At 39.0% G+C, this 144179-nt stretch overlaps 1 long non-coding RNA gene across 1 annotated transcript; it reads left to right on the top strand.

The window, feature by feature from the left end:
* Positions 1 to 26617: 26617 nt before the first annotated feature.
* LOC126640060 (uncharacterized) lies at positions 26618 to 105474 on the top strand. Its single transcript, XR_007628933.1, has 3 exons — positions 26618 to 26642; positions 70787 to 70832; positions 105396 to 105474. It is a non-coding gene; the product is annotated as an uncharacterized LOC126640060 (long non-coding RNA).
* Positions 105475 to 144179: the final 38705 nt, after the last annotated feature.

The following is a 144179-nucleotide window of genomic DNA, read 5'->3' as shown; positions in this document are numbered from 1 at the left end:
CCGAGTGGTAATTTTCACAGATATGGTGACTGGCTATGCCCCTGCTCTTTCCCTGCCTGGGGGCTCAGCTGGAGTTCAAGATGAAGCCTCCAAAGAGCTGTAAAGGCCGCTGGGCACAGTCCCATGTGTGTAACACTATAGTGACCCAGATAAGGCACTGAAGTTGTTTACCACTAATGAAACCTCCATGACTTTTTCAATACAGTGTTAGAAAAGGCTTTTATAGATTCTTTAGCACAAAGTAAACACATTTTATCAGTCACATGAATGAATGTGTTTGCCTGTCTAAATTGCTGTATGGTACCAGGGCAATTCCTGTTAATCTGTAACTAGGAGGCTGGCTGGAGAAGAATCACTTTGACACCTCAGTTCAGTGTTCATTGGGGCCTGCCAAGGAGGAGAATGGCTCACATATTCATAGGAGGTAACTAATAGAGGTGGCTGAGGTATAACTTCAAAGAGAGACAGGAGCCTTCTGAACTATGTGGGGAGGAAGGGCTTGTTGCTGAACATTTTCTTTTCTGAGTGCTATGTTTTGCTCTAACTTAAGAAACCAGACAACATGTGCTTTCCAGACTCCCTGGTTTTGTCTAGTGAGAAGAATCCCACTCTTCTGTTTCTTTTTTCCCACTCTATTCCAGATGTGCATGCCTGCATAAACCAGCAGGATTCCAATTATAATGATACTTTCCCATTCACTATTCATCCAGTTTTTTCTTGATGTGAAAATGAAATGTGACCCAAAATAACCCAGTTGGGGGGAGTGGGGGTGGGGACACAGTCTATCATTACGTACATGTGATTTATTTTTCCAGTGGTGTGTTTTTTTTTGTTTGTGTGTTTTTTTTTTTTTTTAAGTACTAAAGCAAAACAAAATCCCACAAATAAGAAGAACAAAAAATTGGATGTATGCAGGAGACTGCTGTTCAAACCAATGGCATCTGAGGACAGGAATTATCTCCTAGATGGAACAAATGAGCAAGACTGATACATAGTGATTACTCATTAATGAAAACAATATCAAGACAATAGCGAGTTTTGTGAAACTCACAAAAATGACTTCTGCAAACAATAACAGCATTCTTGCTAGGAAGATATGGATAAATAACAAGAAATATAAAGACCAAAATCTCTGACACTAAGTCCACTAAGTTAAATTTTAGTTCTACATCAGCTTTTCCAGAATCTCAGAAATATGTATGGTGTAGAATAACTGAAAAGGAAATATTATGGTATTTACCCCACTTGAATACTGACTAGTGACTATTGTTCTGTTTTTCCTTTCCAGGTAAGTTGTCAGACAAAATTATTGCCTTACTTTTTGTTGTGCAGTTTGTACATCAGAATTGGTATGTGTGGAATTTTACAGGCTAACCAAACAATATCTAGAGGAAAGCTGAGGTCTAAGTCAGAAATGTAAGTTTATTTCAGTTCCTGTGCACTTCCCAGAAAAAAAAAAAAAAAAAAAAGGAGTGTTTTGAAAGAGTGAGACGTATTTTGAATCTGAGAGGAGGCTGAATAAAGGTATGAACTCTTTGAAAAAAAGGTAAGAAAAGGTCTGAGGAACGAGAGTAAAGACATGATACAGACAGTGGTTACTTAGCTCCAGAAAGATGGATCATGTAACATCAATTTGAAGAAAGTTTGAAGAAAGTATGGCTGGCTTTCTTTGGCTTTCTTTTGCTTTTTTTCTGAGAACCTCTCAACAGTGCTTTCCTACAGCAGTCTTTTGGGTCTTACTGAGGACTAAATCTTTAGAAAACTTGTTATAAAAGAGTCAACAGGGAAGATGGTTTGATTTTTGTTGCTAAACAATCATTAGAGGAGTTTTGTTAACTAAGTTACTGCTCTGACAATTAAACTCCCCAGGATAAATAAGAATGTGCAAACTATTCTGAAGAAACTGTTCTCAAAATCAGCTGTTTCAAATTACTTTGGCTCTCAGGTGTGGATAGCATCTGTTCTGTGCCAGAGCTAATTGCTAGTCTTGCAGTCAATGCAAAGCTTTTAGGAGATGCAGAGGAGAAGGTTGTGTCCTGATGTAAAGCCCATTGGCTTTGGTCTCATTCTTCTTTCCATCCCCTTGAGCTGCTGAGGTTTGCAATGGCTGCAACATATCTTACTAAGAGATATTTAGTACTCCTGAAAAATTCAGTCTCTAATTACTTTATCCTTCGAGGAACATGCAGCATGTAACTCTGCAACAGTGGTGGAGGTGAGGATGCATTTTTTACTTTGTTTTTTCTTTCTTGATATTTACTTAGTCACATGCTCATTACTTTCAAATCCTACTTCTCATGCATTTGGAATAAAGGACAGTACAATCTTATGATGGGGAAACCCATGTAGTTGGCTGCATATCTACAGACTTGTTCACAAGTAACCAAATGTTTTAGTAGGAGTATTATGCTTTGTCATAATTCTGAATAAGGACTGTAGGTTCCAAATATCTTCTTATTTTAAATTTTTTTATTGCATAATTAACATTTCTTTTCTAGCATATTTTCTTTGTAAAATGCTGTGGTGTAATTGGAAATTTTTTTGTGGTCCACTGCAAGGCTAGTATCATTGCCTGAATTAATGATAATTTCTACCTTTAGCAGTTAAAATGATTGGATTTATTGCAGGATCTGATGCTCTGACCTCAGCAAAAACATACCCAATCATATACATTCTCATGGACATTTGTGTATGATTTTAACAGATTGGTTTGAAATCTAGCTCTTCAACACAAAAACTGGACTCAGAAGGTGTTATTCATATGAAAATTCATGTTTACACTAAAGGAGATTTCCTGGCACAGGGCTCATCTACAAACCTAGAAATAACAGATTTGCCTCACAATGCTTATTCAAGGAACTGTATAGCAAAATATGCCTTTTGAATTCCCAGCAGCCATAAGAGTTGCCTGTTGGTATTTCTTCTCAGTGGAACCTAATATTCCAATTTTTTTTTTTTTTTTTCTTTACATTAGAAAATTAATATAAAGGTGGGATAGGTGAGAATAGAAATTCACAAAGGAAGTCTATTGGATCTTTGTGACTGCAGTCTCCATCTTCACATACGTAGACTTTTTCTGTGCTGGCTGAAAGTACCAGCCCAAGAGTTCTTTCTTTCACAGTGGCAATGAGATACCTTGTGGAATAAAAATAATATATTTCTTCTCTTTCATTCATCTCACTGAAAACTTTCTTCCAAAATTAAATGATGGATTCTTCCATGCTGGTTTCAAACTGGTGAAACTCGATGAGTCCATGAGTATTTGATGGCTGACAACTGGTGGGATAGGAGAAAATTCAGGCTCCCAAATTCTGCTTTAGAAGCTTGATTGAAAACAAAAAGTCACATTTAAAAGGGCTGAGCATTTGCCTGTGCACTTGACAAGATTTTAAACAATTAGGCGACCAGCAGTGGCTTCTGATCCCATGGAAACGGCTTCAGAAAAAAAAAGGCCCTCCTCTATTGCAAAGTGATTAGTTTAAAGCATTCTGTCCCATTTTTGGCAGTTTGATGGCAGTTTCCATGGGGATGGGAGTAGAGGATTGCTGAAGTGTTGTCATAACTCCTGCAAATGACACAGATGGAGGTTAAAAGATGTAAATTATATTTCAACAGCACCTGTAAATGTAGTAATTTTGGGAGAGGGAGAAGCAAAGGGCCACAAAACGTGTTTCCTCTTTCTCCCTCTTCAATACATCTCTGATGTGAGATGCAACTATCCAGAATAAAATAAAACAATTTTTTTAGCCTTTCATTCATAGTTCTGCAATGTAATTATATTTACTGCTTTGAGAATATGTTGATCAGTGGTGTCAAGTTTCTTCAAAAGTAGATATTGTTATACTCACTTTATAAATTGGAGAGTTGAGTCAGAAAAAAAGGCTAAGTCACCAAAAGACCAGGAATCATAATTATTACTGGAAAAAAGATGTCTGCTTGTCTCTAAAGGCCTGTCTAGGTGACTCTACCACTCAAATAATGGCTTTTTTTCCATGACTCTTATCTCAGAACCCTGAGGGCACCAAGAGGTCTCAGTGTTCCTGCCCAGGCTCCCTTGGTCTCTCCCAGCCTGCCTACAGTCCAGTGCCCCATGTCAGCCCCAGGGCCATCAGACCCTGCTCAGACATGGATGCTGCAGCCAGGCTGGTCTCCGGCTTCCCATGGTCCTGCTGGCAATGGGTGCTGCTGAGTCATGCCCACCGATGAGCCTGAATCTTTAAGATGTGCTAGAGGAGGTTTAGGTTGGACATTAGAAAGAATTTCCTCACAGAAAGGGTGATTAGTCTTTGGAATAGACTGCCCAGGGAGGTGTTGGAGTCGCTGTCCCTGGAGATGTTTAAGGAAAGACTGGGCATGGCACTCAGTGCCATGATCTAGTTGAAGTGTTTGTGTTTGGTCACAGGTTGGACTCTGTGATTTCAGAGGTCTTTTCCAACCTAACTGATCCCCATCCTGTCCCCAACCCCAGGGAGGTGCCTCGTTCCCAGGACTGGAGCTGCCCCAGTACTCCCTGGCTGCCCGTTCTGGGTAGGCAGCAGGTGTCTGTGGGACCTGGACCTCCAGTGACAGCCAGTGACAAGAGCAGGGGTTTTCTTGGGAGCTGATTTTTGTAGCTTTTCAGCTCTGGCGGTCCCAACATGGCAAGCTAAATTTTGTAGCTTTTGAAAATGACTTCAAATGAAGTGCTGCGCCATCATAGCTTTCTAACATCTCCTGAGTTACTTGTGCTTTGATAATTTTTACACTCAGTCAAACAGATACCTAATAGGATTTTTTTGGAGAGGAGAAGGGGAGGAAGAGCCTGCGTGATTCTGACAGATCCAAGTAGAGAAAAGGTCTTACTGTCACCCTTGTTTGTTTCTTTAGTTGGTAACACTAAGGACCTAGTTTGTGACTGTGAATTGTGAAGTATCTGCATGAAGATTAAAATCTCTTCAATAGAATCATGACATGAAAAAAAAATTGCTCTGTGGATTACTCATGGAAAATCTAATTTTAAACAGTGTTGGTTAGTTGTGATTTGTTGAAGAGCTGCATGGCATCATTCCTCTGGTGTGATGTGATGAACATTGAGGTGCTATTATGTATTCCATACTTGTTTGTCATTTTCTATGAAGGACATAGAGATATATTGAAGAGTATACTGGCCTTTATTTAATATAGTCTCAGTACTGCATTGTGCAAACACAATGTTTTTTTGCCTGTAGGTGTGACAAATACACAATTCAGCTATTATTAGTTCCAGTTTCTTTTAAAAAATGTATTTGTCAATCTTAATATGTTTTAGTTTATCTTTAGTCTTTTAAGTTATTCTGTGGAACTCTACAGTTACAGCTGAATTTCATTCTAATTTCAAGCTGACTCCTGACCTAATCAATATTCAGGGCATTTCTATGGTCTGCTTGAATCTGTTTAGATGAGGAAAATATTCTTTCCACTGTCCCATTTGGATAGGAAAAGACATCAATCATTTCACAAGTGGTACAAAACTGAGAGAACAAAGATTTAAAGGTGAATGCTACATAATGACTTAGTGAATGGCTCCTGACAGGAGTGATTTGTGTGTATTCATTTTCAAGCCTCCATGTGTAGTTTTATGACTTCATGAAGAGTCAACTTTGTTAGAATTGCTGAATCATACAGGGAAAGTGTCATTTGCTAAAGTTCAAATCTGAGTTTTAACTTTTCTGATTTGTTTTATGGATAGGTGTTTAAATAATAGCAAACCTTTTTTAAATCAAGTAATTTATGTCACTTGTGGAGCTATGGTTGGTAGTAAGTAACACAAATGATGATTAAAGAAATTCTTGACTTTACAAAGTAATCCAGGAACTCCAGAAAATCTGTGAAAACCATAATCACAAGTTAAAGTGCAGAGATTGTGTTATTAGGAAAAACATGAAGACCAGTTGTGATTGGAATAGTTACATTGGTATTTCAGGAGCCAAGAACGTATAAAATTAAATGAAGGATGGGAGTCACCTAGTTCTCCTTCAAGAATTAGCCTTATTTTCTGTAATTATCTGTAAGTGTGAGGACAAGCAAATATCTAAGTTAAGACTGAATTATAAATATTCTTTTGCACATTTTAAAAACCATTTAAACACTCCATCATCTTCAGCTCCATTCATATAAAATTTAACACCTGTAATTGTCTATCTTCTTGTAATAGTCAGAAGCTGGAAAATATTCCAATATTCTTTCAGTAACTATAGGGATGTCCTTTAACAGTTCTACATTCTCAAATATATAAATAATATGTAAATATTTTCTATATAATATATTTTCTATATAGTATAAAATTATACTTCAATAATTTTAACAATTTTTTGCTACACACTGTCCAGGGTTGAATGATGACTTAGTGATAATGTACTTTGGTGGCTATTAAGCTGAAAACAAATATTTGTGCTCATTTTTGGTTAGTTTGCATGCAGAATGGAGTTGCTAGTGGTAAAACCACTATCTGTAAATGGTGCTACATAGTCAAAGTTGAAATAAGTGGAATTTTAATTTATGCCATATTTTCAAATATTTTCAGATATGTTCACTGTTGACTGAAGAAGTTCAAACTGCAAATTATTTACAAACCTTTCACATGCATATCAATAAACAGCTTTCAAAACTACACTGAAATCGTCATGACTGGACACCTCAGTCATGACAGAGAGTTAAGCTGTGTGTCACTAAGTTTTTAGCTATATACTGCTGAAGAAACAGATAATGCAATGCTCAGAATAGTGGATTTTCTTCTAATATGACATATAATTTAAAAACCGGTGAAACTTGAATTTTATTAATTTACTATTGTAATCAAGTGGTTTGTATGAATGATGTAGGATTAAAGAGTGGTACCCTGCTTTTGTAGCACTTAGCTTTTGTATGATTTAACATTTTTGAAAAAAGATGACATTTTGTCTTGACTGACTTTTTGTCCTTTTTTTCTGATACTTTAAACTGATAGTTCACTGTTGTGAACAACTAGGAGACTTCTGCATAAACTGTAGCCCTGTGGCAAATGACTTTTTAGGCATTGGATGTAGGTGGAATGTAATAGTTAAAGTCACTAGCATGTCTATGATATGTGAAAGGAATGCAATAACCTAAACATTCTTATTAACACCAACCTTTGGGCCTTATCACTTTGCTCTGTATTTTCAGTAGATTCTAGACACTGTGCAGAATCTTTCCCACAGAAAGGATTCAGGCTAAATCTTCAAATAAATGATGAAGCGTACAGGAAAATCTGAAAAAAGTCTTGTCTAAATTTATTTTAAGGCAGACTAGAAACTCTATTCTAAAAAGTTATTTCACACTTCCTTTGATTTTCAGTGGCATTTTAAAAATTAGTTCATAAAGTAATTTAGAATATTTGGATTTAAGTTACTGCAAAAGTGTTAACTGTTGGAGAGCAAGTACCTTTGAATGAATTTCGGACAACAGTTCTTTGGAAGGAGAGGAAATGAAACTTTTGCAGAAGTTTTCTCACTCTTTATATGCTATTTTTGTACCTATATGTACAAAAAGAGAAGTCTGGGGTAACAACAAGATATGAAAAGTAAATTTTTAATTGAGAGAAAAATTCGGTTTTATTTCAGTTGCACAAGTTACTGTATTAATGCAGATAGTTTATTTAAAATATTTTTTTATTTGTCTGTTTTTAGTGTTTGCTAATAAGATCCTGCAGTGAAATTCTATACTGAAAATAAGATTGCTTAATGCTTATATTTTGTTTTTATCTTTAAAGACAGACAAGAAGTTAATAAAATAAGGGAATGTTCCTAAAATAAGGGGTAGGGAATCATTCTATCTGATTTTGTTGTAAGCATTTTTGGACTTTGAAAACTTGGCTGACTTTATTTTGCCCACTGTAATTCTGTTTCTTGTGCTCTGATCTTCCATCTATGGTCGTCCTCTTTCCAACTGAAAGAGAAATTTTTCTGTAATTATTAGATTTACACGGACAGGTCTCAGGAGTAGAAGCTGCTTGCAGATCTCCTGAATTATCTTTTGTATGTAAAGTTTTATTTGCAAACAGCAAGTTACTCTTCAGTATCATTATGATTAAAACAAGTTGAAAGTTCCAGTGTTTAGGAATGTAGAAAGTACATCATCTGTGTATGTATCTAGTCTGCATATGTATTAATTTCTTCTTCCCAAAATATCAGAAGTATCTTGGGTTTCGAGGCTTGCTTATTAAGAGCAATGAGAAGCACAATGAAAAGTTTCATTGGTGACTTTGTATGATGAATCCTAGTGGTTAGTGCAACCCATCACTTCTGGAAACAATGTATGAATAGCTGAGTGTGATTCCTGGTGCAGTAAACTGTGCGTACAGAGATGTCTAAATATAGATGTAGTCATTCAGAGTCAATTACTGTCAGCCAGATCAATACAGATCTTAAAAATGTCTAAATCTATTTTTGATGATAAAAAGAGTAGTTACTGAGACTTTAGCAACTGTGTGACATGTTTTTAAGAAATTATGTGATTGTTTCTCCATGTCTTAGTAGACTGTGATAGAATTGATGTGACTCTCTTGATATCTGCATTTCTATATTTAATGTATACCCATACACACAACAATTTTTCGGGTTTAAATAAGGAAGGCCTGTAATGGAAAGTGCTATCCACTGCCATGTCCAAAGCTGGCAGTGCATTTTGAGCAGCTGACATTTGACTTCACATCTAGGAAATTCATTCTTTACTGTACAAAGCAATAGGGATCTCATGTGCATTAACGTGTATTTTATCCCTTTTACTTATACCTTTATTTTGTGCCACAACACCAGGCCAAATTGTATCTATGACTTCATTTTATGAAAAATATGATTTTTTTGGGGGGGGCTGAACATCTGGTAATTATGATAAAGTTTAATCGTAATATAACCCCAATCTGCACATAAAAACTCTACAGATATTTCATATTAAGAGGTCAATAGAGAAGAAAGTCAAAGAAGGTAGAGCAATGTATAACCACGTTTCACTCCTGAATATTTTTATCTTGTGTCTTAAACATTGGTTGTGTGCTATGTACTTTTCTGTCAGATCAGATTAACACATGGAATGAGGTAAAAGTCAGGAGAAAGGTTATTCTACAAGCTGTGAAATAGTTCTGCTGTTGCTGGGAAAAAGAAACAAAATAAATGTTAGCATATTTAGAGGAAACTTTCATCCTTGGGATATGCCCCAGTGTGATTTTAGAGTAGTGTAGATTAATTTACTTTACATCTGTTTCAATATTTTCTGTGACATGTCTATTAATTATAAAATCTATTTGTTGCACTATCAGTTTTCAACCTTTAATGTCCACCATATCCCACCTGCTCTGCCCACAAAACCAGAGTCCAGAATAGTGAATTGTCTGTGTCATAGTTTCTTCCCCAGCAGCCAGATGTCACCTGAAATCCAAATGTTTGGCTTTGAGTGGTCTTTTTAACAAGAGAGGCTACAGTCCTTCAGAGAGATTAATCTGAACTCCCCAGTCTCCCCATGGAGATGATACAGCTATTGACTTCAGACTAGGAGCATCCGTTTAGTTAAACCACTACAGTTGAGAGACACATACTCAAAGAACTGGAATGACATTCCAAACCAGACCAAACAAAGAAAAAAATCCAAACCCATTCACAAACAAACAAGAAAAGGGTTTTAAGTGGGATCAAACACAAGTACTTTACCATGGACATTGTGTTGCATTTTGGGCCTTATATTAACAGGAGGTTTAGCCAACCTCAAGGGAAACCTTACAGGAATAACACAAGTATTACCAGTATCACGATAGGGTTAAAGACCGGCTGAGACACAATGTAGATGCACGACCCCCATATTTAAAGGCTTAACATTCCAAGCAGAAAGAAGAAGTACATATGAAAGTTGTAAAGAGTACAGACTTTTCTGTCCCTTTCTCAACTTAGTAAACTTTGAATGTAATTTGGTATTCTCTTGTGATTCTTTTCTTACTAGGCCTGGCATTATCAATTATTACATGAGCAGGTCAAGCTTCTAAAATCAAGTCTACTTCAAAATAGAAATAAGAAGGTCTCATATAAGCATAAGAGTGAAAAGCAGAGGAGTTCTGTTTACAGAGTTATGAGAATTTTTCTGATGTGTTGTACTCACATTAGGATCATAGAATCATTTAGGTTGGAAAAGACCTTTAAGATAATCAAGTCCAATTGTTAACCAAGCAGTGCCACATCTGCCACGTCCCTAAGTGCCACATTTACATGTCTTTTAAATGCTGTCAAGGTTCGTGACTCAGCCACTTCCCTGAGTAGTCTGTTCCAGTGCTTGACAACCCTTTGGGTGAAGAAATTTTCCAAATATCCAACCTAAACCTCTCCTAGCTCAGCTTGAGGCCATTTCCTCTCTTTGCTTTGCTACCTGGGAGAAAAGACCAACTCCCTCTCACTGCGATCTCCTTTCAGGTAGCTGTAGAGCATAGTAAGGTCTCCCATGAGCCTCATTTTCTCTGGGCTAAACAGCCCCAGCTATCCCAGCTGTTCTGCATAAGGCTTGCACTCCAGATCCTTCACCAGCTTTGTTGCTCTTCTCTGGACACATTCCAGCACCTCAATGTCTTTCTTGTAGTGAGGGGCCCAAAGCTGAACACAGAACTTGACTTCACCAATGCTGAGTACAGGGGGATGGTCACTGACCTAGGTCCTGATGGGCCACACTATTCTTGATCCAAGTCAGGATGCCATTGGCCTTCTTGACCATGTGGGCACATTGGCTGCTCATGTTCAGCCGGCTGTCAATCAGCACACGCAGATCATTTTCCACTGCGCAGCTTTCCAACCACTCTTCCCCAGGCCTGTAATACTGCATGTGACCCAAAGGAAGGGCCCAGAACTTTTCTTGAATCTTGTTCAGTTGGCCTTGGCCCATCCATCAAGGTCTAACTGTAGAATCTTCTTCTTCTCCCCATCCCTGTCTTCCAGCTCAAGGGGCTGGGTACCTGGAGAACAACTGGACTATTTTGCATTAAAGACTGAGGCAAAGAAGTCACTGTGCTTTCCCCTACATCCAATAAAAGATGAAACTTCTCCTTAGCCCTCCTTTTGTTGCCAGTGTGTTCATAGAAACCTTTTTATTGTCTTTTATTGCAATAGCCAGGTTACATTCTAGCTGGGCTTTGCCCATTCTAATTTTCTGCACGCATAACCTCACAACATCCTTATCTTCCACTCTAGGAATCTCCTAGACTGTTTCCTCTCTGCTGTAATGTATTGCCAACAGACATCTGGTCCGTTGAAGTCCCCCACAAGAAAAAGGGCTCACAACTGTAAGACCTCTCCAAGCTGCTTACAGAATATTCTATCTACATCTTCATCCCAACTGGGTGCTCTATATCAGATTCTCACCAGGATATGGCTACCTTGTTGGCCTCCCATCTGATTCTTACCCATAAACACTCAACCCTACCATCACCATCATTAAGATCTAGACAATCAAAACACTCACTAACTCAGAGGACTACCCCATCACCTCTCTTTCTTTGCTTATCCCTTCTGAAGAGTTTATAGCCATCCCTCACAGCTTTCCAGTTGGTAGGGTCATCCTACCATGTTTCCTTAATGGCAACTATGTCATAACTTTCGTGCTGCTCAGTGGCTTCCAGCTTCTCCAGTCTGTTGCCCATGCTGTGTGCGTTGGTGTCGATGCACTTCAGCTGGGCTGTTGATCTTGCCACCTTTTTGGCATGGGAGAAGCTGTAGTTTCTATGTGACCATTCTCAGGTGCTTTCATGGCTTATATCAAATAACCACTGTGTCTTTGCACTGCTATGGGAAATTACCAATATTTCTTTTGAGGACGCACTTTTATGAGCAGCAAGCATGATTTTTAGTGGAAAACAGAGATACAAGGAAAAGTTTCTTAGTAAATAGAGTCCAAAGAAATATAATCACACAATAGGGATTAATTTCTTAATCCATGTTCTAGCTGCAAATACTCTTTTGCTGTTTCTTCACATATAGAGGTGTAGAGGTGTGCAGTTTAAGTGGCTTTTGTACAATTAATCATAAAAAATAGGCTCAGTTAATTTGTCTCACAAATACGTTTTATTCTGCAATGACTCATCAGAGCTCCATAGCAGTAGCATTAATTGTAATTCTCATTGTGTAAAATGAAAATGTGAATTTATCTGTGCGCTAAGCAAATTCTCCAAAGAATGACTGTTGTGAATTAAAATGTTTAAGATCTCAAAGGTGTTTGGCAGCTTGGGGTATATCTAAACCATCACTTTCCTCCCCTTCACATAGTGTGTTTGTTTTGTACCTCTGTGGTCTTGAAAGACAGAGGGAAATACAACTGTGTAGGAGATGATGTCAGCCTCTCTGTTATCAAAAGATACAGTGAGTATATGTGTGTGTGTGTGTGTTTGGAAAAAAAAGGAAAAGACACTGGCTCTGAACCCAAGTAAGACAGCTGTGTCTGCCATGCCATTACTGTTGCTGGATCAGTATTGACAGAAAAAAAAAAAAAAAATCATTTGAACCCTCTGCTTCTGCAGCTGTCAGACAAAGGTCTGAGCTTTCTGCAAACACTGTGAAGACATCGTCTCTCAAAGGAGCTAGGGAAGCTTTACAAAAGCAGAGATAGAGGGGAAACCTCTCTCTCTCTCCCCCTTTCTCCCTCCCATCTACAGGGCACTCATCCACTGATGTGTCAGAAATGAAGTGGTTTTCTGTCTGCTCTGCCTATACAGCCTCATTTCCTGTGCATGCTTGGGCCCAAGTTCTCAGCTAGTTTGGCACAGCTCTTCCCAAGTCAGTGGAATTTCCCTGCTCAGGGACTAGGAGCTGAGGATGCAGCCACCAGGGTTATTCTTAGGCTCCTTGGCATGCTGAATGCAGAGAGGAGCATCATGCTGGTCCATGCACAGTTTGACTAGGTGAGGCGATCTTACAGTTATGAAGCGGAGTAGAAATGAGTTTTGGAGAGGGGATGCAGTGTTTTCTGGGAACTAGTCCTAGCTGTTGTTTTGTGTTTACTTCAGGGGTGAAAATACAGGTTGCTTGGTCAGAGTTAAATCCTTTGGGAAAGAGTAGTTTTCATGAGTGTGATAGTCTGAATTTATGCACTCTGATTTTGTTTTAATCATTTTTTTTTCTCTCCTGACAGAAGCTAATTCCAAATCTGGATTTTTGTTTTCATTTTTATGTTTTGTGCCTGAATTTCTGCCAGATTACACCCAGGGGGGACTTGAACTGTTAGCCACATAATGGGTGAGAGAGCTTAAGAAAGTGTATGTTTTCTGCACCCTAATCATTGTAAGGACACAAAACTGCATCTAATGCATTTGTAAACCAGTCACGTGGGAAGGAAAGTCTGGAAGTATTGAGCAGACTGAAATCACTGAGCATTTTGAGAAATTCTTCCACTTTTTAGGTGGAATGTGGCAACTGTTAAACGGGACATGGCAACCACAGAGACAGTCTGGGACAGGATGGGAGACAGGAATACAAGAATCTTGTGAGAACTGTGGGGGGAAATATAGAGAGACAGACTGCCATGCAACAAACTTCAAGATCTATTTGTGCAGAAAAATGCATAATTGGAGGGGAATAGGAAAAATAGACTTCCCCTCTGCGAAATGGATATTATTTAAAACAATAGTTGAGAATTTCTCAAATTACGTAAAACAAAACAAAACAAAAAAACCCAGATGAATACCGAGGCAAATGCCCAACTGAAGAGAGGGAAAGAGAGAGCAAGTGAAATCTCAAAATTAGCTGGATAGTGCTGGTAATTTCAAGACTACAGGAGGAATACTTATTCTAATCTATGAGCCTTTTTGATACTAATTAAAAAAGTACATGAAGGAGAATTTTACCAAAATCCTTATCATAGAACATAAAACCATAGGGATTTCCACGTGGGGACTTCCTAAATTTAACCTTAAATAGGACTTTAAAAAAAGTTATTTCTCTTTTTAAGCTGTTGCTTTGTACTTGCAGTTATTTTCAAGGGAAAATGCTAATTCTGAACGTACAACCACTTAACTAAAAGGCTGGTTTCAAAAGACTTTTATTCCTTCTTTTATCCTAGGATATGTGACAAGATTTCAAAATCTTTTAGTGTACCTTTTACAAAAAACGGAGCCCTGAGTCTGTCTGGCTGTAAGCTTTTGGGTACTGAACACTTTCAAAAATCTGAGCCTTCTTTAGCTGTCTAATTGGCCCCACTTGGGAATGGTGGAACATGTGAAAAATTGCTCTTTGCCCCAAATGTCAAAAAAGATACCACTCAACCTCTCTTATGCTATCTAAGTTCCACTTTGTCTGAGACTGTACCTCATAGATGTGGTTCATTGCTGCTTAATCTTCAGGTTTGCTGTGTTCCCAAGCCTTGACCTGTGAGTTTCTGAGTATTGCTGCTGAAATCCTTTTATTTTAGCTGGAGAGTACTCTGCAACTCAACAGCCCAAGTCTGTTAGTGTTATCCTGCCATGTGCTTGTCCTTCTTCTGGACATGCCATAGTATTTTTATTTTCTCCTGGAGTGAATTTAAAATGTAATTTCTCTCAAGATTTTGGCAACTGCTGCTCTTATGATGCTAGAAATTGGGGTACTTAGCATAAGTAAACCCACTGTGTTTAAGGAATCTTGATCTGTATGGCTGAAATTCTGAGCCTCTGTCAACCTCAGTGAGCACAGAAATCTGCTTGTACAGCTCAGGCCCCAATTTCGCAACTGGGACTCTGTTTCATTTTTCCATAATACAACATGTCAGCAGAAACATGAAGGGTAGAGCCAAGGGATCCTGGCTCCCAGGCTCCTATGCTTTCTCTGGACAATAGTTTTCCCTTAGAAACCAATAAGTTATGGACTAAGGACTGCTCCATTTAAAACTATCTTGGGCTTTATGGCTAAAAAGATTTTATTAAATAGGAGTGATTACTAAAGTATGTTACTGTTGAGGGGGGTGAGGGTAGTTAAGACTTATGAAAAGGCTTTGCTTGCAGCAGAAAAGCACTGCAACCACTTAAAAATATCTTTGCTAATGTTTTTATTTTAAAAATGGAAAAAGTGAGTCAGCAGTGAAGGCTCTGTATTCATTGCTAAGTCCAAACTCAGCTGCTCTGGAGAGTCTCCCCATTCCCTGCCCCCATCTATGCTCTTGGTACAAGTGAGTACAGCTACTCCTAATTTAGCAACATGCAGTTGCTACCTTTGCACGGGCTGTAACAATCATCCTGGGAGATCTGCTGCTGTAAGAATTTATTTTCCAAGGCTGTAACTGATGGTGGCCTGTGAGCAAAAATACAAGGAAAATAATATGCAGAAATAACTTTCAGGTGACAAGTGTATTCTGTCCCTGGACTACTGGAACAAGAAAATGATGCTGGTGTAGCATAGCTCCAGCAGGAAAAAAACCAAGTGGCTTTTCGTATACACTTAGCCTTATTTATACTTGGTCTAGAGGGTAATTCACTGGGGTGATAACTCTAGGCAAACTCACAGGAATTAATCTTTCTAAATTCTATGAGATTTTGTGTCTGCACTCTGGGCTTGACCAGCTCTGATTCTATGCTGCATTTTGCACTGTGATAAAAGGCAGAATAGCTGTATTAGAGGGTCCATAGGGACCCTCTAATTTACTGGGTCCATAGGAAATAGATAAAAGTGAACTATTTGCTATTCTAAGAAGTAGATACTGTGGTGGTGTTACAGAGGTGTGTATGAAAAATGGAATGCATAATTTTTGTCTCCTCATGCAGGAAATCTTCCTGCCTAGCGTGCAGTTTTCCTAAAGAAAAACTATATTCTATATTTTCTTGATTCAATATCTCCTGTGGGTCCTAGTCTGACAGGGTTTTCAATGCACACTGCAAGCCTAAGCGAAATACACACCGTGCTGTGAAAGAGATACATTACATAAGAGGTCTCTGAGGCTTACACAGTGCTGGACTGCAATATAAACTGTCTCCGGGACGGATAAAAACCATCTCACTAACTAGGATTAACACTGATTCTTGTCAGGGGCTCTTGATTAGAGAGAAGAGAAGGAAATTTGTGTGTGCTGTTTTAGTGAGTTTTAGCAGCTATATAAACGACAGTATGAAATTCTGATGTGTATCTAACCATCAGCATGCCTGAACTGTGTTTGATAAAAGGAGCAATGAGCTCCAGTTATGCAGCCCTTACTCCTGTTGGTTCTCCTCTGCAACCAGAAAACAACCAAGACTGTTTGCATATAAATCCTGAGCATTTGGCAACTTTTGCTTCAGCATGAGAGAAAGGAAAGAAAGGCAAATTCCCCATAAGTTAGTGTTTCAGTCACACTGCAGAAAATTTAGTTTATCTGCTGTTTGGCAAGTGATCCCAACAAGGCCGCTGCATGTCTGTCTGCCTCTGTGTAGCTTTTCTACAATGTCCAGAGCCTAATATCTAGAAGATTGTCTGAAGTTCTGGGGTGCCAACACTGTGACCCCTCAGATACTGTGAGTTTCATTTTGTGGAGGAAGAGACAGAACTTTCCTAGAGGTCACTCCAAAGCACCTGACCAGAAATCCAGAGACTGCTTGCTGTGATAGAGCTCGCTTCCAGTCTCAGTGGAAGACAGGCTGCTTCCACTTTGACTCTACTAAAAGCCTAACAAGATGCCTTCTATCAGCACATACTGACTGAGAGATCTCCTGCCAGACCTCCAGGTATAGCATACTAACACGTGCACCTTTTTAGTTCAGGGATGAGAACAAAAGTTGTATACTATTGAGATTTCCTAATGAATTATTGGCAGGCATTTGGATTGCACAGTAGAAGACAAATACTGTAAATACCTGTGTTAAAAAAGACAAAAAAAGTAGGTATATATACTAGAAGAAAATCCGTGTAGTTAGTGACCATTATCCTAAATATGGATCTGCCTGGGAGAGAGGTAGAAGTTGGATCATGTCAATTACTGAACACCTCAAGTCATGCCACAACAATATCACACATTTCGCTGGAAATAGCACCTCACAGAGTTATAGGAATGCTACAAGTTTAGTTTCAAAGCACAAAGGTGAATTAGGGAATGGATTTACAAGGAGGATGATGTAGTATCAAAATATTAAACATATTAGTCCTCGACACCATTATATTTTTTCTTGAAATTTCTTACCAAATTGCTACTGAAAGCCGTTATGTGAAGGCTGTTACATGAAGCTGTTAGGTAGGGATATATAAATGTATCCTCCTGATACATAGTACTTTCAGAAAGCCTAGAATCAAACTAAAGTGCTGCAAGGTGTTGCCTACTGCAGATCACAGCCTTACCTTTAAAGTCTTTTGAATACTTTTAGGCTGTTGGTTTTTATACATATTTATGTTTTGGGTAAAAATGATTTTTTAAATTGTGTCTGCTTTTTGTTCCTCAGTTGTCAAAGGGAATTTTTGGTATCTTCCAAAGGTATGTCACCTTTCTTTTCTGCAGGTTTAGCAAACAGTGGTTTGCTTAGGGTTGCAGATAAGGTTGCCAAACTTTTATCAGCCAAACCATCTTCCAAACATTTTCTTTCCAGGAGAAAGGCCTACACACAAGCTTTTTATGGCATTGTGTATTTACAGCTCTAGTCTGTACTGTGAATGAATGGATCACTCCACGAAATGCAATACAGAGTCATTCGATGAGCATGCTCAGCAGTCACAGAATCACAGAATGGATCAGATTGGAAGAGATCACAGTGGGTCATCTGGTCCAACCTCCCTGCTCAGTTAGGGTCATCCTGGAGCACATGGCATAGGATTGCATCCAGATGATCTTGAATATCTCTAGTGAGGGAGACTCCACACCTTCTCTGGGCAATCTGTTCCAGTGCTCAGTCACCCACACAGTAAAGAAGTTCTTCCTCATGTTCAGATGGAACTTCCTGTGCATCAGTTTCTGCCCATTGCCTCTTGTCCTATTGCTTGGTGTCACCAAGAAGAGCCTGGCTCCATCCTTTGACACCCTCCCTTCTGATAGTTAGGAATAGTGATGAGGTCCCTCTCAGTTGTCTCTTCTTGAGGCTGAACAGGCCCTGGTCTCTCAGCCTTTTCTTGTAAGAGAGATGCTCCAGTCCCCTAATCATCTTTGTTGCTCTCTGCTGCACCCACTCAGTACAGTGGAAGCCACTGGGCTGAGTGCAAGGAAACAACTTGGTTTTCCGTTCTTGTACAAAAGGAAGAAGGGAAAGGCTTATCTGAGTGTGGGAGTGATTGAGTGTGTCACCACAGGCCTGGCTTTCTCTGAACTGCTGTGAAGCAGAAACTCTACCCTCCACTCCTGAGTCTTGCACAACTCTCCACAGAGAAGTGAGGACAATGGCAGGACGAAGGCTGAGCCATGACTGTGGCAGCTGGTCATTCAAAAGTCTCCAGAAGGTGGTGGGGGTCTGTGATCTGATGGTGCTCTGAGGCAAAACACGCCTCACTGGTGCTCCACCAACTAGCAAGTTCAATGTCTGCAATTCCTGCTAGTATTGGAAGTAGCTTACATCCAGAATGGTTTGGGTGTCAGTTGTTAGGGCTTACATCCTGCCTATCCTATCACAGTGATACGGTACCATATTTTGCAGCTTTGAATGCCTAACCTGCACCGTGCTCATAACAGTATCTTCTAACATTGCAAACTTAGCATGGCCTTCGTCAGCAACCGTATTTTCTGAATCTACCTACATTATTGAATTCCACTGCCTAGAGGAACATCTGGAGCCTTAGCAATAAGGCTGTTATGTTACAAAACTGAAGGATTAGGAAATATAGCATATTTTGCCAGTAAAGAGGGAGATTAAAGTAATTGCTAATAGGAATAACACAAAATATTTCAGTAAATTAAGCATACTCAAAATAATGTTTTGTATGGAAAGCTGTTATGAGAGAAACATTTAAGTTTTTGAAACACGTTATATTTCATTCCCTTGGAAATAAATTTTGTCAATACTTGAATCTGTGATAGTAATTGGGTCTCTGCAGCTTTGGTATTTTATTTTTTAGAACTCAAAACATTTCTAATACTGCATGATTCTTATTAAGTTGATGTGTGCAGAGCACATGGAAAGATGCTATACAAAAACTTATTAGCAAGTGAATGACATACCTGAGCTATTTGTGAAAAACTGATTCAGCTTAAAACTCTTCCCTACCATTAGGTATCTACCTTTATCTCCCCTGAAAGAAAGGGTATCAAAAAGAATTTAGGAATGCATTTTAGTAATCAACTCCTGATATTATAGGCAATTTTTAAAAGAGTCTGGATTTCAGTATTACATGTAAAATTTTCAGTAGTAGCTTCTCATGTAACTGCTAAAATCTGGTGTGTAGAGACAATATAAGCACATATCTCCACTTCTCAGAAGCATTCTCCCCAGTAAATGCTATGTAGAAGTGGCCCTGAAACTATTTTTGGAGGTGATTTCTGTATGCTGCATCTACCACTTTATTCATCTGACAACTTCCTCTTAATTAATATTACGTAACAGTAGGGATAAGCAAGATCTGGGTTCCAGTCCCTGCCACAGTAAACAGAGAATAGAAACTAGAGTACAGGTTCCCTCTCTAGCAGGTGAGTTTGGAGGCATCAAGTTATGGAAGACTTACCTAATTAAAGTTGTTTCTGTAAAGCCAGGCTTTACACATTACACTTGCAATTTGTAAATTACACTTGTAAAGTGTAATTTGTCCTAGAAAAGGATTCCAGCTCCTCTCAGCTGGAAGAAAGTTCTGAACTGGTGTCCCTTGGGAATGCAAATGAGAGCAAAAAGGCAAAAGCTTTGGAAGTAAATGTGCAGAACAAACTGTTCAACGTAGGCCCTTAAGTTGTCTAGACTTGGAATGAAATTACAGAATTCTGTTTTATATTTTGAATATTTTAGCAATTATTGCCAAAAGGAAACAGAATTTTATGAAGAAAATCTCTCTCAAAAGAATATTAGAAAAGTTGTGAAATCAAACACTTTTTTTAAAAAAAAGCAAAGATACCAGAATAAAGATTTTCTTAAAAGAGCCACAAGAAAGGATGCACTTCTAGATAAAGCAGTTGGGTTACTTTGCAAATGCAGGCAGATTTGCAGGCTCTTGTTATTAGGGGGCATAAATGACGCAAACCGCAAGTCATAAATGTCTGTTGCTGTGAAAGATTGGGTGCAGTTTTGGGTGAGCTGTGGTGTGATATTTCCATCTGATACCTAGAGTCAGCCAATAGCAGCAGGTGCTGAGATGCTGAAGAGCACAACATGTTCCAGTAGCACCTGAGGTTTGATCTCTGTGGCACACTTGCTGCACGCTGTACAGTGAGCCTCTGTCAATGCTTCATTGTTGCCTCTGAATTCGGTGCACATAAACCAAAAGTACATTTATTTTGTTCAGATCTTCTGTAACTAGTGACTATTTCCTTAGAGATGTATGTCTTGAACCAAGAAATAGTTCTCAGAAGTTCTGGTGCAGGCATTGATGGTTCTGTAGCAGATATGTACTTACTCCTTTTCTTTCTGTTTGCATCTGGGAGTTGTGCCTTCTACAAGATTTCAGTCCCTACTGTTTGCAATAATTACAAATGATGAAGGTTTAAAAACTCTGGTTTTTCTCTGCATAGTTTAGAAAATTGCCACCTCCACAATCAGACAATATGTCTTGAGATGGATGCTTTTATGTTTCTGTGTTTCATTGTGGAAAAAGAGGTGTGAGCAGTGTTATCTCAGGGACTTTAGATGTGCCTGGCCATGCTATTTTACTGCTTATAACAAGATGTTCTCTGAAGTGAATGCATCACTCTGGGGTGTTTTGGTTTAGAATGGGACTCAGCTACCACAAATGAAAGGATGGTACCTAAAGGTTGAGTTTTGCTTTGGGTTCCTCATCTGTGAAATGTAAATCTTTGACGAATTGGAATGAACAGTTTTAACAAAGGTGATGTTATAGTTTAGCCTCAGGGTATGTGGGGCTCTGGTGTGTTGCTCTCTTCACAGCGTAGTGCTCGCTTCCCCAAGGCAGAAGATCACAGACTCATTTTGCACATCTAGCTGTAAATCCAGTGGGAGCCTTTTGTGACAGCTTTCTGTAGATGAAACAGTCTGGAAAAGGGTCATCAGCCCGTGAGTCCTAGCAGAGCTAGTTCAGGGTGTTTAGGTGGTGACAACCTAGTTTTAAATAGGAGTTTTGACCAGAACTGTCCTGCTTACCTACTCCGTCACTTGAGCTTTCTTTTTTTTTTTTTTTTTTAAAATATAAGTACGTGGCCACTTTTTGTCTCTCTTTTCTGGTTTCATTTTTTTTCCCCTCTTCCTCTCAAAAAATACAAGTGTGTTTTTATATTCCCAAGGAATATGAGAACCTCGAAATGGGACAACCACAAAAGTGGCCTACAGGATTATATTTCAGTTTTGCAGAACCAAGAAAAGAAATAAGGATCTGGTTGGGATGTGTATTTTCATTCATTTCAGGATGGTATCCAGGACATGTTGGTGCCATATGGTTATTGCTGCCTACTGAATTTGCTGATGAACTGTGCAGATAGAAGTCCTTCTCAGCTGCATTATGTTGTATTAGTCTAGACAGCAGTTGTAGAGAGGGGGACCTGTTTCTTCATTGTTTTCTTCTGATGTCTTCTAATGCTGACTTTTACATCCTCTGGATGTTGTGGGTTTCAATCTCCTTTCAATTTTAGTGGTTACATTGGTTTGTTAAAGAGCTCTTTTCCTAATGAGGCTGAATGAATTTGTAAACTGTAAGTGATAGGAGAATCTAATATCTGTGTTTAATTTGTATCCTCTAAATCTCTGTGTTTATATGTGCCATTTAATTTTCACTTGTGTAATAGAAAAATAGAAAAATGAGTGAAAAAAACTAACTGTAACTTTCTGATCTTCTGAAACACTGGGAAAAAAAAAAAGTTTGGTTTTATCTGACACAAAAGGAATCTAGCCACATTTCTGCAGAATACCCAGTTTTAGACTCTGAGTTAGATCTGGTTTTTACCCCAAATACCCAGATGTAGGTCTTACTTAAATTAAGATATCACTGGATAATTTTTCTTTACAGTGAAAGTTCTTTATTTTCCATTTCATCATGTACCAGCAGAATTCAGATCTACACATTGTTTGCACAGTGCAAACAAATAATAAATAATTAAAGACAGTCTTTTAAGACTAATATAGATAATCAAGGTATATATAAGTATATAAGGTAGATTAAGTAGGTTTTCAAAGTGTTTTCGACAAATGAAATTTTGTGATTGTCAAAGAGAAAATGAAAATTGATTACAAGTGAAAAAGTATCATGATATACTTCTAATGTATGAAATCTTTCAGCTTGTGCCGGGAGAAATGAATGTAACTGGGTTATATTTGGCAGGTGCAAATCTGAAGTACAAGTGCAAATCTGAAGTAAGATTAATGACTTAATTTACACATATATCTATGCCATTCTCAGTTGTTTTCCCTACTATATTTGTCTCTTTTGTGTTTGTTTGTTTTTTTTTTGGCATATCAGTCCATTCTGTACAGTGAACTCTAACTAAAGAAAACATGTCACATTTCAAGTCAGGCTGAGACTAGACTGTGCCTTACATAATTGAGCTGTGTTTTGTGGTTCCTATATCCCTTTTCTGGAATGTTCTGTGTGTATTGAAGATCTCCATATGCATGATATCTTTTCTGTAGGGTGTCCAAACTGCTCTGTGAGGCAATGCCAGTAACAGCACGCCCTCTGGGAGAAGATCTGTTCCTTTAGGCCCAGAAAGTCCCGGTGCCTGTACATGAGAGGCACCAGGCAGTGAAAAGGTCTATAATTCTTGCTAACCTAGTAATGCTGTGAAACCAGCATGAAAGCCAGTCACTGCCCTGTCCTGGGTCTGCTGTGACAGTGGGTATGACCAGCTGCTGAGAGGATCAGCTTACACCAAACTCCAATGTCATAAGGCATCTGACTTTCACATTGCTCTAGGAACCAACCTTCTCACCCCACCCCTTAACCCTTAGTACAAAAGTAGATGTGAAAGCACTTTTGCTTAGATCAGAGAGGCACCTTGCCAAAGGCAGTTTTCTGCAGCACATATACTTAGTGTTTATGATCATAAACAGTGGGAATCTGCTTATGAGTTATGTATCTTCACATATCTCCGTTGGTTTCAGAGAAGATATTTTTTCCTCTTCCTCCTTATGGTGGAATCCAGGTGGAAATTAGAGTTGAATGGTGTAATTGTTAATAGATAGCACTTGTCTTACCTGAACAGTGCCATTGTAGCAGCTCTCAGCTGAACAGAGAATAACAAAGCTGCTGGCATATTGGTTATGTCTAAGGCAAAACTGCCCCAACTGTCATAAAAAAACAAACCACTCTTGCCTCCTGAGTTACAACTTATGATATTGCTTTGAAGACTTGCTGTTGGCAAGCCTCAATGAAATTACCTCATGTAGAGATATATAATTCTACAGCAGTGTATTTCAGTGCCTGTGCATATTCTTCATTTCCTACAAGGTGATGAGAACTCTCATTACAGAATACTTTCAGTGGAAATTCAGGGCCCTTGCCACTTTGCCGCACTATGACAATAAAGAGCTTTGGGGGCTACTCTGGTTTATAGTTTTTGCAGTGCTCCACACATTTATAGCACTGTGTAAAAAGTAATCCTTAGTCTAGTAATATTACCCTGTAATTAAAATAAAAGCATAATGGAAAACCAGCCTCAACAGAGAAGATTGCATTTAAAAGAGTTTTCCCACATTACTAGAAAGACCCAAGTTCATTCTCAATCGAAATGAAGAGGCTGCCTGTGAACTTTTAAGTAGTTTCCTCAAGTTTAAAATGTAATTTAAGTTTGTAATTGCTTTTTGGGCTAACGGACTATTTCAGTAGTTAAAGTGGAAAGCTGTTCATTAATAATTGTAGCCAATGCAGATGACATTATCCAGCCATGGATCCAGACATCCATCCAGATGTCAAAACCCAGTTCTGTACCCCACATCCCAGCATTAGGATATGGCAGTGAAAGGGGCGGTAATGAACTACACTGGCTGCAGCTCAGCTGGTCCCAGTTCCGCATGTTTAGTAACAGCAGCACAGCTCTCACCCCGCTCCTGAGGAGGCCAGGGAGGGTGAGGCTTTGGTATGATGGTGAGGAGAGCTGTGCTCTGGCTGGTCCTACTGGAGGATGCAGTGAGGGTGTGGTGAAAAGGGCATACCCTTCCCTGGGAATTGCAGTGCCTTCCCGTGTCCTCCTGTCTAGAAAAAACTGTTGAATTTCCTTTTCTGAGTACTGAGGAATATGAAATCTAAAGGACTGGAATAGCAGAAGATAAATTAAAAGTTAAACAATTTTTGTTTATTTACTGCCAAAACCAAAAGAAATTGTGCATTTACACTGTGCAACGTATTTACTAGTACCTTAAGAGCTGGGGTGATAATTCTTCTGCCTTTGTGAGATACAGTGTATATTCTACCTTTAAAATCATTTGAGTGAATGGTTCATTATGTGATTTTACTTCTACATGGTGGAATATACCACAGAGCAGATATATTAGCTCAAGCCCAGAAAGATAACCATGATTTAGTGAGGTTCTGCAGCAGAAGTACAAAATCTGAGCTTTGGCAAACCTTACTGTGAATATTTGGGAAGACACAACATGGTGACTCCAAACTTTGCACTGAAATTGCAGTGCAAATTCCCATCTGGCGATAATTTCAGGTTGAGATGGTAGCGATAGTGCTAAGGAGAGTTGACTTTGGTGCAGAACTGTGCATATATACTGCAACTTGTCCCTCAGCTGTTGTTTGGAGCCAAATAAGGCATGTCCCTGGCATACCTTATAGCATGGTGGTCATACAAACACTTTCTGCCTTATAGTTATGACTAGTCCTTCCCTGACATGGAAGGTTTTTGTCCCCTTTCACCACTAGCTTGTTAAGGCTACAAGTAAATCATACAGCTTGTTGCAGAGCTTGTGGCTGAGCCTGGAACTGAACCAGCATCTTTCTGTCCCAGCCTATTGTCCTAGTCACTCTCTGTTCTTCAGAGTCTGACTCAGCTCTCCTCAAACATCCCAATTTCCATTTTTCCATTTTTTTCCGATTTTGTGTTTTTCCCTCCGAGCAAACTTCTGCCTCCGCTTCTTTTTTTCCTTCTTGCCACTTGATCTTTAAATATTCAGAAAACTCAATGAATGGCAATATAACATTGTGGAAAAAACTGTTACAGTTGGATGATGCTACATAATCTCATTGTGTTAAGAATGATTTATTCTGTTTTATCAGCTTATGAATAGGTTACTCTCTTCCAAATACTGGGATGTCTTTTTTTTAGCTTACAATTGATTCTGTAAGTTCAATACTATTTATTTTCATTTCTTCAAATTAGGCTTCTTTCAGGGGGAAAAAGAGGATACTGAGTTCTTTCTGGGTAAATTTATAGAATTTGCCAGTGTGCAGACTCTCCAAGTTTGGACTGGAAAAAATGTGGAAATGATAAAATGTCATCCAAGATAGAAAAGAAATTAAGTGATTCCTTTTAAGCATAAGAAACAAAATTAATCTTTAAAGAAGTTCTACACCTTACGATTATTGAGAAGGTCAATATAACTAGTTGTAAAATATTGATGAGACTGACATTAAAAAGAAAGAGTTTGTTTTGGAGGATGATTTCACACTCAGAGACATTACTCTCAAAAGCACACAATGTTATTAGTAAGAGAAAATATTACACCTCACTCAACATCATTGCATTTTTTCATGAACCAGACTTTTGTTTTATCTCCATGCTAGTCTGGGAACATCTCTTCTTTGCAGGTTAAATTATGACATGTAGCTGGCATCTTTTTGTTTTCTTCATTTAAAAACCTGATCAGAGCAACTTGCTTTAGAGCAACAATTTGATTTAATGATACTGGCACTAATATTCCCCATAAATGTATTAGCAACTTTTAAGCTGTGTAGTTACATTTCATTTTTGTGAGAATTGGTCAGCTCATTTATCCATTCAATCCCATTCAAATAAACCCACAGAGTCTTATATGGTGCTGTACATACATTATGGATGGGAGAGGTTTATGGACAACATACTGGGTTTATTAGTGATATCAGTGTTCTATTTTTAGCTTGTCTTTCACCCCCTTTTTCTCTTCATGCAAGTTGGATGCCAGAAATAGACTTTTTTGTTTGTCTTTTTTCTAGTAACTTTTTCCTGTCTGTCTTTAATGGAAAACTGCAGTGTTGTTGCTTGCCAGCAACAGGCAAATCTTAATGAGGTATTTGAGAAGTCCCAATGGAGAACCTGACACATGTAAAGAAAATATGGAATAAATACAGGAAATACGCAGGCCAGTGCCTTGTTTTATGGATTGTCCTGTCACACATAACACAGAACTGTTCATTTAGTTACTTGTATGACTGTTATTGATGAATATTCTTCAATACCAAATTTCTCACAGGAAACTACATAGTTGGTTTCATCCAGGCATCTGATCAGAGAAGCCCTGTCTTCTGAGAAAATTCATGTCAACTTTAGAGATTTATTATGCCCAATTCTAACCTTAACTGATCATGGGTTAACTTCTGTTTCCACAGTTTTACAGAAACCTTTTCTTTCTGAAGACTCTACCTTTGGAGTCTCTTCCTGAAGGTGAGGGCAGTGAAGGAACAGAGGCTGAAGTTCACCTCCCTCCTCATCTTTTTGTCAAGGTGCTTTTCCTATTGCTAATTTCTGGACTTTGACAATGACCAAACTTTCATCAAATCACTGTGTATTAGCACTCTCAAAACACTGATACTAAAGGTAACTTGTGCAGCTGTATTGCTTTAGACCATCTGAAATGTAACTTACTTTCTGTATCAGGGTTATGCTCAACTGCTGTCTGGCAAACTGCAAAGGTAAACGCCCAACGAGGGGAAAGCAGTGGCTGTGGGGTGAGCTGTAAATACAGCAGTCTGTGAATCAAACCACTCTCTCTCTCCCACCCTTTCTAGAAATCTATCAAGCTGGCAGGCTGCCCTGCTTGAAATAAATGTGGAAAATATTATGTAACTTTGCCCTGTGCTGCACTAGTTGGGTTTTAATTACACTATCTGCTGTGGCTATTTTTGGTGACCAAAGGCTTCTCTCTTTAAATTTATGTCTGTATTTCCTTTACCCCCACCCTCTCGTTTTTTGTTGGTTTTTTTTTTTTTTTTTCATTGACAACTGACTGCAACTCAAGATCTGCAAACAGGAAAACAACATCAGCAAAGCTTTGTAAGGACTATTCCATTTTAAAAATAACAATACTTCTGCCCCCAACAACAAAAAGCAAACAAAACCCCCTAACAAACTGCCGGAGGAGCGATATATTGTCTCTGACTGTGGCCAGGCGCTGAAACCGTCGTCTCAGATCCCCTCCCCTAGAGTTAAATGCTGTGTCAATACCTCCCTCTGCTGAAAGCTCTACATCCTTCCTCTCTTTCTCGACTATATTTTGCTGTGGCAGGACTTGCATAGATGAGGAGGAATCTGTGATACATACTGGAGCAGCCTGCTTACTGCAACACAGCTGCCCTACCAAGATTATACGCTCTGGGGAGCGTGCAAAGCTATTTGTCCTTCCACAGTGGGACTGTTTGCAGGCTAAAATCTGAGATTAGGAGAAGATGATAATTTGGAGCCAAATGACTTTTAAAAATACTCTTTGAGGAACTCCTGTGATGGGATTCAGCCATTGTCAGAGGACATTCCGTTTAAAGACAATTCTATGTACGTGTGCCCTACAAATTTAATTTATTTCCTTTAGTTTTAGTCACTTAATTAGTTTTTGTTCTAGAAATAGTAAAATTACCGTGTGGTTTGTGATCCATTGTGCTGCATAAACTACCATGTAAGACTTTGTGTTGTGTTACTCAAATAAATTGAATTATCTTAATGGTTGGAAAATCTATGAATCATCTCAGCTACAACTGGTGTGGTTATTAGTGAGCTCAGAGTCGAGACCTCAGTTTTTCAGAGGCTGAGGGACCCAAGCCAGTCATTCTCATCTCACATTATTATAGTATAAAGGTTTTAAAGGGGCCAGCACATTTTATTTGTCTCTGTTTCAGGTGCCCCAAACTGACACACCAAAAAGGGTAGTGATTGTGTTAGAAGTGAATGATTGAACTTAGTAGAGAATTGAGCAACTTCCAGATGTCTCAAGTTAGGCCCCTAATCTTAGTAGAAGACTAGGAGCAGAAGGTCCTAATTCAAAAACAGTATTTTTCTTTATGTTTACCACCCCTTTGGAATTTCGAAATGTCTACCTGGCTTGCAGAGAAGCCAATGCACTGCAGTACAATAGCTGAGCTATAGCAGTTCAGAGCTTTTTAAAATTAATAATATTTAATATTTCCTTATTATGTTCAGCTGCTTTATTCAGTTGAGTTTTCCCTCTGTTTGATGGCTGATGGCAACACCTACTGTCCATCAACCTTGTTTCAGAAGAAGTACAAATCAGGTCACTTCTTTTAATTTTTTAAACTGCATTTTTAATGTCTTCAGGGATGTTTGGTAATGTTGGATGTGGGAGGAGGAATAAGGAAAAAGCAAAAATTCTGCATACAGAAAAACTGTTCTGATTGGATGGGGTTTAAAAAAACCAACACACAAGGCAGGGCAAGGGTAGAAGGCAGACAACAGGACACAGGAAGGAGCACAGCTGCTGGGAATAAAATCACACCAGGTTTTGTGTGGATGTTGCTCATTCTTAATTATGGTGCAGAATAGTGTATCATTTTTGCCTCATAGCTTGGATATTTATAACTGGTGGGAAAATGCTAGCAAAAATTATTTGGTTTATGGAAGGAAAATCTTGGAAGGAAAATCTTTCTACCTGACATTTCTTCAAAATGGTGCAATCTGATGTTTAGAGTTTATATGGATATTAAGCCCCCCATACACAGATTTTATAAGATGCTGGCTGTGACTTGTTGAGACAAACCTGAGAAGCAGAAATGCAAAATTACTTAAATGAATATGGAAAAAGGGATCCTAACTGTTTTTTCTGGACTTCAGTGGGGTATTGGATATGCCAAGATTTCAAGCATTGAGCTGAATGTTATTACTACTAAAGAAAAAAAGCATATTTTTTGCCTCCAATTTTTTTTTCCCTGGGCTGTGGTGCACAAGAGTGATTTAGAGAGAGAGACATAACTTTGACTTAATGTCAGTAATTAATATATAAGCATTGCTGACTTTGTGTTAGCATATTTTTTTGTGAGAGTTTTAGATGGATGTGGTTAAGAGACAGGGTACCATTCTATGCTTTTGAGTTTACTTAGAAACTGAATGTCTCCTCTAAACAGAGCTAGATGTAGATGGGGGGAGACAGGCCACAAAGTGTGCATCCTGGCTGTAATGGGGCAGTCAGAAATGAATCTGTAATGTTGTGGGTATGTAGTTATTTAGGGTCAGTTGAATAACAAAGTCTAAAGCAGTGACTCAATGGGAATCTGCTGCTGGCTTTGGGTCTCCAGAGCTAGGCTCAATTTTGTGAGCTCTCCCCACACTCCATAAGGCTCTAAAGGGATCAAAGTCCTTTATGGAAGACAGGTGAGATGAGGATGTGAAAGGCTCTGTACTCATAGCATAACTGAACTCAATTGACTTTTATCCCTCTTTCAGACAACAAAGTATATATTTAGATAGAGTTTTTTTGCTCAAAAAAGTGTCTGTACTCTAAGATGCCTTCTAATAAAACTACATTTTTAGTGTAAAAAATGTCTGAACTAGCTATTCTTACAATGCATGAAACACAAGAATCTGTTGGATAGCTAGAGGAACTTGCTAGGGGCCCACTTCTCTTGCAAAAGCAGTGTCACATGTTTATGTTGCCTGGTCACTGGAAAGTAAACCAAAAGAACTCAAAGAGATGGAACATGTATGAAAAGGGATCATTATCAGTTATGCTAAATGCTCAGTGAAACCTGAGACCATGCAAATCTCAACTGGTTTCGAGTTTTCTTACAGTTGAAACTCAGATCAGGTTCCTTGAGAGTTCAAGAATTTCTAAGCAAACCTAGACCTGCTGAATACATAGAACTTGAATAGCAGCTTTTCAGTACATGTTCAAAGCACTTGCTATAAATTAATAAATTTTCACAACATCCAAATGATTTAGAGGAGTTCGATTAGCCTCCTCTTACAATTCGGTCCATAGACAAACAAAAAAGCAGGTTTATTAAGGATTTTAGTGTGTAATGATGCAGTTAAACCTTTGATTGGCTAACCTCTATGGGTATTGTGCTGAACAGATTATCTTAGTGAAGTCTAGTTGTGATGACAGTGATATGAGCTATCTGCGACAAAAGCTTCATGACAACAATATAGGTCCTGATTTTGATTTGTAAATTGTTTTTTGTTTTGGTATACTTGATCATTATACAGATAGTTAGGTGAGCTATTAAACAGAGCATTTGCATTTGAATCAAGATTTGCTCTGTAAATAATATGATTTGAATCATGGTGCTATTCTCACTGTCTCTGAATGCAGTGGCTGCAAAGCCTGGTGATATGGGTAGTGTTTAGGTATGAATATTTGGGTAAACACATACTAATGTACATTTTCTTCTAGGTGTTCATTTTTGTCAGGAGTCCTATAGAAAAATGGTCTGCCTTATCACATAGAGTAGTTCATTTGGGTGTATATGGGTATGTGTATGCACGCACACTTCTTCTCCCCTTGATCCCCCAAGGAATCATACAACGTACACATGCAAAAATGACAGGATGGCCTCTTCATTAAGTCACTGAACAGGAAACCAGGAGAGTTAACTCCTGTTCCTGGCTCTTAAAAACTTTCTGCCTGCAAATCTGGGAAATCGACTTAGGAAAACTGAGGTGCATGAAATCTATTAGTAAAACAGGAGACTAGAGTAAATTTGTGGTTGTATTTGAATACTTTAAAGTAGCATGGAATAAAAGTGTGGAGGTGTCTTAAAAATACTGTTAAAACTGACTTTGAAGCCTTGAAACACATACAAGTATAGAAAATACTTTAAAGATATACTTCAAGATTATAAAAAAATGGTGCTTTGATCACTTTTCAATAAAAAAACAAGTTTATCAATATCAAAAGACAGATTTGTGTTTATTCTGTCAATTTCTCCTGAAATATTTGTAGAACTCTCCATCAAAACTTAGTATTTTTTGCTTGAAATGCCCCTTTTTGATACAGGGCAAATGAAAAATGTTACTTGTACTCTGATTTTTTTAATGATGTCTCAATTTGCATACAGTCCTAGCATTCTGCTAAAGTAAAAAAAGTCTTTCTTTCCAAAACCACTAGAGAACTGAAACTCCTCTCATCTTTTATTCCAGTTAGTTATATGGAGATGTTTTGGCCATCTTTAAATGCTTTGGATGCACTATTTTGGTTTTAGTGTCAGTAGTCTACCACGTCTTTGCTTGTTTCATGGAGGGGGATTACATTACGAAATCCTAGGAGTTGCTAGAACTAGTGAAGCCTGATGTCCTATGGTTTTGTCTTGTTAATATGGCTTGGAAAATTTCTGTGCACTGTTCCTTTATAAACTTCCTTTCCTCTTTGTGCAGATTCCTGGGTGTTTTACAATGTGTGAGCTCTTTATTGCTTTTTCATTAAAATGTGAACCAGGAAGTGTCCCTGTTTCCTTAAGAAAAAGTTCTGTGTATGCAAGAAAAAACTACTGCTAAGTCACTTCTCCAGGTTAATTGCCTTAAAAAAAACACATGAGACATTTAGTTTCTTTGCTTTACCTAACTGCCTACTCTAAAAATAAAATTGGGAATCACCTAGGCCAGTTTAGACCACGGGAAACATGTCTTAAAACAGAAGAGGTCAACACAGAATTTTAGATCTTTGAATTTTTTTTCCTATTCCTGGGCCACAGACACAACATACCTTGAAATTTCAGTATAATTTTTTAAGCAATATCCAGGAATCCAATTTCTTCTTCTAAAGGAGAAATTAAGGCAGATGCTTAATAGATGACATTGCTTACTCATTACAGCATTTAAATTCTAATTGCAACCTGATCTGCTTCCCTCCTCCAAATCTTCCTCTAGCTGAACAATCTGTCATCTTGCCAGTCCTTTAAGCAACTAGGACTTCAGGCACCTATTTTTGTGCACCTGTTCCTCTGGCAAGCTAGACTTCCAGCTCTGGGCTGACCAGCAGCGGGTCCTAGGAGGTGAAGCAATCAGCACCTGCCTGTGCAAACACCAGGGTGTCCGCTCTGTCTGGCCAGGATGAAGACGCTGGGCTGGCTTTGTGTTTATAAACTTTGATTGATAACTGCACCTGTGCAGTTGTCAAGGTCAGGCTGCCTTTGGAAGAATGTTTTATCACCGCGGGCACCTGGCTTGGCATAAGATTTAGAGACATGGCCTGTCTTTGATGACATGTTCTGGCAGTCTGTTGCAAGACACTGGCCTGGAAAGTCTAACCAGGTGACGGCTTTGCTTTTTGATAGCTGTCAGAAACTTGGAATGAGGAAGAAGGTCTAAGCCCCATCTACTGCAACAGTGACTGATATTCATACCTAATAAAATAGACTGACTTTTCCCCACGGATTAACGTGCTGCTTCTGAAGGCCTCTGGTTAAAGAAGTTAGAAATTCCTTGCGCTGGTTATGTTTTGTAAAGCAAGAACAGGTAGTTTTCACAGACCAGTATATTTTGTCTTGTGGGAGAAGGGATGGTTAGGAAGTCAGCCCAGGTTGCTCAGAGCTTTGCCCAGACAAATAATCAAAACCTCTATGGGTAGAGACTGCACAGACACTTTGGGCAAGCCACTTCACTGTCATCATGAGGTGAAGTGTTCCTTCTCACATCTGGTCTGAACTTTGCATTTCAATTTATGCTCCTTGTGTCATCATTCCAGCACATATCGCTGTACACTGCCTTGCTCCATCAGCTCAGTAACTCTGCCACAGGCACTGAGGAGCTCCCCTAAAACTAAGTCTTCTCTGTACTGAGCAAATTTGGGTTTCTCAGACTCTCCTTGCTGGGCAAGTGCCCCAGCCATGGTGTCCCTCACACTTTTATTAGCAGAGGACAGCTGAAGAACAGAGATCTTGAGGGGGTAAAAGGTAAAGGGATGCTGAAAGAAGACTAGGCTAGATGGAAAGAAAAGAGAGCCTTTGAGAGTAAGAGGTAATTTTGCTAGTATTGCCTCCCACCTTGAGAGGAGTGGGATGAGACAGCCAGAGACAGAAGCTTAATGTGCTGATTGCAGGTGACACAGCAAGGAGACAGAGCTGCAGAAAATGATGCACCTGGGAAAATATGCATGGCATTTATAGGCAGGATGAAAGAAAAGGTGGAGAAAGCAGTGGGCTGGGCATTATTGTTATGCTTTGGGACTTTGAGCTGAGACTGAGATGACACAATGAGTTCCTCATAGCGATAACCTTCAAGAACTGATATAAGTTTTCTGAGGATGTTTATGCTATAATTCTTTGAGCTGAGTTTATTATCATTACCTGTCACTTACTGAGACTAAAGCTGTACAATTCTATATACTTACTTTCTCTTGTGTTACTGAATTCTTGATTATATGCTAGCCTTTCTCCAAATCTTGCAAGGTGAAGTTTCAAAGCACTGACATAAATTTAAAATAAGACACTGAAAAGTAATTCCAAAGGTTGCCTCCCAACATTTCCAAGGCCTTGACACATCTTCATAATGACAATGTTATGTTGATTACAGGATTTTTTTTGCTTATCCTACTGAAGTAATATTTTGATTAGAATGCTCTGCTCTGGAATGATTAGAAGTAAAATGAGTCAATAGGAGATTTAAATGCTATGCTGCATTAAGCTGTCTGACAGTAATTTGCGTTGTTCTTACACTAAGGCAACCATTTTGGAACAGAATGCTTTCCTGCAAGGTCAGACTAATGTTGGGGCTACTTAGGTTAGGTTATGTGGTATGTTTGAATATTTTGTGTTGGCTTGTGGTCCCTTGATATCCAAAAATGACTGCTTGTACTCATGGCAGGACTGCTAACGTGCATAAATAAAGTGTGCTTCTTCTTTTTCACTTCCTGGTGGGTTAATTGGTGTATTGCCCAAAATGCCAGCTCCAGCAGAAGGAATACACTGGAAAATATAAGTCTTCCTAGTGATTTGGGTATTAAAAATGTCAGTCTGGCTTAGGCAAGGATGCTAAAGCTTTCCTATAGAAGCTTGTGTCACAGGATAAATATGAGTGTGGGTTTTAACCCACACTGTTTCAAAGAGTTCCTTTGGCTGGATCAGAGGAATAGTTTGGTCTCTAAACTATTTTTTGGGTAGGAAAATGATGCTGAGATGCTTCTATTCTATACATTCATAGATGGTGTGTTTGAAGGGGAAATGCATAAAAGCTTCTATAGGTGTTCTGAACGATACAGGAAAGGTCTAGATTTCAGGAACAGTAGAAGACACCTTCAATAATTCCTTATAAAGACTGACTTAATATGTGAACAAATAAATGTCCTTTTGGCATACTTAACTGCAAGTACAAAAATGTATTGTTGTTTCTAGAGTTTTCATCTATATTATCTATATCACTAGCCCTTGTTGTCATGGAGGACTTCAACTCACTAGATATCTGCTAGAAATACAATATAGAAGAGAGGAAACAATCCAGAAGGTTCCTAAAGTATGTGGAAGATAACTGTCTGACACAGCTGGTGAGCCAACAAGGGAAGATGCCCTGCTGGACTCGTTTGTGAACAGAGGAAGTCCTGTGGGTGATGTGATGTTTGAAGGCTGTCTTGGTTATAGCAATGACAATTCTCAAAGAAATAAGGTGAGAGATCACCAGAAATGCCACCTTGGACTTCCAGAGGTCAGAATTTGGCCTGCTTAGGAGTCTGGTTTAGGAGCCCCTTGGGAGGCAGTCCTGAAGGGCAAAGGAGACCAGGAAGGCTGGACATTCTTCAAGAAGGACGTCCTAAAGGTACCCATTTTTCTTCAAACTGTGCAATCTGCTTTTCCCCCCGGTGCTTAGTCTTCCCCTTGGCTATTATTTCTGTCTGAAGAAGCATGTTGGCTCTGCAAACTTGCTTACTCACTTGACTGTGTGCTTTTCTTGCGTGTGCTCTTGCATCATGATTATTGGTGTATCAGAACTGTCTTGTATTTTCCCTGTTTATGGAGATAGTAGAGAAAATTGCCCTGGGATTAATCTGAGGAAAATAGTTCTCAAGCTTTGACAGGAAACTTCATGATATGCTGGAGGCCAAATTCTATTCAAATTGCTCATCTGAAGCACTAACTGGAAAGATTTGAAGAAACTTACCCAGCTTTGGATAAGGTTTTTGAATCCTGAGTTTTACATATAATATCTTTGAATTCAGTGGAGTTCCACCATCATGCAAGATGAAGATGTGTGGATGTGACTGGCCAATTTTTTTCCTTTGGTGTAAGAGTTCTACTTCTTCAGTATATTGTTATACATTGTGCTGACTATCCATTTATATAAAAATGTCAAGTGTCATATCCCCTTTCTAAATTGGGACACTGCAAAACTGATATGCAAAAATATTGTTATCTTGATGGTCTCAGAGTCCCTGTTCAAGCAGATCTTTGAGTATGGTACCCTGTTATTGTTGTCCGTATTTACTTAGACAATAGCTAAACTTGCTGGCAGATGTTTTGCAATCTATAAGCACCCAGCTGCAAATTCGTGATCCTTCGCTCTTTTAAACAAAATGAGGATGTCTCAAAAGCTCAACTGAAGTGAAATGGGAACAGGAAGTCACAAATGAGACCATGTGCCCCGGTGTCATCGTTAATCTGTTTGCATCTAATAGACCTGTTTCCACTGAAGATGATGGAAAAAATGTTTTGTTCAATGGATTACATTTGTCTTAATTATATCCTTGTTTTAATTATATGTTCTGAATCTATTATCACCTACTTCTAGAAACCCGCAAGAGGGTAAGATTTTGTAGTGCTGTTAGCTGTAAAAGTAAATAAATGAAAGCAAGATGGTATCCCAGGCAGCTCAGAATTTCAACACTGTCATTTGACAAGTGAAGAAGTTGAGGGAAACAAGCATCCCCCAAGTTCCCCTTCTCCTGCCCAGTGCTTTTATTTTTTTTTTTTTTTTTTTTGGTGTGTGTGTGTGTGGTTTTTGTTTGTTTGTTTTGTTTTGTTTTAAGATTTAAAAGCTTGAAGTATTGAAGCACCTGGTAGTTTTGGATCTCATCTGGTGATTAGTTTTTTTAAAAAGGGGTCTTTTGCAGTAGCACTGGTTGAACTACAGTTTAACTGCCAAGGCAGAGCATAAAACATGCAGCTTCTAGAGTCTCACTGAGTTTATTTATTTATTTATTTTTTAAAATTGCCACCACTTTCCATTTCTTCTTCTCTCTCTGTGAACATTTATATGAAACTTTTCTATCATTTGTATCCCATGGTTGCCACCAACTGGTACAGGTCAAATTTATTATCACTGTTTTGGTAGTGACTGTTCAAGAGCCGCTGTGCACCCATGCAGTGTGTGCCACAGCTCCTCAAGTGTGACCCGGCCGTGTGCAGCAAGGTCCATTACCTCAGAAGTGTGAAACCACATACGGAAACCAAATGGGTACCAGGTTCAGCATGTGCCTTCCTGTTATTCTACTGTTTTCTGAATTGAGCTTAGAGTGTAAACAGATCTTTGATTTTGTTCCTTTTGCATAGCACATGTCTCTGTGGAAACTTTCTTGATTCAAATAGCACCAAGGAAGAAGCACCAAGAAGACTTTTGCTCTTGAGCAACTCTGTAAATATGGTAGTCTTCCACTCCTGAAACCTGTAGGCCAACCTCAAGCTCTTTGGTAAGCAAAACTGGCTCAAGTAGGAGTTTTGCTTGAATACAAGAATGTAGGGTTGTTTCTTTTTATCTCTAATGAATATTTAAAGCATATATAATTTATTGTTCTGCTATGACACTGCAAAATTAATTTTAATTTTATTAAACTCTCAGTCTCAATATCCAAACAATAATGAAACCAAGCAGAAAGTCTTTTAAAAATAACAACCAAACCAAACCCAGACCAAAAAATTAACAGTGTAACTTGCATTTTTCAAGTAGTTAAAAGTAGAATCAGGCCAGTGGGCTCATCAAAGATCTGTTGGGTCATATTTAAACTGCCCCTTTGGAAGTACTTGTTAATAGAAAATAAAGTATTCAAAATAATGCACAGTTTAAGAGCAGCTTTTATAATGGTGTAGGGGATTTGCCATCAGTTGAAATCTTGACCTCTGCACTGGATGCCTTTCTGAAAAATATACTTGGCTTAGTCAGATGTTTTGGACTTGGTGGGTAAATTTCTTCTCATTTTATGCAGGACATCAGCCCAAGTGGTCATAGGTTTCTTTGTTTCTGCTTCTTGTGTAACTGCCATTGACTTTCAGTCAGTGGAAAATGGGAAGTGGTATGTATTCAGATATCATACGTATAAACTTGCTGTCAAATAATTGAGTAAAATTAGGGGCAATCAAGATTGCTAAGGGAAGCATTCAGTGCTTGGTAAACGAGAGAATGCACAAAGGATGAATTACATCCATGCAAAACCATTATGAGATAGTTCTTAAAACTAAAATGATCATAATTTTTGGGACCATGAGCTCTTAAATGTAGTTATCTTCTAAGCCTAGCTTCTTTTTTCCCCAGAACTGTTTGAAAATTATGGGTTTATCAGTTACAGTCTATGCCTTGCATTCTGAAAGTCAAATTCAAGTTCCTTGATTTATTTTTTTTAAATCATGAAATGCTGAGCTCCACAAATCCCTAACCTCAGGTTGAGCAACCAGCAAACTAGTAACGACTTTAAAGGCTATTTCTTTGGACAGCTTCAAGATGAAAAGGAGTGGAAACTTTGTGAGAGGTCTCTAATTTTTTTTTGTGATATCTGTGCAATAGAATGTTGTTTGTTTGGTTAGGGTTTTTTTTGCTGCTGTAGGAGATTTAACCAGATAACATCAGTAAACAGCAACTGAAGTGTCAAACCTAGTTGGACAGTTTTCTCTTCCCATATTGCATGTGAGAAGTCCTGAAAATTGTAAAGAGTTCAACTGTTAAAAGATTTAATGACACACAGTTCTATTTCAGCATTAATTTTTATTGTAAATGGCTCTCTCAGAAAATAAACAGAATAGATTATATTTCATAATCTCTGCTGTTTCAGGTTTTCTCATGCTTCTTCCTTTGTTGGTGTTGATAACCTTTGCCAAATATCTAGAAAGCTGAAGAAGTGTGTCTGGAGAGAACTTCATACCAACTTTAGCTTTCAGTATACATAAATAATAGCTAATTTAAATATTTTTCACTTAAATTGCCATTCTTACACTTGGTATTTTGAAGACAGATTATAAAAATGGGTTGTCTGTCTGTCATTTGTGGCCCCTTAAACTTATTTTGAAGCAAATAACAGGACAAGAAAAGGCATTATAGCTGAAGCCCCTGGGGACAAGAGGTACAAGAGAAGACACTATAGCTGATGCCTTCGGGGAGTACAAGGTTTGTGTTGCAGTCTGTGTTGTAATTGATGACAATTGAGAAATGCCATATGTTAACATCAGAATCCCTAAGTTTATGTTGGTGGCTATGTTTTTTCCCCCTCTTTATCCTAGATCTAAATTTTTCAGGCATCCTTAAGGTCTGGGCTGATATTTTGCTAATTAGAGTGCAGTTCATGAAACTGAGAAACAGTCCTCCTTCAGTTACAAATCCTGTGGGAAAGGGACAATTTGATGTCATGGAGCAAAGGGTAGAATGCTGGTAGCCTCTTGGTCAGAAACCTGTGTGTTGGTGGAAGGCAGTTCATGCTGCCAGTGTTTGTACTGGTAAACACTGCTTTTTTTTTTTTTTTTTTACCAGCTCATTTTTTGATTTCCTTGCTTACTGAGATGTCTTCCTGAAAACTTTTGCATTCAAATGGAGTAAGTTACAAGAATATTTGTAATTATTCCCTCTGAGCTATTGCTCAGCATGGGCAGTAACAGCTATTTCTATTAATATGGGGGAGTTTCCCCAAGGCAGCTATTCATACCTCTACACAAATGTTTTTACAAAGTCCTGTGCAGTCCTTTTTTATACTGCAGTAAAAGTTTGTGGTTTAAACCTCTTAGAGGATGCTTATAAATAACAAGACTGAAGTTCCCCTTATGTGAATGCTGTTAGTGGCCAGACAGGTTCTTCATATTTTTATTGTAAGGTTGAAGAAGTACAATGAGGTGTTATTTGGCAAAGATGCTAGTTAAGAAAAAGGTTTATAAAGTGTTATGTATTCCATTCAGAAGCAGTGTTTCCTTAACTGTCTTCTCTAGATCTTGGAGTAAGTATGTTTAAAAAGCTTATGAAGCCTCAGGCTAAAGAAGTGTGACTTTTTAAGTTAAATTCATGAGCTGTTGAACCCGGGTACTACTCTAGTTGAGTAGACAATCTAGAACACAACCTCCCATTCCCTTTTGTTCTAAATTAGTCCAAGTGAGTTTTTTCTCTAATAGGTCAAAAATAATGCTCAAGAGTAAACTTGATTGTCTGTTACCTTGTGGAAGGGCTCTTCAAGAGAAAAAAAACAATAAGAAGCCTGGTTCTCCTAACACCTGCTACAAATGGATGTCCCTCTGATTTCAGCAAATGTGATCCTTTATTTTTTTCTTTATAACATAGGAGAATCAGATTTCCTTATAGATGGAAAAAGTCTATTCTGGCAGTAAATGCAGAAAAAGTCAATAAGGCTCATTTGAGGCACACTGTGTCCCAGAAATGCAAAAGCAAGATAGTGTAAACCTGATTTCTAGTTGCAGCTGTGATACCATCTCAAGCTGTGTGACCATCTCTGATCTTGGGTGATAAATTTTAACTCTTACCCCTTTCCTGTCTTCTAGCTGCCTTGTATACACTGTCCTTGTCCCCAAGATTAAAATATACCAAAAGGAATAAAACAGTTTTCAGCAAAAGTTGCAAATGATGTGTAGAAAACACTATTTCTGATTTAATCTATCTGGCTTCCATTTGCTTAATATTTCCTTTCTGTCTTTTCTCATCCTCTCTCACTTTTTTTCACCAAATCCATCAACAAAAGAAGTGTAAAGCTGAAATGAAGCTTGGAGATTGCCTCTTGCACTGCTAAAATTTTCCTCTGAATAAGGAGAGTAGTCCTGAGATTTCTGCAGGTAATCTTCTGGGTATATATCAGTCTGCACTCTGAATTAAATGCTGGAGGAACTTGGAAAGAGCTCAGAAAATCAGAAGCAGGATCATTATGTCTGTTATGGCCAGCAATAATAATCTGAGCCAAAAAGCAGTCCAATTCTGTTGCACTACACTCTTGATCTCAACTAAGCTTGCCTTTTTCGGCTGTACCTAGTTACCTTGTGTCTTGTCCCCTTATTGGACATGAATGGCAGATGCACCTTGGGTAGCACCACCAGATCCTAATGTAATTCTGGATTACCTGATCAACTTTGCCGTAGAAGCATCAGACTGAGAAAGTAAAGAAACAGCGGAGTTACATGTGCCAGTGGCAATTGTGTAAGCATTCGGAGTGGGTGTACTCTGGTCTCTGCATACCTAAGAAATAAGACTGTCTGAGCTTTGACTGTAGAGCTGTCTATTGACAAGTGCCAGCTGGTTGAAAACACCATTTTCATGGTATATTCTCAAGATTTTTTTTTTTTTTTTTTTTAGTTCTGTGGAAATGTTTACAGCATATTTATTCTAGGATGAATGCTACTGGGTTTTGAAACAACACATCATTGCAACGAACTTATTTTGCTGAAAATGGCTTTTTCTGAAGTTCTTACTCCTGTAAAAATTAACTTTTTAAGGTGGCTTAATTGGCCTCCTGTCACACTAGATTTTACTCCAGGATTGCTAATTTGGCATTTGGGGGTTCATTTGGATTGTTACTTGTAAAAATGAGAGACAAATGAGGCCTTTGAGTCTATTCCAATTTTAATTTTTTTATAAGTGCCTCAAAAGCCCATAGCAGCCAATTCCCATTTCAATTTTTCTATTCAACAAAATATTTCTAACATTAAATGTAACCACTTATCAGCTATATGTTGTGAAATCAGGCTCAGCTTTACTGTCTTTGCTAGGTAAGTAATTACCATATCAGAATGTTAACTCTGTGAGACGTTGTATTATGATAAAAAGGATAGTAAAAAAAAAAAAATATAGATTCTCATTTAAAATGCTTCATGAGAGGTCTTGGCAGCTTGTTAGCCTCTCATAGCAACAGCAGTGAGAGACAGCATTTGGCTCTAACAGCTATATGATCTCATTACATAGGACAGGAATATAGAGTGAAGAGATAAAACACTGTACCAATTTTAAGTTCCATTTGAATCTGTGACATGTATTTAAGCTTATCTTCACAGCACCCTAGTTTGGGTTGAATCTCTTCAAAAACATCTGATTTGAACAGATCCCTGGTGAACGTCATAGCTTCTTGGTACTGTTTTGCTTCCTGTTTGGTAGTGGAAGGCTTTTACATTTATTTTGGTACTTTCCTCTTGCTGATTTTTTACATTAGTATCTGGCAATGCAGAGTATCATCTAAAACCTGCATTTGTGGAGCCATGTGTGCAAACTGCCAGAGTTCAGATGACATTTCAACTGAACCTGTCTTTAGTGTTTTAACCCTGTGAGTTTGGAAAAAAAAAAAAGTAAGTAGGAATCCACAAGAATTAAACTCTAAAAATGCTATTGATTTATATTAGTAATTTGATTTTATGCTTTTCTATCATCTTAAGTCATTTCTAGACAATCCATACACACTCAGTGCAGTTATTCTAATTCTGTGTTATTCTAATTTTATTCTAATTTTGTGTTAGTAACGGGTGGAAACTCTGTGACACCATACCCGAAGATAATCAAGCACCTATGTGCTGCTCTAATAGCTCAAAGAACTTGAAGTCGACTGATTTCCCTCGCTGGGGATTCCCCAGGAGGGGGGGAATCTGCAGCTGGTGCTCTCCCTGCATAGCTGGCTCTCTCTGTGAACACCATGCTGCAGCTGCTCGTAGGGCAGCCTGTCAGGACCAGCCACCAGACGTGAAAACTGGGGTAGTTTTGTGGCTGCTCTGACGCTCACCCAGGAGCTGTGCTTTTTTATAGTCTGCTCAAATCCTAAATGTATTAGAAATCCCACTTGAAAAACAGAAAAGGGGAAAAAATCCCTTCCTCCACAAATTTTTGACTCCAGTGATCCACAGGTGGTTTGGATTACTTGTGTATAATCTGAACTGTTTGAGTTATATAAGAAATATCTCTCTCTCATGCTCTACTGCTTAAGCCCAATATAAAAGCTTAGATTTTCAGAAGGACTTAGAATTAATTTTTCAAGAGAGACCAAATAATACCCTAAATTCCACTAAAATTTGAAGGGATTTGTGTGCCTAACATCCTAAGTCTGTGCAGGATTAGAGAAAACTCCCACTGTGAGCAAAACTTTTCTCCAATAATGCACACCTTTTCTTGAAGCTTCTAGCCACTGTTACAGTGTTTGAAATATCACTGCATGCCTGAGGAGTCTGGCAGAAACCTTTTAAACTTCCCCTCAGTTCAGGAGGCTGCACACTGATCTAATTCACAGCAGCAATTCCTTTTGCCCCATGAAATTTTGGATTTGCCTTTCATTTAAGTTAATAGAATTTATATACCTATATAAAGAGTTGCTTGAGGCAAAGAATATATTAGATAAAGGCTACAGCAGTGGGTTTTCCTCTAATTTTTTTTTAATAGTAAATTAGGTAGTTTCTGATGTTGTTTTAATTGACATACTGTCAAATGTATGCTTTTCTTAAACAGTGAACATCCTCCCTGTTTGTGGCAATGTTACAGGCTTTCAAAATCCTAGGAGCTACAATAGCTGTCTAAAGCAATATTGCCAATATTTCTTCATCCCAAGGCTCTGTTAGACCACTCAACACAACAGTCAGATGTTCTACCCTACAGAGTCTGCCTTTCAGGCCCTGGAACTCCATCTGGTCTGCCCTATCTTTTCCTTTCAAGATAGGACAGACCACAGGTAGTGTTAACTACTGTAAAAGTCTGTTGCCAGGTATCTCTCAGCTGCAGGAGTTCTGTGAAGATACTACTTCAGTTTTATGTTGCTTTTAGCTGTTGGCTATCAGCTTGCACCTCTTCGTCTGTTCCTCTCCTAGCTGAGCTAGCTGTATTCCCATCTCCTAGAGGAGGAATCTCCCGGTGGTGTTTGGCTTCCAAATTATTTACAATGCAACATCCTTGTAGGAATGGAAAGAAGCAAAGGTCATGTTAACAGCCCCATGCTAAAGGTCAGCAATACCATGGTAACAGTGGAAATCCATCCAGCTGCCTGCAGAAAAGTTGAACCCCTTACGAATAGGAAATAACCCAAATAAACAAGGAGGTAGATAAAAAGCAATATCTTAGCCCTGAGCCACACGTCAAGTGGAAACATAACATTTGTGAGCTCGTTGGGTATTTCCTATGCCTAACTTTGAACTGCTTTGCTCAAAATAAAAGCTGTAGCAAATATTCTGAAAAAATAAGTGCCTTGTAAATGTTCTGACTCTCAACCTGGGGCTTTCTTTTTACTGCAAACGTGTAATGCAGCCAAGTGTTGTTTAGTATCCTTCCTGTGCCTTAAAGTGTGACTTTTATGGGTGACGTTATGTTTATGGGTCTTTGTTCATCCTCAGCCTCATGTACCCCACTGCTGCTTCCTCTGAGGCTTTGCCGCCACACCGCAGGGTGTTAATTTCCTGTTTTGAGTCTGTCACAGACAAATTCAGAGCCTCGATTAAAACACAACACACAGATACATGCTGCTGACAAAAGCACTAATAAAACTCTAAAGTTTAAAGGTGGCCCTGGTGTTTCCTCACTGAGCAGCACGGGGACCTTTCACCTCTTGGAGACATGCTGTTTGCAAAGGTTTCTTTTCTTTTTAATTAGGACTCGCCTGAATGACTCGTAGCAAACTGCTCTAACATTTGGTGTGTTTGGTTTATGGGTGTATTGACTATAAAATATGCACAGCTTACTTGAATTTTATTTATTTATTTATTTATGTATTTATTTGTTTTTTAAAAAAGCAAAACCAGACTTATGAAACTTACAGGAACTGCAAAGGAAAAAAAAAGGCTTAAACAGAAAGCATGTTGGTTGTGGTGATGGGTCTGGTATGTATGGTCCCTGCAAGACACATGCATGGGCATCTGTGTTTCCTGACCTCTTATCTTGGTTGCTGAGCAGGAGGCGTGGGGAAAAAAACCCAGTTTTTTCTTGCTTTGGTGAAAATCCTTGCTTTTGCACTCACATTCAGCAGTGAAAGACTTAGAAATGTCATCACTTAGGTATGAATTTCTACAGGATTTTGCCTCCCTTGTTTAGCACTGTTTCAGCAAGCTCATTTTAAACCATCCTGTAGAGTCACAGATCTAATAAGAAAAAATTTTTGATATTACCCAGTACCTTTTTTTCTACTCTTCTGTTTGATGTGTTGTTCCTAGCACCACTGTAAAAGTCTTTGTCCTGTATGTAGATAGTGCATACATGCTTACAACAGTACATTTTAAACTTTCATTTGTTCTAATGAAGGAATTGATATTTTCATAGAGGACTTATTTTTTCCATTTCCAGTAAAATACTACTTATTTCTGTTTCCTAATTAATTTTAACATTGAGAAGTATATTTGAAAGCTTAAGTTTCTTACCTAGTCTTTCAGATGTATGACTACTAGTTTGCATATCTGCAACAGCTACTCAGAATGACAAATATCTCATGAGATCTCCTTCATCAGCAAGAGGGAAATTCTAGAGTTTCTCCGTTATCTGAGAGATCTACCTTGCAATGCACCTGCAGTTTAACTAAACTTAGGCAAATTACATTTGGAGAACAAATCCTGTAGCCTGATTTCTTGCAGATATAGCTGTGTACCTCTCCCTCATATCAAAGGAAATACCAGCCCATGTGCTCTTCATAGCCTTCAGACAGAAATGGTGTTTACAGTCAGTCTGTCTCTGACCGTCCCTCATTGGCTATCTTTAGACTGACACATCTTCTTTCCTCCTTGTCCTTCAGCATCCTATGTTTGAACTTGCCTGAATGACTTCCCTCTCACCTCTCCTGTATACCCCACTTCAGTGGTGCCCCGTGCTCCCACCCAACTTTTTCACCCTCAAAATCAAGTCCCATTGTGGCTGCAAGCATGACTTCAGGCCTGTAGCATGGAGAGGGCATCTGGAAAGGGTGACTCTCACACATGCTGGGCAGCGTGGGAGTTCATGTGCTGCAGACGCATTCTGAACTTTAGTCGGGTATTGGATGGAGGAAGTTAGCTTCAAACTGCACATTTCCTTTGCTTTTCTGCCACAATATTTCTTATAGCTCAGGTTCATAGCCTTATGAGTTCCTGGACCCTCTGTATATGCTGCCTTGCAGTAGAAGGAAGAAACTGCAGCTTCAATTTACTACTCCCTATTATTTGCCCTGTCAGGCCATAGTACTTAGCTGGGGGCAGCAGGAAAAGTGGTCTGGGTCACACCCTCAGTGGCTGAGTGAGTGACATTGCACACCTCTAAAGAGACCTTGCCAGGCCTTTTGAAGCAAGGCAAAAAATTTTTTTTTTTTTTTTTAATTGGCCCTGTGCCACGTAAACTGCTGCAGGACTTTGAGTAGATCTGACTGAATCTGAATCTAATCCATTTGAGCAGCTTTACTTCATCTTCTCCTTCCTTTACTTCTCTGTCAGCTATGGTTTGTCCCCAAGGCTTTATCTTCATCACTGTCCAGTTTGCTTTTCTCTTTGGTGGCTTTTCCCACATCTCTCCATATAACTTATGCTATTCTATCTAAGTCCTTACCAAGGAGGGATAAAAAACCAAAACCAAACCAAAACACTACTAAGAGCTGTTTGTTGTTTCTGTGAACTGTTGCTGTCCTAGTCTGCCTTTCTGTCTTGTCTATTTAGATGTCAGTGTGGACAATCCATAGATAGGAAATTGCTCTTTCAAAAGTTGAGTATGCCAGACTTCCTCAGAACTGGTGGATTTTGGGGGCAACAAATATGATTATTCTGGTGTATTTTTTAGTACAGACTATGCTCTGTATGTTGAACAAAAAAGGGAGCTAAGAACTCACTACTTCCTGCAGCACTTCAGGCTTAGTTGTTGAAACAAGCTCCAAAATTCAAGTTCCAACTAAGAAAATTTTGGCTTACAAGTAGGCTTAAAGCTTTGCTTGAGTCCAGACAGATCTTTGGTGCTGCTAGCCCTGTACAAAAAAAACCCCAAAACCAAAACCATCACAAAAATGGCATAATCAGGTATGTGGGCATTTCCTTTCTGTTAAGACTATATCTAAGATGAAATGGGATATGATGATTCTGTGCTCCTAAGATGTAACTGGAAGAAGTAGGGAGTGAAAAGTAACTACAAAACTTCTGGCTAAGTTAGAGAATTCATGATGCATTCTTAACTCTCCTCTGAGACTGGGTTCAGTGCATTTTGAAACACTCATGTCTTTACAGGAGTCCATTTCTGCTTTCAGAATGTATCATTGTTACTTGTTATGGCTGAGTTGACCTAAGGATTGGTAGGAGAATTAAGCTGTAAGTCTTCTGAGGCAGCAACTCTTTGTTTGACTCTGCATTATATAAACATCAATATGGGTGGCAGCCCATAAATGAGATCTAGGCACACCCGCTATATGTATGATACAGGTGCTAGATGAGTATTCTGCATTGTTCAGTCTTTTTCTATTCTGAAATGGTATGTTCTTCATTGGTCATGCCTTCAAGGTTTCATATATGGGGAACGGTATTTCATCGTGGTAAGCTTTTTAATTTTTTTATTTTTTTTAGAACTGGATGTTAGCCATGTGATAGCAGCCACTATATAGCTGGGATGAGCTGTGCAAGAATGAAAAACGTGATTCATGTTTTAAATGAGTTAAATGTGATGCTTTCCATATGCAGGATATATATCCTTCTCTCGGCATTATGAGTAAGACGCAGACCTCATGCAAGTCATGGGTTCTATGTTTTTTGCAAAACATCTGTGACTTCTGACCTTTCCAGGCTTGGGTGCATATGAGTGAGAGCACTGGTGTGCTCACAAACTGTGGAAAAAACTTCACAGAGAATAACAGAGTAAATCTTGGAATGCATGAGAAAGCTAATGGAGAGCTGGAGGCCAGTGGCAACACTGAATGACACAAAAGGCCAGACCAATTTCCCAAGGCATTGAGTTGTTTTAGCTAGACCAACTGCAACGGAGACATTGTCAGGGTTTCTCAGTTTTCTGAGTTATGCAGCTGCTGTTCCTAAAGTTATTCAAGTGTGAGAATGATATGAAAGCAAAGCACTGAGGCTGTTCCTTGATTTATGTTAAAATCATACCTAGCACAAGCTCTGTCTGCAGTGGCTGTGTTGTTGAGTAATCCATGAAACAGACTCATGACTGCTGGCTGTTAGTGTGAGAGACACAGAATGAAGAAACATCATTCAAATCCTCCAGTTTTACTTTGAATAGTGGGACATTAACAAATTCCATGAGTGTCAAAGGTGTTTATCTATTTGGAACCCATTTTAACTTGGACCTTTGCCTTGCTTGTCTCCTGGCTACCCAGGACTGTACTTTTTCTCTTGTCCAAGAGTGCACATTCTTTCTCTTTGAGTGCCTTCCCTGACTTACTGTTTTTTCTTCAAGCTCTTTCTAATTTTGTTCGCTTCTGTTTCTGCTTTCCCCTCACTTCTTTGTAACCAAGCCCAACCACCTTTTTTACAGCCAGCCTTCATACTACTACTTGTAGCATTTTGCATGTTCCTGTATCTGGTGGTCATGCTTGCTTTCCTATTAAATTATTTCCTAATATTGTCCTCTCCTCATCTCCTCCCCAAGCCTCCAGTATGGACCTGTTGAAGGGAAACTGCTACCATTCTTCCAATTTAAAAAAAATGAATGGAGAAGAACCACACCAAACAAACCAAATGTCTTGAGATGGCATCTCCCTCAGATCACCTCTGCAGAGAGGTTTGCACCAAATTCCCTGAAGAAAGGAAGTGTCTTCTATGATGTATAGGCAAAAGCACGGATTGCTTAATGCTTCAGATGGGATCACAACTCTGCCAGAGTTGCACTAGGATAGGGTCCTGCCTTGCTGTATCTGCAACAAGTTAGATGACAGATTGAATTTTTTGTGTCATTCTGAGAAGGATGTTTTGCAGCATGTCTCTATCAAAGTTTGGCTAATGTGCTGGAGATGTAGCACAGCTGCAGGATATTTTTGCTTGTGTGCGACAAGAACGTTCTTTCAATTTATTTGCACCTTGCAAGCTGAATTTAACAGAAATGTCATCATTAATTTTTTTTTTTTTTTTTTTGTAGAAGTCTAAGGAGGTGATGTAAGATAATAGTCTAGTGCCAGGAAAATCTGTTGTAGGTTTCCAAGGGTTATCAGCTTGATCATGAGCAGGCTGGAGAAGGGTTGTAATGGTTTTCTGGAAGCTATAGACAAAGATAGACTGTAAAATTATTTGATTATAATAATAGGCTCTGATATGGAAAAGGTTGCAATTCTCAAACTTACGCACTATGGCCTGTCAGACTGATGAAACCATTGTAGTTGCTGAGGATACTTAATATTGCCCAATCAAAATCCTGCCAATATTGCTATGGCAGGAGTCACTAGATGGCAACATTACCTGTACTCTTACAAATCCATGTGTATGGGCATTGTCCAGCCTTTTGAAGAAGTGTAACTTGTTCTGTGGAGATCATCTTCAGTGGAAGCTCAGGCCAGCAACAGGCCTGAAGCTATCTATCTCTCTTTCCAACTCCTTTCTGAATAGGCAGGTTACTTGAATGCTGATAACTGCATATAGAGTGTCAAATAAGTCACTCTAATGGTATAGCCACCAATTTCTTTTTACATAACTATGCCAGAAGTAAACAGTGATTTAGTGCGTATATATCCTACTCAGCTGTGCCTGCTGTCAGCGGAGAAGTTTTAGTGGGGGGTGGATGGGAGGTAGCAGTCAACTGGAGGTGTTTCTGTAGCTCATTCACCTAAATCTGCCAGCAAATGTGAATTAAGACCCCTTTTAATCCTTTGACTGGGGGCTGTACTGCCAGAGTTTCACATCTGCTACTACTCAGAGAAGCTGAGAGTATCCCCCATCATTCTGGCTTGTTGGGTTTTGCACATGGCTCTGATTTTGTGTGAAGCTGATTTTAGGTATGTGCCACGGAGGTTGTGCTAATCTACCAAAAAACTAAACAAAAAAAAAAAAAAAGAGTTCCAGTTTAGGTGTGGTTAAGAATAATGCTTGAGATTTAACTGTTTACAATTGATTGAGAAATTGTCTAGGTAAGGTATATGATATACATGTGAGTTCTGGATTTAGCTCATTTTGTCAAAGATTTCCTTATTAGAACTTTGCACCAATATTTTAACAAATTTTTTCTTTAATTCAAATTTTCATTGACAAAGTAGTGACTGGTTTACACAGGTTATCTGGATATCACAAAACTGTTGAAGTATGCAAAAAGTCTGCCTTATCTGTGTCCTTTTTGCTACAGATGTTATTTCTATTATTAAGTGTTTTGACTAAAAAATCTCAGTGAAAAAAATCTTAGCAGGGCCCCAACTGAGAAAAGTCCTGATAGAGTTAATATGTCCTCTTAATTTACACTTGAATGCAAAATAATAAATAATTGAGTTTCAAGAGTAAATGCAAAATCAACCAAAACTTCCCGTAATGAATTTTTATGAAAATATTACAATTGGGGGATATTTATTTTTAATAGTGAAACCTCTAACAACTATAAAGAATATGATTTGGAGTAGATTGGTAGTTTTTCTTCTCTCCATATTGTTCCAAGTTTCCCACTGTGATGAGGACATTGGACTTTTTGTTCTTGCAGCTACATATCCTATCAGGAAAGCCCATCCCAGGCACACATGTGGGACAGTCTTTTCTCAACTCTACAGTCAGTAGAGTAAGTCTGAGAAACATTAGTTTTCCCTCACCTGCATCATATTTTTTATTTGTGAACTAATTCTTCTTTGAAGAAAATTGAAAATCTATTGTAAGTAACACACCCTTGAAACGGGAAATACTCTTAGGCTTCATCTTGTAAATAAACAATAGAAAATAAGACTTTGTTTTCTTTCTCCCCTCCACTAAGGAGAACATTTCCCATATCCTCTTTGGAGGTAATTGCATTTTATCTTACTATTCTGAGGCAAAAGAAACTCATGCAATACAAGCTATAGGGTAACATAAATTGGTAGCCACACTGCTGTGCTCCTCCCATAACCTCCTGCGCTGATGTTCATCTCCCTGGGTTTCATGCACATTTAGGCATAACATCTCACAGGATTCAAAATAATATTCTGCTACTAAGGATGCATCAAAGCAGGACAACAGCTGATGGAGATGCTGTGTCTTACAATTGGCAAGTTGTTTCTCTAGCAAGTAGTAACAGAAAAAAGTGGGGAAATCTGATTTTTTTTCTGCTAAAGTCTGAACACTGGCTTAAAATGCTAATTCATTCAGCAACAGCACCTTTATGGGCTACTTGCCCATACTTACTGAGCTGCTGGATGCTGGGTCCAAGTGGTGTTACTGAAAGCCCATGTTGAGGATTGCTAGGCCAGCTTGCTTTGCAGAGCACCAAGGTTTTTTCTGACTCTTATTTGTCCTTGGTAAGGACCCCTGGTGAACACTAGTGCTGCTGCTCCTCATATTGAGTGAGGAAATTGAAATGTACTTGAATTAGAAACAGATGACTGAATTTAGAAAGAGTTAAAACTGCTATAAGCAAAGGGCAAGAGTGGTATAATTAGTCTGACTTGTGACTTGTTTGCTTATGGTACATATTAGAGTCCTTTTTTATAGTTTTAATACAAACATAGCTCTTGGATTTGAGCTTTACAGTTCACTGTTAGATCTAAAATGTCCCAAAGCAAAATGCCAGAGCCTGATTCTCTCCTGGTCTGGATCTTGCATAGGTATGATTTCAGTGGAATGAGTAAGATGGTTTCAAACTGAGAGGGGAATTAACAGATGACTGTGGAACTACTTCCTCTCTGCCTGCTGAAAATTTGGCTAGCCTCCTTGCTTTAGTAATGAGAAAATTAAAATACATATTAGAATCTCTTTAATTTTGTACAAGCTTGAGTTACTATTTAAACCATAGGGCTTGGATCCATCTGCTTTAAAAGCTTGAATTTAATGATGGACTTCGTTTCTGCAGTAATCTCTTAGCTTTATAATCAGCATCCTTAAGGAATATTAAAATGAAACCTTCTAAGGAGGAAAGTGGTCTCCATTGCTTTTTGGATGCTTTGCCTGGTGCTGGCTGTGCTCCAGGAGTGTGGTGATGCTGACATCCACTGCACTGATGTGTTAGTTGATGGAACACTGCTGAATGACTCGGAGAGCCTTGATTTTCCAAAGGCATATAGCAACTGAAAACAGAAAAGTGAAACAAATCCAGTAACAGATTAGTTCAGATGCTAAAGACAAACAAGACTTTCTGTACATAACAATTGGTTCTCGCCTTGTCCTTCAGAGTCCTTAACTGTTAGCTGAGACTCACGGTGTTTTAAGTAGTATGAATGGGTGGACTAAAATCTCTGATCAAATGAACACAAGACTGCAAATAATTAATTCTTGTTACAGCTGCAGGAGTTGAAGAATAATTTGTGCCAAAGTGGAGCAGGACAGAACAGTTTAATTGCTGCAAATAACAGAATGTTCAGCATGTTTATGCTTCTTGTTTCAGAACAGCATAGGTGAAAGGGTCAATAGAAGCACAACCACCAGCTTTAGTGCCATGGACTCATCTTGTTTGGCCAAGGTGAGTTTAAGGTGATGGAGAGAACTCTGGCCTCAGAAGTGACTGTGATGGAAGTAGTCAAGAGTGTATTTTCAGGACCAACACCCTTTTTTGTTATATAGTGATCTTTACAGAGGATCTTCATCTGGAGCTCCATAATCATCTATAATTGTAATGGATTATTTGAGCTAGTAGTATAAAACTATTCATTTGAATTATTTATTTTTCTTTTCAGAAATGCAGTTTAGTTGAATTTCCTGTATTTCATAGGAACATAAAGGTCATAAGCATTTGTTTGTTTGGTGGCTTTTTTTGTTTGGTTGGTTGGTTTTTTCCCCCCTGGGAGATGGTATTCTTTTCCATCCTTTGAAATATCTTAATTTAGACTTTAAAATGCTAGAGGATATTTTTAATGCCTTTAGATATTTTATTCAGATGTTTCTAGAAAGTTTAAAAATCACTGGAAATGTCTTTTGTTTCTCCCCTTGCAAAAGAAATTCTTTTTTCTTTTTGGCAAGGCAAGGGCGTGTAGGGTATCCAGTCTGCTGCTTCAGATGTTTTCTGCTCTAGGTGAGGTGTGTGTTTACACGGGGAAAATAAAATAATTCATAAAATAATTGCTTTTCCCATTAAAGGTAAAGGGTGGTTTTGGTAACAGGTTTAAAGCTTGTTGCCACCAGTGCAGGGTGCACAGTTCCAATATCAGCCGGCCCAAAGAAAAGTCATTTGCCTGGGTGTTCCAGAGCAGCACTCAGTGGAGCTGCTTCTTTTCCCCTCTGCCTTTCTGTCTGCTTTCTACCCTATTCAGTCACAGAAGCTACCATGCTATCCTGACCCTAGCACAGCTTAGACTCCCTGTTGGTGAAGGGTGGAGGTCACTGTGTTTTCCCTTTATTTTGCTCCGTGCCCAGACTGGTGTGCCAGGCAGCTGGTGTGGCCTGACACAGCTGAACTTGCACTGCCCTCTCTTAAGGAAATGCTTGAGGCATTGTCAGCTCTAGGACAGATTTAAGTGCCTGTTGCACTAATTAAGTTGTGCAAAGGAGCCTTAAAATGCTGAAGATCTGCGTGTCTGGCTATTATGATTTTTTCCAAGTAATTACTGATGTTTGACCTGCAGGAACTGCCAGTTTTTGAACTGCTATTTTGTTATTGTAAAATTATAGTAAGAAATTACTTTGTCTCCATAACGTTCCCTAAAATTGAAAGTATAATTAAACAAAAAAATCAAATTTTCCAGTTTGTTGCAGTGAAGCATCTGAAAAAACACTCTGGATGACATGATGATAACCACAGTCTGCAGCTGTTGTGTTATTGAGAGCTGATCTTAGATCTGTGGTCAAGGTTGATTTCACTTTTGTACTTCATGTAGGGATTCAACTTTTATTTATAACATTCCAAAATGTTGCATGCACTCACTGAATAGGGGATGAATTTAAGAGTCTAGAAATAACCTTGTTATAAATTAGGTCGTGTACTGAACAATTTTTAATTGGAAACTTCATCACTGTGCATTACTTTTTGGAGATTACAGGATCTTCAAAACAGAGTAGCAGTTAAAATTGTATTTTACCACAGTTAAAATTAATTTAAAATTCAGGGGCAGCCAGTGTTTGAAGAAACATTTTTAGAAACAAGGATGACTTGTTACCATTACTTATCAGACTGGAACGTGGCGGCGGGGTGTTTTCCACCTGAGAAATTGCCGTCTTCAGAGTTTCATGAGGCTTTTTGTAACGATGGAGTTCAGGATCCTGGAACAAAGGCAGCTTTAACTCAAGTTTGTACAATTAGGAGTCTGGGTTTGTAGCATTACTAATGATGATTACAATGTTACAATTTATCATGGAAGGGCACCCAGTGATCATTTGGCTCCTTTGAGAGTCTCAATCCTCATGCATAGCTTTCCACTAGGAAACATCTGTTCCTGAGTGGTCTGACTTTGAACCTTAACTTCCTATCACGTCCAATGCAAAGATGTCTCCTGCTGGTGCTTATTAAAGAAGAAAAAAAAGAGAAAAGTATGCTTGGTTAATAATGCCATGCTTTGGGGATTTCACTTGTCATCTATGGGGTCAGGAAAGAAAAACTTCCCCACAGTAAGTTATAATTTGGTGTGTGTGTTTTGGGTTCTCTGGTCTTTCTCCGAAGCACAGGAGACTAACCACAGTAAAAAGAGGGATTTAGGCAGGGTATATTCTTTGAGCAGCATTACATTTTCAGGGGATCTGGTTCACGTTTTCTTGTAGACAGGTTTGGGGCTAAGACTGCCAGCCTTTAGGTCTGATCTCTTTTGATTCTCAGGGTCTACTGGATTTTCCTTTTCTCTTCTATGCTATTAATTCCTTGAATAGGCAGAAGGCTGCTCCAATTCAGACTGAGGTGAATTAGGTGTCTCTGCAATTAAAAATATGAATCTAATCTGATGCTGCCAACTAATAAAATACTTTGCTACAACATATGTATACTGGAACCTCCTAAGTCTGATGTGCTCTTACACTTCCTGCAAAATGCCCTGAAAACCTCTCTGCCACTTCTAATTTGACTGGCAACAATGTGCAACATCGCTTCAAGCTTCCAAGCCTCTCCCTTAACATGTGCTGAAAAGTCCAAAAGCCGCATGTAAAACTGTGGTAACAATCTCTCATTATACTTAAAGAAAAACCTTTCCCACAAGAAATTACCTTAGGACTTTATGGAACCATCAGCTACAACATAATACATAAGGAAACATAAAATTTCCAATGCAAAGGTGATACTGTAGCACAGTTAAGAGGATCTGACAGAAAGCAAAAAACCAGGCTTGATGCTTTTGAGAGTTGTTGTATACTTTTGTTCCTCTACAAGAAAACTTTACTGTTGGAAATCCAATGAACTTTGCTACACTCTTTCAAGCTAAAGCTATTTGTCAGGCAGGCCAACAACATCTCATAATCACAGAATATTCTGGGTTGGAAGGGACTTACAAATCTTAAGTGAATGGCCCAAACAGGAATCAAACCTGCAACCTTGGTGTTACTAATGTCATGCTCTAACCATGAGCTAGTCTATTTGAACTCTTCTGGGCTGGAAGGCATCTTCAGTACAAAGTCTAAAAGTAGTCTAGATTTAGGTAAACTATGGATAAATGAAAACTAAAATGAAGTTTGCACCTGAAGTTTATTCACAGTCATTGTAATGCATCCACGGTTAAGTGCTCTTTTAGAGAGAACTGATTTTATTACTGGTTTGTCTGTATGGGGATATTCGAGAGGGATTTTGAAAGATGCAAGATAAATAACTGCATAGAAGTACAGTTAAATTTGTGTCATGGACCCTGATGTATAAAGTTTGAAGATTATAGGCAAAAATGGATTTTTTGAACCTTGTTCTTAGAATTGGAGTCCTTAGTGTTTTCTGTTTAATACAAGCAGTAAAGAGCAGCTGCTACTCCAGTAAATCAGAGCTCCATCAAGAATTGAGAAGGTGAATATGTTAGAAGAACGCAGGACAAGAAAACAACAAGAATAGGAATTGTTTGCCTTTTACGCAGAACCACAATGGTGGTGGCAATAGAGTGGAACAAAGGAGGGGTGGAGCAGAAGAGGCCCAGAGAAGAAAGACTCTGAAACTGGAGTGCAAAGCCTTCACTGCAAATGGACTATAGGAAAAAAAGCTGCCGAGGTAGTCTTGCTTTTACCTCTTTGCAGGATGATGGATGTCAGTGCCTTTCCCTCTTTCTATGCTCCTCCTCCCCCTCCCTCCCCCATTTTCTGTGCTGTCTTCACACCTCAGGGTATTTGGCCTCCTGCTACCTGGAAATGGAAATAGCTGATAAAGGCTGTATGAGAATGTGCACGTAGCACACAGCTGTGACAGACCCCATTGGTCCATTGTGTTAATTCAAAGCTCAGAGTGTCATCATTTCCCTCTGTGTGTAATTGTTACTGGATTTCCCAATTTTTTTGTTGGTGATATGGAGTGGAGTGGAGGTTAAGTTACTCATAGCACCACCTTGTTCCCTGGGCATGTTTAACCTGGGTGTCACTTCAGGTATCTGAATTGAGTAGTGATATGGTTTGCTGCGCTGAATGCAATTGCTAATATTCAGCTTCCTAGCAATTTGCTGGAGGTCTTCAGAGATTGGTGGCTAAATACAAACCTGCTCACACTTCTGTGACAATAAATGCTCTCTAACTTCTATACAATGTCACTCTTCAAAGGTAGAAAGAATGAAAATCTCTTTCTAATTCTCGTTAGTATTTTTGAACTATGTCTTTATAAGCACTATGAGCAATACTTGAATATTACTTTGTTTACAGCTCATTCTAGATTTTTGGTGGCCACTCATGTCTTTGCTACACTATACCCCATGCAGGCCTATGATCTGAAGGGGATTGTCTAAATTTTATATCAGAAGAGAGATTTGCTCTGTACTTTTACTGTCAAGGAGGTTCTCTGTAACTACTTACATGAAAACAACTGTCTGTTGTTTTCTAAGCATAATAAATAAAATTATGAGTGAATAGTGAATTGCTTTTTTTTCTGGAGGTAGGAAGACTCTGAAACATTGATTCAAAATTGTTTGTGTTTGAAGAAACACTTGCCATGAAAAACATTTATTATCAAACAACCATCATTCATGTTTTGTGTACAAATTTGGTTCTGCTATCAGCATGTCATTGTTGCTATGGTAATATCTTATGGATTACTATCAATTGTTCAAGGGTCTGTCAGCTTGAAGATAAAGTCTGTTTTAAAATCCACCACTCTCACCCCTCTGACATCCAGATTGGTGAGTAATCTGTACAATATTTATAGAAAATAATAAGTGTAATAGAGGAGGTATGAGAGCACACTGGGATATGGTAAGCACCAGAGTTGCTGGGATTGTCAGCTACAGGGCATAGTAGGCATAAAAGATTTTGTCCCAAGATATAGTCTTAGATGTTGGTACTCTTTCCCACCTAGTATATTTCTCTGCTTTGCTTTTTGCTCAAAGCTGTGCCATACCGGATTGCTTGAGACCTAATGGTGAAATAGGGAAAGAAAAAGATTGTTGCGTGTAAACTTTGATTCTGGTTGACTATGTTAGTCCCTAATGACTAAACCTCTTTGTCTTAGTAGTAGAGGATCAAATCCAGGACCGGCCCTCACGTTAGGAAAATATGTAATCTAAGTCATTGAGCTGAACCCTGAATTTCGTGGCAGACATCTCTTGTTTTGGTTTGTAGGACTGTGCTGGAATTGAAAAGACTCTTGGCACAGCATAGGGCTGAATAACAGCTTTGAGATTTGGCCCCTAGGAATTTCCTGTTTAAAGAATGCTGGGCTTGGCCATGAACTTAGTATATGCAGTGCACACATTGCCAGATGCATGTACTTTCTATTGCAAAGCTGAGGGAACTGGAGGCACTCCTGGATTTTAGCAGGATCTGCAGAAGCTCTGACAGCTGAGAGATACTAATGTTGTATCCATAACTCCTGAGTTGCCATAATAACGTATATAATACTGCATAGCTATCAAGTATGATCTGTAGCTTTACTTGGAATAACTAGAGTTTAAATATAACTCAGAATGGAAAAGATTTTTTTTCTTTTTTTCTTTATTTCACACTTACATACATAATGTTGAGGTATGAAACAGCAAAGCATGATTTAAAATGTTAATTTGGAAATAAGTGTGTAAGCTTTCTATGGTTCTTTGAAATAAAGTAAAACAGAGTACCTGATCACAGGATAATTTTTACTGCCCTAAAACTGGTTCATCGTAAGTTATTGCAGAAGGTGCTTCAGGATCATCACCTGAGTATCTGTTCTTAAAACAAAGCTTTTATTTGATTACAAACAGTGCCTCAGACATTGAAAAGCGCATATGGTATAGTCCCGAATCGAATAAATATTTAAGGAGACTTAAAAAAAACCCCAAAAAACAACCCACAAAGCACCAAAAATCAACAAAACCATCTAGGAGAAACTGTAACCCAGCTGGATGCTTCAGCCCCTGGCACAGGAGGAGATAATGACCAAAGACTGAACATGAAGGAATTTGGGCAGGACTTGCAATGCTCAAATGTAGAACCTCACAACCTTTACATTCAACTTAGAGATATCACATACATAAAGTTCCCTCCAGATATATGGCAGATGCTGTTTTGCACCTGCTCAGTACAGTCTAGGATAAGGCAACTGCTTTTGAACTAGTGTAGATTGATTGGCAAGGGGCTGTTAGGGCTTTAACTGAGCAGCTTCTCTGCGACTTGGTCTGGTTCACATTTCTCGTAGTAGTGGTTTTTTTATTCCCAACCATTTTTGTGTCTGTCTCATAATTATTTCCCTAATATGTTAATGAGAATAATAACAGGCTCAATTAAGATCTCATAAAAGCCAGCGTTTGTGTGGGTGTACATAAGATCCATGCATACACTGTCATGTTCTTAGGGGCATATCCCAGTACTCAGTCAACAGAAGAATTTAGATTAATGTTTCTTCATTTCTTCTTGGCAAGTCTGTGCCAGTGTTTCTTACCCCATTGCATACTTTCAGGTTGTGGTACGTGCTGGAGTTTGGTGCAGCAGTTTCCAAGTGGTCCACAGCTGGCCTCCTACCTGAATAAGTGAAAATACAACATTTGGAAATGGTCTGATATGTATGTTTATATTACTTTGAGGGTTTGTGGTGGCCTTTTCAGTTCACGACTTGAGATATGACAGTTGTAGATCTGCTTACAAATTGTTTCATGACCTGTATGATACACAGATAGACCCTAACAGGCCATAGTTCCTCATGTCCTTCAATGCTGTTACTTTCTTACTCACTAGATCCCCTTTCTCACCTGGAGGCTTTGCACTTTTTATTCTCCTTTGAAGGCATTTGGAATTGCTGAAGCTTTCTCAATAAAACTGAATTAGTCCTTCCTGACTATAATTAAATCTTGCCTAAATAGTTTTAAAGTGTTCTGTCTGATATTCCTTCTCCCCTTAAGTATCTTAAAAGGTTTAAGCATATTTTCACTTTTAACCTTTTGTGGTAGGAGGAAGAAAGTTCGATTTCTGTTTGGCTGTGATAATGATGGGATCAGCTGTAGTTTGTGATAAAAGGCAGGTATAGTTTGTACTGGTTGGAGGAGTTTAAGGATTGATTCTCCTTTACAGGTGATCATCTTGTTCAGCATCACTTTGTTTTTAGCAGTTCTTCTTGGCTAACTTGGATGGCTTCCTACCTCACTAAATTGTGATCTTTGACACTAATTTCTTCTGATGTGCTCTGCAGTGAGTATTGGGACCTAATTGTGGATTTTGGATTTCACTAGACACCAATGAATTTTTAAGCACAGGGCTGAGGATGAGCTCACTTACTGTTGAGTCAGGCAACCTTGAAAACTATACAACCATTGGACTAAAAATTCATCCCCCTGTGTTTGTGCTTGAACTAGAAAAAACTCATAACTAGTAAAAAAAAAAAAAATCTCTTGCCCAACTATGGGATGATAAAGCTCTCTGTTTATTTAACAAATAATCTCTTTGGGCAAGGCTCAGTTTACTTTTCCTGACAGTATCTCCTCACAGAGTACTGAGGCCTTGTCCATGCTTATAAACTTTGCTAATGCTGGCTGAGAGCTTAAAAAAATAACACAACAACACTCCCCCCTCCCCCAAAACAAACAAACAAAAATTCCAGGAAGTGTACTGGGTAAACTTAGATTAAGAGATGGTGGCTGAAAAGTCCTTTTTGCCATTTCTACTTACTGTGATCAAGCAGTGATATATGTACAGAAAGGGACGATTTAGCAGGTGTCAGTTTTCCCTCCACTTAAGGGATTTGATAGCAGACAGACAGGAGCTGTACTTAAACCATCTGCATGTGAAATATGGGTTATGCAGGGCTTCAAAATGGGTCTACTAACTTGGCTGAGAAAGGCCTCTTCCTTCCACCTATGGATGTACATTCAGGGTTTGATCATAAAATGACAGAGCTGCACTTGATGCAATGAATCACGGGACAAACTTGTACGTTCCACAAACAAACCCAGCTGAAAGCAGGAAAGTTTTAAAAGAGAAAAAGGGGCAAAAGTCAGTTCCTTGGCTTTTATTGCACCTTCAGGTGATTTTGGAGGCAGACAGTAATGTTGGCATGAGACTTCCTAGTTCCTGTACTAGTCATCAAATACATAGGTATGTACTGAAAACGTAAGAAGTGAGTGACTTTTTAAACCGTACCTAAATGGGTCTATTTCTCAACCCTTTTGAAATGTGAGAAATAGATAAATGAGGAATAGAGAATTATAAGAAAGGAAATAAGGAAAAAATAGAAAATTATGGAGAAAATGAATAATGGAAGTTAAATAATAATAAAGATTGATAAAATGAATGGCTGAGAAAGAACTAGTCAATATTTTATACATCCTTCACAGTGCATGAAGGGATTCATTGAGTACTGCACCCTCCTCCAGGATTACAGGCTAATTAAGTATTATAATTCTCTCTTCGTTTTCTCCTCCTTTCCCTCCCAGGAAAAAAGCAGTGAAATACAATTTTAGTGTGACTCTAAGTAAAATATCTGCTTTTGTTCTTTTTTTCCTGTCCAGATTTTAGCAACGTGAGATGTCTGTGCTGTGAATGTCAGACATGGGTAGCTGAGTCATACAAAATAAAAGGGAAGTACAGTTGACCTGCCATTGTTAAAGTGCCCTCATCACAGCTGTTTTTGTTACTCGTATAAGAGTTTTTCTTCTTTGCACAACTATTCCTGTCTAGGTCTACCCACTTAATTGTGTTGAAAACTGGTATCTTTCTGTAAAGCACCTAAACATTCACAGAGGTAAAACTCCAAGTAGACTAATAGCTTAGTTGCAGACTCTGAAAGGTACTAAACATCCAACTTCTATTTATATAAATTTCACTGAGGACTGGAGAAGCAGCATTAGTGAATGCTGAACTGGCATCATTCTACACCTGAATAATCATGAGAGGCTAAGATTAGTGGTAAGTGGGTTCTACCTCTTTCCTGCCTCCCTTGTACGGTCCCACGTGTTGGGAAGCTACGACTGCCATGGTGGGATCCAAAGAGAAAGGAGTGGGCTTCAGTGCTAGATTCCCCCCTAAATTGCCCGTATTTTCCACAAGTCCTACAGTGAGCTTCTCTTGTCACTAGTTCTGGAGTGATGTGTTCATGCTTTTAGGTGTGAGTGCCTAAGAAATTATTCTTAATGATGAAGAGCCTCTGCTATGGTGAACTATATAGATATGTTGCAAGTGCAGCATTAGAATAAGCAAATTTTTGCTTTTTCATGTGATGCCAGTATGTGCAATTTACATGTAACTGGCTGAGAGGAGTTGAGGAAGACCACAGGAAGACAATATGAACCCAAATGTTACTTTTCTTGTGTGCAGTTGAGCATTTAGCAGCGCCTTTAAAATATCAGGTAGACAGAAAAACTACCACCCTGAAAAATACAGAATATGATAGAGAAAGATGAGTCATGCTATTGCTAGGCAATACTATTCAGTTTGTACTTCTATTTCCTCCCACAAAAAAGTGGAGATTTGGTTCAAAATGCAAAAAGCGGGATGAGGTGTTATAGAAGAAAATAGTTATCAGAATGATATTTGCAAGTGAACAATCTTATCTTTTGGGGTGTATCATTGCAGGTGCTTTGCAAAAAAAGGGTAATGAATATAAACTGTTGACTCAGTTTTTAGAACATTATGTTGTTGCTGTTGTTGTTTATGCTTCATAAACCATTTAATTCCCTTCCACCTGCCTTTTCTAAAGACTTCATGGGTGTGATGGTGTAAAATTAGCTGCTAAATCTTTGGAAGGAAGCTCCAGGAAACAGATGATGTGCTTTCAGGCTAGACTGTCAAAACACTTCCCCAGCAGATCAGATTTATTCTGTATTGGATTTTCAAAAGGGAAATAGTAAATTATGTTGCTGTGTCCCTTGGCTGAGGAACAAACCAATTTGAATTGAGTGCAGCATGCTGGAGCAGGGAATGCAGTGTTTCTCTGGGGTGGGCTGTGGCTGAAGTTGTTCACTTTGTCCTACATTCTGGAGAGAGTGTCCAGAGAGACGATTTCATGTAGCTCTAAAATGAATGACATTTGAAAGAATCTCCTTCAGGAATGCTAAAAATATCTTGCTCTATTTAGGCTTTTTTTCCTGCTCTAAGCAGGTCAGATGGCTTGACAAAGAAGAATTTTTTAAAAATAAGGAAAGAAAAACCTTAAAAAATGGGGGTGTGTATTCTTGCATCTGTAATAAGGGTATTGGAAATTACTGCCAAGAAGAATTCCTGGACCTTTTACTGTAATGGCATCTTCAGCTCTCTATTTACAGTAGCTTTTGTCCTTTTCTCAAGTAGGCATGCTAAGGACAAGGTTTATCTGTCTCATGTTTTCCCATGCATTAGTAACATCATTTGCAATGTGTTTTTCTTTCATAAAAAGCAGTGATGTGTGGACATATTGAACCATTGCATCAGTATCAGGAAAGAGTGAAGGTTCAAAGCACTCTCTTTCTGACCTTACACTTCTCAACACAAATGGTTGCTGTAACTACGTGTTCTAGTCAGATTTCGGAGATCATATGTGTAGGAAGTATTTATTCCTCCTTTAAAATAACAGATGATGTGCGAATAATGACATACAGATCACAGTGGACTGTCTTAGTCCCTGCACAAGAGGTCAGACTGTAGGTGAATACTAAGTTCACTGGAAGGGACAGGGACAAGTGTAGGGAAATATGCTGGCATAAGAGAATGGTAGCCTGGTTTGAAGTAAAGGTAACCAAGAGGATTATTTGAAAAATGTGGAGGCCTATACATCCATCCTCTCAGAATGTGAACTGATCTCCCCTCTTTAATTTTTTTTTTAAATCTCTTCCCCCTTTTTTTTCCCCTGCATGTGCTTTAACTTAAAAATATGCAAGCCAGTTTTCTTTGATAAGAATCCTCAAGACAATTTTTATGAGACCCAGTTTCTTGGTTTTTATGCTCTGTCTGAAAACAGATTCATAAGTTTTGAAGACAGAGAGGACTGTTGGGATCACCTAATCAGATCTCTTATGTAAGACTTCCTTGAATTATTTCTGTCTGGAACTAGAGGAAGTCTTTCAAAAACAATAAAGGCAAAAATCTTCCAGCCTTGATTTTAAGTAGAGATTTCCTTTATTAAAAATAAAACCAAGTTACTTTGATTTGTTGTGTTTCAGAGAGTTGCGCAATCCATATCGTTTTAAGGCAATTTGGATTGTTCATTTTTTTAAATTACAGACTTACTATCAAATTTGATTAATGAGAAATAGGATTAGAAGAGACAGCAGTAGCTAAGACCCACACCTTTGGATCTTCTCTTCTCCTGAGTACTCCTAGTTAATCCAACTGAGCAAGGCACTACTGTGCCAGACTGATTCAAAAGGGTGTATTTGTTGACTGCCCAGATGTCAAGTGGACTTGCTGCTGATGGTTTCTGCCTGCTTTTCCTCAAGTGGAGAGCATTAAGTTAAATCTTTTAGCCACAGTATCTTACTAAACTTGATCTTTGAAATTTCTGTCCAGTATCTAAACTTAAAATTATCCAGCCAATTCAAAGCTGACTGGAGAGGGGTACAGGAAGGAGGGGAACATCCTGATTGGTGATGGTCATGGCTAAGCCCCATTCCCTTCTATGTCTAACTGACACCTGGTAAAATCTTGATGGCTGGAAGAGGGAAGGATTTAATGGTTCTAATTATGTTTTTTAATTGACTCCCCAGATTCAGATCATCTTTATATCTCTATTTCATGAGAGCTGTAAACTTTGCAGCTAACTCCCGTTCATGGAGGATATAAGCATGAGTGACTTTGGGAAATTTGAAATTGGACTATGTATATGGGGCTCTCTCTAATCATGTTGTCCTTATCTTTCTCTGCTAGTACAGCATGATTTTTCTTTCTGGGCGTTTTCATGGAAAATGGAATATTCTGTCTTCCAAATATGTTTTCAAAAGCCAAATCTCTTGTATCATTTAATTTAGTAAATCTAGCATAAATTTTGAATTCAGTACCACATGTTCATGGTAGACATAGAATTTCACAGACATTAAGACATTTTATGGCTTTTGGATTTGCTGAGAACTATAATTTTGAGAGGCACCAGACATTAATGGGTATGGAAACTAAACTACTGCCATGCTGGGGAAGGAGAAATTATTCCTCCAGGTCATGGGTGAAGTGATGAAGCAACAAACTGAAAGGAGTTGACAGCACACTGCCCACCAGCAATTACTTTTGGACTGTGGCTATAATGATTTTCCATATGTTACTAAAAAGACTTCCCATCTTTATTATAGGCAGAATCGGCAATAACAGTAAGAATTCATCCCATTACTGAAGGTAGAGTCTATTTGGGCAGTTATCAACATTCATTTGAATTCCTCTGTTGGAGATTTAAACTGGCACAGACAACTATTACCAAGGTCATGAGATCTGTATTTCTCTTGTCCCAAGATGGCCAGCCAGTCTGTTGCACTGCGTGTGTACATGCTATTTTTACAGTACTGTCCATTGTTGCCAGTGTTGATGATCCAGAGCACTCCTGCCCAGTGGCAACAGGCTTTAGGAATGTAAGCTATTTCATGACTCTTTGCCTTTTCACATACAGAAATAAAAGTAATAATAGCCCTGGCTGGCTTGTACAAGGAACCATTAAAATAATCAAATAAACAACATCGAACTCACATGTTGGAAGCCTGATTATGAATGGAAACTTGATTAAAAAGGAGTTGCTGTCATGTCCAAAATAGCAGAAGGCAAATTAATGTTTCTGTCGCTGCTGTTTGATGTGACAGCATGTTTAAAGATCTACAATTTAATCCAGTGACAGGGTGATGGCCACATTAACAAGAAACAAATACTGTCATCCTCTTTAGGCATTGACTTTAAATTTAATTGTGGATTTGCCCCATGGCTTGAAAAGGAATGTGTTTACGTTGACCATGAGGATGTCATTGTGTATCGGGTCCTAGGTACGTGCTATATGAGTAGTAAGACAGGCATAAAGATCTATTACATTCTGAAGTGTATATGGCAAACTTATCTCACTTTGCAGAAATCCACTATATGTTAACCCAAGGAAGAGTTGTTTATGCTTTGTGAATTTAGGATTCCAACTTTCTTTTGAAATGGAAGTAATATATGAAACTTGGTTTGAGATCAGATTCATGAGAATCACAGTGACTTTGTAAAGGCTGATCTTTTTTTCTGTCTGGGATCAGCTATGCTGACTGAAGACACTAACATCCCTAATTCTTCAGCATGGCCCACTAGCTGCAACTTCCAGTGTGCAAAGGTCTTCACTGTCTGAATTTTCTTGCAGCCTTGCTCTCGTGAGTTAGTTCAGTAATTGCTAGCATGGAGGTGGAGGTGGTGATGACCTACACAAGGTGCTTCCATTCTTATCTTTCCTGGCTCTTGATAAAGTTAATACCTTTGTACAGCTTAAGCAACTCTGGGTTTCTCTTTGAAATCTGTAACCTAGCTAAATCACGAGAAATTCGGTCTCAGAAGTTCAGGTTTGACTTTCAAGTTTGTATTAAAATACTGGTGTAATTTAGGAACCTTTTTTTTTTTTTTTTCAACACTAACCTTAATGTTGCCTCTTCCCTGTGCTTGCACAGGCATTTGACTTGTTTGGTTTTCAGATTCTGTTTGCCACACACAAGTGTGATGCACGAGTTTTTTCTAAGCGGTATGGAGGTGTGAATGAGCAGCTGAGAGCAGAGATGGCTTAAGATTACTTGTGCAGTATTGTTGCTTAAAGTGTAACCACAAGCTCAAGTTCATGCTGTTTCTGATAACAAGTCCAATTTCAGAGGCTCCAGTTTCTCCTTTGGGGGGGTGACTTTGGGAGGGAAGGCTAAAAAGAGCTGAAAGGTATTACATAACTTCAAATACCTTATGTCTTGAATTTGCTGGAGTTATGACTGGTTTATATGACACCTTCATAATGAAATGAGGGAAACAGAAGATGAGATTCTTTCAGGCAGTGACAAACTAACTGGAACAAGAATGTTATCAATGATCCTTTGTCATCACAGTGTGCTCCTGAGCAGGGCTCAGTGGAGTTATCTCTGGAGCTTGGTTTTGTTGAAAATTTACACAATCTGAATGATGCATTTGGGTGTAGGTAACACTCAAACTGAACCTGCTGAGGAATGTTCAAAACTTGAAGAGAAGATGAATAAAAATTCTGAAGAGAGGGGATGTATTTCAGTAGGAGTAAATGCAGAGGAGGAGGATGTGAATGGGCAACAGTACAGATACAGGACAGAAAATAATGAAGGTAGTTGTTTAATTGAAAAGAACCTAGTACTGTCATGGCTAAGCACCTGAACAGGAACCAACAGTGTTTTGTGATTGCAAGTAGGAAAAAGGCAGGTGCTTTAGAAAGTTCTAAAAAGTCACAGCTTTTCCAGCTGCATAAAATGAACCTTCTGATCTCATGTGACCCTCCTGGGTTTAAACTTTACTGGCAGGTATAATCAGCTGGGTAGAAGAACTAAAATAGAGGTTTAAGGGATTGACGAAACATCTGCATGGAATATTGAAATCAGATTTTCTTAACCTACATGAGAGAGGAAATCGCAGATTTGAAGTATGTATCAAGCAGCTGCAAAGAGGAAGGGATCAATCTGGTAACCATGTCCCTGGTAGCTAGGAGAAGAAGCTAAAGGGCATAAACTAGCACAAGAAAGGCTCAGGTCAGCTTTTCTACTGGTAAAGATAGACAAATGGTAAAGAACTGGTATATATTGCCTGGGGAAGCTGGAAAGGACGTCAAGTAGTAGAAATTCCAGTGGTTTAGATAACCATCAGGAAGGAAAGATACTGGTAGGGTTCATCTTGTCTTGGGCTGGTGGAACAATCTCAATGACTTTTTGAAGACTAATTGCAAGCTAATTTTTCTGTTCATCTATAACCAGTTGCCCATCCTTTTTGAGTAGTAGTGTAACACAGCCAAACTCTGGAAAAAGTACTGCTTCATGTGCATTTGACTCCAGACATAATCTGGTACTTTTCACAGGTTATAGCTGATGCCTCCCATGTATGATGACTCACTGGCCACTCTAAGGATGTTTTCAGTTGAGAAAATCCATGGCATTACATACAGGGAAACAGGCACACAAAGTGTTAATAGAATGCTTTCCTTCAAGGCCAAATGGATGAAAAATTAGTTTGTTACTTCTTAAATTACTTATATAAACCGTCAATTGCCTTTAGAGGTTAACTTGAGAAAAATATCTATATCCACAACTTGTTTACTTTGTCATTTATATGTTGCCTCTTTATAAAGCTAATAAGATGTCAAACCATCTGTAATTCTGCTTAAATTTGGTGTGAAAGGTGTTGAATAGACTGAGAATTGTCACAAATTTTTTATTTTCGACCTGGGCCAAACAAATTTAATTTGAAAGATTGTCTGACCACAATTCTTTCTTTGTATATACATTATATCTCTGCTAAGCACATATTTGATAAGCACATATTTGGTGCAGCCATCTACATTTAGCTCTGTGTAGCTAATGATGATTTAAGTAAAAATGGGATGCAAACTGACATGCAGTATTTATTGTTGAATCTGGAACTTCATTGATGCCAAGGCTGGTTTTCCAGGAAAATATGGGGCATGATGGAATGGTTTGACATGTTAAAGCCCAGTTCATAATTGCTGATTCTGTCTTGAAATGAAGAGGCATAAAATATCAAGATAAAAAGAACTGGAGAATGTTATATATGTATATATATGATGCATTCAAGTGGACTCCAAGTAAAGCACCTGAATCTTTAACAAGCCATACCATGTCTCTTGAGCTTTTTCCGTATTTCCCACATTTTCTATCTATACAGAGCAAAGTTGCTTAGTTGTAGTGCCTGCAGTAAAATTCTGTCACTTTTTTTCCTGCAAAATTTTGTATTCAGGTTGAAGGTAAATTTGCCATAGCAAACCATGGGAATGATTCCATACGGTATTACAACTGATAAAGGCATCAAGTGCTGGAAGTAAAAGGGTTTGTACTGAAACATGGTGTTTGTGGTGGTGTATGTGCTGTTCAGACAGCTTTGTGGAACACAGTTGCTGCTTCATGGACTCTCCCATAATGTTTTTAGGGACACTCACCTTCTCATCTCTTGATCTCTTTTAAATATCTGCAGATTTAGAACAAGAATGAAGGACATTTTACTCTTTTCAGATACACTGTTTCTCTTCCCTCTATCTGAGGTCCTGACATTTAAGAGGAAAGGCAGAAGTGTATAGATTCATTAGATAATAGTTCATAACTTAGTATTTATACTTTGAGCTTGCAAACTGTATGTCACTTGATGCCCCATCCTTGCATTAAAAACCCCAGGCTTTTTCAGAATACAGGTAGATTTGTGGAAATCTAATGCTTATTTTCTTGGGGCAGCCTAATAATTGTAGGGTATTTTCTAAGGCAATACCAACATTTAGCTAGTTTAGTGAGTCTGAATGAACAGAAAAATCCATCTTTTAGAGCTGGCACAACAGGGCTGCATAGGAAATTTTTTGTGCTGATGCTGTTGAAATAGCAATGATATGGCTGGTGCAAGAGTCTGAAAATGTTACACGAGAAAGCTGCTATCACTAGACCTCAAAAGAAAATGATAGTTACCATGCTGACTTTATGAGGCGAGTCTATTCTTACAATGACAGCTGCAGGAAACCGTGGTGAGGCTTTCCTCATCTCTTCAGATAGTCTCTTGAACCCTGAGTTGGAGTCTGTTTGCTCCTGTCTTTTGCAAGTTGGTGAAAAGAAACATTTCTAGCAGGAAACTATGGTTTAGAGTACACACTGGTGGTGTAGCAAGTGCTGCACAACATGATGTGTGTTCAATGAAGTCTGAAGCCCCATGCTATCTCCTGCCTTGCTCTGAGCAAAAGCATATGGTGTGTAATACTGGTACTGGTGATGAGAAATGAGACTTGCAAATAGTCATAAAGTAGCACTGCAGCTTCATCCACATCAAAGCCATTAGATTTGATGGCTTTCTTCTAGGAATAGTAATGGTCACACAAATGTGATAAAGGACCTGACCCTTAGCCATCATAAGCCATTGTAAAGCTCTAAACAGAAGAATCGGGCCTTGTAATAAGGCTTCTTTTTCTCTTCAATAGATATTACAAAATTTGCTTTTGAACACAATTTCCATGGAGAATTAGTAAGAGGGTCTGTCTCTGAGGTGACCCATCTGCCTGATCCTGTGAATAGTGTTCTTTTATATGATGAGAGAGACAAGACCTATACCATCATTAGGGATCCAGGAGCATTTGAATAGTGGAAGACAACAGCGCCTAAAGTTGCTACAGAATGTGCTCAGGTGTACTGGAGTCCCCGTGGCTGGAGAGTGGTGGCTCTGGGTCTCCTAAAACCAGGGACTGAGGTTGTACCGCAGCTTCTGCATCAGGAAGGTGTTGGCCCTACATAGAGTTCCTGCTTGAGCTGCCTGGAAACCACAGTCTGTGGCTGCTTCTGTCATGATTTGCTGTAGTCTTAGTGAGCAGTCTTTTCCACTGACCTCAACCCGTAGATCTCTCTGACCTTTCTGTTCTCTCTCTGTTTATTGCCTTCATCATGTAAAAAAATCTTATTTGTATTCTCACACATGTGGATGAAATCTCTATGGGTGAGACTTGGACACTTGTCTTTAAATAGAGCAGTGTTTTTTGACAGATCTTTTTAGATACTCCTGAAATGAGTGGAAGAACTTATACTGTTAGGCCTGGGTAGGGGTTAGAAAATCTGGTCTTCAAAGGTTTGTGATCCAGTATACTTTCATCTTCAGTACTAACACAGTTACCAAGAGGGCTTGAAATTCAGGGGGAAGTTCCCTGTGGTTCTTACGCTATTGTCATTCTCTAATATCAGCCTTTATGGTCTTCCTCTGAATTTTGCTTACTCGATGGACTGTATGATTAGGTCTATGTGGGCATATTATATTTCATAATGAAACACACAAACAAAAAAAATTATTCATTAATCTAGCAATAATAAATAGAGCTGAGTAAGGTTTTTAAATGCACAGCACATGTTTTCTGCTTCAAAGATCTGTGTCATTCTGAGCCTTTGGCAGATGCACCAGAAACCATTGGAAGTGTGTGTAACCTGATGTGATATGGGGAAATAAACTAGGAGCATATTTCTAAAGATACCTATGCAGCAGTGCATAGATGATAAGCACATTTAATAGTGAACTGGAAAAGAGAAAAACTGTTCTGTAGCTTGTTTAGTAGGTACTTGATGTAAAACACTCTTGAAATCTAAATGGAGATCAGCAGATTTTGAGATGTACCTGACCATATTGTAAATAACTTACCCAAAATGTGGCTTTTAAAGCTTTTACCAAGCTGCAGATTAGAGTTTGTGAATTTTGTTTCTTTTGCATGTGGCTTTTCTGGAAAAGAGAAGAATTTGACTCATATCTAAAGTCTTATTAATAAAGCATTGTTATATTATTTTTTATTATTTTTATTATTTATTTTATTTTATTTATTAAAAATAAACAGTCAGGAACAACTAATAGTTGTTTGTAAAAAACCCAAATCCAAGTCACAGATACAGTTAAGCTCCCCCTGAGAGCCCTGGATGTTCACTGGGACAAAATTGAAATAATCTCCTTGCATACACACTACCCTTCTTTCCTTTGTCCTCATCCCACATCTCCCCTCTTAACCCCAACAGCCCCTGAAAAGCAAAGAATTAGGGATGTTTTCTGTGAAAATGAGACAGAATCCTTCAAGACCTTGTGAGAACTCTAGCTGATCAATGTGAGGACACATGAACATTCATATGGCACCATTCCTGCTAAATTTGACACATTTGGGTAGTGCATTGATCTCCATAGGACTCCCGTGCTATATTTTTGGTCCAGTACTTGCCAGTTTGTTTGGAAAGCTGTTGTCATTGCTACTGCAGAATCAGAAGGGCAGAGGCAGTGTCTGAAGCTAAGAAATTTGCCAACATAAATTTTTAAATGTCTTTCAGAATAAATGTAGAAGACTGCAGCACCCATGACCATGCAACTGCAATGGTGAGTGATTTAACTGATGTTTTTTAAACTTTATGAATAGCAATAGTCATGAGTGGATGTTGCTGTGGTGTGACACAGGAAGCAGCCAGTACTGAAGCTATTCATGCTATCAGTGTGGCATAGGGCAGTACAGCTTCAGTGCACCAGTGTTACAACTTGCACCCTGGAATTTGGCAAGCTGGAACAGCTCTGAGGCTGCACAGTTTAGATGGTATGTTCAGAACATGGAAAAAGATGGTTCAGTGTACATAAAGATATTTCAGTGTACCTAAAGCTATTTCAGTGCAATCTATCATCTAGGCTTTTCTATCAAAAGGAGAATGCAAAAAATAAATTCTCTTGCTGGGAATAATTATCTCAGAAACTAGAGAAACATAAAAAAAGTCTGAGCAAGATTTTCACTTTATTTAAACTTAAGTTACTTTTCTCTGCACTGCTGGTGGTTTATCTAAAATGACACCCCTCACTGGATTCTTATGACTGAGAATAAAGTTGATGGACTTGTTGATTTGTGATTTTATATCTACAGTGTATTCATGTGCAAGTAAACATATAAAGGTACCACTGAGACAAGTTTCATGCAGCTGGTTCTGCAAATAGCCTGCACAGAGATTTCATTTCTCATTTTATCATAGTTACCAGACTAGTCTGTCAGATTTGTAAGGTTGCTGTTTACAGATGAACATTTTGTTGTGACATCCAGATTTATAGTTCTGATCCTTTCATTTTCAAATGTTGCCCCAAAGCCAGACTAAAGACTAAGAAACTACACAGCTGCTTAAATTCAAATGTTTTACTGGAGTAGAAAGCCAACCTTTCTTATAAGTTTTTAGAAAGATAAAGATATGTGATAATGATGGCACTCAGCCACTGTCATGTTGGAAAAGGTGTGCTATGCCATGGTGTATGTTGTTAACATTACAGTATTAAAATAATTTTGGTAAGTCTCTGTCTCCTCTGTAGTTATTTCTCTATGATGGTGTCAATTTACTGAGTTTCTATCAGCTTCTTGTGTTACAACTGGAGGTGGTGGTGTGTGTCTCTGCCACATGGTGTGAAGGCAGCTACCTCACTGTTCCAGTCAAACATGGGACTGCATTGGCTCTTACATAATACAAAGTATAGTAACATGGGCTTTGTGCATCTCTCGATTCTCAACTCTTCAGCAGAAACTGAAAACAAATTCTGCACCTGATTTCCTCTTCCCCAATACCTGTATGTTGAGAGTGAAGTGGAAAATTAGGAGCAGGAGAGGTTTTGGAATAATGAGGGCAGAGCTAGAATATTGGAGACCAAAAGAAAGAGAGCTCTGGGATTCATTTCCCCATTGTGCCTCTGGCAAACATGAAAAATGTGCCCTTGCAGAAACGTGGTTTGCTTTTTACCTGTAAACTGTGGGTTATACATATGAAAATGATACATGTAGTATTTGTAAACTGTGTGTGCTTAGGAAAGCTGAAAAAGGTCAAGGTAATAATGATGTTTGTGTGGGATGTGTTTATTTGAACCTGACATCTTCAAGATGTCTATAGGACTCTGTTAATGACAGGTGGCTGTATGACCCTGACTTCTGTGGATACCAAGGACTCAGCCTTCTTGCGCTTTCTTCTGGGAATCTTGACAATAGGGATTACAGCTGGAAAAGGTTATGAGGCTTTCTATAATACAGGCACTTGTCCTGCTACGGTGGTGTGGAGAGGACTTGCTTTGGCAAGACCTTTCTTGTACTTTTCCTTCAATTCAGTTCTTGAATGTGAGGTCACAGTCTGTCCCTTTGCATTTGATTCATGGACATGATCAATGCAACACTGAAAACTTTTGTGTCAATAGAGTTGCCTGTGTGATTCTTTACAAGATCAGAACTCCAAAGTTTTGGTTGCCCATTTGCCAAAAGTGGATTTTTTATTTCAAAGCAAGATAAATGAGTGGGACCACAGATGCAGACCTGAATGATGCTGGAGAAACATTTGCAACAAAATAGGTTGACAGGATCAAAACAACAAAAGGCTAAATTTAGGTCTGCATCACTTTATTCAAATGGATTTTGAAACATTTACCAGCAGCTTTGAAATGTTTCCATGGGGTGTTAAAAAATAACAAACAAGAATTTTTCACTTAAAGTTCAAATAAAAACAGAAAGAAACCCCTCAGCTTTTCAGCATTTATTTTTTCCTCATCCTGGCAGCAGCAAACCTACTCTCTTCTTTCTCACCTATAACTGCATTTTCCCCCTTAATTCATTTTGCTTCCTGGTTGTACTCTTCTATTTTGAGAAAACAAAGAGCTTTGAAGGTAATTGTTTTATTAAATGTATGTAAAATTGTGGTAGGTCAGCTCTGTGGTACACCACCCTTGACAGTGTCTCTTGACACTTCCCTCTGTGGTAAAAATAGACTTACTTGGTGTCATGGTGAGGAATGAGTGAGGGGGTGAAGAAAAGACTTTTTAATGAGGTGAAGTCAGGAACATGCCTGCTCAACATGGCATGGTTATAGTAACTGTGGTCAAGGCTGTAAGGTGGCTTAGCTATGGCAGACAGGGGACTTAAAGCCATTTCCAAAGTACCTTGAAGTAATTCCTTAAAAAAAAATGATGATGGATTTTGTTGGGATTTTTCCTTACCTGTTTGCTGCCAAATGAGTTATGTAGCTCTTGGCTGATGGCCTGTAGCTCTCAGAGAGACTCAGAGTGCATAATTATGATGCTCACATCAAGTGCCTAGTTTAAGCTTGCATATTCATCTTTTTTTTGATGTGTCATATTCTTGTTCTTCTGGAGTCTGTCAGCTGCAATTACAATAATGCAAAATGGCCCTCTGTGTTTTGTTTCTTATGATCATTTATGTACGTAAAACATATGCAGCTCTGGTTGGCCTATGGTGCTTGTGATTTACTCATTTCCTAAAAAAAAAAAAAAAAGAAAAGGGGAAAAATGGTCAGGCTCCCCCAGGAAGACTTTACTAAGGCCTTTTAAAATGTCTGGTCAGTGAATGCACATCTGGGGCCCAGAGTCTGGGTCTATTGGGTGAATCTTGAATTTCCAGGATTTGCTCATTGAACTAGTTCATTAAAATTTGGATGCGTCAGCGCTTTGGCTCCCCTTGGCCACTTTATATTTGTCTGTAGCTTATGACTCTCAGTCAGTCTGTATTGTCTGTCTGCTCTTGAACTTGCCCTGAGAAACTCTAGGTGTTGTTGCCAAGTGTCCATCATCTCAAGGAAGAGTAATTTATTTTTGAATGTCTCTATAACATGTTGTGAACGTAGAAAAAGAAAATCGCACATAGGTGTTGAGATGCTTAGAAGTTTAAGGGAACACTGTAGATTTATTGAAACAGTTTAGAAATGCAGTGGCTGCAGCCACTTGATACTTCATTTGACAAATTCATGTGCCTTCAATTCAGGGTGTGATATAAATGAGTTTACAGTAAGTCATTTTGAAATTCTGCCTAATTTCAGAACTGGAGTTTCTGTTCTTTGGATATTAACAATGCACTGGTCAGTTCAGGTGGTATCTGCAAGGCTCACCTAATATCCTGCACAGAATAATAATCAAAAAGGGAAGGATTAGAGCAATGCCTCATACAAGGAAAGGGAGTTATCTAGGTGCCAAAAGACAAGCCGCTCAGAGCACATCTACCAGCTGTTGTTGGGGTGATACAATAGAGGAGTGAAACAGGACAGGCGGTGACCCTGGCTTGGGTTTAAAATGGAATTTAGGCATCATTTAAAGTTGTGAGGCCCAAGTGACTCCAGGGTCTGTCTGGTTTTGGAGCTGATTTATACTGAGTGCAAAGCACCTGTCCACACCATGCTAAAGGGGATGGAGGAGGTGGTGGTGGGGGGAGTAGGGGGGGCAAAAAGATGCCTGAGTTAACAGAGATGGGGCTGGAAATGGGAAATATGAAGGTGGATTAGAGTAGTGCTATAGGGGATCTTGAAGGAACTGCTAAGGTGCTGAACGGATGCAGCTATGCTGGTTCTTGGGTGTAAATCTCTGCAGAACTGGATTGTGTGGAGGCCCACTTTGAGCTGGTGCTACCTCAAAGATTTTGAGCTGCAGTGTTGCTATTGCTCTGGTTTTCCAAAATGCATCTGAATAATAATAGTCCTCTTCTTATGTGGTTTACACCTTTGTGCTGGTTTAAATGCTATCAGAAGCAACAGTTCTGTATTTTAAAATCTGGGCCAAGTGATCTTTCCATTTGGGGAATTCGACCTTTTAACATGTTTTGAACTGGGGGAACAAAATTAGTCAGAAAATTCTTCTTAGCTGTGTAATTTGCTAAATAGTCCTTGTCACTGGGATTTTCTAATATTGTTACTTTTGAATGTAATTTTGCTGGCAGAGGCTATTCTATTCCAGGAATAAATTGCTCTCAAAGGACTGTTAATGTTTCCATCATTACCTTCATACTGCAGAGGTTAGAAGCTATGTTTTCACCATAAAATGGAGATTTTTTTTTTCCTTTTTTTTTTTTTCTCCCATAAGAATATTGATCTTGAGATAACTAGCTGACGGTAAAACCAAAGCAAACCAGAAAATCATTCCTTTCTCTCTGCCAAAAAAACCCCCCTTGTGTTCTTCCCCTCCTCCCCAGTAGCGTGATGACAGTTCATACGTCTGACTAATTATGCATACTAAGATAAAAATAAACCATGCTTCTTCGGTTACTTATCTCAATGTAAAATCCTATTTTGACACACAAAACATATATTTTACTGTTATTATTCCCTTCACTTAAGAGGAGCCTCTGGCTGTGCAGTGTGTGGGAGGACATTTTAGTGACTCTGTATAAAGGGACATACTCAATACAGTAACATGCAATGTTTTGGGCAGCTATGGTGTTGCCAACAGTTTTGTAGGCCAGCCTGATTGCACAGAGTTTCCATCATCGAACATCCCCAGCAGGCTGAATTCTACTGCAGTGATGTCAAAGCCCAAATGATTCAATAAGGCAGAAACTGAACATGGATGCTAAAACAGCTTTAGAAAGTACTACATGAAAAAAGGTGGCACCAGATATTGATAGGAAGGTGTAAGGATATCCGAATGGGTAACTGCACGTGGAGCCTACCTGAGTGATATCCTCAAAGTGTGTGCAAAGTGAGACTGATGGGAGTGCATTTGACTTTGGAGTTAATGGACTGCTTGAAACAGGCATGTGTGTGTGATTGGCTTTGAATGCAGAAGCAAATCTGAATGAGATGAAGAATGTTTAGATGAGAAATTAGGTTCACAGTCAAGCTTTATTGCTCACGTGTAACCACTGCGCCTCAGTTTCCCACCAACAACATGGAACTAAGGGTGCCCCCCATCCCTCAGGTGTATTGAGAGGGTGAGAACAGCTTTTACTGTGACAGGCCTTGTTAGAGCAAAATTAAACCTTTCTTAAAATTGTTATGATTATTTTACACAACATATAATCCTCAGCCTTCACTTGTGCTCGTGCAGTCTATGTTATTACATTTGCCTCTGAAGTTTCATTTAAAATGTGTTCATAATTCAAAATGAAACTGTCAAATTTTTCCCCATTTCACCTAGTTTTGATGTGAAACTGCACATTTCTTATGGCTCTTTAGATCACAAAGCTCTGCTTGAGGCTGGGCCCCAGTTGACTGAATAGTTATGCAAACATTAGCAAATTTTCCCTTGAGCTAAGTTTCATGTTTGCAATGAAATCTGAACTCAGGCAAATTTTGTGTGGTTTTCATTGCAAACATGTAGGCAATGCGTGAAAGCTGTACATTTTCCTGTCTGCCCTCTGGAATGATCTAATTTTTCATTTTTCTCAAATCTCCTATGTTAATGCCATAGAAAAGTTGTCAATCATTTGCAGTTTAACATCTCCACATTAGCCATTAGGTAGAGTGCTTTCTGTACTTTTGCAAGGAACTTTTAGTAATTTGGGCAATTAGAGCTTGCCCTGATGGTTTGCATATTAAGATTTTAGCCCATGCATTAAAAAAGTTCTCCTTTCTCTTCTGCCGTAGTGTGGAAACCCAAATGCACTTTTGTTTGTTTGTTTACAAGCATGTGTCATTTGAAACAGAAGGCTGACAGATTAGTGTGAACGTCTAGCCCCCTTCTGCCAGATTTTATATTTGGGCTGGAGTGGCGGATGGCTGTTGTTTTTGTAGATTGGCAAGAAATGCAATTACACAGAGTCCTTCCACCCCCTTATGGCACACTTGGAGTGTTTAGTGCCATGCTTTTCAATCCACGGAAATCTACCCTTAGTGCAAGAACTCTGCCAGCTCTGAGCAGTGCTAATCGAACTCCTGCCACCAGCAACACTTATTGAGAGTTATACCTAAAATTCCCCAGTTGTAAAATGCACATAATACCTAAGGTTGAGGTTGTTCTTCGTGCTTTTTGTTTGTTTTTAATAGGAAAATGATTTTTGTTTTCCACTCCATTTCAGCTCACTTTTTAGCCAGTTAAGAAAAATTAATTGTTTATGCATATTAACAGCCTACGGAAAATTTTACACCTCTCCCCCTCTTCCCTTCCTTCCTCCCCCCTCCCTTCATAAGCAAGAAGGAATACTTCTAAGCTAGTGCATGAGTCAGTAATCTTGATTTATTGAGCTGAGATACCTTTGCCTGTAAGTGATTAGAAACAAATTAGAAATTCTTGTTGGTGCTAGTTTGCAATCCCAGATGTCACAGCTTTGAACAGAAAATAGAGCAGAAAAGTTTGCAGCAGTCCTGAAGCTGCAGAAACTGTGACTGTTTTTTGCCTCATGCTCTTCCCCTTAAACAGGGTTTGGAGAAAGTGTTGTATGCCCTTAGTGATTTCCAGGTGTATCTGGTTTGTTAGCTTAAATTTCCAGTGGAAGTGGTGCATTTCAGCAAAACACGGGCATTTGCAATGAAATGGGTAAGGTGCAGACAGTTTTCTTGTACAGATCTTGCTGTGGTGAGAGAGAAACCCTGTGCGGAGGGATAGGCTGGGAGGCTGGGGTTTCTTTCTGGCCCTTGTAAAAGAGTTAACTGTAATTACTGGTGAAGTACTAGTTATCTAGCAGGACAGTTGATAGTGCATTAGTCTCTGAATTATTTTTTCCCTTGCTGGCTAAGGATATATTACAGAAACACAGGAGCTGTGATTCTTCAAATCGGTCATCCGTGTCCTAGTATCCAAGGAGGAATGAATATCCAGCAAGAAAGTGCCTTCTAGCAAGAAAGGCTCTTTATGAGCAACTGTTCATTGCACAATGTAGTATAGAGGGTATAAATTAGACTGACTACTGAAGGGAATCAGTTTGTGTCCTGAAACATAGTATTTAGAGACCTATTCAGGTACAAAACTGTCCTATTCTTTTTATTTATAATGTGCATAATGTTGCTAATTCCTAAATGCATTGCAGTTCTCATTCATTCAAGCATGTGCACAGCAACCCTCCGTGGGGATTTTGCTGGTTATCCTTATGCTCCCAGAGGCTGAAATGGGGCTATTTGGACTGGGAGTGAAAGAAAGCTCTCAGTACAGGTTCCTTTACAAAGACAGGGACATTATTATTCTTTTCCAATGCATAACAACCATATACTCTTGTTTTGCTAGTATTATTTTGTTGCCTCATCCCTCTCCCTCTTATCCTTACAACTAAATGATCTTTCATCTGAGTAGGGTTAGTCCCTGAGATAAACATTGATCTGAAGAAAGAGAAACAGAAGGTATCACAGTGATAAAGCTACAAGTTTAAAGTTCCTTTTGAGCATGCAACAAATGCATAAAAACACACAAATGCATACATTTATGTGCTTTACAGCTTGATATGGATACATGGTTTTGTACTCTAGCTTCTGCCCAACCATTTTATGCTCTACACTGGCTCATCAAACAGCAACAACCCTCTTCCCTTCTCTCCCTGTATGTTTATGCAAGTGTTTGGGTGAGTTAAGTGGCCTACAACGTTGAGAGAAGAGGTAGAAATGAGAAAATTCTGCAAAACATTAATGGAAAAGCTTGTTTATTGGTAGCCATGGTGACAAGCACAGCAGCCCACAGTATGATAACTAAATACATCTAGAGCATGTATGTACTTGGACTGTAGCTGTTTAGTGGGAACCTGATTAAGCCTTTTTATCCATCTGCCCTCCAGCTTGTCCATGCAGGCATGGGAGGAAATGTAACATGCAGCGGATGTCACTACAAGCACGTTGTCTCCAAAGCTTTCCTTCAAGTACAGAACCTTGTTCTCTTTGAAAAGTTGCAGTTAATGACAGCTAGTTATATTGGGGAAACAGGGCTCTGGCATTTTTCAGCTTTGTTTGGTCCATTTGTTGCTCCGCTAATTTTGGAATCTTTTTGCATGTTTTGTGTTGGTTTTGTTTGTTTGTTTGTTTGTTTTTTATTTTTTATTTTTTTTAAGCAGGTCTTTCCCCATTGCCTTTCTTTGGCTCAGAACTCCAAACCCTGTTCCTGCTGCTTCAATTCCAAAACTCACACCTTCACCATTTTTGTGGAAAAATCAGAAGTGCTACACAGCAAGTCTGTATGGCTGTTGAGCCACCCCTGGATTGTCTGCATACTGTGGCAGTGTTCACTACTCTGCAACAGGGAAAGATGCAGTCTCTAATTGCTATCACCTTAGGCATGTTTTCATGAAGAAGCTAGAGATCTAATAGCACGAGAGACAGTTCCTCCATTAGGGTAGATAATGCTTTTCTGCTTTTATTCAACCTAACTTTGCATTTTGCTGTTAGCTTTTAAAAAGGCTTGTAATTTTGAAATTTTTGTGTACTCCCACAGTTAGTTGTCTACAGAGACTTTAGCTGAAGTTCGTGTACTTCCACTGAATGACACAAGCTGCAGGCATTTGCTGTCTACAATTTTTCTCCTGTAACTTCTTCCTCTAGCTGCTCAAATACCAGGGGAACCTCAGCTCTGACTTTGTTAATGTTTAATGGAGTTCAAAGATCTCTGGTGCAAAGATGTTTGTTTGCAGTGTACAACTTTGTAAAAGGTTCTAACATTTGCAGGATATTTAATGTTTCAGATTTATATTATTAGCTCAACTTAATTCAGGCTCACCAAATCACTTGCTTTCTGTGGATCTCTCTTCCTTCCTTTCTACAGCCCTCTGTTGGTGCCTATGGTTTTTAATATATATTTTTTTTTGTTGTTTCAACTATATACATTTTTGCTATTTCTTTATTGCTTAAATCAGAATTTTCCCTGATTTAACATAGTAAACAAAACCAAGGACAACATGGAAAACATCTGAAAAGATTAATGCCAGCTGCAATCATGTCAGCAGTGCAGTTTATATTTAGAGGGGAAGCGTGCTGGAGAGGAGGTGAAGAGTTCAAATCCTGAGTGCTTGGATCAGAGTGAGGAAGGACTGACTGCTGACTGCTGCTAGGATTGAGCTGGCCTTCCCACCTCATGTACATGGTGCTGATTTCAGTCTCTTACCAGGGCTTTTCCCGCTGCAGCCTTAGAAGAGCAGTTTGAAAGGAGAAGGGTACACCAACACCCTCCCTTTTTCTAAGAAGCCACAAGTTCAAGCAAAAGCATCTTTCAGTGTTCTCTATTCTTTTGAGTTATCTGGCAAAAACCTGACTCTTAATTCTGTATCCTACTCAGTGGACCAGAGGTCTTGATACTTACTATGAGTTTCTCTGTCTTGATAATTGGATGTTCTCTTTTAATGCTTGTTCATCACTTATCCCAAAATCCATGGCTTTATTCCTAAAGTTCTCTTGTCATGGGGGGAATTATTTATGGATCCCCATGTTACAGATGAGGCATTGACACTGATAGAGTAATCACAAATAAAATTCTGGCAGAGCAAGAATGGAGGAAGCCTCTGTTGATAGAAACACAACTGAAATTTGACCCATTAGTAGGTTTTGAATCTGACTATCATACTGGTGGGTTTGTTGCAATATTTCCTCTACTTGTGATCATTTCAGGAGAAAAAGAAAAGGATTTTTCAAACATTACGCTTCTTGCTCAACTTGTACAAAAAATAAATTTTTTTTAAAGCCACAGTTAAGCACACAAGTATTTATTAAAAGGTCTTATTTAATATATTTTTAAAATAAGAAATTTAATGAGATGTCTTGGTGATGGAATGTTCTTTCCTTTGTACTGTCTGCACTAATTTATTGTTGAAAGTGAAGATCAGAGGTTCCAGTTAACATTAAACTGAAAAATTTGAAAGAATAGTTTTATAATATTAAGTTTCAGAATGATAAGAAAATTATAGCTGCCTGCCTGTTAGCGCTGGAGCTAGTGTAGCATCTGGAAACTGGAAAATTACCTCAAATTATGCCATTTGTTAGCTGAAGGAAGCGAAATCTTTAAAAAACTGATTTGGGAGCAGTATAACTAAGCATTTTTTAATTATTATTTTAATTTTGCATTTGTGGAGACTGGGATGAGCAGGTCTTATGACTTAGTATATGAGGAAAATAGCTGACTTAATCACATCAGCATGGTTTAGTGGCAAAATATTTTATAACCGCGGAAATATCCATTACCTCTTAAATAAGACTTTCAATTTCTAGGAAGATTAAATCTGAGTGGTAGTATATATATCATTGTCAGCCAGAAGAAATAGCCTTTCCTAAAATTTCCTAGTGTTCCCATTCCCTCTCTCTGCTCCCTGCACCACCCAATATGAAGGCATCCAGCAGTGAAGGGGTTAAGAATGCACAAGGGTGAGTCTTGTAGCTGAATTTATCTTGGTAACTCAAGATCTTCATGAATGTTGAACACTGTTACTACCGTAGCTATTCTTGTATTGGCTTCCCCACCAAGTCCTGACATGCTTTCTTCCATGCATGCTTCTTGAGTTTCACTCCAGGGGGAAGTTTGGGGAGATCTGGTGACAAACAGGGCTCAATCCCTTGCATGCTTACTGAATCAAGTTGTTTATATTTTCCACACATCCTGTTTTTGTTATGCTGAAACTTTTATTTCCCTGTTCTTTACTATACTCTTGTGTACTAATTAAGATTGCAAATTATTTAAGATTTTTCCTTAGAAAGCAGAAAATAAGTGTGAGTCTTGAATTCTTTTTATTTATTTTTATAATCTAGAATTTAAATAAGCAAGTAGATGAAGGAAAACTGTTCCTTGTGCTCACGAGAGTCCAGTGAACTGACACATTTAGACATGCAGATATAGATGCAAGTATTGATGTCTATTTTTGGAGGATCACAATGGAAGGCTGAGCTTTTTCCCTAGGTTTGGCAGTTCCTGGCCTACCTGGTCTTCTGAGGGGCAGTAACTGATTCATGGAAACAGCAATTTCTGATACTTATCATGTCAAAGAATACTTAATGTGGATACTGGTTCATACCAAAACCTGAATTAGAAGATGCTGTCTTGGGAGAAATTTAATTTGCATTTCTGCAAACAAACTGTCTCCCTAACCTGTTCATTTTCCTGCTAAAATCTTGCCATATATTGAGCTAAATCCTAGATCTGGGTATGCTTGCCACTATAGTTTAAACTTCAGTATTGGCTGGTCTGGCATGGGATATAGCTCTGCTTTCTCACAGTGCTAGGAGATATGTGTTTTAATACCACTGTTAGAGTGACTATTACATATGGGAATCTTGCATCACGTTTGGTTACTCCAATGTATTGTACACAAATGCAACTCAACTAACAGCTAGAAGCATGGTGCTTGTGAGGTACAGTGCATATGCTCATAAGCTCCTTCCAATTCCTGAGGCTCAAGAAGTAGCCAAACTGGAGCAACCTATATTGGAACAATAAAATGAAAGGTTGGGTTTATGGATTGATCTGATATTTATCATTTGGGGGATTGGGATTGTAACAGTGTTGTTGCTACTCCGATACCCAAAGCAGAATTTTGATAAATCATTTGAAATCTCCTCTCATAGGGGAAATTTAAGATAGACTTTATTTAGACGAAGTTCCTATTATCCAGAATAAGAACGTCCCCAGAATGAGATTATGCTGTATCTTATTTTAAACCTTAGAAATTTACTATCTTCATTCAAGTGCTTTGTTAGGCAGAACAATCTTTGGTGTTGGCCGGATGGGGGAAGCAATGGAGGTGGGTAGTACTATTGTCCTTGGTCCCTCTCCTAAACAATATATTTCCACAAGTATGTGTTTGTGTCTGTGGATCATCTTGCTTTTTTGAGGAATTCTTCTTTTTATGCTTTGTGTCAAAGTTCAGTTGTACAGACTGATAATTGATCTCTGTATTGTCTGTGCAAACCACTACATATGTATCTGCAGACATGGATAAATACTTAGTTCGTGTTTATACCTAAATAAAGAAATTGTAAAAAAAATTTATCTTTTAATTTAGCTGGACAACTCTCTGAAAAAGATATATGTCAATATTTTCCAACTAAATTTTCATACCTAAAAAGAAATAGTGAGATTCAGAGGTGTTGAATACCCATTTTGGAAAATGAATAATGGAAATTTTCTACCTCTGGAAAAGCAAACAATAAGCTTAGAAGTCTAACTATAGGCTTCCAGTTTTGAACAGAATGGGTAGATACTTCCCCATCTCCAAAACTGGTTATCTGTTCAGAAGGGAAGTTGTGAATTTGCATATGCTCTCATTCTGAGAGTTAAGGTGGGTATGAAGTGCTGAAGACCTGTAGCAAAGACTTGTTTCAAATGAGCAGAACTTTTTTTTTTTTTCCCTGAGCTGGAGACAGTATTTTTAACCTGCTTCCTCAAAACTGAAATGATTTTTGCTCAACTGCTAATAGGATTGCGGTGAAAGATACAAATAACGTAAAAAGGAAAAGCAAGTGCCTTGATGAACTTGATAGTAAATACATCCAACAATGTTACTATTATGAGGACACTTCCTTTTTTGGGAAAAAAAATTCTACTCAGCACAACATCAGCAGAAGTTCCTTTCCTTCCCAATTCTGTGTGAGATGAAACTTCACAGTTTACAAGGCTGTGGTCTTTACAGTAAGCTGATATAAGCAATTCTGACTACATGCCTTGCCCAGCAGTGTGTGGTCAAGTGCATGTTAGTAAAGATGAAAACTTAGTGGTTTGGCCCAAATTCTTTTGGCTCTATAGGCACTCTTGTGCTGCATGTGGGAATGGAAATTGAAATACTCTGAAATCCTACTACAGCTGAGTGCAGTTTTAGACTGCAGACAGACATCTCTACCAGTCTCTCAACTTGATGTTGCTTGAGATCTCTCTCCTGTCACTAATAATGTCCTTTTCAGGGTAAAGCTTGGCAGACTGATTTGAAAAAAAGTCCTGCAGAGGACATCAGGAGTAGGAGAGTGCCTAAACTTCAGTACATTTCTCAAGAGCAATCTGGAAGAGTGCCATTGATCTCACTCTGTTGCGTCTCTGTAAATTTCTACCATCTGAGAGCTCTGTCATGGGATGTTGCTGAGACAAAACCTCAGCTCTGATTTAACTGCTTGCTTAGCAGCAATGGGCTGCTGAGGTGCCAAGCTCATCGATGATAATATGGGTCTCAATGGTATAAATGCCAGCTGATAATAACAAGAGGGAAAAGTACACAAAAATCATTCCACTTTCTTTTCCCTAGGAGCAAAACACCTGAGCTTTGTTCTTTTTCTTATAATTTAAAATCTAAATATAATAAAGGCAAGACTCCCTATTCCTTGTGACCCTTGTGGTTAATGAATGGAAGTGAAAACTCCTCAAAGGATCTTCAGCTTTTTGTCTTTGCTGAATCTGTTAGTCATGGAGGTCAGAAGAACTTCAGTAGCTCTGTTTGTCTAGATGGGCTTAACTCATGCAAAAGTGAGGGCCTGAGTGCAAAATTGTGATGAGCTTGAGTGGAGTGACTGAGAGAGGTGAGTGACTGAGAGGTCCCCTGCCTACCAAGGCACATCTCTGATGGGCTGGCCTAACCTCAGTGAGCAGGTGTGGAAGTTTTAGTGCCTTGCCACCTTTGAAACAAAAATGTTATGGAAAGTACTGCCTGTGGCCTGATTTTTCCCAGGTTCCAGACACCTGATAGCTGTGGTTGTGGGTTATAAAAGTGTGCTTTAAATTTGAGTCTTCCCCACTCTAGAACAGCACTTTTCTGCCTTGGTTGGAAAAGGACATTGGCTTCCCTGTTCTGGAGACCAGTAACAGCTTTGTCCTTCATCATCATGTGTCTAAGTGCTGGAGTCAATGTGAAATTGTTAGGAAGGCTGTTAGGAACAGGAAATCAAAGGAAGGACTGAAGTGAATGAGAATGAAGCGTGAGGAAAGAAAGCTCTCCTGGGAGGATGGTACACAAACTGTTAGTCACTGTTGTGAACTTAGTGAGGACTAAGGTTTATTTATGTATAAATTACTGGGACAACTAGCATTCATTTAGTACATCGAGTTTGGTTGTTTAAGTCAATTGTGGAATCCTAGCTGCTGCACTGTATTTTCAAAGCTCTTTGTACCATGAAGGGAGAAAAATGAACTTGTGCATTAAGTAAATTTGAGAATAGATGCTGTGGTGCCTGATACTTTCTCCAGACTCTTCATCTACAAGAGGTGCTTTACAGTACGTACATGCCACCCACCCTCCAAATGCCAACTCTCTTAGAAAATATACTGTATTAAAAAAAAAACCAAAAAACAACAGCCTGCCTCCCCAGACAGATAGCTCTTTAAAATATGAAAGCTGTTTTGACGAAGTTGACTACTCTTGAGTTTTCTCAAAAGATCAGTATTTAAAAACAATGTATCTGATTCATCTTGGCACTACAGGCACCCATCCCACAGAGCCTGAGCCTCAGAAGTTGGAACAGATCTTCGGATACTGTGTGTCAAAGCGGCCCCTCACTTTGTACACAAATGTAGTAGTGCCAACCTGTACTATCTTAGGATTTGTGTAAGAGCAGATCCCTTTAATAGAAAGTCAAAATCATGTTCTAATACAGTAATTGCCTTTTGAACCTCAGCTAATTTTTGTGATTTTTTTTTCCCCCTTTGTTAGTTGTTTTGACCTCTTATGTGAACTTGGATAATGGTGCTTGGCGAAGGGAAAAAGACTTTGAAAAGAGGAAAGTAACCCAAAACCATCTATTTTGAAATTATATGAAACAGCTGACTTAGTATTGCCAAATTCTTGGTTTAGAGCTGATGAATAATTTGCCTGTTCCTAATTCCTTCTTTTTCATTATTTCTTTCAAAATATTCTTTTATTATTGCAGCTTATGAGATCATGTAAATTCCTATAAACCTGTCCTTTTCTGAATTGTTATACTGTGCTGTTCCTTCTAGGGATGATGCTTTGACACTGAAACAGGGCTTCTCTGCGTATGTACCTCTCTGCTCTTCTTCCCTAGACTCCCAGCCAGTTCTTTTTACTCTGACCCTTCTGCTATTGTAAAAGAGCAGAATCAGGTCCCAGTTGGCCAGTTAAGACCTCATCAGGTGTAATGTGGTGGAGTTACTGTTATCATCTCTCACTCCCCAGCCAAGGAAGCAGGAGGGTCTGTGTTTCTGAGTTACAGAGTTTTGTACTGGCTTTCAGCTGGTGTGCAGTTCTGAAGATGCACAAGTCCTTTCACGGTAGGAGCTGAAACATCTGAAGAGACTTAAAATCTCTGTACCCTGCACTAATTGCAGTAACTCCTCCTGAAGGCTACAAAATTCCCTGTGCTGCCAGTTGTACTTCTCTTGATGCTATTCCCAATTCCAGTCAAAGGACCTGAGTTTGCCCAGAACAACATTTAAATTACTTACATTATCTGAGCTTTTGAATGAAACAGGCTAGGGATGACCAGTGAAGCTGATCATCCAGCAGATCCTAGGAGGCAATAACCTTTGGCAGAAGGCAGTGATGAGTAACTGGTGCTGGGTTAGAGCCTGTAGCCTCCTTAGATGGCACTGCTGCAACTGGAAGAGGGTAACTATGGATAACCCAGGCTATCTAGCTCCTGCTGTTGAGCTGAGGGCCTGTGCTCACTGCTAGATCCTTACCCTTGCTCCCTGGGTAAGTTTAAGAAGGGATGCTGAATAATAATGTCTCTGCTCAGCATGTTTACTAGGCTGCACAAAATGCAGCAGTAATTTCTCTCCCCTCAGAATAAACAAATCTTATGGCACACCTTTTCTGACTGCTGGCAACACCAAAACAGTGTGTGACAACTTTTCCATACTGCTGTGTGTGGAAAGGTAGAACTACAGATACCCTGGATTACACGTCCTCTTTTATTTTGTTCCTAGGATCTCAGCTCTTTGCATTTTTGCTTAGCTTCCCAGTGAAAAGACAAAATAACTTTTCTTCTCTCCTTCTTCCTTGTCACCTATTCTGGATGGTGCTATAAAAGCCCACTCCTTCACCATTCTCTCTCAAGAGTGAAACTGCACTCAAAGCTTCCTCGCTTCTCTGAACAGGCTTCAAATCTCTTCCTTCCATTTGTTAGCCCTTAGTTAACTCTTTTTCTCAGTAGTGAGCACTTCAGCAGTGTTATTCTAGGAGCCTAAGGCATTGTATCTAACTTGTCTCTGGTAGTACCAAAAGAATTTGCAGTTTGAGCCTTTTCAAACGCTTACATCGTTTGTTTTTCTGTTTTGCAGAGAACTACTCAACCAATAAAAACAATCTGGGAGCTCTAATTTGCCATTCACTGTTTGACATTTGCATTTCTGTTTCTGTCACAAACCTCAGCCAACCAGGCTTTAATCACATTCATGTTTGATTGCTACATCTCACAGATCCAGTAGCTGCAACACAGATGTTAATGGGAGATTTTCTGCAGCGAGCCTCAGCACAAGCAGAGGAAAATGTTCAGAATTTGGCCTGTTGATTCCTTTTGTTGGTACAGCTTCCTGAGTTTCTCTTCAAAACTTCGTCTCGTTTTCTGTTTCTTTAAATGAGAATTGAATCACTAAGGTTTGCAAACATTTTGACTAAAGGTGGTTAAACTGATAGTTTTTCTGGCATGATTTTTGTACAGACTAATCTGTTCTCACTCGCTTGATCTAGCATGGGGAGTGTTGTGCAGGTTGGGATCAGTGGATGCATATTATATTCATCTGGCTCAGCTTCCCTGCCCTGGAATGCCTCTTTACTGCAGCCAGTCTGAACAAGATCCCAGCTCTTCTGGGGAATCAAGGTGTGAGCACAGCTTCTGCTGTGAGGTCCTCTTGACAGTAAGAGTCTTCTTCACCCAATGTTAGTCCCTCTGCAGTCCATGCAGAGCACACAGGACTGAAGAAGAGTCTTTGATCTTGTTTGTTCCTAAATCCAAAATAGCAACAAGCAAAACATGGTTGGACTGTCAGAATTTTGGTTTCAGTCTTGTTCCTTGAAACTTCAAGTAAGAAAACCTCATTTCAAGTGAAATGATATAAATTGTTGTTGTACCCATAGCATTGACATCTTTGGGGGCTACAAATAAAATTGGGAGGGTCTCTCTATATGCCAGAAGGAGTCAAGGTATTCTTTCCAAGGTAGTCTGAATCCTGAAATTCTCTAGAGAGTGTGCGGGACACTATAGCTAGACATAGCCCCCTAACTATGGCACATTGCAGGGTGTGCTTAGGAGTTGATGGCAATATTTTGAGATAGTTTCTCAGAAAATGCACGTTGTTAGCTAAACATATTTTAAGTAAGTTTTACTGGTGTCACTGGTATAACTGTGCATTCAGGAATTGGAGCAAAAAGGAGGATGATGGTATCCCTTAGCTAATTAGCAGATGCATTATGCAGATCAGCTTCAAGAAGGGTAAACATGTGTCCAAGGTCATGGTTTCACCCTTGGCTGACTGAGGTCCTTAGGGAAATTTTGATTTTGCCAGAGCATATTTAGAGTCTCAGGGAGTTGCACATCATTTCCCAGGTGCCTGTTGTTTTCTAAAGTCCAGCTTGAGGCTCCATGTTCCAAATTGCCTCTTTCATAATCAGCTTTGGCAGACTGTGCTGCAGAAGTATTCTGTGTTCTAGTGGACCCTTCACATAGGAAAAAACCCAACTTACGTTCCTGAAAAGAGACTATAATTGAGAAGGGTGCTGCATCAAGTATAGACATGCATTATGAAGTATTGACAAATTTCTACTGATTTTTTTTAGGTGCAGAGATAAATACGTCTCTGAAAAGTCAATAAAAAGAATAAGTGTCACATTTTTAGAAGGGAAACAGCTGTTGCAGAATTTCAGCTTGTTTTGATTATGGGTGAGAAGAATCTCACTATAGTTTCAGAAACTGCCTTGAAGCATTGCAATATATTTTTTTCTCCTCAGTTGCTTCCTACCTTTCTGAATAAGCTGCTTCCTGCTACCCCGGAATGGTCAGTGCCACCCCTTAATTTACAGTTAGGAATGCAGACATGAGGGAAGGCCAGGGGATGAAATATGGTGTCAAGTTTGTATCTGCTCACATTTCACACACTAAGGAGACAAGGCCCTTTGGCCAGTTGCCATGGGGAATTTTTTTGCAGAAGTAAATAACTCAGAACAGAAAGAACTCAGATTCATACTGCCCCAGCTGCAGAATGTCATTAAGTCTCAAAGGATGCTATGTGCATTGTGTGAAAGGAATTTTGTAATCTGGCTGTAACTCTAGTTGCAAAACTATGTTTGAGTTTAAACCTTTATTTTGAACTTTTAATTATGGGCTTGTTTCCTGCATGCTGATTAAAACACATATTATCTTATAAATAGTTTCTATTTTTAAACCATAAACAGGTTTAGAGCAGACGTTTCAATAGCAGATGAGTGGTTGATTTTGTTTTGTTTTCTTGTTTCTTCCTATGCCAACTTTGCTCTAATTTCCATTTCCTAATTCACTTTTTAAGGATGCTTGAAGGGGAATTAAATCTATCAGGGCATTCAAAATATCGTGTAGATGGCTTTTTATTTTCAAGTGCCATTCATTATGTGACTTTCTGATCCCAATAATCTTTAGAATCTTGGGGATGAGAGGGATTGTTTTCTTTCTTTCCTCCCACCCCTCTTTTTTAAAAATGTTCTTAAAATGTCTAAGGAGAGAAAGCACAGCCACCTCTCTTCCACTAGTCGTTCTTTTTCAGTTCTTTTTCAGTCCGAGTTGCATGACTGTGGCATCCATGAAATTGGTCCTGGTATATATGGGAGGAAACTTATGCTGTAGCTTTGTAGTTCCAGAGGAAAAAATAGCTTCTGTTTCCGTGGAGTTTCTTGTAGTGCTAGAACCTCAGCTCAGCTTTGGTGAAGGAATGGGAAAGACACATGTTTTTAGCACTGATTTTTGAAATAAACCCCATTATCTGGATGAAACAAATATCTGCTAGAAAAAGGCATTTAAAAGGTTTCCATTTATTTGGTTTCTATGCCTCTGGAACAACATATAATGGCACAACTTAAAACCCAGATTTTCTTTAGGAATTCTGGATGTTGTCTCCATGGCAGTAGGTACCACACATTGCTTGGAGAAAGGTTGATGCCTGTACAGCTGCAGTCCTTAAGCCAGAGGTTCATACAGTGCTTTAGCAGTCCATGCAAGGTTGTTTTGAGATGGTCTTTGAACCAACTGATCACTAAGATTATAGTGACTGCACAGTGCCTGGATAGCAGTGAGGAAGGGGTGCATCTGCTGACTAAAGTCCAGAGACCTAGGGGCCCAACACGGCTCCCACAAACTTTCCTCTTGTCCTGCAGAGTGGTAAGGGCTTGCTGTCAGTCTGCCTTAGATATGTCATGTCAGAGGAACCAAGGCTTGGCTGCATTTCATGCTCTCAGTCTCATGTCCCCCGTCTATAATGACCTCTTGTTAACAAAAATTTCAACCTAAGCTTTAAACTGCTTTGTACTTTGTGGTCAGTGGGTAAAATTCAGGCCAGAGCCTGCCAGCTCCTAAGTGTCTTGTGTGACGCTCACTGGCTTTGTCGAACTTCCCTGCAACCCAGGGAAAGGGAGGTTAGAAATAAAAATACCACCTGGGTGGGAGGGAAAGTACACGTGTGTTTGTGTCATCACCCATTAGCTCCTTGAGCCGCAGTTTGGTGGAACGCGTACTGAGCAGGATGCCAGAAGACAGTACATCCTGCTCTGAGCTCTTTCCCCCTACTATTTTTGTGTGCTTCAGAACTGTTATTAAGCAAGACCACAGGGTATTTTTACAGCATAAGCAGAAGAGGTCTATGCTGCATTTGAGGACTGTAAACTGTCAATAACCCATTTCCTATATAGGGAAATGTAATACCTTTATGTAATCTGAAGAATGTGTCCCGGGATAAAAAGGAATTTTGATACTGTTAATATTTTGTTCAATGTTTGATCAAACAGATTAGCTTGTCACTGAATGCATCTCTTCTTCTTGTTTCATTTAAAATGCTTCCTATAAAGTTATTAAAGGGTTGTACTTCTGAGACTAGAAAGACTGTGTTTTGCTTTGGTTTTGGTGTGGCAGGGTTTGCATAGGACATCCTATGCTGGACACAAAGCAACACTACGACAGGTTGCTCTATGTAGGCTAATAGAACCAAGCAAGTAGAAACCTTCTGACCTCAGCATGGTGTGTCTGAGACTGTGGTTGGGTCTCTGCTCTCTTGAGAGTCTCTGCAATGTCATCTTTATTAGAGCTGACGAGCCAAAATATTTCTTCTGGATCTAATAGCTGTTACTGTAACACTAGACAAGAATACACTTGTAAAAATGACAAATTTTTAAGAATGCCTTTGCCCAAAATTTGAGTGAATGTTACATTTACATCTTGGTTTGTTTTCTATAGAACATAATTTTTTATGCTTTAAGTGCAAGACTCTGTATATTGTGATTTCAGTAAGATTTGCTGAACTTAAAATTATCAATTTCTATCCCAAGTTATTTCCTATGCCCAACTAAACGTTCTAACTGAATAAGAAGCTTTGTTTTCATTTTTGTATTCCATTTAAGCTATATTTTGAGGTTTTGATGTCCAGCTTAAACCTTCTTGAAGACATTAAATAACTGCATTTATTAGACTCAAAAAATGGAAGGGTTACATTTCAACGGGGAGTTTAGGACAAGGCGGTATAGGTGGGACAGAGCAGTTTGTATAAGGAGACAGCTGAAAACAAGAGGGACTATACAGAGTGCATGCTCAGTAGGGTGTTCCTGAGAATGGACTTGGGGACCAGGGCAGCTCTGGGGTAGTTCCATGCTTGCATTTCATGCTGTGGCAGTCCCTCTATGGAAGTTTCTTGGGCTGTTTAGATCTGTGTGGCAGACGTATTGAAAACAGACTGATGCCTCCTTTTGAGAATGTAACAGTCCAATTTTTCTCTCTCTCTCTTTTTTTTTTTTTTTTTTTTTTTTTTCCAGGGGAAATCCAAGGTGATACAAGAGAAAGTGATGGGAAAATTTGGCCCTTATTTTATTCTTTAATTTTTCCTCAGTGCCTTTTGAGTTGTACCCGTATTTTGTACAGGGGATTACTGTCAATCAAAGCCCAAGGTTTTTAAGAAGAGGATTGGAGGAAAAAAAGGAACTAAATTCTCTGCAAGTTATTTTAGTATTCTTTAAAAACATGGAGTAAGCACTAAGAAAAAGGAAGTTAATGACCTATTTTTATGAGATGAGGTAGACACTAGATTTTGAGGAGTGGAGCTGAAGTGCCCCATAGCAAATAAACTTTTCACTGAAGAGGCCTGTTCCCCCTTTTGATATTAACTTATCCCTTTTTGAGAGATTTTTTTTTTTTTTTTTTGGTGGATTTTCAGTCAGGCAACTGATGCAGAGTTAACAAAACAGAGTTAAAATTTCCCCTTGTGTTTATGTACGATAAAACTTTAACCAGTCAGGGCTGTGGGGGAAGCTGGATGAGAGCCCTTGGGATAGCCAGCCAGGGGTGGTGCAGCCGGCCACCATGCCTGCAGCACCGCTGGCCCCACGGGGCTGGGCTGGGCTCGGGTGTTTCACTGCTGTCATTCAATGTGAGTCAGATTGCTGTTGTGGTTATTTGGCTGATAGGCTTCAGCTGTTGGGTTGAATATTTATACACGGATGAGTATGTGTGTGTAAGTGGAGCAAGCGAGGGAGCAACTGCAGAGCGGGTCAGCTGTCAGGCTGCAGGTGCAGGGTGAGATGGGGGGTGCTGGGCTGAGCACCAGGTACGTCTGGGAGCACGGTGAGCAGCAAGCAGAAGTGAGTGCAGGGCAAGCATCAGAGTGTCTGTTTAGCATCCCAAGATTACACAAGTGCATGGGGATGAAGAAGTTGTGCCCAAAACTTTCAGGTTCCTCTTTGACCTTTCTGTAAGATGGAGCAGATCCTGCTTCTTGTCATGACTCAGTTTGCTTCTCTAAGGGAGAAATACTCATAGAGATGTAGGAATGAAAGGCTTTATCTGTGCCTCCCTCCTTCTCTGTGAAGTGGTGTGGCTGTGGGCAAGGACCTTCTTCCTCAGGAGGCAGACAGCTGTACTTCATGTCCTCTCCACCACTCACACAGGAGCAGGAATAGCAAACCCCAGTCTCTTCTGCTTTCCTTTGCAGGCACACCCTTTCCTTTTCTTGCAAGAGGAGTGAGCCTCAGCCCCTTTGCAGAAACCTGCAGCCTTGCCAGGCTTCCCTCTTTCTCCCTCCATCACCTGCCCAAGGCTGCTGCCAAACTCCTGTCATCCTTGCAGGCAGAACAAGCTATTTTTTCTTTCCTGAAACAGCAGATTTGGATTTTGCCTACACACACACCCATAGTAGTTGCTCTGGCTCTGCTTCTGTCCCAGGTGAGCTGCAGGATTCCTACAGGTTCTCCATGTAGCCCAGCTCCATGTGTGGGCTGGTGGAGATGAGTCAGGCTGCTTGTGCATTGCTAGGAAAGGTCCTGACCAGAGTGGATAAGGAGCCTGTGCAGAAAGTGCCATCTGCCAGCAGATTCTCAGTGTGGTTTCATGCTTAGAGCAGTGTAATATAGAATCCAGAGTGTGGGAATGGGGTCTAATGCTGACTTTTGTGCCCTGGGTTGGACTGTCTGTCCTTTGCTCCTTACAAGTCTTCACTGCCAGTTCTGGGACATTGAAATAGCTGTTGTCAATAGAGAGAACATGTCTAATACTCTTATTGCACTGTTAGAGCCACTGAGCAACAGTAGAGATTTTCCATCAGCTGAGAAAAGTCAGCACTAATTTAGGTAGGTGTTTTCCTCATGTGTTAGCATTACTCAAGAGATGTTTAGCTGAATGTCATGACACTGATTTTTTTTTTTCCCCTCTACTAGGTTTTCTGTTTCACAGATGCAAAACCTTTAGTTGTCCCTTTTAAGAAATGCCACAGAGTTATTCAGAGGTTTTAGCTTACTGTTGTAAACAAGGATTTTTGATGTGATGCCTCAACATGGATTTGACAACATCCAATGACTTGTGATAAGTGTCACACACAACCCAAAAGGGCTCATTATGGTAGCTGGGAAAGAAAGAGTAGGGGTCTTATTTTGCTTTTCCTGCACCCCCGAAATTAAAGTGACCGGAATGGGGCTGTATGGATTTTGTATAACCAGTTAATGTTTTAAACATTTCTCTGTTTGTCTGGAATATTAGCTACCACTACTTTTGTTGTTGCTGTTGCTAAGTTACATACAAGTGTTTCTTTATGAAGTGACACCCTTAAAAAAAACCTCCACTGTTTTGAAAGATTTTGCTGAATCTTATTTTCTCCTTTTTAATTTTTTTTTTAATCCCACTCTGTGCACTTCCTCCCCAGGGCAAAGAGAGATGATAGAAAATTATTCTGTGACAGTAGGTCTAGAAAGGGCAAATGACAATAATGAAAGCGCACGAATGTTTGTTTTTGATTAGAATGGCTCTGATGGGTTGTAGTTTTTGTGCACCGTCCTTTACAGAAATGCGTCATCCAGTAGGGTGCATTTTTCATCATGCATGCTGGTCTCCTCGGCGCATGCTAAACCCCTGAAAACTACCACAGTTTTCACTCCGTAACAACATGTGAATCTTACGTAGATCAACTTTTAGGGAATGTTTTTGTTCCTTTTGACAGTGGAGAAGTCATTACTGTATAAGGGCTGCCCGCTGAAATATGGGGAGTGTTAGGGTGGTTAAATGATCTGACTTTTGAAAATATTTCTGAAGCTAATGAGCCAAGTTTTGTCCTGGGCTAAATCCACATAACTTCACAGTGTTAGTGCTGCAAGAGCAGAGAGCCTGCAAGCAACAGGTCCGTGTCAGTGGGGGTCAGCAGAGCGGGGCAGAGAAGACAGAAAGCTCAAAGCATCTTTTCCTTCAGCCGCCCACTCTCCCAATGGGGCCATGAGCTTTTTCTGCCTCCTCTTCCAAAAGGTCTGCTGGTAAATGGGGAAATATTACTGAGTATGTGCATGCCTGCTAAAAATATTGTGAAATGCGTTAGAGGTGGCCAGGTGATCTGGGCAGCGTCACTGACACACTTTGGAGAATGAGCTTGCAGGGAACAAAAGCAGGGTGCTGGCTCTCTTAACAAGACTGAATTTGTTTTTCTGTAGACCTTTGAAATCCTTCTGGGCAGAGGCTTTTGATTGCAATATATTTAGGAAGAAATTTAAAGGAACTTAAGGTTAGGCTACATTATATGTTCAAACAGGATATGTATCAAATACCTGGAAGGAAAGTATGACTATTTTGGATTGCAGGGCAGCCCAGATTTCACAGAGAAATGCCATTTCAAAGCTCCAAGGCAGACACAACAGTTTTCCTGAAATAATACCAGCAGTAATCCCTTCAAACATCCCCAAGTGTATTGGCTCACGCATGTTTTAAAATTCTTTCTCTGTTTTGTTATAAGAAACTTGCATATTTCGCTCGCCTTCACCATATGAAAATCTTCTAAGAATTTTTTATGAGCTTTTGTAGACTTCAGAATAAGCCCTCCTTCCCCTCCCCTTCCTTACTTTCTAATCCAATTTAGTCAGATAGTTACTTCAAATCCCTTGGAGGCCTGTAGTTTGTTCATTCTCCCACAGTGCTGAGATTTCCCTCCAGCCCAGCTGGCAGGAGTTTTTAGAAATAACAATATCTCAGGGGGAAGGAGCTGAAGATTGAATGGGGTCTTTTGTCCAGGTCTCTATGAAGCCAGATTAATTATGCATTGCAGAACACAGTTTAAAGCTCTGAATTAGGTCCTCATTGCAATGAAAGGAGAGCACAGGCTTGAAAACTAAAAGAATTTCCATTTCCATCAGAGGGACAGACATATAATGACTGAAAGCAGGAAGAATTTTTGAAAATTGCAATTAAACAGTATTTTGTATTTACCACTCAGTAGCAGTTGTCTTAAGCATTTACAAAAGTGATTCTTTGACATTTTTTCACATGATCGCTCCATAGGTGGCTGGACTTTGAGGAGTTTCAAGTCTTTTCTGTGTTACTAGGCTACTCTTGAAAGTACTTGTGCTTTGATGAATGAGAGAGGTTTTTTTTGGCCAGCACTTACCTGAATAGAGGTCTTTAAAACCTCAGCAGTACAATTAGCAGTTGGTCAGATGATACTGATGGTACAGGAAAAAAGCAAATGGTTTTCTCCTTTATTTCTGGGGATTTTCTAAAGCTGCCTGACTCAGTGTGATGTGCAAAAACAACATTTTTCTTGGTTTCCTAATGCACTTTAATTCCAGTTTGAGGAAAGTAAAACTCTTTTGTGGATAATAAGTCCATAATGTTATACAGCTGCCAAATAAAAAGTTGTCCACAGACATTTGTATTCATAATGGCACTTTCTGTCAGGGTGGGAGGTTGTGTTTTGGTAGAGGCCAAAAGAGGGGTAAGGATAAGGTTAGCTATGAAACCTCTTTCACTAGATATCCTTAGTACTCTCAGATATGAGCAAACTGGGATATATGAAGTATGAGCAAAATAAACTGATTATTTTCTTTTTTATCATCATCTTGAAATCCCATGTATGGAATAACACCCTGCAAAATAACTATTCCATAATGAACTCTGCAGTTCAATTAATCTTAATTAAACATTACCAACTGTAAATATGCAAAGAGATAGCCGCGTGAGTACCTGGAAGGATAACAGTCTTTTGGGGCTGAGTAAATGATTTACTGAATCACACTAGAAAATCTAGAAGTAGGAATTTAGGGGGAACTGGTGAAGGGACTTGAGCACAAGTCCTATGAGGAGAGGCTGAGGGAGCTGGGGTTGTTTAGTCTGGAGAAGAGGAGGCTCAGGGGTGACCTCATCACTCTCTACAACTACCCGAAAAGAGGTTGTAACCAGGTGGGGATCGGTCTCTTCTCCCAGGCAATCAGCAACAGGACAAGAGGGCATGGTCTCAAGCTCTACCTGGGGAGGTTTAGGCTGGATATTAGGAAGAAGTTCTTTACAGAGAGAGTGATCAGGCATTGGAATGGCCTGTCCAGAGAGATGGTGGATTCACCGTCCCTGGAGGTTTTTAAGATGAGGCTGGATGTAACACTGAGTGCCATGATCTAGTAATCACAGTGGGGTTGGATCAAGGGTTGGACTTGATGATCTCAAAGGTCTCTTCCAACCCAGTTAATTCTATGATTCTATGATTAGTGTGGAAATCATTTGATACAAGTATTATGCAGGAGAAGCATTTTTACAGACCAAACACACATTAATGGAATAATAAAGTGTTTGGTCAGTATCTGAGGCACAGGGTTCATCCTAGATTGTCTCCACATTGCTCCTCAGGAAGTGCAAAGAGTTAATTGAGAGCTATGCTGACCAAAAGCAATTACTGCTGCCAGGGAATGGAGGAATGGGTACCTTTGGCAATAGTCTCCTATAGTTTGCCTTAAAGAGGTCACAGCATCAGAGCGAGCATGGTTGTGTAGCAGTTCCCAACTAGTGTGGAGTTATGGAGAAGCTGCCTCCAGCTGGCCTAGTCCCGAGTCATCCCAAGTTACTCTACCTTGTGGTGTCAGAATGGGGCTGGTTGAGAGGGATTGAGAAGTGTGATGTAATGTCTTTCTAAGACACATCAAGGCTGGTTTACCTTGTACCTCTGCTTGTCTTTGCTTCTCCTTTGGGTCTGCTTTACTCTTTTGCAACAAGAGTCAAAGAGCCTTGTTTTTCCTTTTTCTCTGCTTGTCCTGGAATGAACCAGCTGCAATAATTAGTACTTCTCAAGCCTTTTCCAAAACTCAAATTGAAATAAGGTTTCTCTGATTTGAAAGAAATGTAAGTGCTTCCTAACAACCAAGAAGGGATGGAAATAGCTCCCACTGAATTCACGTGCGTGGTGAATAAAGTAATGGTAAAGCTGGAAATACCCAGCTCCCCAGGTCTGCAGCAGTGGTCCAGCTCTTAATGTCTACCATTCAAACCTTCACATCGGTAGGTTTTGGACCACACACAAACTCTGTCCAGGTGGTCTCTAGAAGATATGAATGAAAGCCAGGTTTTGCCTGATGACTTGAAGACTAATAGTAGGGCTCACCACCATAGTTACAATGCTGTCCACAGGAGATCTTTTCCATGTCACTGATCTTGCATTACAAAGTTGTTTCTAAGGTAAGAATACATGGACAGCTAGAGCTGTCCAGAGCCTTTCCCCACAAAACATCTTCTGTTACAAAGCTGAACAGGATGAAACAAAGTGGGCTGCAAAGTGTCAGCTTTGATCTGCCAATAGAGGCAAAAAAGGCTTGCTGAGGAAACGTGCTTCTTTTTAAGGAAACCCTTTTAATTGTCTGCAACAGCCTTGCGCCAGTCTGCTTGGGAGCTGCTGTAGTTTAGAACCTAGGAGCCTTCCTTGGAACCAGGAAGTTTCAGGGCTTCCAGATCTCTCTTGGTGATTCTGCAGGCTTGGGCTCAACTTCTTGTGGCCACAGGATAGGTGGAATCCTGGCTGCTGGGCTGAGAGTAAATAAAAAGATTTCACCGTCTTTCAGAAGTGTCCTACTTGGTGAATCTCAGTTTGAAAGTCTGTACAAGAGGGAAGTCTTTCCATTAAAATAAAATAAAAATGAATATATTAATCCTTCTGCCTTGAACTTGTAGTTAATAAAAACTAAAAAGATAGCGAAGTTAATGCCAGGACTAGGAGTATAGTATCCTTTGGATGTCCATTATCTGAACATTCTGAACAATCCTGTTAAAAGCACTCGAATAGTTATATGTAATTTATTTAATTCCTTTCCTCCTCAAAAGTCAGCTCTTACATTTGGAGAAGTTCTGAGTTTCTCCAGCAGAAGGTTCTTAAAAATATTACTTAAAAAAATTAACCATGTACTTTTGAAAATCCTGTTTAACTGGTTGAATTTCTGTTGAAATATTTCTCTGTCATTCTTCTCATTGCCCAAAGGCAAGAATGCAAAGAAAAACTAGGTAGAAAAACCCTTCTAATGTCTGAAAGTGACCAGTGTAAATCCTGTATACCAGTAGTGTTACTATAAAGCTAAAGACAAGAATTCTGCGCATTAAAATTACGTGAACTTCAACAAACCAGCATTGCCATGATGACTGATACACAGTTGTCTCTGTTTGTGGGAGATAAGGAAGTTTTTAATAATAGTCTGTATTTTTACTCTTCTTTCTAAGCAGGCTTTGAAGTTACTTTCCTGAGCCCTACAGGGACAGTTTCAGGTGATCTAAAAATGCCTGTTTTGTCTATTTTTACTGTAAAATCCAAAATCTTCAACACTTGAAAATCTGACATGGGCCTATATGTGGAAGTAGAGGCTCAGCCTCAGGGTTCAGCAGTTTGGTCCAAGTAACCCTCGTGTCTTAGCTGGAGTATTTGTTTTCATATCAAGAACCATGCTGGTGCCACTCAAAGCTTTTGGGGCTTTTTTTGAGGGGAGAGATTTTTACACATATTGCTTTTACTGGACTAGTTTAGTTTCTGAGTTCTGCATATGTGCAGTTGTAAAGAAATCAAATATTACAGCTGGAAACTGTGAGATCAGCCTTGTCACTGCCCCGGCCTCCCATCTACCGTGAAAACAAACACAGTTCTCTTCTCTTGTCTGCCAGCAGGAAGGGGGTGGGGAGGCAGGCAGAGAGGCAGAGGAAAGCTTTTTCTTCAAAAAGGAAGAAGGTCAACTATTTTGGGAAACTAAAACCTCTCAGCAATTAGAAGAATTCTTTTCTCTTTGCTCAGTGATTAGAGAAGTCTGCAGGCAAGCAGTAATTGCAGCAAACAGTAGAGCCTTGCAGATGGACGAGAGGTAAACGCATGTCTTTCTTTGCCTTTGCAGAAACATGTCTGCAGAAGATGAAGTGGAGAACATATTTTGCTGTGCCAACAGTTAAATTATAACACAGAGTCTATAAGTCTCTGCACTGGATAAATCAGTTCATCAGGTACAGTCAGTCAGCTGATGTGCTGAAGGCAAGGACTGCGTGACTGATTTCTACCCGCTGCTTCTGACGTCTCTGTGGGACTTACTGTGTTTCTAAAGGCTGTATCTGCCTAGGACAGGGAAAGAAATAAATCTTGGAGAAATTCGTACTGACTAGATGCAAAACAATGAAAAATTTTAATTCAAAACATAGAAAAAGATAAATTCTAAATCTGAGAAGTTCCTTATTTGGCTGAAGAAACTGCAGAATAACTGGTTAATGTGGTTAACATAACTTCGTTATGGAGTCCTTGAGTCAGTCCCACACATTATGCCATGAGTTCAGTGTCTCTGCACTCTTCTGGCAAGCAGACCCTCAAAGGAGTCCGCACATTAAAATACAGACATGTTCCTCATTATTTTCTTGGACGTATTTGTAAGTGTTCTTAATTTCTTTAGGTTTCACCTCATTTCAATTAGTAGTCAGAAAACTAGTACAGGGTAGGATATGAAAAGTGCATTTTTGAATTGGCTGTTTAAGTCATCTGGTCTTCTGTTCTACTGGTTGAGACATTAAGAGAGAGACAATCTAAGACGTTATTCCAAAGCTTGATACTTTTTGTTCAATAATTTTTTTCTTAATAGATGCATAATTTTTCTATGCCTACGGTTGTAATTTGTTCCCTTCATTCTTGGTGTTTACATTTGCAAATACTACCAGACTGCTCTTTACAATCCTTCCTCTGAGAGATCTTAGATGTGTTCTAAATGAGTTTATACAGAAAATTAAATAGTAATCTACTATGAAGCATTTCTCACCTCAGAAACTTCCTTAGTTTTCATCATATGGTTCTGGTAATCTGATGCTCAACTGAATGTAGTATTCCATGTAGGATCATATGGGAACTGTATAAGCTGTTAAAATGTACAGTCTGCTCTATCTCCAGATGCATATGTGCATGCAACACAAATTTGTATTGATCTTTGCAGCTGTGTTGCAAGCTGTTGCTTATTGGCTGTCTGCAATCCCTCCTAGATGCCCTTTGTTCTTCATTCCTTGAGTTTTTCGTCTCACTGTGGAAATACGTGAGGATGTCTTCTTCCAGATGAATTCAACACTTTTTGTAGTCTTCCAGTGGCCATGACTCCTATTTGTTCAGTTATATCTGTGGAAAGCATAAGTTTCCACTTCTCCCACATCCTTTAGGAAGAACTATAACACAGAACTAAATTGGCTCTCTTTCTCTCTGTGCTTTCAGTGAGGGTTTAGCGAAATACCTAGTAAAGAGATTCAAACCATGCTGCTCAATGTACCTACCCACTGGTTGCCAGAACTGGGTACCTCATGGAGGTGCATTCTGGAAGGCACAGAGTCCACACCACCAGCAGGGAGTTTGTAGCCTTTGTCTTAACTGAAGATTTTTCTTCAGTATTCATGATTTGCTCAGCCAGTGGACTAACTGTGTCCTTTCTCCATCTTGAAGATAAAATAATTCCTACTCAAAATGTACTCTAATTTAGCTTTGTGCTGCCCTCTTCATTTCCCTGCAATACCATACCTGTTCGCTGGCTTTACAGGCAGCTAACTCTGTGTTTGGAGAGGAACATAGTGAGGAAGGGCCTGCAAAATCCCAAGAGAAAGATCTTTTCCTAGTATTGGGTGTACACAGTCTTCTCAGACCATATATGCAACAGCCTTTTCTTCCCCAAATCTCCTTTGTTATAACCACCATTTCTGTTTCAGATGTGGTGTTAAGTGAAAAATTTCTTGCACTGCTGATGACTTTGTTATAAAATTTCCAGCCTTTTCAGACCAAGTTGTGACACTATTTACAGCATCATTGTGTCAAAAGTTATTTTTATATTTTATTGTTTTCATTAAGTATTTTAAATACATATAGTAATTTAAATTTTATTTAAAAAGCTTATGTGTCTTCTGTAGCGTTTTGCTGCCTAGAGTAACATGGAATGGAGGGGGCAAAAAAAGCATTTGGAGATCTGGTGTGTGATAGATGTTTCATTTCTGTCAGGTTTTTTTGATAACACATACCCACACTGCAGAGAGTTAGAGTACTTTGGATGCTATGGAGAGGGAAGAAGGAGGGGGGATTTTGGTCAGCAGTCAGATATTTGCCCCAAGTCTTACATCTGACAATGTCTGTACCTTTCCTGTGCTGATCACAACATCATTAGCTTATCTAGGAGGACAGTTAGTGAGGCTGATACTAGCCATAAAATTCTCTGTCATGTGTTGAGATTACTATGCATTTGTAAACTCCTACATCATTAGCTTAAATTGCCAGTTTCTTGGGATGTATAATTATCCTGCTTTGAGTTCATTCTCTTATTTTTTTGCAGAGGGGCCTCTGTGATGGGACTGATACTTTTTGTATGTAAGAGTATTAGTGGAAAGTCTTGGAGAAGATCCAGCCAAAGGTTTAAAAATGGCCATTACTATGACCCCAAACATTTATTATTTCATTGCTCATCCTCTCTTCTCAGATGTCATCTGAACGAATGCAGTATGACACATCAAAAAAACCCAGTGAAGCCCTCCAACAAATATTTGTTCACAGTAGGTGCGTGATTCATGAGGCGTTGTTCTGCCAGCATATGGACATGGGGGGTTTTGGTCCTGTTTATTATTAACCCCTTGAAATCTTATAAACTTTGATAATATTGCACTTCAGTGTTTATTTTGGAGACTACAGATTTTCCTTTATTTGAGATGCTATAAACAAAGTAATTTCATAAATCACTGTGCCACAGGAACTGGTATAGTTATTGTTTTCAATAGAAGTTGCTTAAGTTTTTGCTCACTAATGGGTGGAGATTTAGTGTGGGTTTTCTCACCACGGCCTAGGAAGGTCCATGGTGGAAGTCTTAGATAGTGGATGCCAATCAGCAAAGGTGAAATGCATTTCACCTACACTTAATGGTCTAATTGTCTAAAAGTCTAAGGGTGACTTTAGATGCACATGAGCAATTTGCTCTTCTGTTTTCTTTTTTCATTAATAGAAAAAGACCTGTGTTCAGGGAGTGACTCATGTGAACTACGTTAACTATCTAAAATAAGAATGAGATGACTACTCTCTGTTAGTCCCTAATTCTTTTCTGGTGAATAGGGTGCAGGAATCCTAGATAAGGTTTAGAGGTGATACCCAACTTTTACATAGGTAAAAGCAGATGTGCTGAATTTTGCCAACAAAGAGAGTCATAGCATTCAAACAAATATCAACTCTTCACTTCAAATACCTTCTACAACTCTGAAATGGAGTGAGAGTCAAAGAGTGACAGTGAGAATTGGCATGTACCACTGACATACATTTTAGCACGTATATTTGTGGAATGTAGAAGGAATTAATTAAAACTATGGTCCTCAATGAAAAAAGAGTCTTTTCTATTTAACGTAAGTACAAACACAATTGTACCTTATAACTCATTGACTTTATTGTGATTGACTTGGATTGTAAAATGGGCCACAAATCTTGTGATAGTTCTTGTATTGCTACTTTATGAGTATGCAGAAGCTTCAGTTTGGAAGGTGTTTTAGGAAACATCATCTGTTTCAGAAAACAGGACTGATACTTTACCAGGGAATGAGAGTTTGCTATACTCTGTTCCGATGAAAATCCTAGCAGCAATCCTTAACTGATAGTGCTGAGAAACTGCGTGGAGCAAACTGGTGAAAGTAGCTATTTTCGCTACAGTGCTTTCCACAGGTCATCCAGCTTTCTGAGATCCATTGTCTATTTTGGCTGTTAGACAAATAGTCTGTGTTTTCTGAAATTGAGGTTAGACCTTATGAACATGTTGTAGTTGTGTTTTGAAGATTAGATACTGTAATAATTTATCTTCCTTCAGTAATGATTTGGAAAAGTGTCCAGGTTCCTATGTCTCTATAACTGCTGCTGAAGTCAATGGTACCAATCAGAAAGTGGATTATTGCAAAGGGTTCATTTCAGAACTGGTGTTTTTTTTTTTCTCACTCTAGTTTATATGATTATGACTTGCTTTCTTACTCAGGTGAACGCTTAAGTTGGTTAATTTCTGTTTTCCATAGCAATATTTTCAAACCGTGAATGATCTCATTCTCTTCTCACTTCAGATCAATACCGACATGATTTCTGTTTGGTGGTAGTGTCAATTTCAGTAGGCCCAGGTACATTATTATAAGTTTTGCTTAAATTCAAGCTAATTCCAGCTTACCATGCAAGTTTTCAATATTATCTAACATTGTGCTATAACTCTTGCAGCTAATCAACAATTTGTTCAAAACGTACTCCAGAATTTGTATTTAGAACTCGAAGAGTTTGTTGGAGTTTTAAATCATATGCAGTAACTCTGTGTTTTCTTCTGCTTTGCAAAGCCAACAAAATCTCTAGCAAATTGCTGGTTTATGTAGATTCATAGGCAATTGCCATTATTTCGCAAAGCATGTACAACAGAAATGAGACATTAAGATTTTGAAGTTTAATATGCTGGAGGGAGAAAAGAAACCAAATTATATAAGACCTTGTAGCAATAAATATTTTATTTTGCTTATGGTGTGACATTTGATGAGTGTAAGCTATACAAATCAGAGTTTCTATTCTTTGCTTATGCAGCTGCTCCTTTACATGTTTCATTCACAATGTTTTTTCATGAAGTAGCAAGCTGACACTTGCCATGTTTTCTGTTCATTTTTCTCAGAACTCTAGATTGGAATGGTGGTCTATGAACCGTGTTTGAATCTGTGAGCTATGTTTGATTTCTGTAGGCACAGGTCCAAAATAAGGATAACTCTGTTCTGTCTTTTTCTGAAAAATGCAAAGCATTTTAAAAAGAGGCTGGTACCATTAGCCCTATATTAGTTATAAAAACTAAGGTCTTGTTAGCTTTGTGGCCTACAGTCAGTTGAGCAGCATTGCCTGGGTTTCACTGGGAACTCATGGAACCAGGACTCATGAGGTTTTTGAAGTGGTTGGAGGATTTGACGTCTGAGTCGCGATGGGCAGTTCTTGCTGTGTTTTGTTCAAATTTAAAGTATTTCTTATAACTAGGATCTTGAACCTGTAGCACTTGAGTTCTGCAGCTGATTCTCTCATTGACTTGGGAAGATGGTCAACACTTCTGTGCCTCAGAGTAGTATAAATGAATCAGTTAGCTTCACTGCAAGAATTAACTAAGTTTGGAGTTGCTAACGTGAAAAGAATCTTATTACTTACCAATTAATGTTTAATATTAGTAATTTCAGTGGTTTTTTTATTAAAACAAAGGTCAATTTCCCTCCATGTATACAGCTTGAAACTTCTTAGGCCACAAATTAATAGAGCAGAAATACTTGTGATCTTTGTCTAACTGAGAACTGAAGACTGATTTTTTTTTTTTTTTTGAAAAAGGTGCCTGATGACTTTCTATTCCCTTCTTTCTAGGATTTATCATCTTAAATCAAGGAAACTAGAATGGACAAATAAACAAACAAAATCCTTGAAATTTAAGGTAAAATAATTGAGGAAAAAAATCTTCTTAAATGTAAGATAATTAAGTTATTTGAAAGTTATCTGTGTCTGAAAGAATAATAAAACTTTCTGTTGCTGTTTTAGAAATAACTTTTATATTCTTCAACTTTCATCGCCTTTATTTCAACACACATGATGAAATAAATTGAGATTTACATATGGATATTTTATCTGTCAATCTGTCTAATTGTGCTTTGAAGGTTTCTATCACTACACTTTTCCAGTACCTTATAAATCATTACTTTAACATTAAGCATATCTTGCCTAGATATCCTGACTCCAAGTATCTGTGTTGAAGTCTGCTGAAAGAAATAGGAATCTTGTGACTGACTGTCATGGATCCAACATCCCAAAGACATTTTGGCCTAAAGTTTGTATTTACTTGGACACAATTATATGAATCAAATTTCAATCTTTCTTAAAGAATGAGCTGTTTGTTAACTATATCAGGAACTACACTAGAAACAGAATTATAAGGAAGCACAGTTTAATAGTGTTCTGAGTTTAAGCCTCTGTTTTGGTGAGATATTTGAAATGGGGATTTTAAACTAATTCTGACCCTTATTGCAATTTTACTAACTTTTTTTTTCTATTTAGATTTAATCAAGGAATTAGATTGCTGTTATTTACATGCTGAAATATATTGACTAATGTTTACACATTCATGTACTGGTATAAAACCCCCAATTAATACAAACTGAAAGACTGTCCTGCATTATTCCACTTTATGAACTCTAATTTAGACACCTTAAATACTTATGTACTCTTATCCACGTGCCTGGTTGATTTTAATGATGTAAAAGTGGCAGAGTGACTGCAAATGAAGTTCCTCACTCAACAAGTCATCCAGTAATTATTTCTGTGAAAAATTGCAGAATTTTCCTGAAATATACATACCTCAAATGATTCCATCAGGTGTAAATACATTTCTGGGAGGCAGATTGCAGAAATTTAGATCTTTATTTTCAAAATTAAGTCAGAAAAACTATTCTATCAATACTGCATTGTGATGGCTACACTTTTGATTGTAAACCCAGTGGTTCTTTTGCACTTGCCAAAGACATGAGGTTTTCCAAATGATAAGCAAGGAAAAACAGCCTGTTTCAGAGGTATGGGAGGGGCAAAACTATGTTCTCTCCTTTATTTTTATTTTCCTCTGGCAAAAGCCAAAGAAGACGTTTAGGGAAGAGATCAGTCTCCTTAAAAAATGAGCAGGGGTTGCTGGGAGGGAGGGAGAAGAGATTGAGGGTAAGCACAAAGTGCTGCCATTGGAGAGGGCCAAGACAGCTGAAACAGGGTGATACAGACTTTTCATTATCAGCAACAATTGCTCTGTCAGGAACAGCATGGGACTTCATTTAGTGTTTTTGAACTCGGATTCCTGATAGGAGTGCATTACATAACTTTTGCTTTGTGAGTACTGGCAACCGGCAACCTACAGAAAGACACAGCCAGAAGCACTGTGCTCAGCTGCTTGCTTTTTCTTTTTTTAAAAATCACCTATATCTGGGCCAAGCATTAAACAGACAAGCCTATCTTTACCCTTTCCCCTGCCCCCTCCATCAACAGAAGCCTGGTTTTCATCACAGATTAATAAATGGAACCTTTTATCATTTTGCTGTGCTTCCCACAGCATTTTGGTAGGAGTTAACAATGCTCCAAGTCAATATTGTCATAGTGCTTGAAATGTCTTCGCATGTTTGTTTACTTGAAAGAGTTGTGGCAGTGGGATTAGAGAAAGACTTTTAAACAGTCAGTATGTACAGCCTCAGAAACCTTGGGATAGTTTTGATCGTGTTTGGTTTGACAAAAATCTGTTGTGGAACTGTTGTTATTGCTTTTGTCTTACAGTTTTATAATAACAATAATTTTTTTAAAAAGGAGCCCATGTTATATCTTCCGCTGTCTCCTGAAGTGCTTATTTGTATCATTTGCTGTTAAGGAAATATGTCTAAGTGCTGAGGAATTCTAATTAAGCAGGCTCAGCTGGAACAGATAGCCATAGGATTTCACAATACTGTTCTGACATTATTTCCAGGCCCAGAAGCCAGGGAAATTCTTGAATTTTGGGGTTTTACCATGGTGGACATAGCTAATAAATCTTTCTTATTTGTTTTCAAATCAATGGTTTTGTAGACCATGTTATTTCACAATTGCTGTCAGTGGTTGTTCCTCTTTCTTACTTTCTCTTCCATTTGCCCTAAAAAAGATACAATTTTAGCCAAACAAGCAGAACCTCTTCCACATTTCTAAGAGAAGTGCTTATTGGACTAAACACCATAGGATTTCTTTGTGCTCAGATGGCTTATTTATGAGAAAAAATTTGGGTTATTATCCTTGGAGGTAGAGGCAATTCTGCTCAGCCCTTGAGGGCAACCGCATTGTAGATATTTATTGAATTTGTGAAAATTTAACAGTAAAGACACATAATAAATTCTGCTGTAATATATCCTTTTCTATGTAATATGCTCGTCAAAAAACAAGTAAAAACTTTTGTGTGTTGTGTAACTCCAGTTCTCTGTTTATATGGTAAACACTTCTCTGTTTTGCTTTCCAAGGGCCATCATTCCCTGCCTGCCTAATCTACTGTTGCTAACAAAAATGACAGTAACAAACCAGGGAGGAACAACCTTCTCTGGCCCTTTGTTTTTGCTCTGCTGGGTGAACACCTGGGGTTTTTTTCCCCTTGCCTCTTATCCTTTTCTCTTCGGGGAAAGGAAACCATTTGTATGTTGCACTAAGGAAAAGTGATTGAAAAGTGGAAGCCCATACTTTTCTCTTCAGCAAGCGGAGATCTGTTTTCAGTCTGATGTTTGGTGAAAGGAAGCTTCAGAGCTGCAGGCCAGCTGCCAGGAATGTCTGATTTCCTTTCCACCCACTCCTATGATCCTCCCTTTTGGCAGTGATTACCGATGACCACAGCTGTCATGCTAGGTCATGGTAAGCTGTCAAGCAAGGTAGTACATGAGATATACAAGGCCCAGTCCTTGATCTGTGCTGAAGAACAAGATCTTAAATTGAATCTGGTATCAGCCAGTGCGTGAGCATACCGCAGCAAGAAGTGTCGGGCTGATGTCAGCTTGTCATTCCGGTTTCTTGAGAAGGTGGGCGAGCAGTAGGTGCTTTTCTAACCTTTACATAGCTCCTACTATCCTGAAGCATGAAGAGGGGTTGTAATTTAGACAGAACAGCCGATTGTCAGGAATGGGCAAGTCCTTCCAGTCAGCTGAAATGAGAAATAGCACTTTGCGTTGCTCTCACCCGACAAGTATGTAACAATACAGGACAACTCCATTATCAGTGATCAGAACAACAGCATTCAGGTGGTTGTGCTGCATGCAGCACTCTGTGTGTGACTGACTGTTGACATTATGGATGTGACTGAAAATCACCACAGGACTGCAGACTTCAGAAAATGATGGATACTGTTGTCAGGGACATAACTTCTATAAATAGGACTTGCACTCTACGTAAGGCAGTATTTTGTTAAGCTCACATGTTCAGTGCCAAGTGCACAAATGTCTTCTGAAGAGGTAGTATTTTACTACATTTTATACTGTTATGCTGGCTTTAGAAAGCACTTTTTGCTGTAGCATCTGTTTTTCTTCTAACAGCATATTAAATAACGTAACTAAAATCCTTTAGGTGTTTACTCTGTATGCCTTCCTCCACAGGGGGAGGCATTTGTGATGAAGTGTTTGTTTTTAAAACATGTAAGAACAGGTTGCTTTCTGTTTCCCAGAGAAAAAAAGGTCAGCACTAGAGGGACAGAAGGTCATAAACACCGTGATTGTCCATTGTTTTTGTGGTAGTTTTTTGCCGCTTTAGGCTGGCACAGCCAAGGAACTTGCCTTCAAAATAGCTTCAAGGTATGTGGATGTAGGTGATGCTGATTTCTTTTGGTTCTCATTTAAGATGACTCTTGCTCCAGTTGGGAGGATGATCACCTTAGCAAGTTCCATCTGAACTTCATTTAGTATAATTTACTTCAGAATAGTAAACATAATTTCAGTTCTTTTGCTCTCTGTTCTCACAAAACACCTATGGCCTTGTAACAAATCTTACATAAAACTAAATTTGACTTTATTAAGCTCTTGCACAAAATTGGTAGAAAATTCCAGGAACCCTCTGGACAAGAGCCAGTGTCTTTACAGATTTCGCTTGGTCAAATAAGGCAACTAATGACTACTTTCAAAAGGCTGGGGAATCCACAGCTACAGCTAAGAGGGGTAAAAAAAATGTAATAAATAAACAAGTCCATCCACAAACCCTTCCTCAGGAAACCAGCATGGGAAGCACAGACATTTAGAATGACAATCCAGCATGTTTTGCCAAAGAGAGACTTTCCAAAACAGCTGTAGAAACGGTTACAATTTCCTTGAACATCCATTTTAATAGCATTATAGCCTCAATTGTTTATATGTTAATCTAATAGTTTTCATGCTGTCAGTAGTATTTATTGCAATTTTATAAAGTTTTAAACCTATGTAAGTAACCCTTGAGAGGGAGTGACAGACTTCAACAAACACTGCTGCCCATGAACCCAGTTACCTTCCAGCCTCTGTTCAGTCAGGTACAGTCGGTCTTAAGACTGTGACAGAAGCTGTTGTTCGGTCTCCCTGTGGGATACCACATTTGCTTCGTTTGTTCAGAAAGCTTTTCATAACTGTCCCATGTCTGGAGCACTCAGGAGTGAATATACTTCCTCTCTTTGAATAATGCCTGAACTCCCAGTGGAAGAGGAGGTATTTAAATAACTGTGTTGCCATGTATCTCATGATTTCAATCCTCAGAGTCCCTGAGCTATCTGAACACATATATATAATCAGCTTGGTGAATACTCTCTCTGGCTATTTATCAGCTATGAGCCTTTGTTTCCATTTTACAACTGCAACTCTATAACTTAAAAATATGATATGTCCTATTATTAGCAGATTTATTTATTTTTTTTTGTCTCCAAGAACAAAAAGTTCCCAACATAGGACAAACTTTCTTTGTGTAATATATATACATTCTTCTCTGCTTTGCTGACTTGGACTGTGGAATATAGTTGCTGAGACACAAAAGGATTTCTGTGTCTGGTCCTCACTGCCATGTTTTTGAGTTTAGCTCTAAATATATTTGCAACTGGAAGGACTTGTGTCCATGTTGTTGAACTCTTCTACACTTCAAAAACCCAAACTGACTCTTGGGAGCAGTCTCTGGCCTATACTAACTTCTGAGCTGGGCAGGAATTAGATGTAACCCAGCACTCTCCCAAATCCTAGCTGACCCAGTCTACAACTGTATCAGGGCTGCCCCACCACTTTGACAGGAAAGACATTTGATGTTGCCTAATCTACCAGGATATGTACAGTTCTTAGCCTTAAATAGACTCATCTGTACTGGGAAAAGGGAGGCCTCAAGTCCCTGAAGTGAGACTCAGGTGCCTAAATATCAGTTCGGATTTAGAGTTCACAGTCCTATTTGCAGTCATCATGGTTTCTGGGAGCCCAGAGACACAATTTTGTGAATGATTTTTTAAGTATCACTGCTTTTATTCAGAAGTAATACTATTTTGGCAAGACTGAGTGTCCAGGCATGGTGAAAGAAGTCAAAAAATGGGCTTCCCTGATTTGACGTCTCCTGAAGGGTTGGGTTTGGTAGGTGTGTTTGTGGTGACATCAGTGATTTGAGCACAAAAGAAAGCAGCTGCGGCTACTTCCATTTAGGAGTGTGGATAGTGATGGAGGTGCAATACTGAGCTGTGTCAGAGCTTCCACCCAAACATTCAAAGCTGTAACCTTCACCTCAGATAAGAACAACCAAAGCTTACCTGGAAGTACTCTAGGGTTTTCTGCCGAGTGAGGAATATGTGGATTCAGGACCCTAAGGGTGCTATGGATATAAGGTTCTGATTGACTGTTTCCTGCAAAAGTCTTCTGCCCTCTCTGCTATAGTTTAAGGTGGATGATGATATTAACACTGTCTACTTTGAACAAAAAAGTGAGCTTGATCTAGCCATCCTCACCCTTAGGGATGAGTGAGGCCCCTGAATATGTAAGGGGTTAATGAGTAAACCCTGTGATGAACAGCGAATTTAAAGAAGTGCTGCAGTGTAGAGAAATGAGGAATTCCTTGCAGACTTGTCCATTTAACCTTTCCTTCAGTAGCTTGACCAACTGAAGCAGCCTCTGGCTGCTGGGAATCCTGTCTCCATGCACCTATGTGCCTTGTGATCACACATGAGTTGCAACCTGGCCTGCGACTGTGCAGCCTGCTCTGGGAGCTGGGCCCCTGCGCCAGAGGTGAGCATAACATCACCATATGAGAGTCCCACTGAAGGTGCATGCAGCATTGGCCCAGGGAAATTGAAGGCAGGTATCTGATATCCTTGGTAATGACTTGACCTGAGGCATTGTGCTCCAGGGTACATCTTGTTACTGTAAATAAAAAGAGGTGCTTTGGAGTGATGATGTTTTTGTCTCAGCTGAACTTGTGCTAGCAAACAAGGAAATTCTTAAAAACATGCCACAGAGACCTTCATGTTCTCCACCTATTGACTGTGCATGAGAATTATTTACCCCTGGCAGCAAAACTGCGTTTTACTTGTCTTGTCAGCCAGTCTTCCCCTTACAATTGAACAATATTTGTATCTCATATTTTTAGTAACCATCAAGCTTCAAGATAGGCTTTGGATTAAGACGGTTGTATTGGTCGAAGCTTACATACTATTGACAGCAGTAAATCCCTAGGATATCGGAGAATACTGAATATCCACTTTTTGAGGGCTGTAAATTGACTTCTGTTGGATAATCAGAAATGAGAATCAATACGCATTTCTGAAAGTTTAGATTTACAGTTTTAAACAAAATCTTTGCTCTTCAAGCACAATATTATTTGTGGATGGAGTGTTAGTTAAAAATTGTGTTTAAGAACAACGGAAATTTTTGTGAAATGTGGATTGACTCAGAATTTTTAAGGACATGCTAAAAACAATAATCAAATCCCCCACATCTATTAAAAGTGCATAAAATTCTACTTGGTTGCTCTCCAAATAGGAATTCAAATGAAGTTAAATGGATGTAAATTTCTGTTCAGACATACTTCAGATGGTTCATATGCTATCCTATGTGGGATAGGATGTGAACCAGATTTAAGAGAAAACCGCTTAACACTTTGTGAAGTTTCACTAGGGTGAAGGACTGGGTTAGAAATGACTGTATTTCTCATGAAAGGGTCATCAGTCATGAAGTTTTATTCTTTGAGTGCCCTCAAGAGACCAGGCAGATCTGATCCGTGAGGAGTGCTGCTGACTCAGGCTGCTGTAGGAAGGCGTTGAAGGACAACCAGGGAAATCTCTGACCTTCACTTTGCCACTGACCGTCACTTGGGTTTTCCTGCCTGGAAGAGAGGCAGTGGGTTGGGGTAGCTGGGGAGGAAACAGAGACCAGAACATTGACCTCAATCTAAACACAATACAGAAAAAGACAATAAACTCCAGGAGGGAAAACACAGGAGTGATTTACCTAGGAGGAAGTGAGAATATTAAATTCTTTCAAGTAAATTCAGGAGGTGTAATAGAGGAAATCTATTGAAAACACACAGAGAAGACATCTGTCTTTAGCCAGCAAGTCTTATGACACACAGAAGTGTTAGATATCTGCTATATAACTACTATTTTAAAACTGATTAAATCTGTGAATGCTGTGGGGTTATTGCAGTTGTGCGGTCACGTTACTTTTCTCCCGCTGGAAAACTAGAGAGTTATAAACAGTAATAAATTCATCCTAATTAATCTGTTCATCCAAACATCCATTCAATGTGGCAAAATTGTGAGCCCTCTTCTCTAGTGCTGATGAAGACTTCTGATGTGGATCAAAAATCTCTCTCCTCTCTGTCTCCCTCTCACTCTCCTCCTTCCTTCTCCTCTCCCTCTCTTCTCTCTTCCATATATTGAAAAATGTGTTTAATGCAGAGCAGAACTGCAACTATATGAATTGTCAAAAGCATAGTAAGCTTTTGGGTTTTTTGCTTTTCTGCAGGGTTTGCACAAGAATGTCACATTGGTTTTAGGTTTTGATAAGACTTCTGCTTTTGATGCTTATCCTTATCAGAGAGTAAGAAGACCTTTGTACAGTCACAGCTCTTTTCAAAAGACATGGGAAAGCCTCTGGAGAGCCAGATTTTAACAGCAGGTGAGTTATAAGTAGTAACATACAGAATCACACTCTGAACAGAAATTATTTGATTTTTTTCATTACAGTATTGTATTATGCTGACTCTACTTTCTGCATATTAGATGCATGTATCATATCTTTATCATATCCTTAGATTCCTAGACACAGAGATCAATTAACATATGTCAAGGGTAATTCTTATACTCTAACTGCACCTGGCTAACTGATAGCACCTACAGATATGGACAGGACAGAGCAACAGAATCTAGATTTCTTAAAGGAATTATTTCCCGTCAGATGATGAAGATGAAATAATGGAAAGTATTCTCTTTTTTTCCAGTCTGTTGAGTCTTAACCCTTTTGTCTAGTCTGTTGAGTCTTAACCCAGACTAAATCTTTATCCATTTTGAACATGAAAAGAAAAATAGAATTTCTGTCTTTTATAAGGTACACATTCATTACAAGGGAAACTAGAAAACCATCTTTAGAGTAATTCCTTCTATAAGAAAGAGACAAAACCCCTCAACTTGTTCCTTCTGTCCTCACAAGCTACACCTTAATAACACAATTCTATAATTAAAGTGAAAATAAATTTTACTTCTTTGTCCTAATCAATGCCATATTGACAGATAATTGCGATTGGTTTTGTTTGTGTGCCTAGGACATTGTGCTCATGTTCAGTGCTGTAAAAGAAAAACCAGTAAAATTGTTCATTTCAAGGAAGATAATGAATTTTGTCAAATCAACAGTTATGACTAAATGTGCCCAAGCACAAGACACACTGAGTGAAGCAGTATGGTTGTAAACTGCTTAATTTTCTTCCCAAAGCAATTTGAGAAAATGCGGCTTCAGGATCTACCATGTAGCATGCGGGTAGAGGAAGAACATAGCGACAACTTACTATGAAGGTGTCTCATCATTCTGTACTTTGGCACACATCTTTTCTTTGTTCCCTGTACTAATATTGTGACCAAACACGTGGAAATATATCTTACCATATCAGTATTTACTTGGTGTTAACCATGTTGAACAATGACTTTATAAAATAGGGAACCGATAAGAGCTTTGAAAAGAATCATTGCTTGGTTTAATGCTCTGTTTGCAGGCCAAGAATGAAAGTGGAGTTTACCATTTTGTTTATTGCTTATTCACTGCATGTCATTAAGGCTACTTGACGTGTTTGGGCAGCCTAGTTATCATTCCCATAATTAAAAGAATTCCCAAGTGCAGGAATACTTCTGGGAAAACAAGAGACTTAGATCAGTAGAGAAGATTTGATATATGTGAACTATTGTTTCTCTTATATTAGATGTCTTCAGTCTTAATTTAGGAAGATCTGGATATCAGATGCATAGGGATTTTGTAACAAGTGTTTTAGATTCAGGTGCTCTGTGGATTTAATTTCACAAAGCAGTTTGCTGCTCCTCTAATGTCTTTAGAGTTGAGGTAGTCTGTTTGTAGAGTCTAGTAAGTGATTAAACTGAACTTAATGTGCATGTCACATGTGATGGTACAACCAATTTAAAAATCTTTGGAAAGTTCTGCATTTCTTCATTAGAGAATATAAAGTTATTTTTCACCTCAGAGTTACCTTGACTCTGAGTCTTCATTCAAATGAGCAACAGCTAGTAGGAATATTTCTGTAATATCAGGGTGACATAATAAACAGGGCTGAGAAATTTCTAGAGCTGTTCATGTTCTGTTTCACAGACCTGTGTGTTACATTTTTCTCATGCACTCTGACAGCATTTGCTGTATATGGGAGTCTGCATCAGCTAATGGCAGACTAACTGTAGCAGTGTGGCAGACCTGTGATTATATACTGAGGCTGGAGAATCATCATGGATACAACCCTGGACCTGTACCTAATGCTAAAGCAAGAATTATGGTATCTCAGTGACATGTGCTTGAGCAGGAGGAGGGTGTGCTGTGAATCCTTTTATGAAGTCATGCTCCAGCAGGCCACATGCCCCCCAGTAGGATCTGGGTGGATATGGTGGGGAGTGTTTGATTGTGAGTTTGTCTTAAAAACCACATAAACCAATATACCAAAGGAAACTTTGTACCCTGTCAGTTGGTATCTACTTCCAGTAAGCAATGAGAAAGTAGGGGTATGTGCCACGTCTCCTGGCAATCTTTTGTGTTTGCCTTTCATGCTGTGCAGGTAGAAGCCTATAACTTTAATATGTAGTTTTTATGTTCTCAACCTGCTCTGTATTTCAAATGGTAAATGAAGAACTGTATTACAGGTAAATTCTGGAGAAGATAAAGCAAAGCAGCCAAACACTAGAGGTAAATAAGGGTGGAGGATTTCATATCACAGGGCCAAGAAGCTAATGTAGACACATAGCTAGAAAAGTGGGATGGGTACTGGGTGTATGACTGGTATTTCCAATATGATTTTATTCTTCTTAAAACCAGTGACACTGCTGAACAAAATGTGTAGAGTAAATTCAGCTCTATTTTTGATTGTTACAACTTTTTCCTTCTGATAATCTAAAATTAAATACTCTGTGGATTCAGCAACAAAAGCTCAAATCGTAAATCAATTCTAGCTGTGCATGTTAAAGAAACCTTGTAAACCAAACATCCCACTTCCATAGAGCATCACTGGCACTTACTGTGGGGTGTTTGGTCTGCTAACAGACTGCAGCAGGACAGGGAGTACATGGGGACTTATTGGAATACATCTAAGGAGTAACGGCTTATAAAGGCTTGCAATAAATAATGAATGCCCAAGGTAATATTCTTTCTAATGAACATTTTAATGGTTGCTTTTCCCCAGTAGGGGACTTTCAGACTTCTTAATAGAGGCACAGAATGAACTCTTTGTGCTGCGGCTGTCTCTCTCCATCACTTTTTGTTTTCTTCTCGCCTGTCCCTTATTGCTAGCTGCCACTGATTCACTCTGCCTCCAGCAGTGAGGGTAAAGTTTACAGTGCTCTTCAAAACCTGCTCTTTGTTTTCTTTAGTTGGGCTAAAGCTTGATGGGGGACAAAGCAAAGTGCCTCCCCTGCCCACTGGAATGCTCTGGGCAGCATTTCTGTGACAGTCCTGCTCCCTACACCAAGCATGGACTGGAAACAGAAGAACCAAGACTACATCTGCAGTAAGACACTGTCACAGTCTGTCCTGGTAACATGATTAAGATTAGCTAGACAACTTTTTAAAATGTCATCCAAGGCAAATTTCAGACATTTTTACATGGAAGCAGTGTATCGTCAGAGTATCCGCACTCTCTACACAGCTCATCCTTTTCTTTAGATTCTTTGTGAGATGCAGGTTTCTTTCTTTTTTTTTCCCACATTTTTCCTAAAATTTTCATAGGCACTCTGCATGATGAAAAATAACTTAATGTTCTGCCCTACAGATCCACCAAACTTCATAATAACAGCAAATAAGAATATTAGTTCTCTATCAAAGAGGTTTGTGCTGAAATTCAGTCCTGCTGGGAGACTATGGGTAGCCACCTTTAAATGGTTAAGAACTGTATTTTTAACTGGAGTTAGAATATTTCCTAAAGGAACCTACAGTCTGGGATGGAGTCCAGATGTACATTTGAGATGGCAAAAACGGAAAGTCCTGATTTTTTATTAGGCATGCCATTCAGAGTGCAAAATGAAGTGTGAGCAAAGCAAGCATGTTGTCATGGCAACAGCAAATATAATTTAATGCAACAGGTTTTGGTTCTGACCTGAAAAAGGAACTATTTGTCCTGAGAGTCAGCTTGTAGCCCATAAAAGTTTTAGAAGACAGTAACTCGTCTTCACTAAAGGCCAGCAGCTGGAGAGATGGATACCTCAGAGGTTTTTAGTGAACAAAAGAATCTAAATATTCTAATCATTGTTCTGGCAGAGATGTGCAAAAAAGAATTGCTTCAATAATGTGTCTGTTGCTCACATGATAACCACCTGCAGGCAACCTCCTAAGCACAGAGTCTTTCTGTTATTTTAATAGAGTATGTGATGTTTGTAGTATTGTAAGACATAGTGAGACTACATACTTTGTTGAAAAATACATAGTGTCAACTACCAGTATTAAAATTCTGGGTTTAGAAATTCCTGTCTCCTGAAATCTATGATGAATCCACAGTTATGTCCCCACTACTTGTTACAACTACTCAATTGAAAAAACCGAGAGAAGCAGCAAGTCTGGGGAAGCAAGCTGTTTTCTAGATTAGTTTATTAAGGCTGGAAATAATGCTTAATCTGCACATCTGATGCCAGGTATTTAATTTTGAAGGATGTGCTCATTTCCCTTTCAAGACTAGCTGCTCTGGATTCCTGAGAGTACAGTGGGCTGCACAAGACACATTCAAAACGTTTGGCTATCTAATTCCATCTGCTGCCACCTCATCTGTCTCCATGGGAAGAAGCAAATTTACAGGAGCAAAAAGAGGAATGAACTACTTTCCATTATTTTGACTTACAGGAAGAAATAAGCTACTCAAATCTTAAGAGTAACTTTGATCTTCCAGGATTTGCAGTTCACCCTCTGGACTAAAGATGTTTGTAGAAGTTTGGCTAAGGGTAAGGCATAATCTTCCAAAATGAACAAAAGATTCTAGACATGAGTCAGAGACTCACCACAGTGAGGACTTGCTATATAGGACTGCCCTACTAGAAGGCAGGCAGGTGAAGCATAGGCTTCTGCATGCCCTTTGTGACCTGAGGATCCTTGTATTGTTTTCACTTCATTGTTTCCAGGTGTCTTCATAGAGCAGTGGGCAAAGGGATTTGTGCTTACTAACCACATTTACACTGAAGGCAATAAAATCTTCCACTGCTCCTGTGAAGTAAAGCTTCTCTAGTCTTCTGACACACCACGCCATGATCTCACTATAGCCCGATTTGAACAGCTTAGGGCACATGCAGAAAACAAAGCATAGCAGCCTCCTTGTAGCACCATGATTTGTTGTTTCTCAAGACTTGTATGACCCTTTCACAGCATGAATCCTTTCTATAGTGGACAAAAATAGTTATAAAACATACAAGACTTGAGTTTAGTGCATTTCTGACACTGTGACTGCTGACTGTATTTGGAATATGCATCTTAGTCAATATAGGCTTATCCTGACCCACAGTAACAGTCCCTTTGTCTATATATTTAATATTTTATTTAATTTTTAAAGAAAGGTGCTTATAATGCCTAACTCCCTTTTATGTAAGTCTTCCTTTTCTGCTCTTGGTGAACCTTTTGGAAGTTTCTCCTGTTGATGAGTGCGGTTTTTTTCAGGAGCAAGCATTTTTGAAATTTTGGTGTTTAATAATGTTGCCTAAATCCTCCCCCATTGCCCACTGAAATCAATGGTAAGAGCACATTTCATTAGTCTCTTGGAAAGTTTTTTGTGGTTCTGGTATTTTTCTGACAGGTATGGTTTTTTCTTGTTACATGTACTTGGAATATAGCAGGACCAGTGGTATCTACAGTGGAATAAATTTTATCAGTCACAGGCTGTAAATTGCCTTTAAGATTCATCAGGTAGACAGTACCCTTGGCTTCATCACAGTGGGGTGCACCACAGGAATGCAGTGGCTTAACAATACATGATAAAAATACTAAAAAGACAATATTCTTTCCTTCTATTTAAAGTATACCATGCAGCATTTCCTTTGGAGGAACTGAAAAGTAATTATCATCATACCACCATTTCCTCAGTAACTAGATTAACAACAGGTTATGGGGGTCCAGAGCTAGGGAGTTTAGCCTTGTTACCATTTATAGGTTCTCTCTGTGTCCTATAATATGCTTTCCCATTAGCTAAAAGTGCCATTTCAGGAAATTGCCTTAAGGGTTGGTTTGATGTGGGGTGGGGGTGAGGCAAAAAAGAAGTTGCCCTGTTCCATGTAGCTGTAGACAGTTACTTAGTAAGCAGCAGGTATGTGATTTGCTTATTTGTCAATTCTTTTCCATTTATTGTTCAGTAGGATGGCATCTTCAAAGTTCACACAGACCATGACATCTCATCCTTTTAAAGTTAGTCAGTAATAGACTAAAAAGAATGAAGGGATGGTAATAAATGACCTGGTTACAACATTCTAGTTTTGCTATATGCTAAATCTTATTGGAATGGAATACCAGCCGTATTAATATTCATTAATCATAGTTACATGGAAAGATATTTGTCTCTTATCCTCAGAACTGGTAACTGTACTGAGATTATTTTCCATTTGTACCATCACTGCTCCTGACAGCACTACTCCTCCTGGTCTGGAATGGAACAACTGACAGTCCTGAAGGCCGTGTGTAACTTGAACATTTCTTGAAGACCTCAGTAGATTTGATTTGTGGTTTGAAACATTTACTGTCCTCTGGTCCATATTTGTTGAATTTTTAAATTCTTACATGTCCAGTAAGACAGTCTTGCAAGTCAATGTTTGGTCTCAGATGTCAGTCTTAAGTACATTTACTCTTTTTTTTTTTTTTCCCCATTGCTGCAAATTCATGAAGAATATGTTATATTTTTACATAAAGTATTTTTAAACCTAAATGAATGAAATTATTGGGTGAAGGAAATCTGGCAACTGAGACTCTGGATAAATTTGCAAGAACCCCATAATTATCTAATACCTTGCAGAGACAACAAAGGTAACACCAGAAGTGAAAGACCAGCAAGACCCTTATGTGTTATTTATGAAAGAATATTTTTTTCATTTGTACTATTTAATATGAATCTGGAATAACTCAATTTTAAATGAGATTACTAAAGGCAACATTTTTCCCTAAACAACTTGCGAAATTCTACTTTCTAACTGTTTTTTGAGCATCCTTTCTAAAGTAAAGATGCTCTTCCAGCAATGTGTTTTGCACAAAATCATCTGTGAACATAAAACTTCAGTAATACTCTTGATCAAATACAATAGATCCTGGGAATACTGATCCACAAATTGATTTATATTCTCATGTGACTCATTATGAACAGTTCTTTTTTACAATTTTTCCCTCTCCTATTAATGCAGACAAACCCCACACCTAGACATAGAATGACTATAGCGACCATTGCTAGGATTAGTGGGGGTTTTGTTTTAATTGTTATGTACAGAGCTATTTATATATAATGTGTATTTTATTTTGCATAAAGTCTAATAATTAAACATCTTTATTTTCAAGGGTAATTCTATTGGATTCTTACATCTGAATGCCTCCTGGTCTTCCACATGACTTGACATCAGATGAAAAGTAGATCATCTATTTTAGTAGTAAATCTGATCAAGGATGTTGTGCCACTTCATTTTTAACCCAATGTTAATTTGACAGATGTGTATTTAGATAGTCTATATCAACTGACTCGTGCAAAAAACTTATTCCTCCAAAGAAACTATGTATCTTCTGCACCTTTTCCATCTCATTTATGCATATGTACAGATAGGGCTGACTACTCAAAAGATATTGATATGAAAATGATGACAATTTATTTTGTAATCAGAACAGGGCATGACTGAAGCAAATCAAGTATGCTTCAAAGACTGTGTGCCAGATCTCCTTGTCAAGAGCAGGTGGTTGAAGAGTCAACAATATGACATAAGTGCTTTGAGTATGATCCGAATGAGCATAACTGATTCATGACCACATGGTGTCCATATATTTCGTGGGTGCCTTTATTCCAATGAACGCTGCATTGAGACATAAATCAGCATAGGGGGATGTTTCTACTCTGCTGATCAATGAGATACATCTTTTATGCGAGGTGCATGGTTCTATATGTACTCAAGACCTCTTACAGATGCTACTCCTATAATAGTGAATATTTGAAGAATGTTTTGCTGACAAAGAATTCGAAAGTCCTTTTGATTTTTGGTTAAAATTAATTGGCAGGATATTGCATACTGATACTTGATTGTCAGTTCATACTCAATGAAAAAATCACCAAAATCTCTCTGAAAATATTGTGCAATAAACTTTCTAAACATTCATAAGCAACTACAACAAAGCATGGAGAGAGGGAATATTAATAATTTGTTAAGAGCAAACTGACTTCCTCACATGATGAGGTAACAGGTCCACAGGTAGAGACAACAGACTAAGTCTCCAGATCTTATGTTACTTATGTTTTGGGACTCTATTGAATGGTTCTCTAATTAGAAAGTTAAGGAAATGAAGCCTTGTGAGTAGATGCAAAGCTGAATTAAAAGTGAAAATAGATAATAATGACCTGATTATATTGTTTAATTGAAATATACTCAGAAGTTTCTACAGAGAGTTATTCTCAATTAAATATAGTTAAATATTCTCATGAATTATCTGAATGAAGGAGTAATATTATACGCAGTAAATTTGCATATGACAGGAGATGGGGGGGTCTGAACATGTGGAAAGCAGAATTAGAATCCCAAATGATCCTGACAAATTGGAGAGATCATCTGAAAAAAATAGGATTAAGTTCAATAGGGAAAAATGCAAAGTGTTAGGCAGAAATAATCTGCACAGATACAGGATGGGGTAACACAATAGACAGCAGTTCTCTGGAAAAGATCTGGGAATGTGAATCAAATTAAACATGAGTTGATGAATTATTAAAAAGCTAAGTGACCAGCTAGTATGTATATGAAAACCAGAATGTAGCCTGCAGAAGTAATCTTCTAGGAATTTATACTGGTAAGGACTCAACTTGGAGCAGCGTAGCCAAGGAGAACTTGAAAAAACTTGAGAAAGTTATAGAGCACTGAAAAAAGAAGATGGAAGGGTCGGGGCAATAATGAAAATGTAAAAGAACCACTCTGTTGTAAAGAGAAAGGAGGTAATATAGCCTTTTTGTTCATGTCAGACTTAAAAAGAACAAGCTAATTTACACCAGGGGAGAGTTAGAATAGTTGTTAGGAAAATCTTTCTAAGCATAAACATAGGTAAGCCTGGAGAGGTGGTGAAATCACAATCATTAAGAACATATATATGTAACGAGTGACATGAATATTGATTCTGTCTTGAGGACAGTCTAGATGACCTTTTAAAGTTCTTTGCAGCCCTACTTCCTATAATTTTATATAAAGATAGGAATAGGTATTGCAACTCTGCTTATCTCAAATAGCACTTATATAAGTTCCATGAGGAGATTTAGTGAGTCACAGGGAAAATTCCTAGTCAAAAAGAACAATATTTTCCTGGGTACAAGAACTAGATTTGGTGAAGTTACTGCTTAGCATTCTTGCTTGTGAATTTTTTTGTTAAACTTAGATTGACTTATACCAGGAAGTATTTAAAGATCACTAATATAAATATAATGAAATAAATTGTAACTTCTGAAGTGATTTGATCTAATGAGGGAATAAGGGTGAGTATTCAGTAAAATTAATTCTTACTCAATTGCCCATGGAAAACTTTGGGAAAAGAAAGGTGTCTGACTCATGCCACCTTTATGTATAGTCCTGATGTTTTGTACTGCAAATCTCTCAGGAGCTCGTGGCTGAAAGAGACCCACACAGAGCACTGCATTCTGCGCACTGCTGTGGGCTGTGTCCATGGCCTGAACTTCAACATCGACTCTAGCAGAGTGGGAGAATAGTTCTGTAAAGCCACTGCACTGACTTTTTGTAACCTGGACTTCATCTTTGGTTATTGCCCCAGAACGTATTTTATGCGCTGCAAATGGGATGATCAAGGACCGAACTGTATCAATTTCATTCCTGTGTCTATCTGGAGCTCATTTTTTTTGATAGGGGACTTGAAGTTTTGAAGTGTTACTTGAACACTGCTTTCCGTCTGTTACTCTTTAGGCTGGTGGATTAAATGCTTAAATGGTGTAGTGGTGGAGTAATATTTGTACTGTCCAAAAAATATATCAGTTTCTGAATATTTAGAGAAGCTTGTGAAACTCTTCATACCTTTCTGCTCCTTTAAGTCTGTGGTAACTCTTTTGTATGCTGTTTCCTTCCAGCTTTATGTACCACATGGTACCAAATATCTGTAGCAGAGATTGGGAAACCTCTGTTTAGCAGGTCTGGTTTATGGTTATGCTATAAATAGAGGTGAAACATGTAACTCATTTCAAGAACAATTTCTTCACTGAGATCACAGGATCATTTAAAGCTGTCCAAACACTTAGGATGAGTGTCCAGATAGTCTGTTTCTTTTTTTTTCTCAGGAAATTTGGAAGTGGGACAGCTTACTCAGTGTAGATGATTCATATCTTTATATCCTAGTTTGAAGTGGTTCACCACACCGTGGCCACAACTTCAAAAGTGTCAGATGATCATCAGACATCACTCCTGCCTGTAAGACTGATTGATTTCCTCAGCTTTCTAGAGTTTTCGTAATTTACTAACCTCTGCCCCCAAACCCAAACAATTTAGGTTCAAGAACAAGCATTAGGAAACTGTTTATGAAATAACGAATATACTAAATTCCCGAACAGACAAATCTCTTAAAGCCAGAGCTCTGGGGACTCAAGTGCAGAGATTCTCATGGATTCTTAAAGCACTTTTCCATGTTCCTTTACAAAGGTTTTATCTTTTCCAGTTTTAAATCTTTTTGTCTAGACAGCAGTAAGTAACTGGCATACCTTTCTGTCAAGAATGGTATGGTTAAGTCTTTCAGATAAATATAGCTGGATATTTAAATACAAAAATAAATGTCTAAAGCTCTACTTATTAGTAGCATCTGTCTCATGCTTGATGTGTACTTCTCAGAAATATTCTAATACCTACAGGGGCTATATTTAAGCAACCTTGCTTCTGCTTTGGTGATCACATGTCATGCGCTGCCTATATTGTTGATTTTGTTGCTAAGACCCGCTGTGAGTTCTAGTTTCCAGTGTTTCAGGTTACATGTTTAAACCTGGCCTTCCAACTGTTTCACGCTATCCTGTGTGTCCCAATCTACTAAAGCTGATACTCTGGAGGCCCTCTCTTTCCACACTGGTCCACATTGGCATGAAAAATTGAGTGGAAAGAGGAGTTAGGATTACACATTTTTTTGTTTTGTTTTGTTTTGTTTATGGTAGTTGTTAAATTTCCATTTTGGAAATGTTACTAAGAGGAAGACTTAGGAAGCACATATTGGGTGTATGTGGTCAGCAGATTGGCCTCTGTCACCTTCTCCATTCCCAGAGCTTTGCAGCCATTAAGGAACAAAACCTAGAAAACATGATGAACCTAGCAGACAACAAAGCTGAGAAACCAAAGAGGACTAGAGAGAAAAAATTTTACTTGAAAACGCTTTCCCATAAGCCTTTGATTTGACATTTTTCATTAGAACAGATAAGGGAAAATTTGATCTCATGGACACTTATTTGGGGAGTTATATTTAGGCTCACTTATGTTACTCGAAGTGAGCTCCATGTACACCTGTGAGGTTTTAAGTAAATTACAGTACAAAGTGTCACTGAATTCCAGTGGTACTTCGCCTAGCCCAGTTAAACTGTGTGCATGATGACATATCAGTCAGCATGATAGGGCTTCACTTCTGCAAGTAGAAACCCATCATGCACTGCTTTGTGGAAATTATTGTTCCATGCCAAAAAGCTGTATGTTACTCTATCAGGCACAAGTTCATTCCTCTGACTCTCCAGATATTTTCTGTACATGGCTATGTGTAGTTTGTGTTTTTTTGGTGACTCTAGATTTGTATAAATGTTTTAATGCATTGTACATTTTTTGGCAACATATTAATACTCTTTTGATTAGAACAGCCACTGTTGTTTGTTTTTATATTTAGAGCAAAGAAATGCAAACATCTTTACCATCAAGAAGGCTAGGTGGGGTAGTACTGAAGGTAGGTTGTTTTGAATCTGTGCGCTGCCTGTATTCTAAGCTTAAGCTTGTGTGTGCGTGTTTTGCCCTCTGGTCCAGCAGAAGCTACTGTTTTTCAGAATGCAATAAAAACTATTTTCTGAAGACTTGTTTTGGGGATATAAAGTGCAAAGGAGAAAAAAAATTCAAACTAAACAAATTCGTATACTGAGGTCGACTTTACCTTAGAAGAGTTGCTTGGATTTTCATACCCCCACACTGGCTCATTGATCTACATGCCAAAAAGAGCTGGTTGGTTTTGATTTACAGATTCTACATTGTTTAGGAGATTATAGCCTAATTCTCCTTCTGCTGTGACTAGTCAGGGCATGAACTGCAGTCTTAATGATAGGCACTCTGTTTCTGTATTTTAGCATGCCAAGCAAGAAGTCACTTCAAAGTAAAGCTGAAACATGTGAAGAAGTTGTGGGGGAGAGAGCACTAGGAGGAGGAAATTAGGTTGACCTTGGCTTATTAAAGACTAATGTATGCTGATGAATTGGTGAATTTAGGCACTGCTAAAATGGATAATACAGGATGAAAATGATATCTGCCTTTTATTAATAGAGTTGGTATAAAATAGCAAATGTGCGAAAAATGTAATTTGGAAAAGGGATCCATTTTAATAGGGAAATACTTTGTTGTCAGTGGTAGTTGGTATTATTTGTGTTGGAGTTGTGTTTAGGGTCTGCTTTGAGATGAGAGCATAGGGAGGAACCACACTGCACTTTTCGCTCTGCATATGTCTGAAAAAATTCCCTGTCTTCATGGTTCACGGCTCTCTCAGGGGTGGGATAAAGGGAGTTCCTACTTACAGAAAGCAGTGAGGGCAGGAGCTTAACTTCAGGACTTTGAAATATCCTCGAAATTACTTAGTAAAATGTAGTTTATAGATGTGTAAAGCTCTTCTAGACATTTTGGTTTCATTCAGATTTTTCAGAATTTTTTTGTGTGTGGTGGTTTATCTTTTTTTTAATTATTGTTTCTTTCCCCTCCTTCTAAAGACTGGCCTGAGATCTTAGAAGACGCTATAGTTTAGAGCTTTGTATTTTCATAACATTTGACTCTTCCTAATCTCTTTTTTTAGTTCACTCTCTTACAGCACAAATGAAGTACATGAAACCCCTGACTGGGACACTGGATGTTTCTTTGTAATACGCAACTTATTTGCTATATTTTGCCTCTGCAGCCAAACATGATCCTCTTTCCTTTGATATTTTAAATTATTTCCTTAATTATTTCTGGGACTAATTTCTAGGTTGTTGCTTGTTCAAGACTAGTCTATTGTGTGGTCTAATGACAAAATTTGAACAGATTAGGCTTGCTAGTATTTGCTTCTATCTCAAATAGATGAGTGTCATTGTGAGGGCTGAGTTTCTGACACAATATTTACAATTATAACCTCAAAAGTTGCTTTCTGTGCATTTGCTTGAATAGTCAATTAAGATTCTTTGTCCTGGTTTCAGTCAGTAAATTTGCTCATTAGGGTGTTTTTATGTAACCACTTTTTGATTGAGACATCTGTGGAAAAGTGGCAGGGAAAGGTTAACAAGTTAAACCAAACATTAAACTTTAAAAGATTTTAATTTGTGAGACATTAAAGCTGTCCTTGGTGTAAAATAATCCAGATCTTGATTCACCAGTCCATCTTCATTCTGGAAACACTTCAGCTTGGGAACTACACAGAGATTTTAATTTAGGTGTGTGCCTCTGCCCTGTTGTATGTGCCCAGTGTTATTTTGCTCACCTGGAGATCTACTTGCTCTAATAGGTGGAGGCCAAGTTTGTTTTGTAACTTAAATATAAATATATATCAAGAAACTCATTTTTCTTAGAGGAAATTTGATTTAATCTGAAAACCCAAACACTTCTAACTGGATTTGCTTACATCCCAGCTGCATGCATGCATATTCCTTACTCTCTGGCAGTGAAGAATATGCAATTTCTCAGATGCTGGCATTGTAGAGCTCCTTTCTTCTTCCTCTCCTTCTCTCCTCTGCCCTTTAGTTTTGGATTCAGGGGCCAGAGAGGTTCAGTTTGTGTATTGCATTACAATGTTGGCACTATTTTGGAAAGGAAAATCTTGGCTGAAAACCTGAATCCTTTTTTTCTCCTGTTTTGTACAGTGAGTATCCCCACAAGTAAAAAATATGGATGTAACTGCAGAGCTAAATTAAATTGTATCAAAATCACAGTAGCTTTAAAATCATAGAGCTATGTGGAAGACTGTTTCATCTTTTACCTGCTGTATGTGATATAATAACACTGATATATGTTTGAGCAGCCTTTTGGGATTTTATATATCAGAGAGACTGTGTATTTTGAAATTTAATCCTTGTGAAATATTTGACATCCTGAATGGGATAATTGACACAGGGACACTAATTAAGGAGCTGTAATTCAGAAGGTTCTGATCATGTACTTTATACTGACATGTATATTGTCCCCCTGATAACAGTGATAATGGTGCTTAGACATGTGCATCAGGAAAAGAGAGCGTACTCCTGGGAGCTCTGGAAATCAATCTCCTATGTAATGCCACTTTATAATGCTCCAGAAGGAGCAGATTTACACATTTTTCCATTTATTAAGCTGTTCATACATAAAATATTCTGTCTTTGAAATAGTTTGACTCAGCTGGTGTTTTCATTCTTAAAAATCTGCAGTGAATAATATCTTCCCCTGAAACTGAGCTTTTTGCCTAAACTGCTTTGCAGTTCTTACTATTCATTTGAAGTCTTGGGTAAATCTATTCTATTTAGCTGAGCTGAGTCCTGTTCACCTTATGCAGGAATTATTTCATCAACTCCTGAAATGCAAAACCTTCTGTAGCAAGAAAGAAAAGGCAGTCTTGTGACTGCAGCTCTGAGCTAAAGGACATGCTTTCTCCAAGTATGATTTCATTCAGGTAGTGAGAGCAGAGCTGCATTAAGAAACAAAAAGATTGGCCTTAGGCAGGCAGGTGAGCTCAGTTTTTTCTCTGTTTTCCTCCTGGCTTTGTGATCATACTAGGCACATAATCAGACTGTCTGCCTGCCCCAAACAGAGCATTCCTTTATGGCATTTCAACAAATCCAAGACCTCTTGAACTTATCTTACCAGACTTTTCAAACCTTCTGCATGATCATAGGGCTTAAGTCAGGAAATACTTTTAAAGCACTCATTTGCTGTATGGTAAGTGAATACAGAGAGACTTGTTAATACTGTTTAAGGTGCAGCACTTTACCACTGTAGAAAACAGAAAAGCAAAGGACAGGCTAAAATCCAGTTAAAATTTCTGGAGTCTGGTAAAATGTGTTTAGCAAATCTAAAACCACCTGGGGGATATTGATCTCACTCTTGAAAAATGTGTAGAGGGATTTTTAACTTTTTCAGAATTAAGCATTTTTCAGGTCTCCTGGTGTGCAGCTAGAACAGAAGCTGGCTCTTTCTGCAGTACAGCATGTCCTCTGATGCTCGTTTGGACATTGCTCCAGCAATGAGTCAGAGTTCCAGCTATTGTTTCAGTAACATCAGTTCCTGCCGTGCTGGGGGTTTCCCCTCTCATCTCTTTCCCAAATTATCAGCCAGACCCAACCCTCTTCTGTTCATAAAATCTGATGGGAGGCCCCATATTGGGCTAGGGTGGCTACAGTATACTATTCATGCAATTCTAGCACTGCATCTACCCTGCTATTCATTTTCATATCTGACATGGGAACCCAAATGCTTTGAGGCAGCAATGATAGAACAGTCATTACGATACAGTGCAGACGGCAACGCTTTGTCAAAGACCACGCTTTGGGAGAAGCACCTCCTGTAATCAGCGTATCTTGCAGCTCTGTGTGGCTTCTCTGCAGAATAGTCACGCTGTCATTTCAGTAGTTAGCTTGGGGTGGGAGGGAAGTGGCAAATAGGCTTAAAAATGTTAAGAATTACCAGTGTACCAAGATATTTGCACAGTGTGGGGAAGACCTTTTGCTGTTGAAAAGAATTCAGATAGATAGAGAAGATGGTGTATCTTGAAAACAAGACATCAACTAGGTTGTTCTACTGCAGCTGTAAATTCTGACTAGATGGGATTGGAAGGAGCTGAGGAGCATGTCCTCTAGCAAAAGGGCATGGAAAATGGAAAAATGAACATGCGATGTACAGGCTAAGCCAATGCTGTAAATGTGTCTGAGCCACCACAGTCATCGGGACTGGAACCCCTTATCATTTAGTCTAACACTAAAGGGTTATAAAACATGCTTTCACAAAACTGAACTGTTTATGGCAGATCTCATCTGTGCAACACACATGCCCCTGTGATAGGACTTGCTATTGCAAACTTCTCAGATACACTTTGTCTCATCAAGGCTAATGAGAGTAGCCATTACATGTGTTCAGAAGTGTCCTTGACTTATGGCAACGCCCACATCTCAGATGGTTTCAATCTTCCCTGCATGTGGATATTTCCAGAAGATTTTTGAAGTTGTTTTTAAACTTTCAATATATGTTGCTTTTGGAAATACAGAATAAATTATGTCTATGGTCTTTTCTCTTAAAAATGTACTCATCTTAAATCACATCTTTTTCATATGTCCTTAACCTTGCACTTCAGCAGCAGACTAAAACATAACTCATTCAGTGATACCCTCAGAGATGGACTAGGAGGTGGAATGAGAAGAGGCCCAGTGAGACTGAAAAGTTGCTTGGTATTTTGTTTCATTTGTGATGCTTCAGCATGAGACATGTAGATTTCCATTTTAAATGCCTTTGAAAACACTGTTGGTAAATTCTCACATTAATAAGTATGATTATTCTGCTTGAGGCTTAAACTTTCCATAGACTTTTTTGATTTTGTGCTGCTTACAGCCCTAGGACCCTCAATATAACAGAGAACAATGCTTTATTAAAACAAGCTGCTCTATAAAATGTGTGCTTATTCAGCTGGAAGCTACTTGGCCATTTCTGCTTCTGCTCTCAAGTTCCAGAGCTGCAGATGGAGTTGGGTTAATGTAACATAACTTTCCCAAGAGCCTGCAGTAGGGCTTGATGTGTTTTCTGCTGTATAACCTCATCTTCCAAATTAACCTGGAGACAAATGGGATCTGTTTATTTGCTACTTCTTTGAGACAGCATATTTGGCTATCATAGTAGTGTCTGCCTTGTATTTTGAGTAAATCTGAGTCCTTAAGGAGCTGGTTTACTAAAACCTATGTGCAAAAAAAGTCAATGGCACACTTCAGCATGCAGCTTGACAGGAAAAATTCAGCAGAAAAAACCCTGAAAAATATTGTGGCTTATGGCATGTGTGCCTGATCTTTGGTTCGATGTCTTTCCCCTGTTCTCTAGGCACGTGGCTTTCAGTTATGAGTACAGAATCACAGAAAACCTGAACAACAATAGCAGCAGTGTGGAAATCAACCCATGTACCCACACTTACTGAGTGGCTCCAGAAGATGTGGAAAAGGTGACTCATACAATTCTCCCTACCTCAAAAATTGGACAAACGAAACCCTTAATATGTTTAGAATCTGTCCACTGACTATGCCAGGTGCTAACAGATAGTACCCTTGACTATATTTTTATACAAAATGAAATATTTGAGAATAAAGTTTCATGAAAATAGAGTAACAGAGAGAAGACAGACAGAAACAGTAGTAGATGTTCAGCTTATTGAACTGCTAGATCTGTTCTGTTATTCAGGCTCTGGCACCAAAAGTTCAAGTTGCTCCTGACCAGGTACGCACCTGGGGGTGCCTGTGCAAGATGTCTCTTGTACCCTGTGCTGTGCTCTGTCAAAGAAGGGAGGCCACTGTGAAAATGAGGTTGGGATTCAGTTCAGCCCCAAACACTGATGTGAAAGCTATTGTATTATTATACATTATTAGCATTACTACTTAGGACAAGCCAAAGACATTGCAAAGACGTACAAAACTTACAGATAAAAATATACAGCCACTGTAGGCAGTTCAGCTTGTTGTTTTGTCATTCAGCATTCCAAAATAATTTTTTATATTGGAGCTAAAAATTTCAGTGAGTGAGTCCCTAATTCCCCACGGCTGGCTGTATGTCTTCTGAGTGTCTTTTATGGTAGCTGCTGCAAGATTAATCATTCAGGGACTTCTCAGGAAGACCATAGCCTCCTCCCACCTGCTATTTACATCCCCACCCATTCAGCTACAGGGTTAGGCAAGGGAAGGAAATGGTCTCACACTACATATGTCTACGTGACACAGTGCAGTGTGTTAGAAATTAATGAAGTGGTTTGATGAGGATTTAAGTTAACTAAGGGCCTCTGCTTAACTCTGACCAAAGCCACACTGGGTCTTCAGCATCATGTTCTACGTGGGTGAACGGAGCAGGTGACAGGACCACCTCAAAGTAGCAGTCGCAATCTAAAATTGGATTAAATCAAATGAAATTGAAAGAAATAATTTAAAAGCAAAAACTGTAGGAAAAGGCTCCAGATGACATTGTGTCCATGAAAATTTTAGGACACATTTGCTCTTTTCTGTGCATGAACATCGATCAGCAAGCTGCTTTCTTTAATCAGCAGTGGTGATGGTGATGAGGTGATTGTTGTTCTATTCTAATTGCTCTTCTTTAATGAGATAAGTCCTTAGACTGTTACAAGGGATGAAAGGTGTCAGTAACAGTAATATCAAGTGTGATAGAAACCAGTACCAATGTGTGTTTTCTGGTAATGTGGGGAGCAGATGTAAATTTCAAACTTTCAGACATAATTTTAGACATCATATTAATAATAATTAAAAACCCTAAAACCCATGAAAGCCTCAGTATTCAAGCAGATAAAAATACAGCTATGAGGAACATGATTTGGTCTGGATTACAGCAGGAGGCTGAAGAACAGAGATTCAACTCCAGGGTCTAATAGGCTGTGAAAGAACAAGAAGTGAAAGATATGTGCAAACAACACGTGACAAATTTCTTTGAGAAAGTTATGACTCCTCTTTTCCATTTCATTTGGAATGAAAAGAGAATCAAACAACCTTTTCTGCTGTGCTCACATTTGCTAACTGTTTACACTTCTCAGTTAATTACTTTCTGTAGTTTAATGGGAAGACAATCCAAAATACCTTATTTTAAAAGCTTACATTTGCTATACCAAAGAACTCATAAAGCTCATGCTCGTTTCTAGCTTTCAGTCCAAACTACGATCTTTCAGAGATTTGAAGAAAAAAAGAGCAAACACCAAAACAGTCTTTAAAATGCTGCTCATGCTGATACAACCTCAGATAGGAAATGAAAGTTTAACAGTTCAACCAGGGAATATTTCTTCAGCTTTTAGGGCAAGACAGAGTTGCTCAGGAAGTGTGGCATTTTACCAGAGCAGGGAGCCTCCAGGAACTGAAAGATAACGGTACTGGTGACCCTTTGTTGCCTTAGACAAGCTGTTGGAGAGAAGGCAGGCACTGATGTGTGCACTGCTACATGAAAAAGAAACAAGACTACATGAAAACAGTCACATTAGCATTAGGCTGGGAATGTGTGTTTTTGCTGGTGGGAATATAATGTTTCCAGAGTTCATTTTTTTTCTGTAATGTTGTGTTATAGTCTATATCCACAGTGACACATTTTTTACCTCTAGAATTCTACCTATATTTGTGCATTTTCCTGCAAAATACTGTCATGTGATCACAGAGAGTGAGTATTGCAATTGATGGGATCTGTCCTTTAAAATTCCTTAAGAAGTTTAAAGATATGCTCTGGGGAGCTGGTTTCTCCCTTTCCACTGTAACTAATGCAGAACATAGACTAAGAAAGAATTGCGACTGGGAGTTGTATCTTTTTGGGAACACTAATGCTATTCATCCAGACAGGGTAATTTCTTGTTCCTGACTGAATCTTCTCTGTAAAGAGATCTAACTGAGTGATAGGGACCAAGTGTGTAGGGATTCCACTGACTAATTGTTGGATATCTGCTTTCTGTACTGGCTGAGTTGAAGGAAAAGCATCAGGGTTGTCCCTGCCCACACTAAACACCATTCATGGGCTGCATGAAGGCTGTGAAGGAATGTGTTGGCTTGCTGGGTGGCTGAGAATCACCTTAGGATGTTTGCTGCCTTCCCAAACTCCACTCAATGTCCTTTTGCCTCTAGATTGCTGGGCTAGCAAAAAAAAAAAAAAAGAAAAAAATCAGGTGTAGCTAAGAGGAATGAGAGGTTTAAGCCATTCATATGGTCTTATTGCAGATAGGTTCACAGGGCATGTGGGGATGGGAATATTTCAGCTGGAGTAAGAAAGGAAGAGGAAAATGTTCAGTGGAAGGCACATGCTTGTTTAACTTACCCAGCACTGACACACAGTGGAGGGCTCCACAGTACCCTTTCTAAAATTCACTCCCCAGTAGGGACAGAAAATACAGATTTCGAGTACAGAAGAGGCACTCAACAACCCTACAAGGAGCAAGAGCTGTTGAACCAGACACAGAGAGGGCTAACCAGAAAACACTGAGTGCTGAGATCAAACAAATGAGATTGATTTGAAGAAACAACGGAATACAGAAAAGGGAATGCAGGCCAATGTGCTGTCTTGAATTCAGTTCTCTCTTAATCCGTAGTGACCTGGGTTTTGTCCTAGAATGGGAAGTTTTCCTAAAATATTATTAGTCCTGAATGGGTATTTGATTCCATTTTCCCATTTTTTTACTGAGGTATATTAATTTGTATTACTGAGGGAACTTGTTTTCAACATACTTTTACATCTAGAATGTTATAACTATCCATGCTGCTTTATAATTATATTTTTGGCAAGAAAGGAGCAAATCCACTGCAAGTAATTGTTAAACACTTCTTATCTGTATTGCCTGGATAAGAATTCCAGAGCATTGCCTCTTTTGACACTCTTTTTACCTGCTTGGGCATGATGCTCCTAGCTTAAACATATTTCCTTCTGTTTTGGAATAAGCCACGTGAGAGGATACTCCTAATGTTCTTGGCCAAATTGATAGTGCTCTGTCCTGCCCTGAGAGTCACGAGTATTTGCCGTGCTCTTCAGAGATATGTATTTGCAATTAGTCATCCATATGAGGGGACTGTTTAAGACAAGCCTTTCCCCCAAAGCAGTTAATTCTTCAAAATGAAAATAATCAGATAATGAGTTCATTTCCGATTTCACATTTAATGCCAAACATTTTTGGGTAAACAAGATATGCTGGCAGAGTTCTGCTCTCATTGTATGTTTTTTATTAACTGGGAAACAGACAGTTGATTCTTATCCTCCCTATCAGCTCATATGAATTACACATATTTCAGAATGAGAGGCTTGTGCAAACTGGCTGCCTGTTTTCAATGTAGGAGCCCATCAGCCAGTCTGTGTAAACTGCACCCAGGCCCTGCTAACAAGAAATGAAAACCTCCAAAGACCCAGTTTGGGAATCTCCCACTCCATGGAAACTTTTACTACAGTAACTCATATTTCTGCAGCATGAAAATAAGTAAGGCAGCAGGGAGTCTATCTCCAGTAACTTTACCAAATCAGACAGACCCTGTGTCTGAGCTGCTGTGATGTTCCTGTTGACACCCCTGTGGTAGTGTGAGGGAGCCGTGACCAGCATAGGTGCTCCCATTTGGCTCCAGATGGCTCATGAGCCGATGCAATCACTTGCTGTTCACAATGCACAGGATAGTAGACACTGCTAGGATTTTGGGGCTGTGTTTTAAAGAGGTTGTGGAGAGAGGTGACAATACAGCAAAGAATGGGACCAACAAAGGCTTTAAATACTGCTTTCTCTCCCTGAAGCTCAGCTTTGGTCAGTGGGCTTGCTGTGGTTTTACAGACCTGCCAAGGAGAACAGAATTTGGCCCTGAGCCTGGGGCCCCCTTAGCTTTCAAAATCAATACTTTTTTCCAGGCGGGAGAAGCTGAAAAGAGAAGAATTGAAAAGATTTATTTGGAAGTGGTAGTTATGGCATACCCTATGTCAAAGACATTGAATGAGGATTGTTCTTAAGATGTCCCAAATTTTAGCAAGGGGTCAAAGTATTCACAATAATTTCTAATTCTGAACATTGTAGATTAAAATTCAGATTGATGTCTAATGTCTATGGTACAATAATATTGTAAAAATACTATTCTTTCTATCTGTGAACTTCAACATGTTGTGAAGAGTCAAGCCATTCATGACCAAAGTAAAACTGTCTTCCCTGTTGACCCTTTTTACCACTCAGGTTGATGTTGCTAGCTCCTGTCCAAACTGAGAAGGTAAAAGCAATCTCTGAGCTAAAGAGCTCACCGTCTGAACGTGCAAAATAGACTGAGGAGATGAACACAAACAAGAGGCAGGAGTACCAACACGGCAATATTGATCAGCACAGCCTAAGCCAGCAGTAATCACTCTGCAGTTAAGGTTTTAAATGGGTATTGCGCAAAGTAAGTATTTTAAGGTAAGATTTGAAAGACAGTAATGAGTTTTTTATTTTTATAGATATTTTCCTTTTTTTTTCTTTTTTTTTTTTTTTTTTTAAGTGAGAAGCAGTGTCAGAGAATTTTTTTTTTTTTTCTGAATCCAGGCTGCATGTTTAGGAAGTTATAATCGGCTCCAGAAGTCTCAGACTCAGATGCTGGACAGAAAAAAAGATCAGTAGAGTTTATTGAGATGATTGTTTTTTCTGATCTACAAAATAACATCCATGACAATGGAGGGTGTATCAGAGCTATATAGGTGCAGCTGGAGAAAGATTTTGGCTTTGGTTTGCAAACTGTAGACAAGTCCCAGGTTTGACAAGTTTGCTGTGTAGCTTCTGAGGACCTGTTGAACAGAAGTAACCTGAGATTTTGCCAGGGTATGGAGCAGACGGAGTCTGGTGTTCACAAAATAAAGCCAAGGAACATTGTGATTTCTGAGAAAAACAATATTTGCAGCATGGGCTCCAGACAGGAGAGGCTGGTGTATTAGTAACATGTGACTGGAGACAGTCTCAGCAGCACAGCTCTTGCTGTCAAGAGAATAAAGGAGTGTCTTGAGAGAACCGCTCCTTTCCAATCCTCCCCTTAGAGGGGGAAAAGTGCAAATATTTTTCTTTCTGCTGTCATTCTGAGGATGAAGCCACCATTTGGACTTTCCTAACAGAGTGTTTAGCTTTCAGATGACAGAAGTACAACAGTTCACAAGTACTCTGTCTCAGTCCTCACACATGCTAGTTAACACTTTCATGGCTGAGTTAAATGCTAGGTAAATCTAAGCTACTTAAATAAGAATTTGGCAAATTACAACCACTACTTTGAAAAAAACCCATCTCAACAGATAAATATATGTATCCGTTCTATTTCCTTTTTAAGGACCTTCTCAGATTATTTTATTTTCTCTTGCAGCAAAAGCCTGATTTGGAAAGTTATTCCCTGGAGGTTGTATTTGCACAACAGCAAGTAGGATCAACCTGCATTGTCCAGTTTAGAGGAAAAAATAACATTCACAGCAAAGGAAGGCAAATTGCCCTGTTGTGAGTCATCTGGAGCTGTGTCCTGAAGGAAGGAGATGTTCTTGAGGAAAAAGTTTCTGGCCTACATCTACTGCAGGGGAGAAGCAGTATGGTACTGTGGGTATTGTTTCACTAGGAAATTGGGTATGGGCTCTACTTTTCTCTTCTCAGGAGCCTGTGATCCCGGGCAGATTGACAGTGACAATTGTTTGTTTCAATGTTTGAGGGTTGCTTCAGCCACTTCAAGCCCTATACATACTGTTCGGGTTTAAAGAAGTTTGAATTTGCTTAGATGTCTACCACTTCTGCCTACAAGCAATGATAGGTTCTGGGCCAGATCTATCCTTAATCCAAACGTGGCTCCTGTCTACTCCTCTAAAATTTCTAGTTCACAGCTGTTTTCTCAGAAATTGTTTTGTATTCTGTTGGTCTCCAGTTACAACAACTTTAGTACTATGTGGTTTTTCAGTGAAAAAAGCCTGTGGTGAAGGAACACTCAGAAAATCACCCAGCTTCTCTGAAGGGTCCTTTGAGGAATTCCACTGCAAGACAACCAAAATGTTATGCCTGAGTGGAGTGATAATTTTCTAGTGGGTCTTAATGCTTTACTATCTGATTTGCCAGCCTGTTTCAGCTGTGAAGGTATATTTGGCATGAGCACCCTATTTCATCAGATAGCAGGGTCACCACAAGGTATAACACTACATGGTCTAACCTTTTGTTGACTTCTATGCCCCTGTCACTCTAGAATATATATGTATGAATTTTGAGTAGAAATAGCCCATTTAGACTAATCCCTTGCCCCCCCTGAGGTCTGCTGCAGAGCAAATGTCTCCCTGTTCAGACTCAACCAAGAGGGCCCCTACCTCCAGGAGAAATGTCTCAGGACCAGTGCTGTGACCTCCAACTGAAATGTGTAGCACTGGTTTGTCCTTCAAGCGTGAAGCCAGTAAGGACTCCCTACCACAGTTTTTGAACATATTTCCAAGTATGGCAGGCTGCAGTGGCAGGCACATAATAGGGTTTTTGGCATGTATTATACTGTGCTCAACAACTCCACTCTCTGATCCAAACATGCCCACCAAAAATAACTTCAGTGAACAGCTTTTATTTTAATTATTCCAGTGTGGGACTCATGAGGTTTTGCCAAAAATCTGGCTTGTAAAGCTTTTTGTATCTAAGCACAGAAACCCGTAGTGTATAGTTAATCCCCCACTGGGATTTTCCTGATCCAGTCACAGGTCTATTCTGCAATCTCATCTTACTTTACCTATCGCTTGCTCTCTTAACGCTGTTCAGCCCATCAGCTCCTTAAAATCTTGCCCTTTCTTAGCTTCTATGACTGTTCTTTCCCAGCTATCCCCCCTAATCTTCTCTTTTCTCATTCAGCTCCACATTTAGTGGTTGTTGGTGGGTTTTTTTGGTGGTTCTGCAGTAGTTCTGATCTCTGTCGGGATTTCAGTGAGATCAATATGTAGACTCTTCTCCCTTTATGCTCTCTGGCCAACCTACCACATGGCATAAAAACCAAACTGCACTTTTGCCAATGACTTTCAAACCTGCCTTTTCCTTTCATCACTGAGGTGTTCTGGTTTTTATCCTCACCTGTCCCCTTCTTCCAGTGTCCTTCCCATCCTCCCCATGCCAAAAATCATAAAGCAAACAAGAAAAAGGAATGTCCCTGTGGTTTGGTGGGATGAGCTACTGGCTTCTGCAGAACACTTCCAGGCCCTGAGTGGGCTGACTGTGGTTGTTCCTCTCTCTTCTCTGTAGTGGACTATTTATTTAACCCTTGCTTCATCAAACTCTAATTTGTTTTATGGGGAAACACATGCAATTTGGAACATTAGTATTCAAGAAAGTGTTTACTATTACTTTGTAAATAGTCCCAGATAGTGAATAAATTGTCCTTCTAAGAATATTAAATGTGAAGGAGAAAATAAAATAAAATAGAGTTGACAGGATGTTCAATTTAGGTTAGGTTCATACCAAAAGAAACAACATTAGAAGGAAGAGGAGGAACTTTTCAGAGCAGGATAACTTGTAGCATGATAGTTTCCATCACAGGAGGGGATAATACAGATCCCTTTGTGCCTAGAGGGAACGGAGCCCAATTCTCCTGCAGTCTGAGAGAGTGCTCTGGTTGTGCATGATTGTGTAAAGCAAGCCTGGCTGCAAGCAGCACCCGCTTCTCTTACTGTTTTGGTGAACAAGGTCTGGATAACAGTGGAGGAGGGTGGAGGTTCTTACACTGAAATAGGTGACCAAATTCCAGAGAGGCTTGAATAATTTCCTAATGGCTTAGCAGCTTCAGCTCAGTCCTCTGTTTGGGATGTCCTCTGCTTCCCAGACCTCTGGAACCCAGCATGCAAACACACTCCTGGAAGCCAGGAGCTGAGGTTTTCAGTGCTGTGGGGCCTAAATATTGTTTGTGTCCAGAACAAAATATTTATCTATATTTATGTAAATGCTTAGCTATACAGGGTCTGTGCTTGATCACCTTGATAAGTGCTACTAAAAATAACGATATGGACATTATGACATTTATATGCAGCATTCATATAACATCTGTTGCAATATTTATAACACTGTGCTGGAATTTATGAAACAAAACCAGGGGGAATATCTTTGCACCAGCTAAGGACAGACAATATATATACTTTTGTAAGAATCCCTTTAGATTCAAGATATTTTCAAACTACTACTTACTAGCACGCTACTCTGTGTTTGACTAAACCTGAAATGTAGTATCTAATACTGGCATTTTCATTTTGTCTCACATTTGGATTGTGTTCTGGTTCTGCTGTTCTGCTACTGTAAGTTTCTGTGCATATGCTGTGCAGAGTACAAAATGGGGGATTTTCAAAGGTCTGGAGGTCCTTCAGTGTCAAATTACTTTTGGAATTCTACTTTAGCATTTCCATAAGGCCCCCAACTATTCTTGGCAATTTACAATAGTCCTTGTCCCAAAGCATTTAAAATGCATTTCAGATGTGATGAGAATAATAAATATAACAACAAGGAGAAAAAAGAATGAAATAATCCAGGATATATTTAGAGAATCAGTGATTATTCAGGTACTCATTATTTTATTTTTAAGTCTTGGATGGAAGGACACTTCAGATTTAATTATTTGTTATTGACTTACATTGTGACAGTGTAAGGAATGTTTCTAGAAATCAGATTTGAATTAAAGGGTTTTACATGCAATCTGACTGCTTTTGAGAGAAAGAGTTGCGAACACTAGACTTCATTATCTTGTACAAAGACTGAAAACAAACTGGTTCATTCATCTTCTTCTCATCAGCTACCCTTTTCCAAATATGCATTTGCCCATCTGTGATTAAAAATACAGATAGCTGAGAAACTTTTGCCTTATGGTTAGTGTAAAGAAAACAGAATAAAAAGCTCATCTTTATTGTAAGAGGAGGGATGCTGAAACATTTGAGCAAGTGTTATCCAAAAGCTGTTTTAAAATAAAACAGAAATGAAAAAAACACACAACCAAACAAGCTGAAATAATGAAAAGAACTTCTGCTTTAAAAATTTTAAACTTTTAAAAAACAACAACCTTAGATCATGTAGATGTAGTGCCTACTCACTGGAACAACACCAAATCTCACTTGTTTTGCTTGGGCCTCACTCAAACATAACTGGCCTCAAGCTAGTAAGCAAGCCAGCAAATGTCCTGGCTTGTAAAGAAATCTGATCCAACTCTGTAAACCAAACCCAGCCTAAGAGCGGTGGTGGAGGAGACATATGGAAAATTAATGTCAGATAATAGAATGGTGGGACAGCCTTAAATAATAAAAAGAAGGTTATTTTATGCAACAATGCCAGCTAATGGTCTTTTGAGTTAAGAAAGTAACAGAATAGTTGAGCATTGCTTTTGACTTTGCCAGCACTTAAGCTCTAGAAATGGCTGCTGTGTTGCTATTGTCCCTCTGCAGCCTGAAATTCCCCATGGCATGCTCTTAACTGATACCTGTAGCTGCTGGTTCAGCTGCAGCAGCATTTTGGGAAGTACAGAAATTCTGGTCACAGAATCACAAAATCTCAGAATATGCTGAGTTGGAAGGGACCTGCAAGGATCATCGAGTCCCTTAGTCCTGCATAGAACCATCCCCAAAAGTCACACCATGTGCCTGAGAGTATTGTCCAAACACTTCTTGAACTCTGTCAGGTTTGGTGCTGTGATCACTTCCCTGGGGAGCCTGTTCCAGCACCAAAACATCCTCTGGGTGAAGAATCTGTTTCTTCAACCTATCCAACCTAAATCTTCCCTGACACAACTTCAGGACATTTCTTCATGTCCTGTCACTGGTCACCACAAAGAGATCAGTGTCTGGTCCCTGTTCTTCCCATCAGGAGGAAGTTTTAGACTGCAATGAGGTCTCCTCTCAGTCTCCTCTTCTCCAGGCTGAATAGACCAAGTGACCTCAGCTGCTCTTCATATGTCTTCCCTTCAAGGCCCTTCACCATCTTCACTGCCCTCCTTTGGACACTCTCTAATAGATTAATATCTTTCCTATATTGAGACACCCAAAACTGCACACAATATTCAAGGTGAGGCCTCACCAGTGCAGAGCAGAGCAGGACAATCCCCTCCCTCTACCAGCTGGCGATGCTTTGCCTGATGCCCCCCAGGACATGGTTGGCCCTCCTGGCTGCCAGGGCACTGCTGGCTCAGATTCAACTTGCCCTCAACCAGGACCCCCAGGTCCCTTTCTGTGGCACTGCTTTCCAGCACCTCATTCCCCAGTCTGTACATCCAACCTCTTTAAATAAATTGGAACCTCAGGAATAGGAGTGCAATGGAATTTGCTTGGACTCAAACTGGATATAACACCAAAAGCTGGGCTGAGAACTACAATCCTTGCCAAGCACTGGTAGGAGGAGGAGGTAAGGGTGGTGTGTGTGTTTTCTTTTTTCCTCTGCAAACTTCCAGGCATTTTGCAGAGATAAGCTGCATGGTATGATGTCACATATGAGGAAAGAGTCCCAGGGAGTTCATAGTTCCACAACCCCTCTCTGGTGAAAGGAGTGGAAATGAAAACAGAATGAATGGAAAGGAAAGAATAATTTTGATGAAAGTGTATGTATTTCTGGAATACACAAATCACACATTTATTTGCCTGATGGCCTGGGATGCTCATTTAAGGTAGACTTTAAAATGTGGCACCAAACAGTAGCTATTTTGTACTCTTATTCCTCCACTTTTTTTTATTGATTAACAGTTAAAAAGCTAATATTATTCCTGCCTGGAGCCTAAAATACCTCTCACTCCTCCTGTGTTGTTTCTGAAGAATCATTTGTTCTCAGTGGAGGAGCATCAAGCTGCCTTTATCACTAATTAGCTCAGGTGTCTTCATTCCTTATCACCATTTCCAGCTCCCTGCATTTTTAACAGACTGCAGGCATGGCCCAGATGATTTTAGGTGGTTAACTGATGCCACTTGTGCTGAATAAGGTTTCCTGTATTCTTAAGGAAAACCAGCAAGGACTATTAGAGGGGGAATGGCAGCAGGAGGCTCCATCTCTTTGTTGCTGAATAACATACTTGGGCTGCTGGATTATTGTCTTTGTTTCCTGGTGAGTAACCTAGAAAGAAAGAGTACAGCATACACTGTTGTGGTTGTAGCCCCTCTGCAGGAGAAAAATTGTTCATGTTGTTTAGTCTTAAGTTGGTCTCTAGTCCTTTTTTCTAGGATCTGAAATGAGGGCTGTATGCTGTGATCCTTGCAAAACCATTCCCCTTTCCGGTGAACATATAATAACAGTAACTCAGCATTTAGAGTATTCCCCATGGCTTCCTCACACTTGCAATATGGAAAATATTGTACATCCCGTTGTCAAGCAAAATGTCAGTTAAAATGGAGTGGCAGCAAGAAGTGTTTCATACGTGGCTGTGATACAAGGGCAGACTCTCATCCTGCTGAAAAGTAGCTGTGTTAACAAACACATTTCTGGCTGCATCCATCTGCTGCACGGGCAAATGTTGGCATTGATTTGCCCCTCAGAGATCCTTTAGGGCCAAAAGTTGTACAACTCACCTGGTCATTTGGGTATTTTAAAAAAGAGAAAAACTCTTGTGCCATACAACAGACTTATTTTTTCTTCCTAAACCTGTTGCCTCTGGGCTGACACAGGGGCTTTGTCTTTCCCAGAAGAGCCTTGTGGGGGCTCTGGAAAGGACCAGGCTCACTCCAGATTCTTGAAGAATAGGCATTGGATGTCTCTGATGTCAGATCTAAACTTCCCTCTCTGCTCAACTGAAAGGAGAAACAGATTTTCCAGTAAAAGCTGTTCAGGCGACTGTCTCATCTTTATTACAGTTTAAAGAAATGTACTGGGATCAGGGTGTCAACAAACTAGTGAATTCTGTAGTTTACATTAAATGGATGATTATATTAGACCATCATAAGGATTCATATTAAGCATAAAAATTGATGTCTATAAAACAAACAAACAAAAAAGGCTGACCTGTATAGGAAAAAATGAATATGCAACACACAAATGTATAAATACACATTATATATACCCATACATAGTGGTAGTTGTAATACCATTAGTGCAGCAGAAAGCCTTAACTATGTGTGTGTGTGTGGGGGGGGGGCTGTGTTTTAACAGGCAAACATTTTTCCCTGAGAAGTAACTTTTAAGCCACTTCTCATGGCTCAAGGACTGAGAGTCAGTATCGGTGGGGAAGGAAAAAAATAAGAAACGTTTAGAAATACCAGTGTTTCCAAACATAAATATTTCTATTTCTGGTTTGATAAAACTTTTTTAGTCCTTTTGGGTTCCTGTGGAGGAGTAAAACAGCCTAAAAGGTAAGTCTTATGATGTAAAAGAGTATTTGCTGTGACCTTGGCAAACCTATGAACTGACCAAGGGAGGTGATGGCTCCAGAGGGCACAGTGCATGTCTTACTTTTGTAATGTCTAGAAGATTCAATACATCTGAAATATAGTAAAAATTTTCCTGCGGGGCAGTGGAGATGTCCTACTGACAAAAGGGAGCTGTACTCTTTTCTCATCACCTCATAAACAGTGGGGCTCTGACTGAGGATGTTAGGTAATGATTGCCACATACAGAACTCAAAGGGGGTATTACTTTCATTGTATAACCCTTTGAGATCTGAGGCCGTATTGTTTAACTAAGCATATTGTTTTTCCCTCTTGCTTTTACTGAGCTTTGATGCTGTGTTTGACAGCTGTGTTTAGACTTGTCTTACATCTCTTGTACAGAGTGGGGGAAATATAAATGTTTGGGGCAGCAGGGCAACATAAGCTGTGTGGAGGGAGTAGAGTCAAGATTTGCCTTGGGAAACTGTAGAATGGGTCCACAATGATGAACTTCTAACCATCCTCCTTTTGGGAGACTCCTTAGAGATGAATGGGGTGCTGAC

This window comes from Myiozetetes cayanensis, unplaced genomic scaffold (assembly GCF_022539395.1).
Source record: "Myiozetetes cayanensis isolate MyiCay16 unplaced genomic scaffold, myiCay2020 scf2-11, whole genome shotgun sequence".
NCBI lineage: Eukaryota > Metazoa > Chordata > Aves > Passeriformes > Tyrannidae > Myiozetetes > Myiozetetes cayanensis.
This window is presented reverse-complemented; position numbering and strand designations above follow the sequence as displayed.